The 144,179-nt window shown below is 40.4% G+C and overlaps 3 protein-coding genes and 1 long non-coding RNA gene across 10 annotated transcripts; 3 read left to right on the forward strand and 1 right to left on the reverse strand.

Moving 5' to 3' along the window:
- The first annotated feature begins 6,310 nt into the window (after positions 1 to 6,310).
- On the forward strand, positions 6,311 to 46,061 carry ZC3H12C (zinc finger CCCH-type containing 12C). The gene is made up of 6 exons (XM_040056884.2): positions 6,311 to 6,345; positions 25,508 to 26,274; positions 38,546 to 38,685; positions 41,511 to 41,745; positions 42,622 to 42,728; positions 43,483 to 46,061. Exons 2-6 carry the CDS (start codon positions 25,580 to 25,582, stop codon positions 44,865 to 44,867), a joined length of 2,562 nt encoding a protein of 853 aa, XP_039912818.1. The 5' UTR covers positions 6,311 to 6,345; positions 25,508 to 25,579; the 3' UTR covers positions 44,868 to 46,061.
- Positions 46,062 to 56,208: 10,147 nt separating this feature from the next.
- On the reverse strand, positions 56,209 to 100,976 carry RDX (radixin). 2 transcript variants are annotated; one of them, XM_040053755.2, is made up of 15 exons: positions 100,837 to 100,976; positions 92,676 to 92,747; positions 83,927 to 84,010; positions 79,018 to 79,113; positions 76,602 to 76,876; positions 75,344 to 75,427; positions 74,752 to 74,898; positions 73,212 to 73,308; positions 72,422 to 72,585; positions 71,676 to 71,806; positions 69,421 to 69,581; positions 68,373 to 68,465; positions 67,290 to 67,532; positions 66,136 to 66,296; positions 56,209 to 56,891 (listed from the first exon to the last, which is right to left on the reverse strand). In XM_040053755.2, exons 2-15 carry the CDS (start codon positions 92,685 to 92,687, stop codon positions 56,855 to 56,857), a joined length of 1,785 nt encoding a protein of 594 aa, XP_039909689.1. In that variant the 5' UTR covers positions 92,688 to 92,747; positions 100,837 to 100,976; the 3' UTR covers positions 56,209 to 56,854. The 2 variants fall into 2 exon arrangements, with proteins under 2 accessions (XP_039909689.1, XP_039909700.1); XM_040053766.1 differs by lacking the exons at positions 56,209 to 56,891; positions 76,602 to 76,876; positions 79,018 to 79,113; positions 92,676 to 92,747; positions 100,837 to 100,976 and having other exon boundaries at positions 63,867 to 66,296; positions 83,927 to 83,985.
- Positions 100,977 to 101,186: 210 nt separating this feature from the next.
- Positions 101,187 to 108,306, forward strand: LOC120749463 (uncharacterized). Of its 4 annotated transcripts, XR_005699661.1 has the most exons (5): positions 101,187 to 101,460; positions 102,041 to 102,069; positions 102,760 to 103,029; positions 104,595 to 105,114; positions 108,191 to 108,306. It is a non-coding gene; the product is annotated as an uncharacterized LOC120749463 (long non-coding RNA). The 4 variants fall into 4 exon arrangements; XR_009207589.1 differs by lacking the exon at positions 108,191 to 108,306 and having other exon boundaries at positions 102,760 to 102,926; positions 104,595 to 106,436; XR_005699660.2 differs by lacking the exon at positions 108,191 to 108,306 and having other exon boundaries at positions 102,756 to 103,029; positions 104,595 to 106,435.
- Positions 108,307 to 120,544: 12,238 nt separating this feature from the next.
- On the forward strand, positions 120,545 to 135,840 carry FDX1 (ferredoxin 1). Of its 3 annotated transcripts, none has more exons than XR_005699455.2 (5): positions 120,545 to 120,732; positions 125,901 to 126,025; positions 128,852 to 128,981; positions 132,726 to 135,155; positions 135,474 to 135,840. XR_005699455.2 is itself a non-coding variant. In XM_040055881.2 (4 exons), the coding sequence occupies exons 1-4, from the start codon at positions 120,560 to 120,562 to the stop codon at positions 132,838 to 132,840; spliced, it is 543 nt and encodes a 180-aa protein (XP_039911815.1). In that variant the 5' UTR covers positions 120,545 to 120,559; the 3' UTR covers positions 132,841 to 135,840. The 3 variants fall into 3 exon arrangements, 1 of the variants encoding a protein (XP_039911815.1); XR_005699456.2 differs by having other exon boundaries at positions 135,596 to 135,840; XM_040055881.2 differs by having other exon boundaries at positions 132,726 to 135,840.
- The last annotated feature ends 8,339 nt before the right edge of the window (positions 135,841 to 144,179 follow it).

The following is a 144,179-nucleotide window of genomic DNA, read 5'->3' on the forward strand; positions in this document are numbered from 1 at the left end:
ACTTCTCCTTTAGTGACTCTGAAGACTGCATCTGACAACTATATCTGATGCTCCACAGCTCCAATATAAAAACAGACAAACCCTGTTGCAGCAGTCCTGTGTTTCCCTTGGAATACCTTCTGAAGCTATGGAGTCCCTGGAGCTCTGGGCTTAGTGGTTTTCTGAACCCTAACCCTAGGCAGAGCAGTAAAAGCCTCATGGGGGTGAGTCCTTCACCATGCAGAAAGGTGTTGAAGGAGCCACGTTGCGGCAGTCCTGTGTTATGACGTGTACTCAGTTCATGGGTTTTGTGCCATCCACGATTTACAGATCCCTCTTGGCAGTGTCCTTTTCAGGCTAAAGGGACTGTCTCTTCAGCCATATATCATGGAAAAGACGTCCAATATCCCTTATTATCCATATTACTTTTTTCTCATTCCACTCTATCTATTCTGAGATATGAAGGCAGGAAGTGCTTGTGGCATATAAAAAACTGGGTCATTGTATATAGGATCATAATTATTCTGCATGTTTCCTGTTCTTTTCTTAATATGTATTTCTTTCAGCAACATTGACGTTTTCATTACAGTTCCAATATCCTTGGCCTTACTGAAGTCAACGGTTCTTCATTTTATGATTTAGTTTTTTTGATCTTGAGAAATCCAATATCATAGAGAAATTTCATCACTTTTTTTCCCCACCTTTTCTTCCCCATCACCTATGAATATGTGGATCAGCACAGGTACATGGGTAATACACATTCTGTGAAGAAAAGCACACTACTCGTCTTTAACAAAAAATCATTACTGAAAGAAAATTCTCATTTTTTGACAGGATAAAATGAATGTACACTTTTGCTAAGTCATCTTTAAGGTGAAAAAGAGTAGGTTTAGACTTCTGGTGGGCATTCTCTTTAAAAGTTTAGGAAATAAAATATTTAGCATTGACAATTATTGCAACTGCTTTTTTTTATGCCCAAAAGACACACAGGTCTGCTCTGACAGAGATGTTGATTTAAGGCTATAAACACAAAAGTTCATAGAAAAAGTAATACCTACTTAGAAAACAAGGTCAGGGGGGAAAAAGAAAAAAATTTAAAAAAGAAAAAAAAAAAAAAAGAAACAACAGAAAACTTTTCAGGAATGTTGTCTTTTGAACTGATCTGCCAAGTAAACAAATGCCAATTATACTTGGTATGAGCTATTTTAAACTGAAATGTAGAAGTGAATGGAGTTTTTTAAATATACAAGACTTTTCAAAACCAAATCATACCCCCCAAAAAAGTAACATAGTACAGTTTACATTAAAAACTTTTATGGGTGCCTCTCAGTGCAGATCAAAGAATTTTGGATTTCATGCCTTAGATTGGTCTGGAATACAGTAACATTTTACTGAATTACTTTTTCTAGTATATGACTAGAGAATCCCAGATTTATGTTAGCATTTTGTACGGTTTATGTAGAACATGTCTGAATAGACTGACAACAGTTATCTAAATTATTTTCATTGCATGTTTGACCACTTGTATTTATGAGAGTTATCTTAGCAGTAAAATGCAACGTAGCTCAATGGTTTGTGTCTGTTGTGGGCTACCAAAAAAAAAATAAAAGCTTTGGCCTTTAATTGCACATAAAGAAAAAAGGGGAAAAAACATTCTTTTGTCATTTGGAGAACAGAGAGATGGCCAGGGATATGACTTGGAAAGAAAACAGAATGTACAGTGGGACTGGATAAAGAAATGATGATTAATGAGAAGCCTCAGATTTTATGTAACCACAGAAAAATAGGTCTGTAACAGACCTTGATTAGTCATCTAGTGCATCCTCCAATTCCAATGCCAGATCAAGAGTACTTAATATTTATCCAGTATGTACTTAAAGACATCCGGTAACAGAGACACCATTATAGCCTGTGATATAAAGCTGTGCCTCACTAATGTTACCATTAGAAAAGCTTTTTCTCTTTGATGCAATTTAAGTCCATTACATCTTACCCTACCTACCAAGAACAGAGGATTCCCCTTCTCTTTGCAATGGCCTTTTAAGTATATGAAGAGTCTTAGCATGTCTGTCTTCTGCCTTCATTTCTCTAGCCTGAACAACTCTAGCTTCCTCAGTCTTCCCAGTCCTCTGTCCAGCCTTGTTGCCAACTGCACTGACTCCTGTTGGCTCACAATGCTCTTGAGCTGTGGTGCAGAAAATTAGCCCTTCCACTGATGTCCTACCAATACTGCATAAAGCCCACAGATTTCTCCCCACATCTACATCTTCCTGGAATGTTTACTGTTTTTGCCAGGAAAACACATTGCTTACTCATACTCAGCTTGTGATTTATTGTAGACACTAGATTCTTTTCTGGAAGATTACTCTTTCATCCCGTGCTCATTTCCTGAATTTGTGCAATTTTTTTATACTTGGCTAGGCTCATTGCTTTTGTCCCCCCAACCTGTGTCTTATGTTTTCTACATTCCCCTCTTCCAGCATGCCTGCAATTCCTCACAGAACCGAACAGAACTGGATTTAGATTCCTACAGGATCCTACCTGGTAAGCCCATTTTGACAGCAGCTGTTTATACCTACTCGATAGGCACGGTTATCTACCTAGTTCAGACCCAGCTCCATAGCAGCTACACACAGACTACATTTCCCTAGCTTTTTATCAGAATGCCAAAGTGCAATACCAAACAATGAAACATTTTTGCATGACAGTTGCTGTGGTAACATAAATTAACAAAATGTACATTGTTGTAGCAGCTTTGTCATATAAGTACGTAGGCTTTTCCACGCAAATAATGGCAGAAGCAGCAGCACAACAATCTCAGAAAAAATATCTGGACAAAATGTGATGGCTAAAAAAGGCAAAATAATGCTAGGTGAAGGCTAAACAAAAAGCTGACAAACCATCTGGATATTTCAAGGATGTCAGTTTGGAATCAGGGACCATAATTGTGGTAAAGTGGAAGGAAAGGATAAGTGTCTACCTGCCAAAGGTACTCAATCAGTGCAGAAAGCCAACAAGAAATACACTTAATATTCAGGATCTTCAAGTAAAGCAGAAGTTATGTAAGAAGACAAAAGCAACAGGCACTGATGCCAATGACATAATGCTGAAATCAGTTATCTGCTCTGGCACATCTGATAGTCTCAAGCACAAGGTAGATCAGGAGAGTCTGGAAGCAAGTTGTTGTCAATAGAAGCAGATTTCCCAGCCCGAGAGGGTGAGGAGTAGGTTCAATTACAGGGGCTGGCCCGTGCATTGGACGACTGAAGGAATAAAAGAGCCATTCCCTGTCTGAGGCAGAAAATATTCAAATAATGGAAAATAGCTGAAATGCACAACATAACTGAGAAGGTAAAGAAATTCTGAAAAGATGAATGTGCACTTCTAGTACTAAAAAGAGAGATAACTGATGTAGAGCTGTTAATGAAAGTTTGACTTGACAGAGATTGATAAGGAAGACAGAAGGGAAACAGAGTTAACACATACAGGAGATCAGTTTTACAGAAAAAGCGTTGTTTATAAACTTTTGCTATTCTATATTATGTTGTAGCTATGCCAATACAGATTCTGGAAACAAAGGAGGTTCTGGTTTCCAAAGAGGGCAGCTGCTCCCGTTTTCCCTTTTCTTGCCTGTAAGTAATGACTAATCCCGCTAGTACGTTCCCAATTATTAACAATTTTTTTCTTTCATTAGCTGACCAGGAAAGTGTTGTGAAACATGTGAAAGTCCCAAAGAAGCCATGGAAATCATGAGTTTCAGCAAAACCTGAAAAACAGTGATGTAGAAATGACTGGGGACTTACAATAGAGAAGGAAGAAAGAGATGCAGGGAGTTCTGAAGGCATATAAATCCCCAGCCTCTGACTGTCCTACCCCGAGAAAGTCTTTTAACATTTACAGTCCCTCCTTCAAAAGCACTATTACCATATTGTGGGTGTGTGGTCACAGAACAGAAAAATCCTGGTTTCTGACTCCCAAATCAGAATCCTGTTCCCATTTTAATTGAGAAGCAAGTTGTTTCCTAAGGCAATAAGGAGGAAATGAGGTTTTACCAATGAACAGTGCAGTGACATCAAGCAGCTCGCTTCATTCTGAGTAGCCCTGCCATTTGAGCAGACGTAACTCATGCCTATGAGTGGCATGTTTTAATCAGTCACAATGTACCGTAGATTTACAGAATCACAAGGTCTTCTAAACAGGAAATTAGGTCAAAAAGACCCTTTAGACAAACTCAGGAGGAGCTATAGTATACTAAGTAAAAGAAGTTAATGTGAAATTCTCATGATTTTAAATAGTTTCAAAATCAATTCCATATTGCTCTGTTCCCTCTTATTCTGATAATTGAGAATCATTTTCTCCAGCACTGCAGTGCTTTTAACTGACTCATATGCTCCTCAATCACCAGCAAAGGCGTCCATAATAAGCTGCAAAGTAGCACCGCAAATGTCTCATTCTTTCATCGTGCTTTCACCAATTTCCCCTATTAAATTAATATTCATAGTCACATTTGGACACCACTCTGGCTCTGAAATAGCGTCAGCATATGGGACTGAGGGAACAAGTATTTTAAATTTTTAACTAGAGGCCTCAAATTCCTTCTCTACAGCTAAGTAAACCAGCTGGGGGAGAGAGGTAGCCTTTTGGATCGTGAACTTGTGCCTAGGATGGGGATGAGATCCACTGGAAATTTCAACAGACTTTGTAATGAATGAGTCAAATGAACAAAATCATGCCATCATTCCACAGCCTATGTCAGCTCTAAGAGGGAGGGGTTGTGGAAAGATAAGAAAGCAACATACCCCTGTGCCTCCACAGTCTTTTGTCTGGGCAAATCTATCACATTTTATTGAAAAAAATAACCCCTGCAAAGTGACCCTTTTGGTTCACATTTCTGTGTAGGATTTGTGTAAATTGGATGCATGATTTTTAAAATTTAGCCCGTTTTTCTGCTGGGTACCAGAAGAGGTTTTTACAAACTCCAATAGTAGAATAAGAGCAGGTAACAGTTATCTATCTACATATACACGCACACAAACATTTGCAGCCTGCGAGTAGCAATGGCTGTATGTCTTATCTTGTATACGATACGCTCCATCAGCTACAAGCCGTAATCACAACACCAGACTTTCATTCATATCTTCTAAGCAGCTCCTGGCGCTCAGCCGCCTCGGCAGAAGCACAGAAGGCTGGGTGGGATGGTGAGAGGTAGATTACTTCAACTGCATAAAAGTAACTGCGGGGTGGGAGGAAACATCTCGTAATTAGAACACGGGACGGAAATTAAGGTCTCTACCAACTCTGTCACACAGGGAGTTCGTGATCCTTGCGAAAAGCTTTCCGCTCGCCCTCTCTCCACCTGCACAGCCGGGGCGGCGGGGCACAGGGACACTTGCACAGCGACCGCCCGTGAGCACGCGGAGGTTTTCTCCGATGGCGGCAGGACCTTTGCCGGGCCGGAGGACCAGCCGCCCAGGCCGCGCCGCCCAGGCCCTCCCCGCTGGCCCCAGCCGGTAACGTAGCGGCGTTTAGGGAGGGGGGCACCGCGGCAACCTTCGGGGATTCACAGCGGGAACCCACGGCGCGGGGGGCCAGCCGCGTCCCTCGGCTCGCCCGCGGCCGCTGCCGAGACCGGGCCGGGCGGTTCCCCCGCCGGGTTTCGTGGCGCCCCGGCACCGGGCGTCCCCCGGCCGTGCCCGGCGGGAGAGGGCGAGGGGCGGCCCGGCGGGGCCCCGCGGAGCGCCGCCCGCATCCCCGCGGTGCTGCGGGCGGCGGCGCCGCCGCGGCGGCGGGCGAGGTGAAGGCGACCTTGCGGCCGCTCCTCTCGTCCTCCGCGGCGGCCGGCCGCAGGTGGGTGGCTGCCAGGCCGCGGCGGCCCCGGGCGGGCCCCGGCGATGGCGGCTGGGGAGCGCCGGGCCGCGGCCGCCTCTCTCCCGCCCCGGCGCCGCCCATCGCCGGGGCCGGGCCGGCGTCGCGGCCCCGTGTTGACACACGCGCCGGCCCTGCCCCCGGCGCCTCCCCGAGGTCGCCCGGTGGAGGTCGCCCGGGCGGCGGAGGCCGCGGCGCGGCGGCGCTTCCCGGTGAGGGAGGAGACGGCCCGGCCCTCTGCCCCGAGGGGCCGGCGGGGTCGCCCCGCGTCACGGCAGGCCCCGTCCCTCCGGAAAGTTTTCCCCGACCTGTTCGCTGTCGACCCCGGCGAGAGCCGCGGGCCGAGGCGGCGAGGGTGGCCGTGTCCCCTCGGCCGGCGCCGGGCCGGCCCGCCCGCTGCGCCGCGCCCCGCCCGCGGCCGTGCCGGAGCTGCGGCTGCCCCGGGGACACGCGTACCCGCACGCACCGGGAGCCTGGCAAGGAATTTAAAACTTGTTTCAGGTACTCTACCCACCCTGCCGTCCCCCTGCTTCTGACTTTTGGGGTTGGTTTTGTGGATGTTTTGTTTTTAATAATTCTGTGAGGAAAGCGTAGGTTTATTCCCTCCGCTTTGCGTGAGAGGACAGGCTGGCTAATTTGACTTGCTCTGTTTAACCGAACCGTGGTAAGCGTTGGTTTCACCATTCTCACATCTGGCTGTGGCCTCTGAGTCGTAATTTCTCCTAAAAATTAATTTTCAGTCACCTGTGTGCTTTGAGTGTAATTCTGCGGGCATGTCTGGATAGCGCCGGGCATGTAGGGTTGTATTTGTGGAGCGGTGACGCTATTTTATAATGCCCGGGGGAGGAAACTCCGCCGGGCTGTGCTTGTGCAGCACCTTCTGCTGCCGGACCTGGCCCTGTCTCGCTCCCGTGCCTGCCTCTGGTCTGACAGGGCCAAACAGCCCTTAATCGATGGTGTTGCCGAAAATTGGGTTAAGTAAATCCATCCCACTGAACGGCAGACCGCATTTCTTGAACAACAGATGTATTGAAATGTCATGTTTACTGTGTCTTGTCCTCTTGATCTGTGTTTGCAAAGCGGAGACATAACTCATAATTGCGGCTCTTAGGGTTATGCAATTAACAACATACTTAAGATAGCAGTAGCACAGTCTTTTGATCTGGAAGGAAAATAAACCATTCAAGTATGTCTGGGTTTTCAAACTGGCAGGGTATTTCCTCTTCTACTGTCTCCTTACCGTGTAGCATTTGCCTATATAGCAAGCCAGTGAGCTGACAATAAGACTTCTTCAAGGATTATATTAGATATATCTTAGTGAACTGAATTTTGTAACTGGCAATGCTCCAGGGTGATACTACACTTCAACAGAGTGTAATCTGTCATGAATGAATCTGATCTCAAGCATGGTGGCATTTTAAAGGGAATTTGTTATGTCAATGTAAAACACATTTACAACTATTTTAGGGAATTAGGGGGAAAAATTTCTGTTTTCCTCTCTCCCTGCTCCCCCCTTCTTTCTTTATTAATTAGACCACTTACTCTTGAAAATTCAAAAACTTACTTTTTGTTTTTTCCTAATGGATGTAGTTGAACCAATTCAAAGTATTTCATCTCCCTACAAATCTTACCATGATTATTACACCTTTATTACTACACCAGAATTCTGGGCAGGAGTCAACCAGTGGAGCTGCAATTACCGTTACCACTTGCAAGCCTTAAAAAAGGCAGTTATTATTTATGAGATCCTGATAGACAAAACTCCACTAGCAGTATTTTTACACATCTGCAAATCAAAATACACATTTAAAATATTGTCTTGGTATGTGAATGCAGAGAAGTGGAGTTTATTGAAGGTACGCTATTTAAAAACAAACTCCATACTCTCAACCTGACAGAGCATGAAGGGATTATCCAGACTTGACTCGTCTGCGCAGATTGTGCATTTCATGCTGACTGCTGTGCTGAACAACACTCTGCTGCAGTGATTTCACTGCCTGCTCCTCTGGGTTGTAACAACCTTTAAAAACATGGTTGGTGTTCCAGAGCTGTTGATATTTTTGAAGAAAACTAGGCTTTCAGTTGGTGAGACTTGAAAAGATTGGAGATGGCAGTTACCTATTGACTGTATATTTACTGTTCAGTTTTACATAGTGAGTTAAAAACCTTACAAAATTTTATTTTCTGAGGTCTTATACATGCTACATGCAGTTGAAAGTACTCTTTAAGTAAGCTGGAGACAAAACAGTTCAAAGTCAGTGTGAGGTAAAATGAGGAACTTGTCTGGCTCAGGTCAGTTTTTGTTGCCCTCAGAAATGGCTACAGCTGAGCAACTCCATTTGGTAGAAAAGAGGTGTGTGATTTAGTTTGACTCTTTCATTACAGGAGTCATAAAATCTTGTTTGGTATTTTCTGCATTATCTCCCTAACTTCTATCTTGAACCAGTTATTAAAACAAAATCTGCCTTTGAGAACTAAAGAGTCTGGGGTTTTTTTTCCCCTGGTTGTCCTTTATTTTTTACTTAAAACAGATAATAATCTGGATGCTGCTAGCCTCAGCCTCCAATGATCAATCTCTTCATAATCTGTATTTTAAAAAATTATTAAAAATCGAAATGCTTCAGAGGGAGTAATAGCAATAAAGAAGGGGGAGTGTGGTTTGTAGTAACTAGGAGGAAGGGTGGAAAATGTGTGATGTAAAACTTTTTCCTCTTCTGTAAATATTATTCTACTGCTTTTGCTGTTCTCTGAAGCAGTGTTCCACATGTAGCTAGGTAGTCATAGATAAGAGTTTTTCTAAGTTGTTCAAGAGATATTTCATCATTCAGTCATTTCCAAAGTGTTCATTGCCATGGGAGTTAGCCAGTGGCCTTATTGATGATTGAGGTGATTCCACTTTGTTTTTTGAGTTGGGGTACTGCAAACTGTGCCTGAGCTACTGTAAGGAGCAGATGTTGTACAAAGACTGCAGTGAGTTGTTGCTATGAAGAGACTGAAGTGTTTCTGTCCTTGGACTGAAGTTATAGAGTGATGCTTTATATTTCTTATCATGTACAGTTATGTGTAAAATACCTCATGTCTCCAAGCTTGCTAAATATTTACAATAAATGTACTACTTCTACCATATGTTTGAATCAAGAAACCCATTAACTGAACAAGCCCATATTTTTACGCATGAAAGAATTGGCATTTCGTTTTAATTGCTAAATTATATGTTTAAAGTAGACTATAAAAAAAGCAGAGGTGAGATGATGTAATAAGAATCAGAGTAATTTTTCTTACTTCCTGACCTCATACTGTAGTTATTTTCAGTTAGAAAATAGAAAATCAATTGTAATCTGTTCATAATTGCCTTCCTGGTAGAGTTATGAGGCATTTCACTCCCTTTTCCCTCTCCTCTCCCCCACTCCTTTTTTTTTTTTTTAATTATTTTTCTCACTGTCTGTATTTTTTCCTCTGTATGTCTTGTGGCATAGGCAGATCTCCAGAGCTAGAGGAGGTTTTTCACTGAAAAGCTCTTAATCTTTAAATGTTTTTGTTTAACAGCTTGAGGCTCTGTCAAAAAGCATGTTCCTTACCAAGTTGTTTAGTGGTGAGAAGAAATTGACGGAGATTTTTGGTAACCTTGGGGCTTTTTGCTTAGATGAACCAGGCATTCCCCTTTTACCTATCAGGATTGATGACTTGAGGCTAGATCACATGTCTTAGTAAAAAGCTTAGCTCACACTACCAAAAATTCAGATTGCGTTTTGCTTAGCACAAAGTGCTGGGTTTGACATTTGGCAGTGACTTTCACATTCTGCCAGGATGTTGTACTCCCCATTACGGAATTATTTTAGAGCTTTGGTAAACTCAAGCTCCATTTATTCTTGAGTCATAGCAGCAGAATGAGAATGCTTTGAAAGCCTACCTCAATTTTAAGACTTGCACCTCTGCTCTCCCGACTCGAAAGGTCCAGATGCGACATTTTCAAAGTTTCCTGTGGGGACTAATGTAGCTCACCCTCTGCAACTCTGTGATCCATCATTCTTCGAGGCTTGTGTCACAGCGTGCACCAGACTACCTCTCCTGATGGCTTGACCATTTTAAGGTTATATTGGCTTGGTTTATGATACCAGTGTAACATTTCAAAATTTGCCATATGTCATCTTCCTCCATGGGAGAGTGAGTGTCTCTTTATATATTTATATGTGCATGTGTGTGTATGGGTAGATGGATACAGAATAGAGTGCTAGACTGTCCCACGTTCCACTGTCCTTTAAATGTAGAAACCTTCTATGTGCTCATAAATGTAGCTCCCAATACCTCTGTTTTAGACCAAAGTGATTTGATTCTAAATTCTTTCAGGATAAAGATGTTCTTTTGCATAAAATTTCTGCAGTATTATACCAAGTATTTAAAATGTATTCTTTCTTAAAATTACAGTTTTCTTCAGGGTGGATAATGAGGAAACTAAAGCTTTATTCAGGAGGAGGGATTTTACTTTATGAGAAGTTGATATTTTGAGAAAAGAGTGGGTAGAGAGGAGGGAGGGGCAAGACATTCAGTGGATGGGAGTGCAGAAAAATTTAATGGATGTTATTAATCCTCCCAATGGAAGAAATAGAGTAATTTCTTTTGGTATGAAAGGAATGTCTTGGGAGGTAGTTGAAAGTTGCAGAGGAGTGTCAAAGATTGGAGAATCAGTGAAGCTGGAGGTGTTCAGTAAATGTGACACAGGTTACTGCAAATACCTGAAAAGCATTTTGCTTGCAGTGAGTAGGAAAAGCTCAGAGTCTGGCGAGCATCTTAAAGAGCTTAGAGATCTTAAATCCTTGAGCCTTTTACTTCTTGACAGAAACTCACATGGTAATTCCTAAATAACCATTCATGTGAGCCACGCTCCCCTATGAGCTGTAAAAAGTAATGTGCTAAGTTGTGAAATCAATGAATCAGTCCCATGAAGCTTTGAAGTTTTGTGATGAACTGAAAATTTCAGTGTTGCTGTGACTTAGACCTTTTATTTTAGGATTAATGAAATTTGGTGGTTTGGCAGAGATTGTCTGGAAAAGGAACAGATTGCACTTCCTTTAGCAAAAGCTACTTTCCTAGTCTGCTTTTGTTCTTTAAACTGTTAACGTAAGTAGCTGCTATCTCATTCTTCATCACTCCGCTCTCATACTTACCATTATAGTTAGTGCCTTGACTCTCAACAGGTCTCTTCAATTCTTTGTCATATGTAAAGCTAATATATGAATTGCTGAGTTATCTGATCTTTCCAGATTCAATGCATGGCCTCATTCTTTATGAGAGACATTTGTCTTTTCCACCTTAAAACATTCAGCTAATTTGGAAACCTCAGAGGATTTTTCCCTCAGCAATAATTCCAATACATGCTATTTGAAATGCCAGATACACCTCTGGAAATTGTTTGTTCTGGCTGGGGAAGGACTGTGATGTACAAGTGCCCAGGGCTGTGCACCTGGGTTCACGAGTCTCTGTAGCAGCTGCTTATGGGGCTTGTACTGCCATTCTTGCTGGGCTGCCAACCAGGCCTTTGCCATCCTTGCTGAGCTGTGAATTTGACTCATTAGAGTTTCTAGGACAGTCACTGTTGAGATTACAGTCTGGGTTTCTTGAAGTTGTTGAGCTACAGCCCATGCTTTCTGGTGAAAGATTAAAATCAGAGTTTTGTGCTTCGGCTGCTGTTTCCCCAGCCACTTTTTCACTTGTCTTTTCATAGCTTTTTACTGTAGCTGTTCTGTGGAAGAAAATAACATCTGGTATCCTGCATACATTGATGGCACTTTCATCTGGTTCCAGCAAAAGACTGTGTGGCTAAATGTGTTTAGGTAGTGCCCACTTCCTGGAGTTTGACCTTACTTCCAGGATTCATTCAAAGGCATGACTTTTGTGTGAGCTCTTTGCCGTCTTCTCTGAATTGAGCATTGCTTATAAGTGAAACTTGGTAAACCACCCTTGCTTGATAATATAGGAGAAGCTAAACTACAGATCACACAGAGATTTAGTGTGTGTTTGCATTGTGAAATTATACAGCCATTTTTTTCAGGAATGAGAATAATTGTTCTTTGATAAGTTTTAATGGTGTTGGTACAGTGCATGGTCTCTCCCTAATGTTTTGTTCAGTATTTGGTGATAGTCTGCCATCTGATTCATTCATAAAACTGGCTGTTCCAAAGTTTTATAAGGCTGTGGTAGCACCCTATAATTCACATGGAATGCCTTGATAAATTTTGGACATCAGTATGTTACAAATCAGTTTGCTTTTGAGATATATATATGTTGCTGGAGAGACCTCAGAGAAGCAAACTCATTAGTGTGAAACTAGCATCATCATCTTAAAGCTGATCTTTGTTGCTATTTCTGTGAGCAGCTTGAATTGTTCATCTGCAGCTGAAAACAGATGCCTCCAGTGGGCATTGTAAATAGGGTTTAGTTCATCTGCTGACATGGGATCCTTTTGTGGAAAGTAAAGCCTCATCCCTTGAAAAGTGTAAGATGATGTTGCAGAAATAGATGATAGGGCTAAATAGGGTATATTAGCAAGAGGATCACCATTGGTCCGAGTGGAGTGATCATTTACTTCCTTTCGGCACTGGTGAGATTGTGTTTGGAGCACAGAGTCCAGTTTTGCTCTCTAAAGGACAGGAGGAGACGCTGCCTTACAGGTACCAGTCTAGTGGATGGCTACCAGGTTGATGTTTTGTAACAAGGAGAGACACTTTGAGAGCTGAGTTTGTTCAGCCTTATTTAAGGGGGATCTTAACAGCTGTCTTCAGCTCTGTAACTTGTTTGGAGAAGACAAGGTACTCTGTTTAGAGGCATGTAGCAAAAAGACAAGAGGCAGCAGTTGGCAAGGTGTAGTGAGAAATTCTGGCTGAAGATGAAGAAAAATGTCTCCATGAGAATACTTACACACTGGGGCATGTGTCTGGGGAAGTTGTGGGGTCTCCAGATTTGGAAATGCTCAAAAATGGACTTGGAAAAGGCAGAGCAACCTACTGTAGCTGACCCTGTATTAAGTGGGGGTTTGTTGCACTAGTTGACCTCCAGAGATTCCTTCTAAACTAAATTATTTAATACTAAATGTTAATAGCATTACCAGTTATGAATGAAGTATTCCCATCTGTGTGTCTTTATCAGACCTAACTTCATGACAAGGACTCTAAAGAACAAAGTATGAGCACTGTGGGCTCAAAAGGGCTGAAAATGTTAGCCTTATTAAAGATATGGTGCACAAATTCACAGGTCTAAAATCTAGCTGGCTTTTCTACTAAATACAAGAAAATATGATCAGCAGAATTAATTACTACTTTCAAAGCTGCAGACTTCTGAGCTCAGAATGACCCTGAGACTGCAAATAGCTGGAAGAGTTAATGTGAAATCACTAACACGGTTTGTCTCTTTCTGATGTATTAGGTTATTAAACATGAGCAAGCTGTTTTATTAATGTGTAAAATACTAGGATTTCAAAGCCTTTATGTAGCTCAGTGTGGAGACTTTCTGATGATCTTTCCTCAAATCAGGAATACAGTAAATCTGAAGAAAAGCTATACTTAAATGACAGCTAATAAGATACACTTCTGTGCAGCTATTTTCTTTCATTGCAAGAATGGAAGTTCATTTGGAACTTTGATTTGCAGCTGCAGTAACCCACTTCGTGTAAGTTGTGGCTATTGTTGCCACTTGTCAGGTGTATTAAAAGCTTCCTCAGAAAGTAAGAAACAGTTATGTACTGAGTGTGTTGTGACAAACCACATGATCATCTCTGTCTTCCCTGATTCTTAATTTACTTTTAAATCTGGGTTAAAAATTGAACCTTAACACGTACTCTGACTCTTTCATCCCAGTAGAGAGTAAATGGCAAGGCTGAAAGTCGTGTAGAGAGTCTGCTGCTGGCAGCTCTCTTGCAGAAGGCTCCAGGCCAAAAAGACAACTGCCGCCGTGTGGTACAGGCATAGGAATTGTGTCTCAAATAAGCATAACACTGTGAAACCATTTAGGGCGACACAGAGTCCAACCAACACCTTGAACTGTGTCCAGGAACCCTGGAGATTATGGGGCTCTATTGCCAGCAACATGGCCTGAAACACAACCTGGCTGTGTCTCTAGACAGTTTGAGAGGCCTATTTTCCTCTGACAAACCTTTCAAACACTTAACAATAGTCTGTGGCACAAATAAAAGATATTAAGTTGACTAGCTAAGTGTATTTAAATGAAGAGAATACTTTTTTTTCACATAACCGTGTTAGTTTTGTTAGAGGATTTTCTTCTGACAGAACAAATTTGAATAAAAGTACTTTGCTAAGCATAATGGTATACACTTTGTACAATTGTAGGCATTGTCTGGCCGCCCAGTATTGTCACAGGGAAAGTTAATTAGACAGTTCAAATTTTCATGCTCAGAAACCATCCAGACAACGTGACTCTTTCTGGAAGTGGGAGGAGATCAAATCTAACACGAATGTATTGGTGGAAACTTTTTTTTTCCCCCAGAATGCTTTGTATCTCAGTGTCTGCTTCAATTCATAAATAATAAAATTAAAAAATAAATTAAACTGTTACAACTTAAAGTAAGCACTGTTCCCCCATTTGTTGCAGAAATGGACAGTGCATTTCACACCTGAAGTTTATGAGATGGTGTTGATGAGAGCAGTTGCCCAACAGCCGCCTTAGTGTGTAAAAGGGGCTTTCTGTGCTTTCTGGCTTGTAAACCCCTGAATATTTTCCACTAGAACTTGCGTCTATTCCTAAAAAAAAAAAACAACCCCCACAAGAATTTCTGGCCATGTGACTTACTGCCCTCAGAAACAAGACTTCTGTGATTGTCCATCTGTATGCATCCCCTGGTGTGCTTGTACAAGTGTGGTTACAGTGGCTTGTGTGTTTGTGGTGGGGCTGAACCACATTTGAGTTGTAGCATCCGCTTAAAGATGGGGAAATCCTTGAGCCTGCTGTATGTTGTGCTGGAGGCAGCCAGGAGTGGCCTGGTTGTGTCAGGAGGGGTGGTGTAGCCGGGCAAGGGAGGTGATCTCTCACTTGGTCAAGCCCTCTGCTTGGCACTGGTGGGATAAATCTCCAGTAGAAGAGAGACAATGGAGTTACTGGAGTGAATCTAAATAAAAGGCCAGAAAGATGATGAAGACACTGGAGCATCTCCTCGAGGAAGGAAGGCTGGGAGACCTGAGACTGTTCTGCCTGGAGAAGAGAAGGCTTGTAGGTTTCTTCTCAATGCATATAAATACCTGAAGGGTGTGTGCAGAGCAGACAGAGCCAGCCTCTTTTCAGTGGTGCCCATGGACAGGACCAGAAGCAGTGGCCACCGACTCTTCCTTCTGAACATTAGGAAATGCACTTTTACTATGAGGATGACCAACCACTGGCAGCTGCCCAGGGAGGTTATGGAGTGTCCATTCTTGGAGATGTTGAGATGCTGTCTGGACAGGGCCCAGCAGCTGGCTCTTGGTGGCCCTGCTGGAGCAGGAGAGTTGGACCTGATGTCCTGTAGAGATCTCTTCCAACTTCAGGGATTCTGTGATGCTGCAAAAGGAGCACAGCTTAGGAATCCATGCCTACAATGAATATCAGTGAGTTAGAGTACTGAGGCAATGACATTTTCATCATCCTCTTAGGTAAACATAGCAGAGTTGATTTTTTCGTCACATGATCAAAACTACTTACTTTTAAAATGAAAATCTGCTTCAGAAAAGATGTTTCATTTCAGGTGCTATGTGTCTCAGTGTGATCATGAGGGGTGAGTCCAGTGTTTTTTGGTGACACAGAATGCTGCTTTATGCTTTCTGTATAGTTGGCAGGTGTGGCTCAAGCCTGTTGGGCTCCTAATGTAGGCAAACTGTGCAGCTGCAGGCAGTTGCCTTGTCATGTTGTCATGAACAGCTCATGGTCATTGCCTTTGTCTACCAGGAGAGAAGCAAAGACTGGATCTGTTCTAGCTGTGATTAGCAAAAAAGTAATCACTACGTAGGATAAAACTTGGGGTTTTCCACTTCCCTTCAAAATCTCAGAGGACATCCTGATAAATGTTGCAGTGGTTTGCTCAAGTCTTGCATGCAGCCAATGTACTGATTATTTAATGGGATTATACCAAAAACTGTAGACATTCTGACCTTCTTTAAAGATGACACCCTGCTGGAAAATGCATCTCTGCTTTTTTAATTTTAAGTATAACTAGAGAGAGATAAGTCTTTTTTCAAAGAGTGAAAGAACTCTTCACCACTGTTTCAATGCATTTGAAAGTGCATATTTTTCTACTGAGCAATTGCACTGCGTTTGAAAATACAGTTGAACCTTATTTGAAAATATGGTGCTTTTGAAGGGTTAGTTATTCTCTAGGCAAAACATTACTCATCTTTATCATAATATCAGTTCTTTTTATGAATTCTAGTTACTCTTTACGGGTTATTTAATTCACTCCTTTGTATGGCTATAGAGTGGTGGTTTTTTGTCTGGTTTTGTCTGTGAGTAGATCCGGTCTAGAGCACCACTTACCGCTCCTCAAAAATAGGTGAACTTCTTTCAAGTGTTCTACTTAAGATAGTCTATCTCTTCATATAACTTGAAAAGATTTTTTTTTTCTATACTGCTATTGTAATTTTAAAGATAAGCATCTCCCTTGCAGCTCCCAAGTCCAACAGTAAACTAGGTTTTTTTAATTTTTGGGGGGGCTGAGTTTTGTCTGTAGCCTATAACTTTAATTTCTATTTCATAAACCCAGTGGTATGTGTTTGATTTAACTTGTGCAGTGTGTTCTTGCAAAGACATCATTTATTACAAGAGGCTTAGCACAAAGTTCTAAAATAAAAGATAGTTAAACGTTAATGGGACAAATTGTCTTTCTAATTGCTGCAATAATACCATTGGAGTTATAGAATTACCATTTTGTATATTTGCATAAAATAATTTCTTTTTAAGTAAGGCTTTGTTTTCAATGTTTGAAACAACAAGATTTGGCTGGAACTAGCAGCTTTTGGGGGGTATTTTAGGGGTTTTTTTTCTGCCTTATAGTAGTGCTTCCCTAATATCTTCAGCCTCTGCTGTCTGAATTTCCCAGCTGCTCCAGCTCTCCCCCCTATGGTCTCTCTGGTCCTTCCATGTGCGCTTTTCACACCACACTGGGCAGTGTTGCGGGGGGAATAAAGGGGATGCTCTCCTTCCCACCCCTTGCCCAAACCAAGAGACCCTGGTCTGTGTCTCTCTGCAGCACCCCAATCCCTTCCAGTGTGCCATTCTGAAATCTCCTTCCACCGTGGAGTCTCCAAGCCCTTCGCCTCCAGGCAGTTCAGGATTTTGTGCTGGCTGCTGTTTAATCAAGTGGCACTAAGGACCTAACAAGCACTGTACAGAATGTCCCATACCTAACAGCCACAAATACAGGTTTTTATAGCTTACTCATCTTGCAAGACCAGAAATTTGAAGGAGCTGTTACATTTGCTGTGTCTGGATTTAATTTACTACCTCTTGTATTTTGTGTATTGCAATAGGAAGCCGTTCAACTTGTTACTGGATTTGGAGGTTTTAGCACAAGAAATAGAACTTACTTTGTCCTTTTGTGCTGTGTACCTTATGCTTGCTTTGTACTTTCTGGTGATAATCTTATAGCCTTCCACAGATGTGATGGCAGAGCCCCGGTTTTTCATGATAAGATGTCTTTGGTGAGCTCATCATTCCCACAAAGAAACCTCATGTACTTACTTGATAAACCTTAATATGAGTGCTTTTCTGCCGTCACAAGTATGATTTGATAGGATGGACTGACACCAGGTAAACCTTCAGCAACCCAACTTCTTTTAGTGAAGAGCTGAGAAGATGCTTCCAGAAGAGGCAGCTGGTTTAAGTAACTGATGTTGTGCACAAGGCAAAATTAGAAAATGTCTTCGTAATTCACACAGCAGTAGCTTGCTAGAATATTTTCTGTAAATTTAACAGTATAATGTAGGTCTTCAGATTCTCATTTTGGTCATAGTGCAGCAGCATGGTGTTTGCATGAACTTTAATCTGCAATTAAAGTTTATCCCTGGTTCCCTGAAGACAGGCACTTGTTGTGTGGAGAGTTGGGGGGTACACTAAATGGGGTGGTATTCCTATTGTTGCTGTAGAAGACGTAGAGGGAGCAGGTCTTTGCAAGTGAACTTCTTACAGCACTATTTTTAAGGCAGTTTTCTAAGCCAGGTAATACATTTGCACTGTTTGTGCTTGTAGAGCTGGAAGTACAGCACTTCTCTGCCTCAGAGTTCTCTGTTGTAGGTGTATATAAAGGATATCATATGTGTCTCTGCAAAGCAAGCATCTCTGTATTGCAAAAGAAATGCTTGGCTCTAATCAGGGAGATAACAAATGACTAGCCAAGTGATCCTGCTTGCATTTAAGTGCAGTTCTTGGACATGGGTGAAGTGGACTGGCTTCCAATTCTGCCTACAGAAGTTTTAATATGCTTAACGTTATCCAATACCGGCAACTGAGGTAGTCTAAATACCACAGCAGGGACTGATTAGCTTTTTCAGATCACTGCTTTTATTCGCTGTTTGCAAAGAGGCTTAATCCAGTGCTGGGGATCAGGCATCCCACTGTGCTTGTGGGTAGCTTTCTCTCAGTCTTTGTGTTCACAGTGGCAGAAATTAGTGTGGAGTCTCCTCCTGCCTCCGACTTAAAAGCTCCAAAATTGTGGTGTTAGTAGTTGTTTTTTAGGAGTGTTTAATGGACAGTACATAGAAACTGTATTTGGGGTTTCTTCTTTGAAGTTTAATATGTGGGCACCTGATAAGTGCATCAGTGTAATAGCGTGACAGTATGTAATCTCATTTACTGTGTTGCTTGCTTTAATATCCACATAAAGCTTGGAAGGTTACTCAAAACAGTTCTCAGAAATCTATTCTCATTCTTTCCTTCTGTTAAATCACAGTAGATATTTCCCAGCAGTTTGCCTGTACTCGCAAGCAGGGGAGGACAGCTGCCACTGTGGTTCTCCTTACTGCTTTTAGTCATGTAATGATGCTGAAGTTCAGTAAATACACTTTTGTAGTGGTCATTCAGATGAACATTTGCAAATGCAGAATCCCTTCCTTCTGTGTGTTGACCTGTCTTCCGTTGAAGTTATCAGCAGTGCCAAATTCTTATTTGAAAGTCCACCGTGCACCACCTTTCTTTATCGAGCATCAAACCTTGCTACAATTATGTTGCTAAACATCTATGTTGGCCAGTGGAAATGTTAGGGGAGATGTGGACTGGAGTTTGTGTTTCTATGTGGATTACTTCAGTAGAAAATAAGAACAATATACAGTTGGCTATAGCCTAGCTCCAGACTTCTGTTCAAATTTTCTGTCATTGAGAAGAGATGGAAATATCTTGGCATCTAGAACAGATCTGTAAAAAAAATAAAAGAGGAAAGAAGTTCTGCTGCAAACAAATACAAGAGACTCCAGAACAAAAGAGTGGTTTGTAGTTCCTTTCTGTTAAGTTCTCTAATGTTTCAACTGCTTAAAAACATCAATTATTCCGTATATTAATTTTATGTGGTTTTAGTTTAAACACTTTCACCCCCTCCATTGAAATTATCCACAAGTACTCTTAGGGTTGTGTCTAAATGCAGTTTGTTTACTTGAAATTACTGACTAATGTAGAAAAGTGTCACAAAATTCAGACAGCAGTTTCTGAATACATTTCAGTGTTTAGTGTGGGCTCCTTTCATACCTCCTTGTGCTTTATACCACTATGATTAATTTTGCTAACAAGAAAGGAGGACTACAATAGCTCCTGATAGATTTATTTTCCTTTAATATTTTTCCTGACAAAGAAGTTTTTGTTTCCATAATAGAAGGGGTTATATTCCTTCAAACTGATGTATTTTAATAGAAACTCACAATTTTTACTACTTAAAAAAAAATTCTTTTCTTTGTTTCATGAATTAGAAACAATGAGGAGAAGCTGAAGTCTGCCCAAGCCAGGTGTTTCTTGTTGGCAGCCTGCTCCCTAATGACTCTGGCTCTCATACAGCAGCTGCCTGCTAGTCTCTTTTGTATGGCCTATTGTTGCTGCACACCCCTCGTTAATACACATGCTGCCCGGGGCAGACCCTGAGAATGACATCAACTTGCTTATCTTAGAAACCTCCGAACCTGATGCAGGGTGGGGAGGTTGCCTTGCATCTGCCCAGCCAACTAATTGTGAGCTCTGCGGGCCGTGATTGGCTCCACGGCCGCTCAGTAGTAGGTTAAGCAAAGACATCGCGGGTCCATCTGTTCGTCCATTCATTGTTCTGCTTGCTTGCCTGAAGTCTGCAGCTGAAATCGTGTTAAGGAGTTGCTTCTGGAACAGCTACGAGAAACCAATGTCTGTGTGTTTTCCAGCCAACGTAAGTATAGGGGCTTCTCTCTGCACAAACGGGATGGTTCACCTTTCTGGTGTTGCAGCGTTATCAGCTTGCGTTTGGACAACGAGCTAGCCTGCGTGTCGGCTGAGATTCGCACACTTTGGGTGTCTCTTGGAAAAAGAGGGAAAGAAAAACAGTTATGTGCTAAGATTAAGTATATTAAAGTGTTGGTCTCACACAGTGTGTTCTGTTAGGGAACTTTTGAAGGCATCAGTAATGGTGGCTTTCCCAGAATTTGGAAATGGTAGGCAGTAGCCATCAACAGAATGAATCCTCCAGCCCACTGGGGAGAAGGTGAGGTTTCAACTTTTAAGTTACAGGTACTTACCCTTTTTTTGCAAATAAGCTTTTATTTAAATTGTGACTATTAGAAAAAGCTCTTGAGGAAAAACAAAATTAGACACCTTTTCCATTATACCATGCCATGGGTGAAATTTACCGTGTTTGTGGAAATAGGAAGAGCTCCATTATGGGCTATCTGAAGATAACTGTAGTGTAAGATTGAGCATTAGGGTGCTGTCAGATAGCAGAGTGTTACAGTCAAAGGTTTTGAGTTTTGAAAAACAGTTATCAGTGTGTCAGATCTAGCCCAGTTGTTTTTATAAAGTTTCTAATCTGTTTTGTTTTATGTTTTGAGTTCAGATGTTAGGCTGAAGAACAAACACTGTGTACTCCATGCGCCTATGTTCCAAGGATCCCGTTAAAAAAAAAAAAAAAAAAGGTCCAAAACAAAGAACTTCATATATCAGTTGAGAGGGAAAGAGAGCATATAAAAGGGTTAAAAAGAGGTTTGCATTTCTACCACATGCCCTATTGTGTGAACATATGCATGAGTCTATTGAAAGTTTTCAGAAGATGGGCAGGCCACCAGTTGCTGGTCTCCTGCAGTTCCAGTAGACATCTGTTGCCCCAGAGCATTAACCAATCTGTTCAATGGGACATCCCTCCTTTGTTGGTTAGAATGATGCAGACAACAGCACTCGCTCAAATACAATGGTAATTAAATACATAGAAACTACAGCAGTAGGTATTTATTACATATTCATTATTTTATTTGCATTGTTGCAGTATCTTTATCATTTGGATAACAGATACGTTCTTTTTTTTTTTTTTCCTGATCAGCTCTGCACTTCTGTTTGTGACAAGCAGTGAGTGTTTCAACAAAATGACTTCAGTATTTTCCATTTTGTGTTTAGAAGACTTAGAAAAAGTCTACCTGTGTGAAAACATGTTGAGCTATTTCCTTGTAGAGTATATCTTCAGAAACTTGTTGACATTTGAGAATATACATTTTCTGTTATACTCTGCCACACAATGCCACTTTACTCTGTTATTTTCCTCTGTGAACTAAATTTGCATTAAATTACTTCCTTTGTGCTCAACTGTAAGTGGAAAATATCCTGAATACACAGTAAAAGATGAGGTGATCTTCTTGCCCACATCCCTTTGAGAAATATTTCTCTTTTGTATGGAGGTGACCGATAGGCTGATTGCTGTTAATGGTTAGTGGAAAATAGGCAACTTCTAAGAAATGGTAAAAGATTATACTTCTGCAATGAAGTGCTCATCTGGATTATTATATTTATGCTTGATAAATGTATGTACAGTTTTAGCTTTTAACAGTAAACACAGTGTGAGATAACTGTAGTTTCAAACAGGCTACAGTTTAAAACTTACGTTATCATAGGTATGTCTAAATTGGGAGTTACCCATTTTATTAACTTTTTCATAAATACAGTTTCTTCTAATGCGCTGTGGTGAGAATAACCAAAAGGTGAAGACTTTCATGACTGGAATTTTTTTGGATTTTTTTTTTTTTTTTGCTATCTCTTATTTGAGTCAGAATTCACAGTAGATGCTTTTCTTAGCTGTATTGCATTGTATCCGTCAGCATACTTTAAAACCATATGTGTGTGATAAAATCTCCTTGTAAATAAAGGAGTTCTTAGCTGATGATGCTCCTTGGATAAATGTGACCTTTTCTGGTTTTCATGAGCTTCATTGTCCTGTATATAGGTACACTAGTTTTTATTTTGAATAAAATAGAACTAGTTTGAATACAAATTCATTCAAATTGACTGCCTGGCATGTTGCTCATCACTAACCAAACCAAGACAAAATAATCAGCAGCATTCAACAGTGACATCTGATTTTCATGGTTCTAGTCAATGAATCTCATAAAGGACATCATGATGGGAGCTCCAAAGTGTAATGTTTCTAAGACGTGCTACTGACCACAAGTACGATATACAAAGTTCCCAGGCATTGTAAAAATTTGTCTGAAAATAAATGCAATTTCCATGCAGGGTTTAGGCCAAATGCCAGGAATAGTGTACTGCTTATGCAAAACTATTTCAGAAATATTTAGATTTGTATTTACAGTACAATTTTAACTACCCTTTTAAAGCAATAGTATAATGACTATATATTATCTGTGGGAGATGTTAAAGCTGCTGCTTTCATTATTAAGTTCTTTAAATAGTATTCTTTAAATGCTGATGCTTTCAATAGAAAAACAGTACAGTTCTTTGCAAAACAAGCAGTTATACATTGGAACATGATGGAGATTGACAGGAGAATTAAAGCAGATAGATGTGAGGTTGATTATGTATATATTCCTAACAATGGACCACGCTCAGGCTACGGTCATTTTTCATATGCAGTTGATGTGCAAATCATCTAAAATACTTTTCATACAATGCCTGATCTTCAGACACATTCATATGCTAGTGACTTCTTTGAATCCCACTGGAGGGTGTTATGATTGTAGTTGCTGTAAAGCGCTTAAACTTCAAGAAAGAAGTGATTGGAGAATGACTTAAGTATTATTTTAACTAACACTAAAAAAAAAAAAACCACCTCTTTGTAATCTATGCACTTCAGGCTTTTGGTATTTGATGCTGTTAATATACATGCTCTTCTTCCCTCCCGCCCCCTTCCAAAAAACCCTCCCTTCACTTTTCGTTCAATACTAAAATGACATTTCACAGTACACGGATTTAGGCAGTGACCCATTATCTCCCTGTATTCTGCAGCAGCGGTACATGAGCCAGCTCAACTTTTCAGTCCGGCTTAAAAGTATTGCCCATTAACTAGACTTCCTCGAGTCAGAGCAGATTGTGGGGTTGGTTGGAACAATGATGTCGGGGCTTCCAGATTGGTTTGGCAGCTGCATTGTTCTCCAAGGGGAAACCAGACGCACTTAAGTCCCGCTCTCTTTCATGGGCTTTTGTTCATACCAAATTATTCTTTGGCTGTGCTAGTATTCATGATGGTATGTTAAAGGAGTGCATCCTAGCAACTAGAGGCTGGTTGCTAAGCAGCCTGGCTTCCAATAGGGGCTGCTTGTTTGCGATTTGTTTTAATTTTTGTGCGTGTGTGTGTGTGTGTGTGTGCGTGTGAGTTCTGTGAAGGCCACAGTGTTGGTTTTTTAACTGTATCTTTTTATTGGAATATTGTGACTTGTTACTACTTCTGTGCTATCAAGTGTATTATCTTAGTTAATAAATCACCATGTGAAAGGGTCCATTTCCTAAATTCTTGTTGTGTTTAATCTGTGGGTTGCTTGAAATCCTAAAGCTTTGCATTAAGAGAAGGCAATATTCATTAATACACTGCCTGAGAATTACAGCCCTACTGCCTTCTAACAAGATAAGATCTAAATAAAACTTTGTTTTCTTCCATATCAGTCTTGCTGGGATTAAGGTGTTGGAGATGAAAGCACTGATGATAGATAAGATTGATTTATGTTAACTAGAAATGTTTAGGTAAAGTAAGATTTTGTGCTCCATAACCAGAACGCCCGGCCACAATGGTGATGTCTTCTTGACACTCCCTGCCTATAGAATCTACTTTTACTGAACCATGGATTGGATTATTTGTTTGATTCTCTCTAATCTTAAGCTTGGATGAATTTCTCATGTGTACGCTGTCAAATCTTCATCACTAGAAAAGGAAAGTACACTATATTTTAAAAATACTGTGTCAGTCTTAAATGTTTGCCTGTTAGGGGAAGGGAGAGTTAATGTGATTGCTGACAGAAGTTTTAAGTTCAAGTGAAGTCCTTTGTCTCTATATCTTGCTTTATATTCTGCTTTACAAGATGGAAGTGTGAATGACCTCTTTGTTTCATAGTCTTTCCTTAATTTAAATTCTTCTTTTTCATGGTAACCTTGCAGTACAATTGGTCCATATGGTTCGTTTTTATTTATGAGAAATGATTTATGCTTTATTTTCTGTATTGAAGCAGTTAGCAAAGAATCCTGTTTAAAAGAGCAAAGTAAGGGAAAGAGGTAGCAATGTGCCTTTAAACATAAGTTGTTGAAGTAGTGTGATGAAATGGGTAACTAACTTCTGTATAACTACTGCTATGCAAAATTCCTTAAGAAAATCCAATGTGGCAAGTATATGAAGTCCAGAAAACTGCAGCTTCTTTTCTTCCATTCTTCCTAAATGGCTCATATCTATACACATATAGTTTTGATTTATTAAAAGGCTTGCACAAATCTAGTGCAGGAGCTGAAATCAGCTTTTAATTTTGTTGCCTTGTTGGCTTGATGAATGGTCTGTTGGAATTAGCGCAAAGACTTCCATTGGCTTTATTGGCCATTAGATCAATCCATGTCCCTAAATGCTGCATGTGCGAATAATACAACACTCTGTTGAGAGCAATTAGGCTTTCTTGATTTAATTATCACTTTATAAGGGAATTCAGAAATAGTTTGAGTGTATTCAGTTGAACAGATAGTGTCTTTCAGGGCCAGTAAGTTTTTACTTAATCATGTTTTCTGTTACTAATAAGCCAGAGAATCTAGCACTATGCTAATTTCTTTCTTTTCTGTTAAATACTGTAACTTATTTCATTTGAAAACCTTTTCTAGTGTATTTTATAGTCACTTTTCTTTTCATTGTTACAACTTAGTCTTATGCTAGAAGAAATATCTCATTGTTTTTAAATAATGACTGTATTCCTGTCTCTGCATTACAGTAGGTAAACTTGGGGTCTTTGGTTTTGTATTTTTTCCTAAATTCATTTCTAGAAATGTATAAGTAAAAACATTTGATTAATTCAGAAGACAGGTGGTTACTTATTTATCCACTTAGCTATAGATATTCCTTAGGAAGAGTTCTCCCCACAAAAAGCTTTCCATGTTTAAAAAAAGAAAAAAGTTTGATTTCTCTGCTGCAAGAGAACAAATGCAGTTCTGAGGAAGCAGCAAGAAAATAGAAAACAAATTATGCGTGTAACCAGTTGCAACATTTTTGTTTTCTCTTTAGGAATACGGAACACTTTATATTCAGGAATACAAGAAAAACAGCAAAGTGGAGTCAAGTACATGCAGCAGCTTCATGGGCTTGAAGGATCATCTGGGGCATGACTTAGGCCACCTTTATGTGGGGAGCACTGGCACACAAATAAATGCAATTGTACCTTGGTCCATGGCGGAGAAGCCAACGATGGATAAGGTTAATTCTAGGAAAGAAGACGGAGAAAAGGAGATGTCTGAAGAGACTTCTGGAAGCTCCAGCTGTGACTCCGAAGAAAGCACAAATTCTGATAATGATTCAGAGAGACTGAATAATTCTGCATCGGAGTCACATTTATTGCCTAAGACTCACCGACAGTTGTGCCGATCTCCTTGCTTAGAGCCTCATATATTAAAAAGAAATGAAATCTTGCAAGACTTTAGGATAGAAGAGGCTCAGATAGTACCTAAGGAAGTCAAAAAGCCTCCTGATGTGGTGAAAGAATATCAAACCAAACTGGAGTTTGCACTTAAGTTGGGTTACTCTGAAGAGCAGGTTCAACTTGTACTAAATAAACTTGGTACTGATGCTTTAATAAATGATATTTTGGGAGAACTTGTCAAACTCGGGAATAAAACTGAGACTGATCAGACTGTAACTAATGCTAACACTAGTGTAATGCGTGAAGCGTCTTCCATAGAGTCTCAGAGGTCAGAGTCTCCACTGCAGGAGGATGTGACAGAGGATGGAGACAACCTGAGGCCAATAGTTATTGATGGCAGCAATGTTGCAATGAGGTATGTGATCATGAAGGTTTTGCTTTTCTATTTAAATGGAAACAGAAGGGTCTTGTCCATCAATTCAAGCACTGATGTTTGCTGTGACTGCCTTATGCTGTTTGCAGGGTCTCTTGTAAGTGTCTTTGTCAACCACACAGTGTGCTGATACTGTAATCAGGCTACAGGTCTGTAGGACTTTGGTGGTGTACTACTCACTGTTAGAACAACCAGAGATTAATGCCAGTCTCCCTTTGTAGGCACCTTCTCACTCCCACTCTAGTCCTTAACTTCTGGTAATCACCATTGCTACAGGCAATTGCTGGATGGTGTTACATACAGAAAGTTACAGCAAATGTAAGATTCCTTAAGATTATAAAGTAGTGATATAGAGTTAAGCATCTTAAGGGATACTTCTTAGTCAGCTAATCTGTGGTAAATGATCTGCCCGTAACATTGGTCTTGGTTATCAGTTTTGGAGTTAGGTTTTATTGCCAGTAATTGTTGAGATTAGTGTGTGAAAGATGCCTTTTACTTACATGGCCATGGATAGCACATTTACCTACAGCATTCACTGATCCTTCCTGACTCAGTCATCTGGGTGCATAACAAGAAACTTGCCTGTGAAGGTGAGAGGTTAATGCTTAGTTGGCGATTAAAGAGAGAAGGAAATGGCAATGAGACATGCTGAGAGATTAGGCTTTTATGGCAATATAAATGATTAAATGATCAATTGATTGGTAACCAACTAAGTAGGTCATAAGGATTATCTGACTACTAACGGCAAGGTTTAGGAGGTCAGTTTTGGTTTTCTGACAACTTGATGTGGTTTTTGTTAGCTTAGGAATAAAAGTTAATGCAAGACTTTCCTGGGCTAAAAAAAAAAACAAACTGGCATTTCCATGGGCCTTTTTTTAAGCTTCTAATCAAGTCAGTTCCCTTTAAATGAAGCTTTTTAAAATGAAATTTAAAAACCACGTATTTATGCCAATATGATGGGTTTTGGGGTTTTTTTTAAGCAGAGGAGTTAGCACAAGGATATAATTTTTTTAATATGGTATATTCCTGTGAGTTCTTTCTGCTGGATGTATCATTCCTTATCTCTTAGCTCAACTTGAGCTATAGAGGAGGCATGTCCAGTTGAACAAACGTGATTGTAGCACTCAACCAAAAAGTTATCCAGAGACTTCTAAAATGGGTTTTTATTGTACTTCACAGAAATCCAAAGTGGTTGTGTGTTAGCTAGTTAGCACTTGGTGGGTGGACTTAGGTTCATCTTCTACAAACTGTATTGAACACGTTGCAGAATTAGCTCCAGATCTGACATTTTTCCTTAATGTTTATTCAGCTATTGGCATAAATATTTAGGATCTGTCTTCCTATGTTCAATTTACTTTCTTGACCACCTGCATTAAATGATCCAACTATGAATGTATGTGATGCATGCTGCAGGGCCTTAGAACAGATTATATCTATTAATAGAATGGTTGTTTTGTATCCAAGAATCAAATTAACAGATCTTCACTTGTTTTCTACCAAATGTAATCACAGAATCATTCAATTTGGAAGGTGCCTCTGGAGATCCCTACAAAGAGCCCCATCATTTCAAGGCCATGTCCAGTTGGGTTTTAAATGTCTCTAAGGAGATGGAGACTCAGCGTATTCTCTGGGCCAGTGTTTGAATGCCCTTATTGTAAAAAAGTTTCCTTATTTTATGTTTAAGTAACATTTTCTCAAAATATTCTATTTTGTGCCCATTGCATCTTCTCTCACTGGGCAGAAGAAGAGGCAATGGGCACAAAATAGAAAATTTCTCACCGATGAGAAATTAGTTTCTGTTGCCTTTATTTCTTCCCATCAGGTATTTAGACACATGGATAAGATCTTCTTGAGCTTTCTCCTCTCAAGGCTACACAGTCCCAGATCTCTCAGCCCCTCCTCCTTGTGTGTACAGTGTTCCAGTCCCTTGTTTAATTTTGTTCTTCTTCACTGGCCTTTCTCCAGTATTGTCTATATCTTTCTTATATGGGGGAGCCCAGAACTGAGCCCAGCACTCCAGATGTGTGAGTAGAGAACGGTCTCCTCCCTTGACCTGCTGGCAGCACTTTTCCTAAAGCAGCCCAGGAGGCTGTTGGCCTTCTGTGCTGCAAATGCACATTGGTGCCTCAAGATCAGCTTGATGTTCACCAGAACCCCAGTATTCTTCACTTCAGAGTTGCTTTCCAGGTGATTAGCCTCCAGCCTGTACTGATGATTAGTGTTAGACCTCTGCAGCTGCAAGACTGGCATTTCCCTCTGTTGAATTTGCTGAGGTACGTGTTGGCCCATTGCTCTACCCTGATCAGAGTCCCTCTGAATAAGAATAAGAATACACCCATCTGGTGGTCTCCTCCCAGCTGAGCATCCTCTGCAGACTTGCTGAGGGTGGACTCTGTTCTGTTATCTAGGTCATTATGAAGATGTTAAGCAATGCATTGCCCTGTGTCAGTCCCTGGCAGTACACAGATACTGACAGACTTTCAACTGGACTTTATGCCACTAATCACCTTTGAGTCCAGCAGTTCAGTCCAATTTCAGTTCATCTCTGCCCTCTAACCTTGCCCCTTCTTCCCTAGTTTGTCAGTGAGGCTGTGATAAGAGAAGCCTGTTACAAGAACAAAGCAGTCAGAAGCTTTGTTAAAGCAGCAATAAACAGTGTATCCACTGAACAAGTCATCTCACAATAAAAGGCTGTGAGACTGCTCAAGCATATTTCTTCATAAATCTATGCTGACTGTTCCCAGTCACCTTCATCCAATCTACATACAGAAGAGATTTGCAGGATGATTTGCTCCATCACCTTCGCAGGGATCAGGGTGAGGCTGACCAGCTTTGTAGGTCCCCGGACTATCCTTCTTGCCCCCCTTTAAAATGGAAGGGATATTTGCCCTCTTCTAGGCATTAGAAACATCCCCAATCACCACGACCTTTCAAAAATTGCCAAGAGAGGCCTTAAAATGTCATTAGCCAGCTCCCTTAACACCCATCAGGGCCCAGCAGCCTGGCACTATTCCGTTTCAGTGTTCCCAAAAGTTGGCTGAGGGAGTCTTATCCTGTTACCTTTGCCCAACTTCCTGCACATTGCCGTGGGCCAGTCTTGAGCTTGGCATAGGTGATCCTTGAAAAATCCACCGCCTCTCCTGTGCACCCTTCTCTGCACTGGATTCTCCTCAGTAGGCCAAAATCTGCTCTCCTGAATTCTAATCTCATAATCCTGCTTTTTGTCTTGCTCTTTCTTCATAGGATCTGCCTGTAATGGTCACTGCAGCAAAGGCTGCCCCTGACTTTCCAGTATCAGTCTCCTTTTCCCTAGTTTCTAAGTATGAGGCCCAGCTGATTAGGTACTCAGTCATCTGTGTTAAGCAGTTACTACAAAAGCTATCCAGAAACTTCCTGGGTTGCTGATGCCTTGCTGTTGTTGGTCAGAACAAAAGCATCTTTGCCAACTGGCTGGTAGGACCAGTGCATCCCACCTTTTTCTGGAAATCAGTCCTACATTAGGAAAGCCAGTCCTGTGTAAACGATGAGTCTCAGCTGCTGATGCAAGTTGTGCAGCCAGTTGTTTGCCCATAGGATCTGTCCTTTGCCCTTCAAGAAAATAGGTACAGTAACTAAGCACTTCAGATACTGGAAAGATTTCAGCTTTTACATGCAAGAGAGACAGGAGTTCACTTGCAGTTCAATCTTCCTAGGATTTCTGTACGTAAATGTCCAGGGTCCTGTTTTGGGTGGCTATAAATTGTCACAGTTTTGTCTTTCCTCTTTGCTCTTCCAAACTGTGGCCAATGCGTTCACTCTGGAGTTGCTAAAGGGAAATGGGCCTGTGCCCTAAGCAAGACTGTAGATAGTCTTTTGAGACATGTTCTTAGAAGCTTTCTCACACATTATCACAGGAATGGTTAAACTGTGATCTGTATTATTACTCCCATGTTGTTGTAATGCATGTACTTGATGTTACCATTTACTATTATTTATCTGAGATAAAAGCTACTAATTTTCATTTCAATGTATTTGATGGGGAGGAAAAGTTTTAGGGAGAAGGTTGTGGTGACTGATGTCCAATAATTCAAGTAGGATGAGACAGCTGTCCTCTTCTGGAAGCATCAAACACTGTGCCCCCCCCCCCCCCCCCCCCCCCCCCCCCAAGTCTCCATTCCATGACTATTAAGGATGTAGTTTCACAAAACATCCAGTGAGTAACACAGAGTGATTTGCTTTTAGGCTTGCCTCTATCTCCCTGCCAGGAATACGTTCCTATCTGCATCTCATCTAGTGACTGGGTGGCTGCAGAATGAGTTGTTTTACCTTCTTGATTCAGAGAGCAGGGGGAATCAGAAAGGATTACTTTTCCATTAGGCATGTATACGTAAACTGATGGTTTTGTCATTGGGAGAACGACTTGATCCGACACAAAGGAGGAAGGATATGTCTGATTATGTGACTGGATGTTCATATTTGTGGAACTGGTTGTATCTAATAAAGATGGATTCATTAATTCTTTTAGAGCAGCACAGAACAACTTGGCAGAACAACTTGGGTCAGAATGACTTTGGCAAGCCAGAGCCCACATGTATGCCAGTCTAGTCTGGTGACTACTCCTGTTACAGACAAGCTGCTTTAGCAAACTGTAGATTCAGAAAAACTCAACACTCAATTTTTCTGCCTTTTGGTAACATTTGGAAAGCTTTCCTTAAACTTCCATATGACATTGCTTGTCATTTTTGCCTTAAACTGTAAATGAGTCATCAAATGTTTTTTGTGTATATCAAGTTTAAAGCTCCAATATGGTCTAAATAATATGGATTGGCTGAAGTTTTAAAAACAAAGAAAACACCCTCTTTCAACTGAATAGCAAAAAGGCTTTTGCAAGCTATGATTTGAAGAATTGCTATTTAGCTTCTATAGGATACTTCAAAGCTGGTCTTCTTTTACTATTCTACCTTTCTTGGTGTTGACGTAATCCTTTTTCAGAAGAGGAAGGATGTCCACAGTTTAAGCCTTAAACATCAAGTTTTTTTGTTAGAATGCTTTTATAAATGAGACTGATTTTTCCGTGTATACAAACTTAAAATCAGAGCTGAACAGCAAATTAGATAATCCCCTGGAGCCATTGTGGACCTTGATAGACCCTTCTCACAGCAGGGAGTGAGGCTGAGCTAGGTGACAGGACCCAGAATTTAGTTTTGCTATTCCTGAGCAGTGACCTATGTCAGTTTTCCAGAGAACTGTGTAGTTCTAACTCTGCTTCATAAAGTGAGCTGGGTGTTTTGCATGTAGATAATAACATTGTAAAGCAAAATCTTCATTTAGAACATTGGTCCGTGTGAGTGAGAGAGGCATTTGTCCTCCATAAAAACTTCCTCAGGACCTTAGTTAGTGTAAGCTGCCCAGCATTGATACTAGCCGGGTAACGTTTCAGTCACTAGTAGTTCTGTATCCCTCCTTGTGTAGTAAGTTTTTAGCTACCCTGAATTTTCCTTTTACATAATTGCGGTAAGCAAAAGTAGGTGTTCTCTATCCCTGTAACAACAGCATGTTGTCAGCTCTTTGTTAGTGCTGTCACTCCTTCAGCTGTGTGTTCTCCAGTGAGTTCTTGGACCTTCTCTTTCATGCATCCTGAGCTTCTTCAGCTGAGCCTCCCTAATTTGGGATCAAGGGGGCAAGGTCCTGTTTCTCCATGAAGAACAGAGGCAAGATTTTAAGGTTCTCTTTCAATCCTTTAGGACTTTCCGTGACTGCAAAGATTGAGAACAAAGGAGTTCCTTCTGAAGAGAGAAATACATGGCAGTATATTTGCACAGTCCTTCACCTTTGCTTGTCCCTTTCAGGGATAAGGTTGGGATGTTGAAAATGGCCTAAAATTGGTTATTGCTGTGATACTTTTCTTTGCTAGAATCAAAGGGTTTTGCCACCAAGAAATAAGAAATAAAGAACAAAGTTGCTAGTTACAAAGAGTGAGAAAATTATAACCATTTTATTCATTTGCTTCTGTTCCATATTAATTTTCCCTGGGTAGCTTTGGTGCCTTCAGACTTCCTTTGCTGACTGTGAAAAGAATGTTTCAAACATATATAAAACTTTATTCTGAAAACTTATTGTCAGAAAAGAAGTCTGCTGTGCCTACAGAGAGTGCAACATGAAGATAACACTGATGTAAAATTATTTGATTACTTTACTTGCTTTATTATTAGTTTTAGACAGCAACTTTCAGAAGTTTATGGGAAAAAGAATCAAAGTATTTTGATCTTGTGCTGTTTTGATTTGCAGATTGAAATCAATTGATCTTGTTTTGGGCAATTAGATTCCTCTGAAAGCTTCACCCTTGGGATTCCCCGGCCATGGAGGTGATGCATTTCAGCTTCCCTTTCTGGAAAACCTTGGCCTGTGTATTTAATGGTCCTTGATTGCACATCATTGCACAAGGGAAAACACAGTATGATATAAATAGCTTACTAGTTTTTGTTTGGGAAGAGGAAGATGCTGATTTGGGGGGCTGGTTTTTAGCTAAATATGTTCCCACTTTTAAGAGAGGTATTTTACAGTTTTCTTCCAGCTTTCATGGCCAGCCATCCTGCCAGCTGTGGCTGTTGTGGGTGCTTGGTGGCACCAGAAACATACACCCAGTCCTGGCAGTCATGGGCAGAGCCCCCAGTGCCAATCTGGAGTCGCATTCAGCTGGAGGAAGTGTCACTGGGGTGCCTAACCAGTGTTAGACATCTGAGCCTTGGTCCCTTCTGTTAACCCTGAGGCAGGTCATTTGGCTGTAGTAAAAGGTTCACTGATATCCTGCCTACACAGAAGGTTCTCCACAACTGGACATTGTGTCAGCCAAAAGATGGCTCAGTTGTCTTATCTATGCCATGTGGAGTTTCCATGTGACAATTTAATTGCTCATTTATTTTAACAAACTAACAGTGTAGCTGCATTAGCTTCTCCTCAGATGGTGTTGAGTTTGGTAGACATGGTCGTATCTTGGTACCTTGATTCAGACATTCATCTTTCAGTAGCACTATCTGTCTATTTTTTTAGTTTACTTTGAGAAGTCCCTTTAAGGAATAGATAAAAATATTTTTCCAGCAACTAACAATCACATGGATAGGAGCTTGTCACTGGCAGCTTCGAGTGTGGCTTCTCATTGCATCTTTTGACCACAAGTGCTGAGCATGTGGCTCGTGCTCGGACAGAGACCCACGTGCAGTTGTGGCTGGAGACAGCACCTGCTGCACTTGCAGAGTGCTCCAGCATTGGAAGCCCTACAGGCAAAAGGTGTCTTGAAATATGTGACAGCTTCCAAGGCTTCTTTCTTTAAAACACCTTGAAGCATTGAAGTAATTTGGGCTAATGAAAACCCCCTCCCCGACCTTTGGCACCTGTTCTGTCTACTACATGTCAGCACCAAAATATACGTATATAGAGGGAACAAATGTGGGACTGAAAGAAGGCTGAGGTTAATGAAAAATGGTTTGGGACAAATGATTTCTGTGATTAGGGAATTAATAGAGCTTAAAAAAAAAAAGTAATTAAAAAGGGATGAAGCTAGTTACAAAGCCAGGCTGCCAGGGTTATGAGTCACTGATATGATACAGGGTCGGTATTCTCTCTGTGCTACGGACCAAACACTCTTCCTCCCATGATATTATGAAAGAAAATAGTTTGATAACTCTGTTAAAACTTGTACTGGGCAGGTATGTGTTTTAGTTTTGTTGTTGCTTTTAGTCAATATGCTTTTACGTGGTAAGTGTGTGGATGTGTCCAGATTTCAGTTGTACAAAAACCTGTATGCAACAGATGTTCTTCTAGACCTCACCCCCTGCCATCAATTTGTGGGGTTTCTGTAGCTTTAGGAATCTGAGGGTTGGTTTGGATATTATATTAGACCACACTAGAAGTCTTGCAAGTATTCTAAATAGTCTTTTAAGTGTCTGTACCAAGTCTTTCCAAGACAGTCACTAGGAAATCTAATTTGGGGTCTAGAAAGGTAACAGAAAAAAATGAAATATGTTCTCATCTGATGTTTTACATGTTTTGCTAATTCTCCTAGCTTAAAAAATGCTTGATTGATGTTTTTGCTCAGGAAGCGTGCTACTTTATTTTCTTTCATTTAAAAATAAAACTACAACGGTCAACAGACCAAATATAAAAGTGATGGTAAAAAGAATCATTCATACATGATATGAAAAAGAAATAGGTACTTCTAAAGGAATATATCTTATCTTTCAACTGAGAGTGGTGGATGAAACATAGTCAGCAAACAGAACCAAAGTACTATAAACCAGTGTCTCACCCAGGGTTACAGCTGTCAACCTGACTGGTCTGAGCTTTCTCATATTCCTAATAATTGGAAAGAGATTTTTAAAAGGAGGTTTCTTGACAAAGAAGTACAAACATTTCTCATCTTTTTCACAACTAAGAAAAAGGAAAAGAAGTCAGAAGCAGTAGCATTTCAGTTTTTTCACCATATGACATATCATAAAGCTGATGAAGCACAAAGATAACAAAATGAAGAGTGTCAAATCTGCATAAAAACAAAACAAAAGAACAAATTTTAATTGCACATCTTTCGCAGACTTTCTCACTAATGATTTAAGTTCCTTGGAATTCATATCTGCTCAGATCCGAGCTTAGGCATGTGTCTGAAAAGGAGCAGAAAAAAGAGTGAAGATTTATACAAGTTATAAATTCACTTGCTCAGCAGTGCAGAATATTTGGTATGCATTGTAATGCATTCCCCACTTCTGTTTCATACAGTTTAAGTATATTTAAAATTTGTATTCTGGGTGAAAGAATTTTAATAGTCTGTACTAGGCAGTAGAAAACTAAGGAGCCGATCTGCCTGGTCCTCCCTCGGCCTTTAAAAATGTGGCCTGAACTACAACCTGATGGAAAGCAATAGGCAAGGACATCCATTTTTTTTTCCAAGAGTCCAGGATTTTTTTCCTGACATTATTTCTCAGAGTTGCAGAAAGAAACATAGTGCTGCTAAAATGTAGTCTAACACACCACTTTTTCACTGTCGGAAGTTGAAAGTGGGTTTATCCACTTGAAACCATGGAGATTGTGTAGAGTAATCACAGTACAGTGATTCCACTGGAATTTAATAGCTGGAACAAAATCTTCCTGACGGTTTTAAAATGGATTACAATTTGTTTATGGTTGCACCCAGCCTGCTGATAGTACGAGCAGTAACCTCTTGTCTCAGGCTTTGCAAAGGAGGTCTTATGGCTGCCCCCTGAGCGTTGAATTTGCACCAGGTGTCCCAATCTTGTGTTGTTGAGGGAAGATGGAATTAGGCCATGGATGAAATTTTGTTGGCCATTGTCGTTATGTATTGTGTGCATGTTCACACAAAGTGTGTCACATCTGTGTGTGGTTTGGTTTCCCATTCCTGGTAAGTTTTGGAATACACGAAGATACTACTTTTGCAGCTAAACAAACACAAGAATAGTTGTATAGTATAAAACAATGCCTAGAAAAACAATTCTGGTCTGTGTTTTATTATAAAAGTGTCATTATCATGTAATACTGTATCGTGTGATGTGATCATAGAAAACAGGGAATGCATTACTGCAGAGACCTATAACTATAGTTGAACAGTATATTGAGGTACACAGATATATTGTTCCTGACAGTGTTCCTAATGCAGCCCTAAAGGCACAGAAGATGGGCTTAAACTAAACTTTGAGTACCCTGTGCCAGCTAAAATCTACAAGCTTTGATAATTATGGCTGGCAGCAACTGCAATATCAGAGTATATGCTTATGTTTGCAGGTACTGTCTCCAGTCTCACTAGAAGAGGAAGTAGGACACTTCCTCACTTAAATCCAGTTAATGGTAGTGGACTCTTCTCCTTTTTCCATTTTGTGTTTTTTTTTTTTTTTTTTTTTTCCTTTTGTTTGGGAACTGTGACCTTCAACACAGCCTTTGCTGAGAATGATGCTTTGTAAGAGGTGTTAGCCACGACTCATTCTCTCTTGACACAGGTGCAAGTGTACGTCACCTCCTTCACAGGCTTCTGAAATCAAAACATTTTTGCAAAAGTTTTCTCACTGTTTCTTTGGCACTTTGTCTGTTGCACAATTACTCAAATTCCCACAGTGTCAGCAAAGACATAGCAGTGCTATGTTTTAGAAAGGTGGAAAAAGTAGGTACTTACTTTCCTACTGAGGAGGGAAAAGTTTTTGAATACCATTCTGGTGTTTTGTTTACCTCAAAACATGCAAGGAGAAGGGACTTTTAAAATTCCTGTGGCTATCTGTCATGATATTGTCCCTTCACTAATCATAGACAAAGAATTGTCTTTTACCCTTCCGGAAAGCAGATTGTGGCATACCTGCTATAAATGACAAGCCAGTCAAGTGAAAGGTGATGGCTTGTTTCCATGCCCCTGTGTTTCTTCTGCTACACCAAGCTGCAGGTTTCGGAGAGACATCGCAAAAGTTGTTTGTCTCCTTCTGTGCATGGAGAACTTAGACGGGCCTCAGAGGAGCTGTCTAACTTGTTCTGCAAAGTGTCCAATAGGGAGATCCCAAAATCCATGGCCAGACTGTCCCACAGATCAGGAAGAAAGCTTTTTACTAAAATAATGCTTAACTGTTCCTTTCTCTAGTTAAGGACTCTTCTGTTCTTATTCAGTGGGGCTCTAGTGGGTTGGATGTGACTCGCTTCCTCCCAGCAGAATGGGAGAGAAAATAGGAGGAGCAGAAACAAGAAAACCTATGGCTCAAAATAATGACAGGGAGATCATTCATCAAGTAATTGTTTATGTCAGGCAGACTCTGCTTGGGGAATTCAAATTCATTTCTAGCCAGTTAATATAAATATTTAATTTAAAATCAGGTGGGGGGAAACAAAAAAGACAAACATAAAAATATTGAGGGAGGAGACTGTCTCCCCTTTTCCAGGCCGGCTTCACTCCAAACATGTGTCTTCCTCACTACCTCACCACAGCGTCGCTCTTACATCTTGTCACAGCTGCAGGTGGCAGTCGGTGCGTTCAGAGCAGCTTTGAGCAGTGCAGGAGGCTGGGGTCAGAATGTCACAGCTTTTTTCTGCTGCTCCTTCCTTCTTGGACTTTTCCTGTTCTGTAGTGTGCAAGGCCCTCTGGGGGTGACCCTCTTCCTCATGAGGCAGCTCCTCATCCTCATGCCTTGGTGTTCCCTCATTCCCATCTCTGCGTTGTGGGGCTGGCTAGAGCTGGGTGTGCCCATCATGGCGCAATCCCAAATTCTTCTCGCAGCAACCACCCTGCAGCTCCCTGCTCCCAGAACCTTTCTATGGTTCAACCCATTGGCTGATTGCTGTCCTCCATTTCGGTTACTTCCTATACATGGAAGATTGGTTTGTTCTTCAACAAGTTGGGGGTTTTTTTGGATCAGCTAAATGTGCTTCCTTCAGCCTTTCCCCATAGATCTCCTTTCTCTTTCTTTTGGATTCTTTCCAATTCATCTATGTCTTTTATAATGTCATGCCTGAAACTGGATGTGGAAGTAGGGCAAGGACTTGTCTGCCTTTAGAAAATGACATAATTGCGTCTCTTTCCTTACCCCAGACATTTATTGCACAACAGACGCATACTTTGTTTTGCTTGTGTCTGATCACAATTAATTGTCTCTTCACAGCTTTTTAAATACACGTTAATTTCTCCTTCTGAAGTACTTACCAAGCACATTCTTAGTTTTACCATGTTGATTTTGGACAGTCTCTCCAGTTTGCCTAATTTGTCCTGTTGAGTGCCTGCCTTCCCCTTGGGCTTGGAGGCCTTCTCCTCTCTCTTGTTCACACAGGACCTTGTGGAGTTCACACAGGACCTTGTGGAGCTCGTGCAGCAGCTGGCTCTGCTGTCCCTTCCCCTGCTGCTCTGCATGCCTGTGCTCATCTGCTGCCATTTCCTAAACAGTGCGCTCTCATGTTGGTACTTTGAGCCTCCTGATTTCCCTCATCAAGTCTTTGAGCTGCCTGTTATAACCCATACATTTGGTTGGGCTATGACGATTTTTAAAAGCCCCTACTTACATTTTTCTTTGCTTGTCGAATCTGTGTACAGATGATAAATATGTTTGGCAGATTTAGTAGCCCTCTCCCACACCATTTTGGAAATGATAGCTGTGTTTGGGCAAGGCTCAGACAGATTCCCAGCTGCGTTTAGAAACCATGGAGCAAGTGAAGAGCATGGCTGTGACATCTGCATTTTACTGACCTCCACTTACAGTCATAGAAAAAGTCATCTAATAAAGAATTTTAATGTGTGTTTCAGCCACGGGAACAAAGAAGTATTTTCTTGTCGAGGAATCAAATTGGCAGTAGATTGGTTTTTGGAAAGAGGCCACAAGGATGTTACTGTGTTTGTGCCAGCGTGGAGGAAAGAGCAGTCGAGACCAGATGCTCTTATAACAGGTAAGCTCCATCTTTGCTTGTTTGTTCAGTGCTTTGCCCAGCGGGAGTGCTACTGCTCAGATAAACAAATCTTTAGCAATGAAAGGCTGTAACAGAAAGTGTCTTTGGTGTAGTAAGTTCTTCGGGATCTATAGGCAGGAAAAAGACAAAGCAACACCCTCTCCAAGTCCTCCTGTTCTGTTCTGCTCATCTGCTCAAGTTTCTATAATTTTGCTACTTACTTCTTGAAGAATGTAATTGCCTTTTTTAAAATCTGCTATCCATGCAGCATTAGTAGCAAAGAGGTTTGACGTTTGTAATTTTCCCAGTAGAACTTAGTTTTTGTGGTGAGCAGATTCTGCCACGCTGGCCTGTCACTGCCCATGCTTTGGGTTATGTGAATTATCCAGACAGAAAGGGAATGGTTCCCCTTTTTGTTACTACTATTAGCAAATAGACAATTTTGAAAATTTCAATTTTCAGTGTGTTTATCTAGGAAAAAAAATGGTTTAGAGGTATTTATTCCTTCATCAAACTAACAGGCTCTTTCTGAAGGCTGGAGAGACATCCTCCAACTGCCCTAAAGTTGAAACAGTAGGGAATTGGGGGTTAAAAAGCCCTAGAACTTGGAGGGGAGGAAGGAGATTTGGAGGGAGAGGAGGGATGCCCAACACAGCTGCCATTAAAGAAGGGGAAGCTTTTGAGACAAATAGCTGTAGCTTCTAAAAGAATACAGAAATATGTTTTGATTGCCATGTGCATTTTCAAATATCTGGAAAGATCTTCTCAACACTTCATTCCACTTGCTTGATTGCTACTAGAATATATAGTGTGTTAACACAATGAAACATTCGGAAAGGTGCTGTTACCCTGTTGACACTGGCAGTGTGGAGCTTTTCTCTGGAAGCCATTCTCTTTTGTTGTATTAGTGTTTGGGGTATGAGAGGAGCATTGGCTAAGTAATAAAAATTTGATCACTTAGAATTAAATTGTGGCATCTGCTTGAAGGGTGCATAGGGCTAAATGCCCCAAAAGGTGTTTAAAGAAAGCAGCAAGCCTAGAATTGACCTAGCAATGGACAGTTGTCTAGCAATGAGAAATCAGTTTCCCATGTGCCAACATGGACCCTGAAAATGGGAGGAAGATCGAAGCAGGTTATTTTATCTTCTGTAAAAATACTGCATCTTCTCTTTTCCTCTGAGGCTGCAGGAAGCCTGTGTGCTAGCAGGCATGTAAAATACCTGGTGCTGACACTCTGTTTCCAGAGATGCGCACCTGAAATACATGGCCAGCTGGAGTTTTGAAAAAGCCCTACATGACTAACGTGGGGATGGTTCTAGACTGTCAGCATTCATCAGAAGCCTCTTGGACTAAACAACAGCCACATATTTCTCACCAGTACCTGCCAGTCATCACATGGCAGATCTTTTTTGATTCTTTCTTAGCAGGGGAAAAAAAAAAACAACGTTCCATCTCACTTTCACTCATAATTTAGCACTTTGTGGGGGGCTGAATACAAAAAGGTTGTATTTCATTTAAAATCTTCTGATTTTTCTACTAAGCAAATAAATGATTATGTCAAATATATTGCTTATATGTAATATTAATGCTGTATTTCTCCCTGTTGGAATCTTTTTTTTTTTTTTTTCCCCAGATGGAACATGTTCCCTGTCAAGTTTCTTATGCTACAAAACAGTTGAGTTATTTGAGCTCTTAACCATTACTAATAGCCATGACTCATATTCACTGTGCAAGCATCTCCTGCTGTTCTAGATGTTGCCTAGGGGTTTTTTTGTGTGTATTTTTCTTTCATAGCTTGTCTGCTCCAAAGAGAGTGATAGGTAGGAGAATCAACATAAGGGATGGGTGCCCCAGTACTAGGTACAACCTCCTTCATAGCCTGAGGTCCTTTCAAAGCTTCTTGGGATCTCCAGGTTCTACACAGGAAAAGGGAGAATAAAATACTCTTGGGATATGTGAGTGACAGATTGTGTAGAACAAGAAGGAACTACATAAAATGCTAAATATGTTTATTTAGATGGATTGAAGAGAAATCTGTTTGGCTTTGATAAGAACTTATGTATAAATGTGTAAACCATTCAAGGAAAGATACAATCTAAACTATTACTGGTGTTAACAAAAAAAACCAAACCAAAACAAACCATCACCACTTTTGCTGTTGGTTACAAAATGACATCAGATGGCTTTCTGGGGAATGCTTTTGATATTTGTGGAGAATGTGGGTGAGAATGGCTTGTACAGAATGTGGGTTTTCTAGACCTTGAGGGTACCCCTTCTGTTGGTGGGCAGAGGCTTTCATGAGACAGTCCCATTAATGTGAGCTAATGGAATTCTTTCAAAAGATGTTTCTTGCTGGGTTCTACAAAGAGGTGAAAAAGGTCTGTCTTCACCAAGGAGCCCAGGAGCCCAGGAAAACCAAGGTTTTCCCAGTTATGGGAAAACCGTGGCTGTACTTGGGTATAGTCTTTGTATCCAGTGGTGTTTAAAATGACCCCTTCAGCCAGAGGAGTTCTGCACAGGCATTTTGATAAAATGGTTTTTCTTTCGGGCCACAGGAACATGAACTCTGTCCCTTGTGCTAGTCTTAGAGAAATAGTGTGGAGCAGTAGGTTTTTATTTGTTTTTATGGTTTTTTGAAAGTATTGCCAGCTGACTGCTGACTGTAAGTTTAGATACCATATGTGGGGCACCTTCTGCTGGACTATACCCATCTAAGACATTTTTAGTCCTAGATGCTTAGATTTTCTTCATCAAGTCTGATATCTTTAGCAATCAAACAAACTTTTTTCTTTTCTTGTTTGACTTTTGATTCTTATTCCTTGTAGATCAAGAAATCTTACGTAAATTAGAAAAAGAGAAGATTCTCGTCTTCACACCATCCCGGCGTGTGCAGGGGAGAAGGGTGGTGTGCTACGATGACCGATTTATAGTGAAGTTGGCCTTCGAGTCAGATGGCATCATTGTCTCTAATGATAACTACAGGGATCTAGCTAATGAAAAGCCAGAATGGAAGAAGTTTATAGATGAACGCTTGTTGATGTATTCTTTTGTTAATGACAAGTAAGTCATTCTGACTTTAATGAAATAATTGAGGCAAGGACAGTTTGAGGATTTGTGCCAATTTTTTATCTTACACCCAAATCATTAGGTACATGTAGGAAAATGGGAGGAATAGTCAATGATAAATTTGGTCTTCTGATTAAAAGTACTTGAAGCTGTTTTTGTAGCAACATTTTTGTGTCTTTTTGTGCTATTTTTTCCTCTGTGGTGTATGCCAATGTATATTTGATGTATGGCTATGGTATAATATTCCAGCTCTGTTGATATACTGAGCCAACATTTCTGAGTGCCTGTGGTTAAGCTCCTGAGTCCTGGAGTCATAGAAAAGCCCAAGTTGGAATGAACCTCAGGGGCTCTGTAGTTCTTCTGTCTGATTAGATCCATCTACAGTAACTGCACACCAGCCTACAGATCAACTGCAATTACTGCTGGTGCCTTCTTATAGTGGGAGGGACTCAGTGCTTCCCCAAGCAGGCACTTGTGTTGAGGTGCCTGAATGCTGATGCAAGAATCCTAGGCCATCAGCACAGTTTTGCAAAGCTAGTAATGGTGTTTTAAGAAACGGCTGCCTGTATTGCAGCCCTTACTTTTGATTTCGGGATGGGTTATTTGCAGCCTTGCTTTGTCACAAAGCATCAGCTGAGCTGGACCAAAGGTGTCTGTAGCAGTCTAGGGGTGGCCACACAGTCTGTTCCTGTGACCTACCTCTCAGGCAGCAGAAAGATGGCCTTCCAAAACTGCTCTTGAGGTGTCCATATTTAAAAATGACAGGATGGCAGGTTATGGTGTAGCATATCCTGAGGTTCTTGAGGTTCATACTGCATGAGAAGTATGAAAAGGCTTGTTTGCTTCCATAACACTGTTCTTTCTTTGTAGATTTATGCCTCCTGATGATCCTCTTGGCCGCCATGGTCCAAGTCTGGACAATTTTCTTAGGAAGAAGCCTATTGTGCCAGAACATAAGAAGCAACCATGTCCATATGGTAATTTGATTTAACCCATCAATATTTATGTACTGCAACTGAGGACCAAGCTCCTGCTTTATTTTAACACTGCCAAAACTGTTTAAAACTCTTTAACATTGGTTTTAACATTGTTGTCTTAGCCTGAGATGAGTTGAAATGCTGAGGTGATGGTGGAAACTGAAGCGATTTTCTCAGGTGCTACTTAAAAAAACATTTCTGTCTACTAGTTAAATTAAAGGAGCAACTTAATTAATCATTCATTAGAATAAATCAAAATCAACACCTAAATTCTGCAGGTTCCAGAAACTCTTTCCTAATGCCATGAGATGTTGAGGTTTTCTTCCAGAAAATTAATTGAGCTATCTGAAGTTTAGCTACTGAGCATTCCCGCGGGCATCTTCAGTGACCTGAAACCTGCTGGGTTTATGGCTGTGGGACTTCCCTATTAATTTTTCTGCCTGTATATTGCCTTGGCCCAACACAGCAGGTGTGTACAGTGCCCTGGCAGTGCCACATCCAGCTCAAAACGTGGCTGGTAGTGTTGGTCTGCATTCTCAGAGCACCAGCTGCAGGACTCTACTACTACCTCTTTTTTTCCCCACAAAACAGGAGAGGAGCTCTTAGAGCACTCCCTGTGTTGCACAAAACCAATCTTGTTTGCAAAATCTTTCAAATCAACAGTAAAACTTCAAATGAGAGGCATTTCTGTTATTTGATGGCTAACAGATTTTGTTTGAAGTTTTTTTTAATTTGATTATGTTTATATTAATAGGGAAGAAATGTACCTATGGACACAAATGCAAATACTATCATCCAGAAAGAGGAAATCAGCCTCAGCGATCTGTAGCTGATGAACTTCGTGCCATGTCTAGAAGCACAGCTGCCAAAACTACAAGTGAAGGACTGGTAAAAAGCAATAGTGTCCCCTGTAGCACTAAAAGTGATGGCGCTTCAGAGCTGAAGCGTGGTGCTCCAAAGAGGCAATCGGATCCTAGTATAAGGACTCAAGTCTATCAAGACTTGGAGGAGAAGCTTCCCACCAAAAACAAATTGGAAACCAGGTCTGTACCTTCTTTAGTTAGTATACCAAGTTCCTCTGCTGGAAAACCCCAAAGTACTGCACTTTTAACTAACGGCCTTCCATCCGGAGTTCACTTCCCACCTCAGGATCAAAGACCACAGGGACAGTATCCTACAGTGATGATGGCAACCAAAAATCATGGAACACCAATGCCTTACGACCAGTATCCAAAATGTGAGTCTCCGGTGGATGTAGGGTATTACTCTATGCTGAGTGCGTATTCGAATCTCAGTATATCTGGACCGCGTAGTCCTGAAAGGCGCTTCTCCTTGGACACGGATTATCGGATTAGCTCTGTGGCTTCTGACTGCAGCAGCGAGGGCAGCGTCAGCTGTGGCAGTAGCGATTCCTACGTGGGTTACAGCGACCGCTCTTACATGAGTTCGCCTGACCCACAACTAGAGGAGAACTTGAAGTGCCAACACATGCACCCCCACGGCCGCCTTAACACTCAGCCCTTCCTACAGAGCTACCACGAGCCCCTCACTCGAGTGCAGAGCTATAGTCACGAAGAACCAAAGCATCACCACAAATCTCCCATTCCGTACATGGCTGTGCATCCAGCGGTCGGTGCTCGTTCCAGTTGTCCGAACGACTACTCGGCATCTCCGAGCTCCTCCCACTCAAAGGCGCTACATCTGGGGAGAGCCCTGGTGTCCACGAGAATAGACAGCGTTTCAGACTCGCGCTTGTACGAGAACTCTCCGTTAAGACACAGAAAGCCTTACTCTGGCCAGGAAGGGCTGGGGGGTTGGGATAGGCAGAGTTATGGGATGGATGCCTACGGCTACCGCCAGACGTACTCCTTGCCCAGCAACCCCACGCAGCCGTGCTACGAGCAGTTTGCCTTCCAAAGCCTTCCCGAGCAGCAGGACCAGCCCTGGCGCGTACCTTACTGTGGAATCCCGCAAGACCCCCCAAGGCTCCAAGACACCCGGGAGAAGGTTTACATTAACCTCTGCAACATCTTCCCCCCCGATCTCGTGAGGATGGTGATGAAGAAGAACCCTCACGTGACGGACGCTCAGCAGCTCGCCGCGGCCATCTTAGTGGAGAAATCTCAGCTAGGTTATTGAGAGATGATGCATCTTTGCGGTGTCTCGTAGTTTTCAGCTCAGCTCTAACGCTGAGGGAGGTTTGCTACAATAGCATTTGGGATCTCCTTCTCAGCAAGGAGGTTATATAGTAATCCGTTTATGTGAAATACTGTGTCATGGAGTCTGTATGCATAGCCCCATGCATTGGAAGTACCAGATAAGTTTTGTGTTCTAGTTTGAAAATTTTTAAATGGCTATTTTCACATCTGGAGGATGTTCCAGTTTAAATTAATATATATATATGTGTGTATATATATATATATAAAAAATCTGTGGTTTCTGGTTATAATCTTTGGTGCATCAGGGGTTTATATGCAGCACTTTCTTATCATTGTTACATTTTTGTTGGGATTTTTGGTTTCATTTTTTAACTTGCTGGATGCTTATTCTTGGGCTATGAGATACTAATCTGCAGAAAGAGGATTTTGCTACTTCTGGCAGGCAATTTTCAAGCCAATTTTCAAGCCAAGTTTCTGAATTTTTTACACCACCAGGAGTATGTCTGATGTATGTTTGTTTGTTTTTGTGAGCTGTTTTGTTCTGTAATCACCTGTTTGTAGAAAACAAAGATTTACTACAGCACTGACTTCATTTTTCTGAAACAAATAATGAAGTTACCAGTTAACAGTGAAATGGGTAACAGTATATTGGTAATTTGTAGTATGGCACTTTTCGTTGCTTTCTTTGTTTTGCTTAAATAGTTACAGGTTTTTGTTGATGCAGTCAATTAGTAATCAGATGCAAACAGAGGAGGAAAAGAATTAAAAAGTTTTTTTTTTACTAATTTATGGACATGTTAAAAGCCTTACTGCCTGATTTTCAAAGGTACTGAGAATTTGCAGCCTCCATGGAAGCTAAGAGAAACTGCAAATACTCAGAACCACCCCAAACCAGGCCACCCTGTTTCAGTTCCCATGTGTTGTTACCCAACTCTTTGTATTCCTGGTTAGTAGATGGGGACCTGAAATCGTAGGGCCCTGTTTAGTTGTTTTATATGTTTTTCCTTTGTATTGCTGCACAACTGTACTGGATAAAATATGCTTTTCATAAAATATTTACCTGTTTTTAAATGAATTTAATTATCTCAATGCAAGTTTTGTATTTAAGATACTGTTTGATTTTTCTTGCTATTTATCAAGGCTGGCCTGAAAAGGTTTTGTGTGTTCAGGATATGCAACATTTATTAACTGCACTATGGTAATGATATTGTAGCTCAAAATAATAACTTAAACTTTTTTTTTTTTTTTTTTTTTTTCTTTTTTTCTTTTTTGGCTGGGGAGGGGAGGGTTGTGGGGAGAGAAAATACCATATGTGTTCCTGGATTTAGTTTTTCGCTTTTTACATTGTGTAGGCCTGATTCTTGCCACAAATAGTGTAGTTTTAGAAATGGACAAGCCAAGTCTGTTTTAGCATTAGTAAGGGATATTTCTGGTTTAAAGTCATGGGTTTTACTAGCACCTCTTAAGCTTTTATATATATATATATATGAAAAATAGAAATAGTTTTTGCAACTGATGTCAGATGTACTTCCATGTACATGATCGGTTGCCAATGGTTTTGGTTTCCATCCGTTGTAACGATGTTCAGTGTTAAAAAAATGTCACTAGTTTACAGTATTACGGCTGATAATCTTGGTACACTTGATGGAGTTTTAAGTAAGGCCCTGAAGAACCAGAAAGTACCTTTTACTGTTGATACAAATTGTATCTTTTTAACTGAGAACTATTTTGATTTGTAGGTTAGAAACACAAATGTATAATTATAACTAGTCTTTTGGGCAACATTTTATCCCTTATTTAAAAATTAGAGATTTCAGACATAGAATAGATTTAGGCAAGTAAAAGTAGGTATTTATTTAGGTGTCTGTCTCAGTTTCACACACTAAAAGGAAAAAATAAACTATTGGCATCTTCTTCCTTCTAAAATCTTTGTAGTGGGAACTCACTAAAATAAAGGTAAAATGCTGCCTGAAAATTATGTCCAAGCACCTTTGAATACGAAGAAGTTTTCACTACTTGCGTGACACCATGTGTTGCAGCAAGTAGGTTTGGGTATACAGTAAATGCTTCTAAAGAGCATTGTGCTATAGACATATCCAATAATCTGAACCATGTTCAGCAAACCAATTCAGGACATGGTGCTCCTGCAGCTTCCACGGCCAGAGCGCTGCAGCTTCTGCCATTGCCTGTCCCCGTGGCACGGCCGGAGAGGCTCTACACCATCTGTCCTGCATTGTCTGTTTAGGGAGAAGACCTCTTCACCTGTGGTAACAGTTTTTCCCTGGATTTGGTTGGTTGCCATCCGTAGAGCATGTTTTAATGTAGAGATTGATGCAGCGCCGACGCTGAGGTTTGGACTGGGAAATTGGTTTCATCTTAGTTGTACGCTAAGATTTGGTTAAATTGAATTACACTGAAGTACTACACCATAGTGTAGATGCAGCTGTTTTAATAATGCAATTATTGTGTTTTTGTTTTTAATGGGTTTCTACATTTATTTTTTTATGTAGGTATTTACTTCTGCCAAAAGTTCAATTCCTTGAAGCATGAACTGAAACCTGCATATGTAATAGAAGTCTTTTGTGTTTTTCCCTGTGATGTGGGCACCAGGATGCTCCTGCCACGCGCATGTCACAGTCTGGCCTCGAGCAGGGGCTCAGCAGGCTTAGCCATTGTGATATCAGTGTGAGGAGCTGCACTGCCCAGGCCCGAATTGCCAGTGTCCGTTGCCTCCGCACGCAGCCAGGGCAGTACTGAATCTCCAAAGGGTAGCGATCACTAGGGAATTCTTGTGATGGGTTCTGTGCTTTGCACCCAAGCACTGAAAATGCTTTAAAAATACAAGAGCAGGAGTAATTTGGTGGATTTTAATGTTGTGCAATGATGTGCTAGTTCCCCTTAGACTTGCTTATGTTGGGTAAAGGAAATTTACTGTGGACAAAATGTTTGCTTTGATACTTCCTTTTGTTTTGCTGTGGTAACGGATGGAGGAATTGTGTATGAACATCTCCATGATGAGATCAGTCTGTATATTTAAAAACTTCTAAAGAGTACACCACTAGCAAACATGGATGCAATGATGCTGGTCAAATACTACCTTTGTCTATGTAATTGCATTGATGCAAATAACTGAACTGTAACCTCCTGTGATCCTTAAATAGCAGAGGTAATTCAGTGGTACTGTCTTGGCCTCAGCTGAGTGCCAGAGATGCAATGAAGGATTTAGTACCTTCAACATAGAGCTGTCCCTCAGCTAAGAAATGGGCAAAACTTCCCTTTGTCTTCTGTACTTGAAAGTTGTTTTGATACTTAACAGAAACTCTGTATTTTTAGATAAAATCTCAAGCTGTTATAACTGCATCAGTAATAGTATATAGATACACAGTATTTTTAATGCACATACATTAAGCATCTGCCCACAACTGTTTTCAATACAACAACATGTTGCAAATATTTAGAGTTTTTAACTGTGTCCTGTAGATAACTAACTTTGAGCTAAATATGCCCAGGCTATGACAGTATTAATCACTTTGTTGTTTTTTAGTTTTTCAAATACGTGTAATATATATATTTATATTTGTATATATACACATATATATTTGGCAAGGGGGGTTAAAATAATGCTAATGGTCTGAGGTAAGATCATACCTTTCCAAGTGTCCCATTTTCTTTGCTACGTCTGAATTGTAGCTTAGTCCTCCACTGCAGAATAGCTCTGGGGAGAGCCAAAAGCCTGATGTGTTTGTGTGATACCCCAAAAAGAGAAGGCGTGCCGGGCTGGGGAAGCCCTTGAAGGAGACTTCTGCAGTCTCAGCAGGTGCGGACTGTTGCTGAGATGTTGATGAACTTCTGCTGTGAAAGTTGTAGCTAATAATGAAGACCTTTCCAAAAATATCAAAGCTGTTGGTGTAAACCAGAGTACCTCACTTGGAAGGGGACACTGGGGGCGTTTGCCCCAGCAGGCTGAGTGCTGGAGGACTGAATGCCTCGGGTGAGAGATACTGCAGCATCTTGCCACAGTAAGAGACTACCAAAACATTTACCACTTTTCTCAGTTGATGGTTTGGCCAAGGTATTTTCGATGTGTAAAGCTTGAAAAATGAGACACAATGCTTTCCTGCTCTCTGGAGCATTTAGAAAAATACCCAACTGACTTCTCATTGCTACTGAAAATTTAAAATGCTGTGCAATTAAAAAGACCACTTTAAAAAAAAAAAAAAAAAAAAAAACCTTAGAAACTATTTATTTTTATTTACAGTGTGACTTGCTAATTTATTCCTTGCATTATAAGGCCATGGTGGAATGCCGTTTGTTGAAGTTTTTTTATCATAGGAACTAAAACTGCTGAGAAGAGAAACCAATAGATTTAAACTTAAAATTCTATGACCTTGTTTTGTTTTCTGTAAAAGGGCTGAGGTTTTATAAATGTCAAATCACATGTTTTATATACTTTGTAAATTTTAGAGAGGCATAGTTTAAGAATTTTGTTCAAATTAAATAGGTTTGGGCACCTTGTTTAGACTAATCATGTAACTAAATCTAGAATCACCTGTATTAAATGGTTTTTCCAGCTAACATTTCACTCAGTAACATGAGACATGTTCCAATTTCATGTTTTTAGATGTTCTAGAATACATTTCTCAAGGTTTCATCAGAAGCTGCTGACCTAGGCACCCAGTCACAAGGGAAACGCACATTTGCGTGGGAAGCATCCTGCGGAATGCTGGGTTTTCCTTGCTGTGCAGTACAGGGAAATGTGCTGGTGCACATCAGGTCTCTCACAGACATTTATAAAGGCACTACCAAATACCATGTGTGGTTCATAGTTATCAGTGTGCTTGAAATCATTTTCTGCCTTCCATTTTCAGGTCTTAAAGGGTTGTCATAACTTGTGCTTGGAGTGTTTATTACTCTGTCTACCCTTTAGGCTAAATGATGGCAATAGTTCTCATTCCCTCTCACACTCAATAGCCCTGGGAGGGCCTAGTCTCCCGAACACTGACATGTACACCTAACTTCAGCAGAAGTGTGGGCTGGTTTAGTGGTGTGAGAGAAGACCTGAGTCGGACCGGCGTGTGTGTAAGTGCAGCTGGGCTGGGGCCTTGAGGAGCACAGCTGGAGAGCCGCCTCCTCCCAAGCACAGGGGAGATCTCACTGGTGCTGACAGGTCATTCAGCCAGGATTGCCCTTTGCAGGCATTGGGAACACCTGCAACCCAGTTTTACTTAGATGTTTAGGCACATCCATCCTCTGTTTTTCAAAGTATAACAGTCTACTCTTTGCCTTATAAAACCTCTCCGCTTTTTTTGTAGAACAACCCATTTTCCTTTCGTCTCAGATAAATTAACCATGTGAGATTGGCTGGTTGGTTACTTTTTCTTTATCTAAATGGCATTCTTAATGAAACTGAAATTTAAAAACTGCTTTCCCAGCATACAGTAGAGTATCCTACAATGAAGCAATGCTGATACAGCAGCAATAATTGTATTTTGTAGCTCTTTTCCCAGTCATTATCTCTGTATTTGTGTTGAGTAAGTGAGATTTTAATATTGTCCTGAAGTCCACTCTGGCAAAACCATTAGTTAAAAATAATGTTTGGGCTACTTGATAAAGTAATTGTCAAACTGGCTCTTCATTCCTTCACTGGTTGTTTTGTATTATTTTTGTGATGTGACTATTCACATCTTAAAACCACCTATAAAGCATACAAAAAACCATGTACTTGGATTCTGGTTTTAGAGAAAAAAAAATAATAAAGATTCATTTTCCTCATTGTGATGGGCTGGTTTTGTTTCATAAAAGAAATGTCTAGAGTAGTTAGCAGTGAGTTACGGACAGCTTTGTGTTCTTGCCTGCACAAAACCTGCAACAAAGCTGCTCATTCTGAGTAAATAAACAGTTTCAAAAATAGAATCATAGAAAGATTTGGTTTGGAGGGACCTCAGAGATCATCCAGCCCCACTCCCCTTGCCATGGGAAGAGATACTTTTCACTGGACCTGGTCAGCCTGGCCTTGGACATCACCAGGGATGGGGCATCCACAGCTTCCCTGGATAACCTGCTCCAGTACCTCACCATTGTCACAGTGAAGAATTTCTTCCTAACATCTAATCTAAACCTATTTTCTTTTAGTTTGAAACCATTGGCCCTTGTCCTATCTGCCCATACAAAGAGTCCATTTCCTTCCTTTCTGTAATCCCCTTTAAGATCCTAGAAAGTGCTATAAGCCCTCCCAGGACCCTCTCTTCTCCAGGCTGAACAAACGCAGCTCCCTCGGGCTGTCTTCATAGCGGAGGTGCTCCAGCCCTCTGATCATCTCTGTGACCCTCTGGACCCGCGTGTACAGGTCAACATCTTTCTTGAGCAGAGGACGCCAGAGCTGGAGGCAGCAGCATTGCAGGTGGGGTCTCACAAGGGCAGGATCCCCTCGCTCGCCCTGCTGGCCACAAGCAGGACACAAGTGGCTTTCTGGGCTATGAGGACATGTTGACTTGTGTCCACAATGACATCCACAAGAAATTCCAGTTCTCCACTGAGCTTCTTTCACTAAGTTCTGGTTTGTACCCATGTCTAGGGTTGTCCTGACCCAGGTGTAGCACCTTGCACCTGGACATGTAGAACTTCCCTCTGGATGACATCCTATCCTAGCCTAGCCTAGCCTATCCTATCCTATCCTATCCTATCCTATCCTATCCTCCTATGTCAGCTGCACCACCCAATGTGCTGCCACATGCAAACTTGCTGAGGGTGCTGTCAAGATATTAAAGAGCACCAGTCCCAGGACAGAGCCATGAGGGACACCAGCCAGCACCAGCCTCCACCTGGACACCGAGGCATTGACCACAAACCTCTGGCTGCATCAATCCAGCCAATTTCTTAGAGGTGATTTGCTAGCACAGGTTGGATTTCAGTTTTTCAGATTGCTTCAAGAATGACAAATACAGACTTTTTTTTCTCAAAACATCAAGCTGCTGGTGTTAGTATAAGCTAATTTGGTCTCTTTGGGTGGTGCTCTGACAAGCACCTGAGGCTTTTCCTCCACAACTCTGCTTTTTTCCCTTGGGCTGATCAAGGACTGTGAGTTCCCCAATTCAGTCAATTCCCTAAATCCCATGGGATCTGCCTGCATCACCTGCAAGGGAGACCTGGAGACTCTGTCACCTGGTTACAAATTTCCCTTGCAAAATCAGCAGCCCCTGATGCAGGTTGAAGTGTTGTGACAGTGGAGATGGAAGGGCTCTGTCACTTATCCTGGAGCTGGAAACTGAACTTGACAACATGCATGACCTTCTCTGGAGAAGCTAAGGAGAGGCTGCTGTACAAACACACAGGTATGCTCCTTGCAAGACCATTTCGAAGCAGGACAAAGTGTCACTTGGGCTGCTCTGGGCAGCACCCTCCAGCCTTGCAGGATCTTTGAGCTCATTCTGTGCTAAGAAATGGAAGGGACATTGAGAGATTTTGTGTCCTGGTGCATAAACTGCCCTCTTTGCTGTAACTGAAAAGTAAAAACTGGCACAAACTGGGCCAGTTTTGAGCACATGCATTAAATACCGCCATCATCCTGCTCCTCAGTGTCATAGCAGAGGACCTGTGTTCAGTAGCCTCAGCACCCACTCCTGGGACACCTGCCATGGCCGAGCCAGCAGCACGAGTGTTGAAAATGGTTGAAGCTGCCTCCACCAGCCAGCTTTGTCCCACACCCTGTTCCACTCGGCCTTCCCAGCAGGCTCCCACCCACGGTCCCACACCAGCACCGGGAAGGAGCTGCTGCCTTGCATTTCCCTGCCTATCCCTGGGGACATGTCCAACCCACATGCCTGTTCAAGGAGAGCTTGGGAGAAGCTTCACGCTGAGGAAGACCTGCGTAGATCCAGCTAGTAGGAGATCAGTTCTCCTGGAGTGTGCAGGGCAGGACAGGAGTGGCTCGAGGGGCAGGGGTGTCCCACTCCCAGCATGGACACCAGGCGGGTGCTGGGACACCCGTGAGCAGTCAGTGGTAGTGGTGCAGATGATGTTCTGGTGCCATTCCATCTGATGGTCTCTATAGCAACAGTCAGGCTTTTTCTTTCCCAGCTGAACTGCCAGGAGCAGCAGGTGGATATGATGGAAATTCAATGCTGCTATTAATTTACATGAGATGGGTGAAGCATAAGCAAGAAGAGTGGGGGGGATAAGGAGCTGGTAATGTCTTCCAGGCAGGTTCCTTATGCCAGTCAGGATCACCTTACAGAGATTCCCCAATTGCACCCTAGAACACAGCTGCAGTGGTGGTTTGGGTGACCCAACATTCCAACCCTCAGGAAGTGGCCTGAAAGGGGGAAAATTGCATTGGGGTCTGGCCCAGGCGCCTGGGAGAAGGAATTTTTGGGTTTCATCCAGCTCCACAAAACTTTCAGGCATGCACAAGCCTGGATTTTAACTTACGTTTCACCAATTTCAGGAATAGAAAGTCTATTTTCCCTGGTGGGCGAAAAAAAAAAAGTGAACTGAATTCAGTGACTGAACTCCCTGTCTCAGGCAGTGTTTTGCTATCTGCTCTCCCTCTGCAGCCACCTCCAGCAGTTGTTGGGGACTCTGGCATGGGTCACACGTTTGCAGAGTGCCTATATCCACAGAGCTGCTGGGGCTCAAGCCCAGTAAAACATTTTGGGGTTTTTGGGAGGTGCAGACGATGGTGATCCTGCCCCCACTGTTCTGCCCCGGTCTCATTCTGGTCACGATGGTGAGGAGAGGCAGATGCTCCAGGAATGATGTTATGTATGTATGTTTGTTTAATACCTGATTAAATGAGCTTCCCTTGGTTCCTCTGCGACAAAGGGATTTAATTAATGCTGAAACTCTGCGTACACAGGATGCGGCAAAGCTGTTCACGGTTGGTATGGACTACATCTATAGAATTATTTTGGAAAAAGGAAAACGTCAGCATGATAAAAATGGAGTGTTAGTGTGCCATGTGCTGCCAGGAAATGGGGCTGCTATCCTATTCTAAACCTGGATCAGACTTTAAATGAAAGTTAACTGTTCACCCCACCTTTTAACATTTAAAACCAATTTAATGGAATACCCGCCCCCAGCTGAGGGCCAGCAAGTGCTGCCGTAGGAGGCAGGCAGGCTTCCACTCACCAACTCGTAAGTGCATATCAACTATGGAAAGCCAAGCGGCAGCAGAACTTCAGTCAGACCAGACTACAAAAACTGGGAAGAGACCCCCTAATAGCTGCAGGTTTACAACATTGCCCTCTGCAGTCAGGGCAGTGAGGTGGCTGAGCTGCGAGACTCAGGGTGTGTCTGCTCCCCAGTGACTGTCTGCCCACCTGGCCAGGGCCACCCGCAGCCCGGCTGCTTCCAAATCCACACCCTGCTGCAGGCACAGATGCAAAGACCACTGGTGAATTTAGAGGAAACACCCAGGATGAACTGCAAGGAGAAGCAAAGCTGCTGGCCAGCCATCAAGTGTGGAAATAGCTTGTAGGAGAGAGGAAGGACACCACTGTTTCAAGTGGCAATCAAGTTGCTTCCTGGCTTACAGACCAGGCACTGCTGAATTCACTCTCTCCTTCCCTGCAGGATGGCATTTTTCATCATACAACTCTGCTACGTTTCAGACCTTTTCCTACGGGTCAACACCAATCACAAATATCTGCAAATCCAACAACATCCTCACCAGGGCAAAACCCTGACTGCTGTGGAGGTGACTGAGAAACCTCCTGCATCTGACCAGAGGCAGGACCACACCCCATCCCCTTCCCCCTCAGGGCAGAGACTGGACCATTTCTGACCGTTTAGGCTCATCCAAAGCAGCTGCTGCAGCACAGCAAGCCCAGTCCCCAGGCTGGGTCCTCCAGCAGCTGCCCGGGGAGAGCTGCCACCCCTTCCCAGCCCACTGGCTAGCAGCAGCAGGTGTGAACCTGCACGTTCCGGCTAACGAGCTGCCAATCCCACCCATCAGAGCCAGACCAGGCCAGCTCGAGCAAGGCTACAGTCAACAGTGAGAGGGAGCCCAAAGCTTTCATTATATCAAAACCTGTTTCGTGTTTCTGTTTTTAAACCTGGCTGCTAAGGTACACTTCATCTTGCCCAATTACCCCTCTGCAGGACATCCACAAGAGGACTTCAGCACTGACTAGAGATGCTGAAAAGCATCCTAGGCAGCAAGGGCAGCGCTAGACAAAACCCTCAGGAACATTTTGTGGTGGCACTGAAGATATATTTGCATGAAAGGGTCTTAAAACATTTAACTGTTGGTACCTGAAGCAAGCAGTCCCCAAAGAAGGTTGCTCCAAGCAGCAGCTATTGCAGAAGCACTTCCTAGACAAAAAACTCATGGAGGCCACTGTGCCATGGTCCCCTGAGCACCAGGAACATCTCTATGCCCCCACATGGGTTATGCAGGGAGAAGGAACCTGCAGAAACAATTTTAAATGATCACTCAAGTGCTGAGCAAGCCAGTCAAGACCCCAGTGCTGGCCCATGTGTGCAAGTCACACCCTGAAACTCCACAGCTTTGGATTTTATGTTCCTCTTGGCATCCTGAACCCAAACCTTGTCTTCCAAGGGCTCAACCAGTGTCTTGCTTCAGCTGGTGGTGTGCAGGTGTGCCAGTCAGAGGCAGGGGAAGCTTCTTTCTTGACAGCCCCTGTCTCTGCAAGGGTTTCAGCAGGCGGCTGACCACAACCCACTGCCCACCCTCTCCACCTGCAGTCCTGAGGTGTGGGGGATGTGGCTCCAAGCCCTGCCAGGATGGAGGCTCCATCCTCCCTCAGCCAGGCTGGAGGGCTGCTGCCAGAGATGGTGCCTACAGGAGGCACAGCAGCAGCACCAAGGCCGGTCCCAGGCCCGTGGGGTGCTTGCAGGGCCCCAGGGCAGGCCCCTCCTTGGTCAGTTATCACCCAAGGATTTTGGGTACAGGCCAGAAGCTTTGGCAGCCGCTGCTTCAAATCCAAGTCAGATCTACTGGCACAATTCCCAATGCAGGAGGCCATTGTGCAAGAAGGCACTGCAAGAAACACAAAGTTCACTCAGGAATAGAGCAACGTTTGGTGTATTCCCAGGGAGTGCTAGCTGGATTTGAGAATAATTCAGGTGTCTATCTACTCAGTTAACAGCTTCCTTAATTATCAACTGTCTTTTTCTTCAAGAGTAATCCATTCTTTGTAAATAAAGCCTCTCATTGGCTTACCTGGTCACAGCACAAGTTATTTACCTAGAAACTCCACTTTGGATTGGTGCTACAAAATGAATTAGAACTTCTCAGAGAAGTAAAAGAAAATCCACTAGCACCACGGATCATCAAATGAATAGTGATTCTTTGGATGAACGTTAAAACCCATTTATTCAGGTTTTTGTGCAGGGTGCACAGTCCAGCAGTTATGTATACACATTATGCACATCCTGACAGCATACAAAAAGGCAAGGAGCAACGGGTGCTTACACTGGGAATGTATGTACAAACATATTAAACTGTTTTTACATTAGAAAATTATCTGACACTGTTCAGGTATCATCAAGGCTATTAGAAATTGTGTAGAAAACCAATAAAACTTGGAAAGTATCTACTGTTATTTCACTTTACCCAGGCTGGATATAAGTCAAATTTCCCACACTACGTCACTTGTGGACAAAGCCCACAGGATGCCCCAATCACTTTGGAAGGTAACATTACTCTAGCACATCCCGTTACAAGTTAAAGATTAACACAGTAGTATTATTTCCCGTTTTCCTGGAAAGAACAACAGCTTAAATACTTCAAATGGCTGATTTTCTCCTGGGAAAAGACAACAAAGGAAAGAGACCATGAGAGAATCAAACACTAATGAAATGTTGTAACAGCACTTCCTGGTCCTTCCAAAAACTTCTTCACAGACCAGGCACCTAATTTAAAGCACTGTACACTGTCCAGATTTACAAAAGTGCAATAGCAGGCCTTGGCAGACCCCAGGTCTTCTGCAGATCTTTACCTTGCTCCTATCCTAAGGGTTGCAAGAGATCGTACTTTTGTAACCTGCACAGAAAGACACAGAGAGATCAAATAGATTTAGCAAAAGGATACTAAACAATAGAAACATGCAGCAACATCATATGAGCCATACTTCACTTCCTGTAGCTATTCCATATTTAATTTCTGACTGAACTTTTTTCCTAAGGTGTCAGCAGAATGAGAGAGCATCAGAAACACAGTGATTTCAGAAACACACGATTCTTGTGGCCAAGGCACCCAGGGACACCCAGAACCCATCTTCACAGGCTTTCAGCCTGAAGAGCAGGTCCAACTGTCTACGTACTCCCCTAGGCAAAATTTTTGCATATAGCCGTTCAGTTTTGGTATCAAATTTTAGCATTACAAAGAACCTAACTGAAAATTCACCCAGGGAGTAGTTTTAAAGGACCAATCTGCTCTTGAAGGTAACACAAACCACATGTGGGTGCAACACAGATTGTGTTAAAACTGCTCCCAAAGACGGCTGAAATAAAATGCCTTGTGCACAAATACAGGACATATTTGTAGAACATTCAATCACAGCCTCTATGATTTCAGACATATTTTCCTTCTGGCATAGCACATGTGCTGTTTGCTGTGTAAGCTCTGGCGTTTAGTTTATTCTGTTTGTTCCTTTGCACGAGCCTGCACGAGCATAAAGAGTCTCTCTCAAATTTATTTCCCTCCTAAAGTTTAAAGTTCTCTGGTGGAAATCTTTACAATGAGTCAAAACTTACTTGAGTGGAGACACATTTCAAAAATGTATATTTTCCATGTTGAGTTTTACAAAAAAAATTGTTGAAGTGGCTTGAAAATGGCCTTCCTTTTGGAGAATGACTCCCTTAAATACATTATGACTAATATGACTATATTATGGCAAAGAATAACCAGTATTTTATATTCCACCTTCCTAGATGAACCTTCGTTGTGAACATCTCACTCTGATTGTTTCAGAGAAAGAAACACTTCAGCTGTAAGTAGCAATATACTTTTCATATTTTTCATACTTTGCATACTGTAAGTAGCAATAATACTTTTCAATCAGGAAAAACAGTAAAAAACCAGATTCTCTTTGACATAAATAAGCATGGGGAATTAGCAGCTATTCAAAAGAAAGAAGCCTTCGATAGCAGGGTTTGGGTGTTTTTTTTCATTTATGAATGCAGGTACAGCATGTAACGTGTAGGAACATCAAAATTCTATACCACAGCCTGTTTCCCTCACAGATCATTTTCTGGCACACAAAGTCAGCAAGAACTTCCAGGACTTGATCATAAGCGAATAAGGCATGTGGTTAAGACCGGTGTTTTAAAAGTCTGACAGCAATTCCTGGACATGGGTGGGGAGAAGAAACAGGTTTCTGTCAGTGAGTGAAACTCTAGGCTGGGAAGGCACCACTGAAACCAGTGAAATGTCTCCTGGTACTAAGAGACCCCCAGAACAGCTGGCTTTCACAGGTAGCTAAAAATCAAACATGCAGATAAGTAAATTTGATTTTGAGATCAAGAACAAAACTGAATCATGTTCAATCTGCCTGCTGTGATATTTTTTTCAATGCTATTTTAAATATAGTTTTAAAAAATATCATTTTTAGAACCATTCAAAATCAAAGTTCCTATAAGTAGCAACTTGTACATTTCACTTTAATACAGCCATTACAAGGCCTGATGCCACATGCTGTATTAGAAATCTCCAATTTAACCATGCTGTCTATATATTTTTAATATATATGTGTACATGTATACATACAAATAAATTATCACGCTCAGTTAAACACAAAACAAATCATGATACCTTTCTCTCAGAAAAGTTTCTTCCATTTAGATTGCAAAAATAATTTCAGTGTCATAGGCAAAACAATTTTATGAAATTGCTGGAGAGGAAAAAGAAAAAAGCATTTTTACTCTTAAATTGGTGGAATAAGCCACAACTGAAGTGATTAAGGGAAATATGACTGAAGAATGATTCAATATTTTCTTCTCCAGTGCTCTCAAAATAATCCAGCAACTGCAAATAAATAAAAAGCCACTTGAGTTTTACCAAAGTATTTTACTATCAAGAATTTAGTTTGAGAAGCCCACTTTGCCATGCCTAGCTGTCTGCCTCCATTTTTCACCTTGAGTCTAAGGTCTAATTAGTCAGCTAAGTGCAACTTTTTTTTTTTTTTTTTTTTTTTTTGCTAGGACTTCAGGCTTAAACTTACCCTCACGATGTTTCTAAACTAGTAATTAGACAACATCTTCCTTCCCTGTCTTAATTTGCATTCTCATATTGAAACAATGTTATTTAATTGCATTGAAGCTCTCAGTGATGTAAACTGAAATCTCTTCTTCAGATGAAATAAAAGGCATGACACATTAGCAAGAAGGAAAAAAAAAACCACAAAAAGAAAACCACAAAATGAAGACAAGCCCAAACCAAGCAGTAATTCAGCAAAGAGCAGTGAGATGTAAGAACCAGTTCAAAGAAGACTGGGAGAAGCACATATGAAAGGGTGAAAGGGCCATCCCAAAGCATACAGAAGCCACTGCTAGAAAGAATTAGAATTACAGAATTTATTTTCATGGCCCTCTATGAAAATGAACAGAGACAGGTGTTTTTCCCCCACACCTGCCACTGTTTCTTAGGGACAGAGCAGGGTGAAGAACTGTGAGATACCTGACTCCTGCTCTCAGGTATCTGTGCTTATGCTATAGAGGAGTTCAGCTTTTACAAGAGTGACCTGCAGAGAAAGTTCAAGCCAGACAGGAATATAACAATAAATAAGTCTTATTTAGGGCTCCACAGGAAAAGCCAACTATTTCATGGCTGCTTTTTTTATTATTTTTATTTTTACATCCAGGACACCTATTGTGCAGAAAAGCAAAGCTGCAGCATCACGCAGTTGTGCCTGACAGCTCTGCTGTTTGAGCAAGAATAACCATCCTGCTCCAGTGCTTTCTCCTGCCTAGTCCAGACAGCCAGATGAGCTACACAGAGAAAGCACAGAATTTCTCTCTCTCCCACGTGCTCCCTTGTGCATGTGAGCAGGCTCAAAGCTGAACCTCATGGGTATAAACACTGTGATTCAGATTCTACATTAACATATTTGTTTTCTAACATTTTCTCCAGAAAGCTACCAGCAATTATTAATTAGTCAATAGAATTATTTATGCTATAAGGTGGCATATGCCATGCCACCATATAGCATGAAAAGAGAACACGCACCCAAAATTAATCCAAAGACTATTTTGAGAAGCAGCAGCAATAGTTCTAAATTTGAAGATGATGAGTTCACTGGCTTTGCTGAAAAGAACACTAAGATCCCAAGTGCAAAAGAAGAAAGAGATGTGTTTCCAAATGGTATGGAAAAGTACAACCGGCACTGAGCAGCGAGACAGATGCCCAAGACACTGCTCACAAGAGAAGATATCCAAGAATTCAAAAGGTGAATTAAACTGCAGAAACACTATCAAGGACATGAAACAAACAGTGGAGTGCTGATTAATGGTGTGAAGATTTATAATTTTTAGAATTTTCTCTGATGTGTGAACAAAGCTGCCTGAATCTCAAACACTGAATCTGCTCATTTGGATGTAAATGAACTTGTTCCCAGCAATAAAGGCAGCAGCAGGATAGACTCATCTGTGTATTCTGGATATTATCTCTCAACTTCGCTGAAGACAAAGATGCACTTGGCAGAAAAGTTTTGAGCCTCGGTCTCAATGCAAATGAATCTCTGGCAACACAGCTGCAATTACCATATTCACAGAGATTATTAATTAATCAGAAGTGCTATTTGAATAAAAGTGTGGCTCATTGATATATTTTAAGAAAGCATTGGACACAGCTGTCAACCATTCACCGTAAACTCAGTTTAGCAGAATGTTACTGAAGCCACAGATTAAGAAGTTAAATACTGTATCAAGTTTAAAGAAGAAATGGAGGGTGAATAAGACGTGTGAAAACTGAGGCTGTAGGGAGCTGTGGATACAAGATCCCGCTGAGCTGAGCACAGGCAGCTGCAGGGCTTTGGAGCGATTACTGTTTCACAGGGGCACTCAGGGGTTTCCTGTGGCTGGAACAAGCAGTGGGGCAGCAGAGCCCTGCATGTGCACGGCTCCTGGCCCTGCAGAAATGCACCAGGGCAAAATTAACACACTGCAGAGGAAGTTAGAACTATAACACAGAGGCCAGGCTGGGAACACGTGCCCTTAAGAACTCAAAGACCTTTTAGTGCTGGGCAGCAGGCTAAAAGCCTTCAAATAATGGCAACTCCTTCTCTGTAAATAAGGTAGCTTAAAAGCAAACAACAAAACAAACAAACAAACAAACAAAAACCACCCAAAAACAAATAAGCAGAAAAAGCAATGCAATTGTCCTACCTCTGAGCTTGATCTCTTTTCACCTGATCCACTTATCCAGAGCACAGGAAACATTAACTCTCATGCACACGTGCATTAGGGAACATTTGTACCAACCAGGTCGCCTCGTTTGATGTCCCCTCATTTCTTCTGCTGCCTAAAGCCTACTGCTGTGAACAGAAACACTCTTGACATATTATTTACAAAAGGCAATATGAACATCTCATGGAATACCAGCAATTCAAAAGCTCTGTTTCCTCCTGCTAACTTTGTCATTCCCTAAACTATGAGCTACGTGGGCATAATCTGCCTCTTCCTGAGGCACTGCTGCAAGTCTTGTGGTCCCTTCTGAAGAAATTTCATAGCTTGGTGAGAAAGCCTTTTAGGCTTGGTGAGCCCACTTCATTCACATTGAACAAAACATATACATTTGATATGGCAGCAATCTCTTGGGTGGAAGCAAGAAAAAAAAAAAAAAAAAAAAAGCAAAGCAAAGCTTCTTTAATAGGACTCCAAAGTGACAGCTTATCAACTCAGACAGTAAAGCAAACACAAGTGACAAACTCCATGAATCAAAACAAAATCAGGCAACTGGCCTACATCTATGGATCTAGACTCAGCTCCGTGAAATGAAAAGTACAACTTGCTGCTAAATTTGCTAAACACATTATTGGTCACAGACCCACCAGAGGACTACACTAAAGAGGAGTTCTCCACACAAGTGAACAAATGTGCCAGTAAGGCAATCCATTGCATATTTGCATTTGGGGTTTTCTCCCCTCTTTGAGCCCTCCACCATCACACCAGCTCTACAGGTTTAAGTTGCCCCTTGCTGCTGACTGGGCCCCCAAACTGGGAAAAGGAGCAGCCAGGCAGGACTCCCCTGCCTGCAGACCAATTTTGTGGGGAGGAAAGGCACTGGACAGTGCTGCTCAGGAATGGAGCAGTGGGACACGGCACTGGGCAGGTGCCCAGCCAGAAGCACCTCCTCAGCCATCCGGGCAGCACAGCATTCCCACTGGGAAGCAGGAACTCTCTTGCACGCACAAACAGCAGAATACACTCCAAGGGAGTCAAAGAAATCACCACAGTTTGTATGCTGATACACTGACATCTATTACATTTTCTGGAAAAATCTTATCTCCCAGCCAAGATAAATTAAATTACGAGACAACTTCTATTAATAAGTGAACTTTGCTCTTTTGTAAGGAAGTTTTCAATTTTATGTAGCTATTTTTACTCCAAGTACATTTACAAACACCAGGATCAACTACCTCAGCCCTTAGATACATCATCTTTGTTAAAATCCCAGACACCTTCGGGCAAAACAGCTTTTTAGATAATCCATATGTAAACAGACATGGAAAATGCTTGCATAAAAGTTCCTCTTCAAAAGCAAAAGATTTTGATTAATTATTTTAATCTCTACATTTTCTTTAAAAAATTAAAGAAAATATTTGTGGTACTTTTTCTTCAGGAGTTTGAAATACCTCATCAAGAACAAAACTCCTTTTTCCTCAGAGGTGCTCAAAGCAGGTAATTTGAAAAAACCTAGAGACTGTGTTTTAAAAAAAAAGTAAAAGCACAATAATGCTTTCCAAACGGGTACAAGTGACAGAAAATGTGGATTTTGATGTGCAGAATGGACTACTTCAAGAAGACAGAATATCTTCTTGCACAATGAGGCATTCTGTTTGATTGTAATAGTCTGTAAATAGTGGCACTACTTTGCACCTCTTTCTCTCCACCTCAAGAGCATAGTTTTGAAAAAGCCAGTCTTTCAAAGCACTTACCTCCCCTTTCAAGCACAATATTGGGAAGAAACATACCTATACACAAGCTCTCTAACAAGTGAGAAACCTCAGAGCTAAAGCTTCAGCAGGAGGGGCTCCAACAAGAGGGAAGTATCAAACTAGAAATATGCACGTTTACAAGTACCAACTTTTAATTCCTCATGGCAATTCTGCCCTATGGAGCAACAGAAAGGGTCATGTGCATGAGTGCAAGGCCAAACAAATTCAAGAGAGAATGGAATGGTACCTGAGAGGAGTTCTAATTTATGTGAGAACATTTTAGCAGGTTATTTGTACGCCTATTTATGTGGGACTGTTCCTGTCTTTTTTAAGTGTTTCATTTAGAGAAACGAAAAAGCCCTTTAACTTGCCGTTGTTTATAACACATGGCCATGCATGTGTTTGACACCACTGCTCACTACAAGGTGCAGTCTAAAAAAACAGACCAACAAACAGATCAAGGTTTCACAATAATTAAGATATTGACCCATTAAACTAAATTTCACTTAACCTGGGGCTAAGCAATATGTAGGCAGTGATTGAAAGTTCTTACATTACCCACAGAGCTCCTATATGACCAAATTACCCTCTGTTCTCAAGCAAATTTGCTGTGATGATTCACATCCTGTTTCGAATTGACAAACACCAGTGCTTCCTCCTAACTGTATGCGGTAATTTCTTAAGCAAAATACCATTCTCTAGGGATCTAATTTGATTTTTTAAATTTAATTCTGATCAGAGTGTGAACAAAAAGATGATCAAAATTTCTAAACTGCTCTGGAAAGAGAGGCTATTGGAGTGTGCTCAGTAAAGCTGTCAGAAAAAAAAAGGGCATTAAATAACAACAATGGACCTCAGAGAAATTAACTGTATCTCTTTATTGTTAACCAATGAATGTTATCCAAAATAGTAGATGTAATTGTAGCTTAATTGTACAACACAAAACATGATGCTAAAGGAAAAAGCATGTGGAAAATTACTTCATCAAGTAATCATTAGATGTATTCTTAGTATTTCTGCACCAGTAAGTGTTCCCAACTGCTGGTGACAGCAGCTATTACCACTTTGTTCACTGTGAAAACCTGTATTACAAATGGTTGTTCCTGGTTGTTTGAATTAAAAAAAAAAAAAAAAAAAAAAAAAAAAAATCACACAGCTTTATAAATGGATCTAATCCGTTCAGCCCTACTCTACGTATTGTAGATTTATGAACAACAATCTGTACTGGTGTTTTTATCCAACACTGAAACTGATGGATCAGTGTTAGTGCACACTTTTCAGGGAAAAATGAAAACTCACTGGAAGCACAGTATTTCACCTGCCATGGTAAACTGTTCAAATACTTCAGAAATTTACTTAAGCTTCAGTGTATGAAGCCTGTGAAACAAAAACTGTTCTTACAGCAAGTTGAAACACCAACTTCCACCAAGCAGCATTTTGAAGCACGTGCACAACATCTGCACATCAGTCTTCAAGGTCAAGCAGATATGTTTAGCCCCACAAACCAAAAATATATTAATGTATCTTTATTTAATTTTCATGATGTCACCCCACATAGCCAAACTTCTACTCCGCAAAATAAGAAAACCAAACTTAGTCGGACTGTTCGTAAGAAATTTAGACCTGTTGTGCATGAAAAAAAATGTTTACTAAAATGGCAAATTTTAATAGGTAAGTGTAAATTTATGAGTGCGTAATATCAAACAGAAAAAAAGCTGAACCATCCTCAGAGAAACCCAGGTTTTTCCACTGACAATATTTACTAGAGTACTCTAACATAGGGAGTAACTGAAGTCCACATTAACTGTGAAGTTATTACTAGAGTTCAATTTCTAAGCAAATTTCTCAAAAGAGCAGGTTTTCTTTTCAAGAGGGAAAGGACTAAATAATCTGACATCAGATATGACAATTACAATACTAGCTTCACTGAAAACTGAAGCTACAAACACTAACTCCAATTCTGGGAAGTTTCATTTTGTATTTGAAACCCAAAGTGACACACACATTCTACACCCCTCCCAGAATATAATATACCAGTGACAGGTTACAGCTTTAAAACACACCAGACGCTTTTACAAATTAAACTCAACAGAAGGCATTTAGACAGTATTTAGCACTACAAATCCATCATAAAGTAAAATAAAATCCTAGGAGTAAGGGCTCCTAGCAATCTTTGATGTTACTGTGTAGTGACACTATTTAAACAGTTTTTTTCCTGGTGTTTGAAGGACCAGTCATCATGTACATAGTAGTGAGGTAGGATACTGTCCCCTCCCTGGGACTGATGTTTTCATATGCTCCCTTGCCAGAAAGGTCCAGGTCTCCCTACTGCAAATAAAATAATTACAAACAAATAGCACATTAAGCTTTGTTTATTTTTTTTTCCCCTCTTTGCTGCATTGGAACGTTTTGCACATCTAGAAGAATCAGCTAGGAAAAGCAATACTTACTCAAACCTATCAGCAGCCGTGTGCTGCCCACAGGTAGTGTTCCATTTAAAAACATTTCCTGGAACTACCACCTGCCATCCAGACCTTTGTGAACAGGTAGGCAAAGAAAACCATCAATGATGACAGGACATGAAACACCAAAGAATTTCACTTGGGAGGGAAAGAAAAAAAAACCAACAACAAACACAACCCCCCCCCAAACAAAACAAGAAAAAAACCAGCCAAAACTGAAAGTGAGCAATATCAAACTCTTAAAGGAGTAGCTACATTGAAAACTAATTTCAAACTTCATACTGAAATAGTACCTATCCAGTTTAGGTACAGTTCCATTCTTCTTTCTATTTCTTAATGTTTAAGCAACATATACACTTATCAGTCATTATATACTTCACATCTGTTTCCAAAGGGGGGGGAAAAACCCAAGCAATGCAACTGAAAACACAACGGGGAAAAACCTACTATTAACCTCCACACTCTCCCCCCACCCAAAACCTAGGGTTAATGGACTGCCTTACTGTTGAATAGCTTGCCCTAAATTTGTCTTCTAGTCCTTGTAGTCAACCTGGTATTAAGTGCTTTGGCAAAGTGGGGTGCAATCCATGAAATCTGCAAAGGCCTGCTTTTTTTCTCTGTTGGTGGTTCAGCTTTACGAGGAACATATATGCAAAATACCAGCTCTCACATTGCTTCAAACTCATCAATGCGCTGCTTTGTATTGCCTTGTCGGATTTGCCGGAGAGTCTTGTACTTATCGCGGCCTGCTTTAACATTCTCAGCATGAAGGACATCGTTTTGTGTTTTCTTGGTTTCATCTCTGGCTTGAGCCAACTCTGAACTTAAAGCCTGTTGAATAAAATATTTGAATTTAAGTGCTTTGACTAATCCTTTAACAGTTCTGGAGTTTCTGATAACAACTATTCTGCAATCTGGGTAAGAATTTCTTGAATGCCAACCTATGGAATGCTTGTTGTGCTCCTCAGTAACTCAAGTTGTGAGGTGTGTCCAAAGGAATGCAGAAGGAAAGATAAAGAGAGGACAGGATTCTTTCCTTACATGATGTAAGCATCAAACTATATTAATTTAAAAAAAAAAAAAAAAAAAAAAAAAAAAAAAGCCTCATACACCATGAAATCCAAGAAGAAAGGGACCAGCAGGACAAAGCAGGAAAACCACCTTATTTTTCAAATTTTCTTTAACTAAAGATTTATCTCCCTGATCTGGTCAGTGACTGACCAAGCAAGAATACTACACATACATGCTACTAAGACAACACTTAGCTTCCCTTTTCTTCTGTTTTCTTCCCAAATAAACATTTCATAACCAGGAAAAGGGCTACCACTTTTACCACAGATTATTATGCTTCAAGAGGTAAGACTTAGTCTGGGAGGAATTGCTCAGTTTCAGGGAAATAAGAGTAATCCAAAATGGTGTAATTTGAGTTTTTGCATTTACACAACTACAAACAAACATAAATTGCTATCAAGCAAGCATCTGTTCATACCACTTAATGAGTTTTGGTATTGAAAAAGGAAAGCATTATGTTTTAACATGCAGAGTTCTGGAAATTATATAATTAATAGAAAGAAACATTTGCTGGCCAGTGCAACAGCATACTTACACTTTTAAGCTATAAAGCACAATCTTATATCAAATCTTTCTATATATTCCACTTCTAAAACACTATGAACGATATTGGTTGGTAAATTGGTAATAAACCTAACAAATGATAAAGAAGCTGTTTCCTTGGCAGACCATAACGTCAGTGAAATTTCTTACAAAAGAAGGATGAAAATGCAAAGCCTGAATTGTGTTGATACAACTATGAATCTTCATTACCTGGAGCTGTTTCTTAACACGTTCATTTTTCTGTGTTTCTGTTACCCGTTCTTCCTCACTCCTGTGATTCATGACACCATCAGAAGACAGTTCTGCACTGGCTTCAGCATTGTTCTCATCATGTTCATCGTGTTCATTCTCTGTCGGAGGAATAACTGGTGGGGGTGGAGGTGGAGGAGGAGCAGACATCACAGATTTCAGTTCTTCTTTGGTCTTTTCCAAGTCCTCTTGGGCTGCAAAAGCCTAAATACAGTAAACAGTACTTAGCATCTTTTTAAATGGCTTATCAAGAATAAGAAAAATAAAAATAAATATTTGAAATGCTCTCAGACACATCAAACTGTTCTTTATAACTGGCATGACTAGCTTATGCACTGTAAACTGTCAAATAGACACACAGAGTACAAACCAGCTATGGCCCAAAATAAGCTGTACGAGGGTCCAGCTAGTTCCAGTGGTAGACAAAAGAAGAGTGAAAGAATAAGGCAGTCATACAGATTATTTTCCAACTTTCCTAGCCTCCTGAAATTTAAGGCTTAGGGATTTCCTAGATCAAAGGTGATGTCTTCCAATTTCATACTTAATCAGAACTTATGAAAATTAATTCAAACCGTTTTGGAACCCATGCACAGTAACTATTCACATTCCATAGCTAATTATATATTTTATGAAGAAATACTATTTTGCTTTAAATTTTTGCCCAGTTGCATTTCACATGCCTTTCTTTGTTGACTGTTTTGGCTCATCTTTCTATCAAGTCTCATGATTTTATACACCTCCCTCCTGAGGTGTTTTCCTCTCTAACACAATCTATTTCATCATCACACAAAAGGAAGCCACTTCTAATCTTTGACCATACCTTTGTGACGACAACTTCCCCCCCTTCATGGCTATGTAATATCAAGAAATGAGTTAAACAGAAGCATAGGCTGGCTTCTGTAGACTAGAGGACAAAAACCTTAAAGAAAAACTTTTCTGAAGCCTAAGGGAGAGATTTGACCCCATGGACTCCTAGTGAGATTTCCGCACTCATTTCCCTTATTTTCTTTGAAGTTCGGACTTCACACAGCATGGGCTCATTACTTTGTGCTGCCATTCTGAAGCTTCCTCTTCTTTCTTTTTCTTGGCCTCCTCTAGAAGTGCAATCTTGGCTGTGAATTCAGCAATTTCTGCTGCCTGAAACAAACAAAAGAACAACGTAGAAGTTTTAATTTAGTATCAGTCTGGCTTTGCAGTGGAAGAACACAGAGCCTTTGCTATGATCTGGTTTGAAAAGAGTTAGTTACCGTCCATCACTTCTCTGTGAAAAATAGGAATTTTAAGTATACATGACAGAGGGAATGAATCAGTACTCTTGCCCAACGGAAATAAGTCTGGAAAAAAAAATATTTATCATCTGTACTTCCAAAGCTTGCTGGGAAACAGCAAGCTGTTATTACCAACAAGCATTTTGGGCTGTTTCAGTCTAATACAACTTTATTGGTCCCACCACTAAGATTATGATTCTAGATATCATAATCTCAGTACTATTAAGCTAAATCTTGCCATCAGAATTATGTGCTAACTTTACAGAAGATCTAAAGCTCATTTATAGTTGAGAAATAATTTCTTCTGTTTTCATGCCTTTCTTGATTATTATGCACAAATCTTGAATTAGAAGTAGTCTAACACAGAATGAGAGACAACACTGTAAATACTGACAATGGGAGAGAAAAAGTAACAAAAATACCCCAACAAACCCCAGTGTCACCAACTCCCCACTACCACCATCAAGCTTCAGAACAGACCTGCCTCGGAAAACAGGCTTCCCAGTGGGCTGCAGAAGGAAGCTACTCTTGTTCTCAGCTGGATAAGCCTGAGACTATTAGAAAGAGAATGTAATGAGTGTTGCCAGTCTGAAAGGTGATGGTTGTCTTTTAATCTCCCACAGATCCAGAGTTTTATTTTTATCTTGCAAAGTATGGCAAGTCTAATGCAGTCTCCTAAAACAGTTCCCACAACACTCAAGTATCTCAAGTACTTTTGTGTTTCAATATACTTCTTCACTTGATATAAGCAAGAGTAAAGGCTAAATTTTCAACTGCTTTTTCCAATTTTAACCCTATTTTGATGAAAAGAAAAAGTTTCTTACTAGCTGCTCCTGGTTCTTCATTTGATCAGCTGCCTGCTTGGCTAGAGCAGCTTTGGCTACTTCAGCTGCTCGACGCTCTTTTTCCAGGCGCTCTGCTTCCTCTTTTGCACGCTTCCGTTCCTGATCCAGTTCCAGAGCTCTCCGAGTCTGTTCCTCTAGCTCTGCCAAGGGGAATGTTTGCACAAGGTATCACTACCTAGCTCTTCCTCACATGTATCACCAATACCAGCTGTAATACACCCAAAAGAAAGTAACCTAGGACATTAACCAAGATTTACAAGACCACCTCCAGCTAAGAAAAGCGGTTGAGCACGTTGCCCAGAGCTCTGTTCCATGTCTGGTTTCTCCCCTACTTCAAGATATTCTTTGGATATACTTCATCTCACCTGACATTTCTGACAGCCTAGTGCTTCAGAAAAGTGTCACTTGTCACTGATAAAACCAAACACCCAAATGCATGTACATGTACATGCACATGCTCCTACTATGAGAGTATTTTATGTACATCAAATCACTCTCTTAAAGAAAGCAAAAAACCTCTTCCTCTTTACTGAAATGCCTGACAGATTCCTTAATCGCAGCTGAAAATTTAGGCACATGCCTCCAGCAAAATGACTTAAGACTCACTGGAAGGGCCAGAAGAATTCTTTGTACATCAGTGGAGAAAAATTTTAAATCAAGGGAGAGATAACAGCTCTTGAGAGCCTGCATAGCAAAATATTGAAAATACTGAAATCTAAAGGGCAGAACCCTTAGTGAAATAGGAAGAAGTAATAATCTTAGGAGTACTAAAGTTTACACAGACAAAATATACTCCCTGATGAGAAAAATTAGTTGACTATGAAAAAAGAAGTCTTTCTAAAGCTCTTTGCTAGTTCTAATGATAAAATTTCCCCTATGTTCTTTGCTAGTCACAGCTATCACAGTCCTTCACCAGAAAACCTAAACCACTCATTTTTCCCAACAATCCACTTGCTTTCACCATAAGCTTCAGTACTATAAAAGCACCTCCCCAGGCATGCTGACACATGCTTCATCTTTGCATTTCTACTTTTAAGTAGGTCTCACGTTCATTATTCTTCAGCTGGTTTCCCAGGCCTACTACTACTTCAGTTATAAAATTAAATTAACAGCATCACAAGTATGTGGAGTTCTACAAATGCAGTACCTAGAAATTAAATAAAACACAAAACTATTTAAAAACACTACTCAAACAAATCTTCCCAAGATGGAGAACACAAAACTAACAGAGATGCCATTTATAAAAAGACTTTTCCATGTGTGACTAGAAGGCTAAAATGAGCAGCGACACATGAACATTTTGTATTGCATCAGAAATTAGGCTATATTGCTCAAAGTTATGAGAAAATGTGTATTGTCAAACCTCCGGAATCACCCTGACACTGTTTTGTCCTGGGCCAAATAGCTGTCCCTAAACAATTCCATGGCACAGTTAGAGTGTTACCTGTCTGTATGTGTCCAACCTGTTCTGCATTGAAAGACTGAAAAATGCAGGGTAGAGCTGGAGAGCAGTGCCAGGCATATGTAATTTATTTGCATAGAGTTAATCAGTGATTCTCTCTATGATGCTTGAAGCCAAGAGTTAGGAAAAGAAAGGAGCAACAAAACTTTTACGAATGTGAACCAAACCTGAAGCAGGAAAAAAAAGGAAAAAAAAAAAAAGAACACGGAGAGGAGGGACTGGGAAGTCATGGAGGCCAAGGACTCTATAGGTTGATTAAACCCAAAGAATTGTGATTGGTGAAACTACGTGTTTTGTCACTAATGACGGACAAGACTTTGATTTTCTCAAATCTTACAAGGGAATAGGAAAGGAGGAAGGAACAAGGAATTTCCAAATTAAAAGCTAAATTCAACAAAATCCTAGAGAAAGTATTTCAAATATTTCTCTCTAATTTTCCAGTTATTCAGCACTTTAAGCATTTCATAATTCTGAGTTGAACTGTGTATATGCATTAATTTTGTTTTTACTAAATCAAAACTTTTCCTGTATTAGAAATTGGTTTTGTAATAGAAAGATACAGACAAAAGCATGCACGCCATTGTTTAAACATGGAAAAAGAGTATCTCTCATATCAAATAAAACACCACTAATTTCTCACCACTGTTAGTAAAATAAACTTGCCCCCTCCAAAAAAGTAACAGAACACACTGATATACAAACAGAATTGTGTAACGGAACTACCCAGCTATACTAAACACTATCACTAAATCTAAGAAATCTACGATCTCACCTTTCTGAGCTTTCATTGTTTGCTCCTCAATTTGTCTTAAGCGCTCCATTAACTCCTCCTTTTCACGCTCTATTCTTTCCTTTTCCTTTTCTGCTATCTCCCTTTTTTTCTTCTCATTTTCTAATTGTGCCCTGAAAGAAAAATAGTAAAAAGGGTTTTTTTACTCTCCAACATATTCACTGCTACTCTTTGGATGCAGGTAGCCAATTTTTCAGTTTACTCAGCTAGCAGGGAAGGATAATTCTAAATGCTTCTAATTCAGTTTCTGCTTCAAAACACTGTAAAGAAAACAATTCATGAACAGAACTGATAATCAACCTTGGTTATGGTTCAGCCAGGTAAATCCACAATTATATCTGCATTTTAGGCACAATGGTTCATCCGGGCTAGAAATGGCAACAGTATTTTTTAAATACACAAAAGGTAAGCCAGGACATTCTTCACGGAACTTGCTTTAAGGGTTCACCCGTCGAGTATAAAACTCCCCAAGAATTGAGCAACAGAGAGATAAGACTTGCACAAAATACATAACGGGGAACAACAGTACAGCTACTATTACTGTGCTGAAAGCTCAAAAAAGATACCTTTTCATATTATGACAGGGGAGCCATACCAATTCACAAACCTGCTTACACAGTGCAGAAAGAAAAGCAGTTCTCTCTTTTCTACAATTCTAACATATACGACATTCTATGACTTCTTAAAAAGGTAAAATTTTTTCTGTTTCATGGAAGTTTGTTAATTACCTTTCCAATTGTTTCTGATGTTTCTCTTCTCTAGCTTGGGCCTTCATCTGTTGCACTTCAATTGTATCAGGTTTCCTCCGCCTCATGTACAATTCATGATTTCCCATACACAGTGCCAAAATCCGCTTGTTAATTCTCAGACGGGGTGCATAAAAAACAAAATCCTAGGAAAAAAGTAATTCCAATATATCCATTAACCTAAAAAAAATACACTTAGGCCAAGATCCAAAACATTACTGCATTCTAAGATTGGTTAAATGAAAACTTAAAAGTATTTTGATGTTTTGAGCAAGGAAACACCATAATCTATAAATCTAGTTACTGTCAGAAACTTTAAGATAAATTCCAAATTGCACCTGGAATACTCCAGAAATTAGCTGGTTTATATAAAATTATTTAAAATTTTAAAAAATGAGACTATTCTCTATTCTGAAGTCATTTGACCTAGAAAGTCTCATGAAATGTGCTGCTGTAATAAAAAAAAGAAAGAAAGAAAAAAGAAAAACAGAAGAGGAAAGAGATAGAGAATTTAGCATCTTATGCTGTCTTTTGAACACATCACAAAGTATTAGTTGACTTAAACCCCCCCAACAATTTAGGAGTATCAAACAGAATGAAAAGAGAGAAAATAAACACACCATATTTCAAAATTTCCTTTTGATTACTGACTATTCTATCAGTAAAAGTAATGAATGTCACCAATATTTACTCATGCCTTAATGCCAGAGCAAGTCCCTGCAGGCTCAAATCCTCTCATATAGGAAGTGATACTATTGTACACACTACTTACAGGGGCCTTTTTGTCAATTGGCTTTATGACAAATTTTTTGTCGTTAAAAGAGATGTTTCTTATTTCACTCCAAGGAAAACCAATCTTGGGTGTCAGCCTCCAAAGAGAAAAAGTTCTGATTAGAAACAAGGATGTGCACTTTATATATTAATTTAATAAGGCTTATATCTGTACCAGTCTCACTATTACACTTAGCTACATTTAGAATATTACATTTCCAATATTACATTTTAACGCAAACTTTAACAACAGTTCAGCATATTGTGGTAGATTTTTCTTTTTACAAATATTCAATCAAATTAATTACATTTTAATAAATTTAGTAAATTACACGGCATTGTAGCAAAAGGAATTTTGATTTATGACTTTTTCTACTACTATTACCTAGATGCTAAACATCACGATCACATACTCATACCTCATATGGCATTGGTAACTGTATTTTCACTTGAAAGAGTAACTAAGTGTGAGAAATTGACATTTCAAATACTGAAATTAAAGTAACTTTCAGCCATCATGTACTTCTGTTTAGCTCAGTCATGTTCTTACATTTTGAAATTGAAGTTAAATTTACTTCCCTTGCATCTTATGCAAAATAAATTAAATTCAAAAATTATTACAATGTTATGCATCAACTGCCTAACAGTAAATATTTTTTCTGTCAGCACAGAAGTTTTTTCAATTCATATTATCTAAATTATAAATATCAGAAAATATTTAAGTATTTGATTGCTAACTATCAGGAGACAGGAAATACCAAAAATTGCCTCATAGCTCTGATCTGAACATTTTGAATATTTCCAGCTTTCAGGAGTTATATTGCCATCTAATGGCAATTAAGGCTTATAGAATTTTCTTACATAGTATATACATCTAAAGTTGACCACTCCCCTCTGGAGTTTGACATATCATGTGTAACTTCAAATCACTGAACTGCCTGTTGACATCAGATACTACTAACAAGTGCTTATAATGAAAGAAAAGAGTTAAGTCTGTTGTTCTATTTCCAAATTCTTCATATTTCCTACATTTCAGCTTTTCCCTCTTCAAATAAAACAATTATTTGATCCCTTTATCCGGACACATGAATGATCTATTTTCTTTGGTGTCTAAAAAGCTTCACTTTTAAATATCTAAGTTTTTCATGCTACAACATCTATAATCCTTGTCATGGCTCTTACAAATGTTTCTCATTAAATACATTGCTCAGCTTTAAAATGTCCTTTTCATCCTGACTGAAGGGAATGTTTCGAGTAAAAGGTACAGGAAGAAACCATGTAAAGATGTAGTAATCCATATAAAGCAATGTAAATTTAAACTTCTGTAGAACTGCTCTTCCTTTCCCTTCTTTTGCATCCCTCATCTTTAAAATTCAAACATTCTGGCAGTTAACATCTCTCTCTTTTTTGCTATCTCTTACATAGATTAGAAGGAGAACCTGTTTTGCCAGATCTTACTGAACACACAGTAAGGTGGGGGTTGTACAATCTCAGATGGCAACTCCTAGGACAGAACTGCAAAATGAGTATTTCCCACTTACTTATCATCGTGCTCATAAATATTCAGACCCAAAGCATCAACTCCTAGCCACAATTCAGTTCCTTTTTTATTCTTTATTTCAAAATAGTTGACTCCATACATTTCCAAGTCTTGTGCTATCTTAAGGTATTCCATCATAGAATCTTCCCTGATGAAGAAGAAAAATGGTATAGTTTAAACAACAAATCATAAATATGTTGTAAAAATAAGGGAACTGCAGAGAAAACAGCTGGGGTAGAATTTAGTTATTAATTAAATCTCTCTCTAAAATAGTTTGACTCAGATACTTTTAGAGCTCTACACCTTAATATCCAAGTAGAATCCAATCATTGCACTTTGTTTTTCTGCCCCATGAGCTAAGAAAATACTAAATGCATTTTAGAGGCAGGCAACTGTGGACAAAGGCAGTTGACAGCCTTACCAGAAATCATGTAGGTAAACCAACAACCTAACTGGAAACTTAACTCTCACAGAAGTCTTTCATAACTACCTACCCTGGAAAGAATAAAAGAAAGCCACTTTTCAAACAAATACCTCCCACAATATATCCCAATAATAATGAAAGGTGGTGTGAACATTTTTTACATAATTACCTTAACATTCCCCTATGCTCTTCATGCCAGTTCTGTATTCTTTCTTCCCACTGTTCTTTTGTCAGTTTGTGCTGCTCTAACACGCTGTGAATAGAAATTGTTGCTATTAAATGACACTCACAACAAACTTAACCTCTTTTGTTGCACAGCACAACATATGCTTTAAGTGAACAAATGTAAAAGATAATTTCCTATATACTGCTCATATTTTCAGCATAGAAACAGAAACTTTGTATTTCAACAAAATTCCTTCTAAATAGTGTGAAAGGCACGTCCTTTTTCTTGGTATTCTATATTCCTTGTAATAGAAAAGTCACACCATCGCATACCTCAGCTAAGTCATAAAATGTAATGTTTACAACAGCTGAAAATGCACAGCTACAGAATCCTCTGGCAAAAATGCTGCAAATTAATCCCTGTGTGTGCAAAGATATACTCGAGCTTTCATTCTGCTGTCATTGAAAGAAAACATAAAACATCACAACAAGTTAGCAGACAACCTTGTTGAGAGGTTCCTTATGGGGGGGTTGTTTGTTTGTTTTTTCTTTATGAATAAAATCAATAGGGAAGCGGCTTCAAGAAGGCTATTCGATGCTTAATCTACAAGAGGCAGCAATGATGAAATTATATTTTGGCCTACTAGAACTTTCAGTGTAGTACTGCAGTAAGAAATCAAGTGCACATGATAACTTTATTATGCTTTCATTCCCTGCACCCAGCATTACAGGCTTTTCTGGAGAAACTCCTTTAAAGGACAATTAAAAAATCATGTGAGCATTTGTCTACTGAAAAGAACATCTTTAAGTACATGAATTTGTGTTGTATTCAAGCAAAAATTTTATTTTTAATGCAATATATTTTATTTGCTTTCACTTACTTTCAGGAAATTATTATTTAAGTGTACAAAAACATGAAAACTGAAGAAAAGGAGAGAGTATCAAATGAATTTTAGTTACTTCTACATTGGAGTATTTTGATTTTAATTTAGCAGGAACATGATTTTGGATCACTTTGGAAATGTGTTCAACTAAATTTGTGCAGGTGTTTGCGGACAGGAAATACATCTCAAGTGACCTGTGGCTGTGATGCTTCTTTGTTATTTAAAGTCTAAATTAGGATTTCTAAATTATATTAGCAAAAAGAGGAACTCTAAGAAAGCCACCATTAAATGCATGCTATTGCTTAATATTTTATTTATATAAAATGTGCTATAGTTAAGTTTATGTTTAGCATTTGGTGCAAAATCTATCTCACTCACCGCTGGGGGAGAAGCCTGTCATTGGCTAGGTAGCCCAGTTTATGGATCTCCTTACTGTAATCTCCATACTTGGACTGGACAGCATAAGAAGCCAGGAGAACGGCAGTTTCTGGTGGGCAATATATTTCATCATTTAAGATTGACTCTTTGACTTGCAGGAAGAAAAGTCTCTGAGTTATTTCCTGAATTAATTCTTCAGATACATCCTCTGGAAAAAACTTGGCCCTGAACTTAAACTGCAAAGGATTTTCTTTCCGTACATCTTGCTGTGTTACCTGAGGGAGAGGAATAAAGGGAAAAAATAAAAAGAGCACTAAATGACAAACTAAATGTGACTTAATAGTACTTAACTCCTTAGCTCCTCTACACTGAGACCCAGAGCTTCCTGACAAACCCACTGTGGAACTCACTGAAAGGTTCACATGACGCAAACAAGAACGCCAATTTGAATAAACCAGACAATTTTGAAATACTATTTAAAGGCTCATTAAGAGATTTTTTTTTTTTTAATTTTTTAGGCTGTACAATAAAGACCTGGAAACTAAGAAGTTGCAATAGACATTAAAAAGAACAAAACTATATCCAAGGATGATTTGCAGGAAGTAATAAATTAGGGTCTAATGATGGTTCTTTAGCAAGAACTACAGCACATTTCTTCAATGTGAGTGTGAAGTTGGATTCTTTAAACTTTCAGCTATTGAAATAAATGTATGTGCTTTGTTCCTCTGCAAAAACCTTAATTCCTTTAACCACATTATTTTCTGGAATGCATAACTTTAAAACAGTGATTTCTGCAAAGAAATCAGATATGGTCTTAAGACTTCCTCTACTTCATACTTCAACAAATACTTGTTTTTATGTAGAATTCGATTTCATTTGTGCCCAGCTTGGAGCACCAATTATGGCCAAAGCAAAAACATTCAAAACTAAACTAATTTAAACATAAAATAGTAATTGTTCAAATGTACATTCATTGTAAAATAATTCTCATACATCCCAGTTCAAGCACTTTTATTACACATTAGTTTTACGTGCACTATTAGTCCCACTAAAACCTTGTTGTCACACATGAAATGATGTATCTGTTTGCTCGACTTGTAGGAAGTCTCAAAAACTGTGAATATAATAAATACAACTTTTTAAACACCTAAGACAGTATAAGTGTATATATACTCAAGATTTGAGGTGTCAGTTTTAAAAGTTTTGCTCACTTTTCATTATTGTCATGCCTTATTTAGACAGCAGCATTTCATCTCACAAGTGAAAAATTAGTTGTGCTCATCATAATAAAATCTTACTTGCATATCTATTCTTTATCAGATTTTATCTACATTTACTGAAAATATGTAAATAGTAATTTAAAAGTGAGAGACAATTAATTTGATGCATTTCAGAATCAAATGTTACAAGTTTTTTTTAAAGGAAAGATAAATAAGTATCTTAGTCAAAGTTTAAAACATGAGCATGCCCTCAGCTGCTTCTGAACTGTACCAAAAACTTAACTTGCTAAAGGTTTTTATAGAGCAGTGCTTTGGTATTTCTCACAACTGATGCAATAAATCCAACCACTAGAGACAAGCCATTACAGTTAACAAATTATCTGTAGCTCTACCACGTTTATTGTGTTATGAAACAAGACACATATGAAATTCTAGGTGACAGATTTGGTGGCTAGCAGGCTTAACTCACTGGATTTACCACAGAGAAGCAAAGATTACATAAGTGCAGACAGTGCGACTTGCTCCTATAACCCTCCCAATTTGCCTTGTAATACTGAAGACAAAAAAGGTATTCTTGATTAGGGTGAACTATAAAACATGTGTCTCCATTCCAAACAGTGACATTAACAAATAATCTGACAGATAGTATTTAAATAAGAAGTGACCACTCAAATTCATAAATACAATTTGAAGTAAAATGACCCAGTTCCCAGTAGCTGGGAGATACAAGGTACTCAATGATGTTTGGGGGGAAAAAAAAAGAATTCTCCTACAATCTATCTATCAGACACCTAAAGTTTAGAAGCTGATTATTTTGCCTTGTTTAAAGATTCATAGCTGTATGCATACAAATTCCTGAAGCTCCAATACTTCCCATACACACGCCCAAACTGTAAAACAATAATTCTATTATGTTTTGCTACATGAAAATGGGATAATCATATGAATTCAAGTTTTCCTAATGCATGCATGCATGCATTCCACAGTACTGGAAACTAGCTCTTCAAATTAAGTATTGATGCAGCTTTGCATATTCTTTATAACTAATCTAACAACACTATTTTGTCATTTAAAGCACATGAAAAGCAAATTTTCAACTAAATTTGAAGCCAGCTATACCTCACTTAAGATATAAATCAGCAAAGCTCATAAAATATATTCAAACTTTACACTTGGCAAAATGTGAGGAAACTTACCTTTTTATTTAGCTTCAGCCAAGTTGAGTAGCCTTTGCTGTCCACATACTGCAGCCCAAAAAACCAGACTTCACGAAGACCAACAGTTTTCACCACCTAAAGAAAAATGAGCCATAAGCATCAGTAATCACTACAATACCCTTTTTTAACTGGTATTGTGCAGCTTAATAAAGCTACGTAAACAATTTCAAGATGAAATGTAATCAAGTCTTACAAGAACAAAAGAAGATAAAACAGTAGCAAAACATCAGATCCAGGGAACCCCAGAGTTCTAAATTAATTCAAATGCTCCAAGTTACCAACTGGAGTGTGCAGCTCACTGTGTACATCAGCACCTGAGGAACAGAAGGCAGTAACAGGACCCTGAGGTTACAAAGCACATCTGGGAAGTGACCTGCAGCGCTATGGAGAAGTGAGTACACTTCAACAGAAGACAGCTGTGAAATGATAACAAAGAGTAGTATTTGTGGACAAGCATGATGTAATGAGGATGAACTGACTCCTTCAAGTAGCTCTGCCATCTTCTAAGAGTTAATGATAAAAGGGGTAAGGATGATCCACCTAATTAAGCATACATGACCTTCCTGTACGACTTCAGATCAGGTCTATCACCAAAAGCTACTAAAGAGGAAAAATCGTCCTTGAATAGACGGAAGGTTGTTTTATGGATACACTGCTTAAAAAGACAGACAAAAAACACAAGCTGTTTTCATAATAGAATTGTAGTGTACCACTAAGGAAGTCTCCTAGGACTTCAAAAAAGGATGAAACTTAGGTGACAAAAATCTGCTGTAACAAACCTTCCATAAAGATCTGTGAATAACAGTAAAAAGATTGAACCTCAATAAAAGATCACATTTAATAAAAGCAAAACACTGTACATAAAAGACATCAATTTAAATTATGTGAACAAAGTTGCAGTTGTAAAGCAAAAAAGCAAGAAAGCTATTACATTACTATACACATGTATAGTATTCACAAATCTCTAATTCTACATAAGGACTGGCAACATCAGCTTATAAAAAAGGATGCTGCAGCACTGGAAATGTTTCAGAAATCTTGAAAAGAATGATCAATGACTTGGAACATTTTCTGCATAGCTATGACAAGAACTAGGGCTACTGACAGAGAAATAAGGAAAGACATGATACAGATCTATAAAATTTGCATGGCATGTAGAAGGAAAATAGGGAATGATTGTTCATTATTCCTTATAATGTAAGAATTTAAAAGAATCAACAGAAATCATGACATAGCAGGCTCAAAGCAAACAAAACTGTGGAATTATTTTACAAGTCTTTTGCACAGCAAAAGCATATGTGGATTTAATAAGCAAGTAATCACAAAGGTCCAGCAAAGATTATTAAATGACTGTAAACTCTGGCTCCATAGATCACGTATGGTAGTACTTACATATGTCCTCAGGTTGGACCATGGTGCCAAGCTGCTTTACTGAAGGCTGTTTTATGGAAGCATTTCAGATGTATGTGAAGCAAATAGAATTTTACACATAGATCCTCCTCCATTTTAAAGTAGTACTATCGGGTTGCAAAATTAAGATTTTGAAAAATTAGAAAACGTCATAAGATAACTATGCAAACTTACTTCTGCTGCCTTGCATATTTGTATAATCACTTAACAACCATTTGAGTGTGTACCTCTTTTCCTACTTTCATCATTTCACCCTCAAACTCCAAAGCACAAAATGGACAACGTTTGTGGATCCAACCTGACTGATGCCTTGAGTGAGCATGTTATTTCCTCTAGAATTCCCACATCATTTACTTTACATCATAAGAAATGCTAAGAACAGGTGTATGCTACTAGTATGGTCCCAAGCAGCATTAAATTTGGTGCCCCAACTCAGGAATTTCAGACCTGCTGTTTCTTTTGGCACAGATCTTCTATATAATGCCAATCAAACTTCTTATGGCTTTATCATATGACTGAGAACGCTCTTTACTTAGCAGCTGTCCAAGCTGAGCCCTTGTACCTTATCAGCTCTCTGAGCTGAGAAGAACTGCAGGTGCTCAACAGCTCTGCCCGTAAGGCATAAGGAGACAAGTGCTTATGCTCACATCAAAACATTTTGCTCTCAACCCACTAACTATGGCCCATGAGATGCACTTGATTTAAATACAGACAACCTAGGTACAGCAATGCAGAGCTACACAAGTCTGCAAAATCAACACTAAAACCAGCAGAATCCACAAATAAGGAAAAAGCATTGTCTACACTGCCTCTCAGCTGGAAGGAAAGAGAAACAACCTTTCTGAAACTTTGTACCGAGACAATACATGCACCATGCACTGCAGTAGCACGATATGAAAAGTAAGTAGAGAATGAAAAATTTAGGAGTTTGATTCTGGCTCAAAACTTCTATTAAGTAGCTTCAGGCAAGCGTAAAAAATCTGTAAAACAGATTTATGCACCATCGCATTCTACAGCTTGAGTATTAATAGGCAATAAAAACTTCTTGGAGAAGAAAAGCAACCTGAACAATGTGTATCTGAGCAAATCACAACATCCACATAAAGACCACCTAACAAGGATTTCACACAGTCACCTTCCACAAGACTGTACAGAAGGCTTTGGAGACACCTGGAAAGGGCTGTGGGGTACAACTCGAAATAAAGGAGGCAACCCTCACATTCCTTCTGAAGCTGCAGTGAACCAAAAACTACTAACACACAGTGCTAACAAAACAAAACAACTCCCCCATGATTACCACCAGTGTGTGGAAACATATCCCTCACAGGGCTCTTCCTGTCCCGGGAAAGCTGTAGATGCTTAACTGGTTGCCTACAGAAGGATAGATGCCCTCTTGATAGGATAGACAGAGAGAGCAATGGTAAGTATGATAGAACACCTTCTGAAATGCAAGAAATAAAAATAAAAAATAAAAAAAGTGCAATAAAGAAGAAGTTTACTGGGTTTGACAATGGAAAAGAGAAAGCCAAATTTCAAATGCTGAATTCTTGTCTGCTAGGAGATGACGATGATGAGAACGCACATATGGAATGGGAAACAAATCAACAACTCCAGAAAATGCCAATTAAAGGCTTGAAAGAACACTGGCTGGTGGAAGGTTGAAAGATTGCTCACCAAAAATGTAGAGGAGCACTAGATAACAGCTGAATTTATGGAGAGTTTATTTTCAGCAAACAATAACCAACCTGCTTGTCATGTTCACCACTTCTGCATAGACCTTGAAAGCCAATCCTTCCAGTAACAGCGCTATTCAATTTCCTTTCTATAGAGAAACAGCTAACTTTTTGTCTGAAAACTTCACGCTGGTTTCACAATACAGTTCAGCTCTTGATATTACACTGTGGAACTCACACATGAATTTAAGATCAAGCTAAATATGTTTCTCACAAAAAACTATTCTGGTTGATTTTTCTTGACCTAAATTTTTTTTCAACTTAAAGCTCCAGAAGTAAGAGTTGGTGAGATGTCAAACACCACACACAGAATTGAGGAACAAAGAAGAGAGCATGACAACAAATTTAGAACTGTATCTTTGTTCCCTGTTTGCAAATGCCCCAATTTGGATGAGCCTGATTACCTGGGCACAAGACATTACACAGCAGAATGTCACCCCACCCAACAGTGCATGGCAGAAGATAGCAAAGGCAGAAGACAAGTAACAGCTTGAGCCTCCTATGCCACAGAATAGCATACTTTTATTCAATGATGATGATGACGGCTAGACAAAAAGCAAGACAGCCTCTTTTTTCAAGAAGTCTTTTTAAGAGTCATGAAGTTTATTCCTTTATAAGGGCTGAAGATATACTGGTACTGATGTTAGAGAAAAGGGCAGGCAGTGTTAAGAGTCAGTAATTTCAACAAAAACTGCAAAGGCAATTTTATTTATCCTAAAGTTCAGTATTAAAACAACAAACAAAAAAAATTTGTATAACCAGACATTTAGTTGACTCTAAAAGGTCAACTAAAAATTTAAAGAACTTTTTTGATGTGTTACTTTCTCTTAGTACTCATCATTACATACTTCAAGCATCTAGAGTGGAATGGACATAAACAACTTCTAGACATAATTGCTGATCTACCTTAACTACTTTTGAAGAGGAATTTCAGATATTTACATATTTCCTAAATAAAGGCATACATCTTGGATCTAGATAATAGAATGTATTTATTGGTATTTTGTTGGCAAACAACACAACACATTGACAAGATTCTAAAGGTTTCTTACAGCACCCTACAACACAGGTCAAAAACTTTTTTCAAGATTCTGATGACTAACATCTCATGAGTGCAAGAACAATCCTGTTTAAGAAATCATTCACTTGTCCATTTGACTGATGCACAACACACACCATCAAGTGCAAGTGTGCAGTTCTGATAGTTCTGATGGTAATGCAATCCATAAGCATGTTAAGGTCATCATTTTCAACTATTCTTTTTTCTTTTCCTTTTTTTTTAATAAAATTCCAAACTGGTTCATAGGACAACAGTATTTCGTTCTAACATTTGGGAAGTGAAAAACCATCTTACAGCACCTATTGCTGGAAAGCAATTGTGTTAGCTTTCATTAATGAACGGTTACATACATGTTCCTAAAATATGCAGTTCTAACAACTATATTACAGTAGCAACTATAATATTATTAGACATAAACCCCACAATTAATTTCAAAGCAGTTCCATATACAATTTATCTGACACCTCATGGTAATATATTTATAGAGTTGTCTTTGAATTCAATATTTTCCATGAGAAGTAATGAGGAAATTCACACTAACTCAGAGCATAGTTTAGATAACGTAAGGAAAAACAATCTGTACATGAGAACACTAGCACTTTTTCAGACTATACCTTAATAACCACAATACCCTTATATGCTTGTACTCATATATACATAGAGACTGTATGTTCATGCAAGTTACCTGATCAAAGAGCTGCTTGCCTGTTGTATTGGGCTGGATGGCAAATTCCAACTCTGCATCCATTGTGGTTACTCTGACATTGATCTACAGAACATAAGGAAATATTTAAATCATACTGTAACAGTGTAATACTTCTATAGCCTGTAAGAAGCAATAAGTTCAACAGTTTTAATGGTCTTGTGTACACACAGAACATATCAGTAAGAAAACCAGAAAATTTCCATCTGAGAAAAATCTCATCTTTATTTAGTGTAAAGGCATAATCAGGTTACTATTTACCAGTAGGTTGGAAGGTTAAATTAGAGAACAAAGCTCAAAATTAATTTAATGGGAAAGCTGACATCATTACAGCTGAAGAACATTGGGACATTCAGCTGCTGGGCACCACCTTTCAGAGGGCTTCCCAAATGCATGCAAAAGTTCTTGGTCACCTATGTATCATTTTGATGTATTTATACCTAGCGATATAAAAAGACAAGCCTCCTGCTTGCCATTTCTAAAATCAAGCAGTTTGGTGGTCAAAGTATTTAGGACTAGAATTTGTCCATCTCAGGACCGACTAGAAGCAGGTTTTCATCAATGGAAAGAAAAACTACAGAAGTTAGCTCTCCTTAGTGCCAACCTCCTTCAACTCCCGTACTACAAGACTAAAAAATCGCCAGCATTCAATGAGCCTCCTTCTCCTGAGGACGACTTTCCAGATGATTCCCGATAACCACTGGCTTTATTTGGCATAAAACAAGAAGCCAAATATTGCAGGAGATAATTGGAAGCACAACAGTTTTTCCAAATTTCCCTTCAGCTGGTACATACAGAAGTGAGAATTTTCATGAAACAAAACAAAGTATTAAACACACAGTACTGTCTTCTCAGTGTTAGAATAGTCCTTCACTCCTACTGCCAGGGTATCACATTTCATTCATCTTTAGTGCACAGGAATATAAAGCGCAAAAAGATCAAATATACCTTCCTATAAATGCAAAAAAACCCCAAACTCACAGAGATACATTCCAATTTCTCTCTACTGTATAAAAGGGAACACAAATAAATTATGACTTGTATTACATGTTCTTACACTACTTGATCTATCCATGCGCAAACCATTCCATTAACTATTTCCCTAATTTTGCCACCAGGTGGAATACTCTGAGAAGTGACTATCTGGAAAAGAAGACAAGATGAAACATGAAAGTGAGATCTAAGGTGAGGAAAAGAAAACTGCAGAGCAGTTTGTTCTCATGCAACAGATGAAGCTTGATCACTGCTCCCTTCAGTGTCAAGGTAAACACGAGGGGGATACACAAAACAGGAATAGCAGGAGTCTGAGGACCTCTAGGTTATAGACATCCAAACAAGAATGATAGAGGGGGCTTAGCCAATTTTACTGTGTGTGCAAACACTGATAAAGAATAAGAGTTCTTTATCTTTGGAGTTAAAGATAGTTTAGTTTTATTGAAAAAAAAATTAAAAATAGAGGGTAAAGACATTTTCTGCAGATTCTCTCAGTCTGTCCATTTCAAGAGAAGAAAAAAAAAAACGTTATAGGTAGGGTCTAACTCACTGTCAGCTGGACTAGTTTAAGCATGAGGGATTGCCCCTTAAATACAAAAATTTAATTTTTCAAAACAGTTTTCTATTTAAAAACTGAAGCCTTCTTTAGGGCAGTCACAAGTAATAAAGTTACAAAGAATAAGGCCAAAAAATAATTTTATTAAATGCCAAAGTGCTCTGTTATATAACACCACCATTGCCAAAACAAGAAGCATCACAGAAGATCTACAAAGCACAGCAAATTCAAAACTAATCACAGCAGCAGGCAGCAGAAACTTCTCATATAAATATCCTTAAAATAAATGTCATCTACGAATGCAAGAAATACTACCTGTGAGTTTATCCTTCACAAGAACTAGAATACCCAAACAGTAAAGTAATAGCTGTAATACAAACTCAATACAGCTCTAAATTCTGCCAGCTTCTAGATGCTACTGCTGCAAAAAATCTGAGTGCTCTAAGCGTACAGAGCTTCTACACCTGCAATAGGCACAAACAGACATTAAGAGTACCTGGCCACTTACACACTTTACAGGAACTGCTTAAGCCCGCAGCATTTCTGCTTATCTTTGAACTTCCAATTAATAGCTCACTCAGCTGCTAATCAAAATTTACACATTCAGTTCTAATAAGAAAGTTGCAAATTAAATGTCGGCAATGTTAAAATGTTACCTTTTGTGATATGAATGATTTAAGAAGAGACAAAGTTAACACTACAGTTCATTTTCTTTCTAAAGGAATTTGGACTAACTTTGATTTTTGGCAGACAAATACCAGGCTTCCACAAATTTGTAACATTGTTTCACACTTCCACTTATTTCTGGGCATGGAACATATGAAAGTTATTTCTGTCAAAACCTAAAGAGCCTCAAAAGGTCTACTTATCTAATTCAGACCTTGATTACAGGGCACCCTCTCAACAAAAATCAAACCTCTGGTACCAGCTGCATTGTCTGTAAAATAAAGCTAGCAAACTACATTAACAAGAGTCATAGGGGAAGTTTCCACATCATAAAGAGGGCAGGGAACTGAGAAAATGTGGGCTGAGATAGAAGGTCCAGGAACTTTAGCAATGATCTGTCACTCACGTAACCTCGGCTGGGTATCTGGCTACTTTGAAGCAATTCTCTTTACCTGATGCTGGTGACGGAGGAAATTATCTGAACCACAAACCAGGGGGACAGACACTAATCTGAACCAACTTTACCACACAAATACGGAAACAGGAAGGAGCTCTTGCAACGGTGACAAGAGAAATGCATAAAGGTTTCCTGTAGCAAGTATTGTAACACTACCACTACACGTACCACGAAGTCCATTCAGTGCCTGCTTTTCAAACTTGCTCCCACCAGGATCCCATAGCTTTGTAACAGAATCTGATCGGCAGCTCTCTTCTTCACACTAGTTCAGCCAATTACTATCTCAAGTTGGCATATTAAATAGAATCACAGAATAGTTTGGCATGGAAGGGACCTTTAAAGGTCATCTAGTCAAACCCCCCTGCAATAAGCATGGACACCTTCCTATATATCAGGTTGCCCAGAGGCCCATCCAACCTGACCTTGAACATTTCCAAGGATGGAGCATCTACCATCTCTCTGGGTAATTGTTAAAGTTTCAGAACCTGCATCACAAAAATTTTCTTACTTATATGTAGTTTGAATCTATATCCTTTTAGTTCAAAACTATTATCCTTGTCGTACTGCAATAGGCCCTGAAAAAATGTTTGTCCTCACCTTTCTTATAAGCTACCTTTAAGTACTGAAAGGTCATAATGAAGTCTCCTCCTCCCTCCTCCAGGCAGAACAACCCCAACTCTCTCAGCCTTTCCTCATATGGAGGGACACTCTGTTCTGAGAACATTTTTGTAATCCTCCTCAACACCCGTTCCAACAACACCGCGTCCCTCCCTGTGCTGGGAGCCCAGGGCTGGCTGCAGCACTGCAGCTGGGGTCTCAGCAGAGCAGAGCAGAGGGGCAGAATCCCCTCCCTGGCCCTGCTGCCCACCATCGGATGCAGCCCAGGACACGTTTGGCTCTCTGGGCTGTGAGTGCACACTGACAGCTCGTGTCCAGCCTCTCACCCACCAGCACCCCCAAGTCCTTCCCGCAGGGCTGCTCTTCATCTGCTCATCCACAGCCTGTGCTGACGCTGGGGCACGTCCCAAGCCTGGTGCAGCACCTTGCACTTGGTCTTGTTGAACCTCCTGAGGTTCACATTGTCCCACTTCTTGAGCTTGTCCAGGTCCTTGGCATCAGCAGCAGGCTGAGTCTATCTGTATTTCACCAACCTTGCTTCAGAATGATTAAACATGGCCAAAGGAAAGGGAAGAACACGCACTAAAGAACTGCGCATTACTTGTCCTTTGCCAAGGGTGCAACTGATGTTTTGATAACAAATGTTGCTAATGGGTTATGAGGATATTTGCCACAGCTCAAAATACTATTTATAGAAGAATATTCTACAGCAAATTATCTATTAAGTAGTTTATCAAAACCAATAAAGAGTACAGTCAGTGAACATATCTGGAACAACAAACATGAATGCATACTTAACAAAAGCATGCACTTCCTAAGGGAATTATATTTTTATTGCATTTGTTCACCTTTAAGGACTTGAAAAAGTATTTCTACATTTTTCTTGAAGTACCTAACTTCAATCCTCCGCAATTTATGGGAATATTACACCACCATCACATGGACCTCTGAACCTCTCCTCAAACAGATTCAGTCCATGAAACATGCACAAAACCTGGCTGTAAGCTTAAAAATCTAAAACTTTCTATTATTGTACTTCAGCTATCCTTTACAGATATTAGTTATGGCACTTCAGCTTTCATTATGAACTCCAAAACTGAGTAGGTACCACTAGTGAGAAAAAAAAAAACCATTTAAAATAACATGGAAATGGTTTCCAGAGGTTTTGCCTTGGTTTAATAAATGCAATACAAATTAGTCATTTGTAAAAGCCACAGAAACCAGGCTGATTCATAAGAAAATTGCATATGGCAAAAAAAGTTTGTTCAAAGAGCTTCCTCACGCTGGTTCAGCCATTTACTGTCTGCAGTTTGCATATTAAATTGTGTTAAGAGTAGCAGTGGATTAGTCCCACTACTTTACAGACTGCACATATACACACAGCACCCTCCATAACGTCAAAGTATTTACAGGAAGAGATGAAAGAAAACTTTATGAAAAAGATAAGGTTAAAACATAAGAATTAAACAGCATTAGGAACAGAAGGCTACAGGATAATGCAAAACAGATCTTACTAATAGATGAATCAAAAGAAATCAGTCCTCCAAGCAGACATCAGTTATCTACTCTTACTACAGAAATAAATCATAAATTCAAGCCATAATTCAAATATTGCATTAAACAGACTCAAAGATTTTCCTCTGTAACCGCTGTAGTAAAAAAAAAAAAAGATACGGTATTTCAATTCAATTACCTTACAGAAATTAGTTCGATCATGCAAATATTAGAATTTTTAATCACCATATTAATCCAGAATTTATTTATTCCTTCTGAATATTCAATATCATAAAATATTGAAGACCTAAAAAAAAATCCTTTTTAGTCTAAGTAACTTTAACATCTATCTCTGTTACTCCCCAGTGTAATACTTGCTTTCTTTCACATCTTGCAGTCTTGTACAAAAGTGCTGCAAATTACCACCAAAACTAGATGATAATTTAACTCCTTCTGCACCCTATAAATGCAACATTTCAGTCAATTAAATGCAATCATCTTAGCGTATGAAATGATTAACAGTTACATAACCCGTGATGTCTAATTTTAGTTTCTATGTTTCTATTTTTGGTGCAGATCCGTGAGAATGCCATACAGCTGAGAAACATTTTGTATCTGTTCTTTTAGGAAGAAAGCACTGAAAATAAGTCAACAAATACTCTGTTCCTCAGCAAGCTGAGAACTAAACACACTGAGAACAGCACTTGCACCAGCTCAAATTTTGATTACAGCAGCAAAGATATTAAACAAAGAAGTAACCAGTTTCATTCAGATGGACCAGAACATGCTAGATTAAACTAAAATTCACACTGCTAGGTAGAACTGAGAATAGTAAGTCTCTTTCAAAAACAAATTATTTGGTTTTAAAAGTAGAGCAGATGCCAAGTAACAGCTCGAAAAACTGGAAAGCCACTTTGTTTACAAGCCCAGCCAAAGTGAAGGAACAGACTTTATACTGAAGCAATCTAAAAAGAAAATGTTTCAATTATGTATATATTTCAGTCACATATTACCTTAATATCTCAGGACAATATACTAAAATTGTTTTTACTCTTTTAAAACAGTATTTTCACCAAAGCTATTTAACCTACAAGCCTCTAAGAAAAAAAAATCCAAAACACATGACCTTTTTTTTATTTTTTTATTACTGTGTGTAAGAATCATTCAGTGTCATGAAACTTATTTCAGGCTGAGACTTACAGGAAAAATGAAAGATGTTTGCTATAAAATGCCAAGACCACTTTCTATTGGTCTTCATTTACTTAATTTTGTCTGGAATACCACTTAACTTTTCAACATGAAACCAAAAAAAGTGAACCTAAAATCTATTTAATTGCCTTTTCTGTGGTTTGATGGGTACTGATCTCACTTAAATTGATCTATGGCTTATTTATTTGTTGTTTTCTCAACAAAAAAATTCAGCCCAGAAACACATGAGGAATTTATAGTTGCACTGCACTGGTTTACATATTTACAAGACTACCAGACTTTTCTGAAAACTATCAATTGGATCATTACAGCAGAGTCTGAGAAAAGAAAACCTAAATAGGTCACAGTAATACAGAAGTGAGATAAAATAACACTGTCAAAAATCTCACCACTTATGTTTACTGGGTTTTCTTAGCTCTTACCCATGCTTATTTAATTAGTTTTCAGGTTAAATGATTTCCAGCAATGAAGCTACAGAACACTGTCTTATTTTAACATCTGTCAAAAATAAGCAACGAGGAGTTAAAGCATAAATAGTTTCTGGACCAGATGTACATTTGATTATTGTGGATTGTCCATAAAGAAAACTCCCAAGATCTCCAGTAAATATCCACAGCAAGAGCCCTCCTACTGTCCAGTACTATCAAATCTGAGCAGAACAGCAAGACTCTTCAAAGAGCAGCCGCGGATTCATTAACACATAACCATGGCTAGGCTCTTACAGTCTCCAAAGAAGAAAGAAGGAAAAAAAAAACAAGAGGGGAAGGGGAAGAGAGCTCCAAAGCCATCCATCATTTAAGAAGCAACCAGAACAAAATCTGAGGTTTGACTTTTACAGGTAATACTGCTTAACCTTTGGCAAGTGTGTTACTTCTTCACTCACTGATTACCAACTATAATTACAGCAACCTGCAGTTTACAGGAAGACACTGAGAAATGTAATCAATTGATTTTAATTTATAATAGCCCCTTTCACTTGGCTTCCTTCTAGGATTTCACATGCACCTACATCATAAAGAGACACATGAACTCTTTATAAAAAGTCCCTTGTAAAAGAAAAAAATTATCTTTGCACAAGGCTAGCTTCTTTGCCAAGATCTGGTAGTTAATATCCATTATTAGGGTGGATTATATACTCTTTCAACACCACTGCAATCTCAGTTCTAAGGATATTGCTTTCCTCGTGAACAACCCTAAAATTCTTATTTCCTTCAATTTTCTCTGGTCCCTAAAATAGAGAGAACCCTGCCTTCCTAAATTTCATGGTTCTAATCCCAGAATTTAAAAAGAAGTTACCTCACCCAGGCTTTTTTCTGCCCCCCCAGTCACCACCTCTGTGGCTGCATGGCTCACCAGCTCCATGGAGCTGAAGGCCTCAGAAACCACAGGAGCTTACAGTGACTTTTTGCCTCATTTTTAAAACAGAGTTTTCTAGTTGAGAAGCTCTATCAAAGGCAGTACTCAATTCTCATAGCCAGCACTCAAACAGGTCAGAAAGGAAGTATGCTGCTAATTCACCTTCCTGCTCTTTATAGTGCAGCTTTGTGTCACCAATGAGCAGGACACAGACAGCTACTTTCAGCTGGAGAAAGTGCCAAGATACTGCCGCTAATCCAGGGGTAGTAGGTAGGAAAAAAATAAGTTACAGAAACAAGGTATGGCTAGCTGGTCATCAGACCAACTGCAAAGTTCAGAAGAGAACTTCAAACCCTTAGTCCCATGCTCACATTATTCACTGAGCTGTACCAGTTCCAAATACTGGCACACAACACAGATTATTCACAGGGGTAATTTCTCATTAATAGCAAAAGCCTTTTATTTATCTACATAATGGGATGTATGTGTGTATACACATGGACACGTTTATTCTTAGCAATAGACCTGCCCTGCTCCTAATCTGCTACCAAAATGAAACATCAGTAAACAAAGGAAGCCCAAAGGCTATTACATAAACCAAGAGAGTTGAGTAGAAATAATCTGACAATTCAGTTCCCTTTCTGAATGCTTTGCTCACTGGATACAAGTGGAAGAGACAAGCAAAAGTCACTTAACACATGGCAGATGAAATCCTAAGATAGCAATATAACATTAACAGAAGAAGAATCAACCTACTGAACAATTATCTCCTCAAAGACTTTGAGAATTATTATCAAAACAGAAGTTGGAGATCTTTTGTTCCCCTGGGTAGAAAGTGGATGAACCCTTATCTCAGCTGAAGTGAGAGAACAGGAGATCACAATCACTGCTTATTTACTCCCTTCAAAACGTATTTTTTATGTGATACCCTGGTAACTTTACTACCATGGTAAAACTACTATCTAACTTAGTGCAGACACTTTACACATGTTCTGTCTTCCCCTGCCAAATCCTGCAGCAAACCCTTCCACTGATTCTCACAGACACTGAGTCAGGCTCAAATTATGCCTCCATTAACTATTGTAAGTCAGCTCATCTCAAAGTCAGCAATTCCTCAAAAGTCATTCCTCCTGTCAGCCAAATGAGTTCCAAGTACTGCTCCCATTTTCAATCATCCTACATGCAACTTGCAGTACCCAAGCTCTCTTGACCATTTCTTTCCACATGTTGGTACTATACTGTCCCCACTTCAATTGTACATGATCAAATCTCACAAAATCTAGAAAGAGTAGAGTCAAAATAATTAGAACAGTTATAAGATTATTCCTCTAAAATGTAAAAAGCCTTCCTAGATTTTAGATTAATATAAACCTGCTACTTACTGGTTTCGGCATTTTTCTTGTTTTCTGTAGTCTCCTGTCCACTTAAATCTTCGAAAAACTGTTTGCCCCCTTCTGCCAAAAACAAAATTAAAAGGGTTGTTTTTAAATTAATCAAAACTTAATCATAGTAAATAGTACAAATACCAAAACAAGTAAGCAAGCTCTACATGTACAAAATACACTACTAAGCAGATGATACATAGAAAGAGCAACTAATTTAGCCACTGTCATAATCGACCGGTCTCAAAGCAGTAACATCCTTCCAAGTTTCTGTAGAACATTCCCGTGGTAATGTCACAATACAGAGATGACAGTTCCCCAAATGCTACAAATTCTTTCAAAGGTTTTGTTATCATGCATCATCTACTATTAAAACACTCTAACATTATGTACAGCAAACATCATGAAGACAAAAAACCTGCTCTAATAATGTTAAAGCATCAGAACTTTTATATCCTGGCTATAAAAGCATTTGTTTCTCTCAGCAAATGAATTACAGTAATTTTCCCGAAATGAAAAGAAATGCAAGTACACCAACACAGTAAAAAAGGGAAGAAATTCTGTTGTGCTTAAAATAACTGAATTTTTTTTTTTTTTAAGCAGAAGGGTATAAGTTACATCTACGTGGTGATGAAAGTATTCACTATTGTTTTCTGTTCCAAAGAAGTTTTTATGCCTTGAAAAAATATGTTTGCAAATTTATTGGTAGATATCATCCTACCTCCTTTTCAATTCCTTCTAACTCAGAGCAAGCAGCTAGTCACCTTCCTGCACACATTTACAGTACAAATCAAATTCTTGCTGGTTTGCAAGGAGCAAAGACTGCATTGCCTTCAAAAATAAAATTAAGTGGAATTACACTTATACTAAGAAAAATGAGTGCGACATGCTTGCCAGAATGATCTGATACTTCAGTATTATAACTCCACAGCTGCAACAGATGAATAAAATCTTCAGAAGTGCTTAAAAGAAAGAAAAAAAAACAGAATACACGACAGCAATCCAGTTATCAAAAACAAGCTTTGGTATAACTGATCTTTCATTCATAAAGAAAAATAAAAAAATAAAGTACTTTTATATAAAAATTACAGAAGAAGTTTTCCTTGCTTCTTGACAATAAAAGTACAGTAAATATTAGAAACATTTGCACAGCAATTTAAGGCGCACCATCACCTTATTTTTTATTTCTTCTTCTAATCTGTAGGGATGTGTTTGAAAAGGGACTAAAAAAAAAAAAACAGATAAAGGATGAAAACAGAATTTAAGAAGCATAAATGTTGTTGGCTGGTAAAACCAATAAATGTTAAGACTAAAGATTACAGAAAGAGAGATCTAATGGCATAATTCACTTATGGAACAAAACTGTGTTTAACAGAAAAATCAGCCTGAAAACATTAAACCACTATCTTGAAGTTACATTCATTATGATATAACTAATCCAGCCCAACTCTAAAGGTATAACACTCTATGCCTAGCACACAGGGAATCACATTCCAGCTGATTTTTTCAATTACAGAAGATACTCTCGAGAACTGGACAGTATCAGTCATGTCCCAAATGCAGGCTCGCTGCCTGATGTGCAGAGCCAATTTATGCACTGAGCCGAGGCATTCCCATTTCTTTATTCTGACCTGCACAGAGCAGGGAGCTGGGTGGGAACCCACCAAGGGCTGGCACCCCAATCATCCCAACTTTACATCTGTCATACATTCCAGCAAACAAAGAAATCACGGTTTATTGGCTACAGGTCACACGGTTCTCTTCTTGATCAACCTTCTACCTCCTACTGGTTCAATGACTCTCTCCCTTCTCCTGCCAATACTGCCACATGCTCAGCCATTCCCCTCTGGCTTGGGGAGTCAGCGGGCCCCGAGTTGTGGTCACAGTCTCCCCCTGCCAGAATTACCCCTTCTCCACTTGGAACTGATTCAACACAGTTGCTGAGTTGGCTTTGTTTGTTTCTTCCTTATCTTGGGAGTTCTGCCAAATGTCCTTGTGGCTTCTGAATTCTGCATTCCCTGTACCCACTGTCAATGGAACATCCTTCTTCCCAAACTGCTAACTTTCCCCTGAGATGGTCTGAGATGGTTGAAGAGTGTCAAGCCCTAAACCTTAACAAGACAATTGTACTGACAAGTCATTTATCTTTTTAACACCTGGACATCAGCAGTAAGGCTACTGTTCTAAGATACTATTAAATATATTCTTGAACATTATGACTACACTTTTCCTCTATTCCTCTCTTCTGCTTTTAACCACAAAAGCTTCCTGGGGAGGAAAAAAAAAATTGGCTTTTGATAAAAATTCAACAGCATGTTTCCCTTTCAGAGAAGAGACTGCCTCCTCTTCTCCCTTCTTTCCCTAATGTACGCCTTGGAAAAATTCTAGAGAGTAACAGAAACCAAAATAAGCTTGGCTCTAATATCTGTTAACAGCAGGATTCCAAGCTGTAGTAATCCCTGTGCTCACCTCTGACAGCAGAGGCTCAATGCTTTGAAAAACTCAAGGCAGATTGAAGCCCCAGAGATACACTCAGTTAATTAACGATGCAAAAGCTAAATTAGATTCTCATCCACCATTTTGTAAGCGTGCCAACTCAACAGTACCAAAAGGAACAGAAAGTAGCACAGCTACCTTCCCGTGCCTTTAGTTACACAGCACTGAAAAGAAGGGGTATGGTAAGATGACTGATAAGGAAGCCCAGTCTCCAGGAGAGCAAAGACAGCACATGGCACAGGACCAAGATCTGTGTTATCAAATGATTCCTTCCTGAGGTCTCTCTAAGAGACAACACATCTAGCAATTTCTGCAATGACTGTCATACCCTTATACATTTTACCACTACAAATTCATTAGTAAAAATGTCCCAGGTTTTTGCTTTGGGATTTACTCAAGCATTTTGTTATAATACTATTAACAAACCGTAAATAATTTATTTGAAAACTTTCTTTAAAACCTTAAGGTAACTTTAAAGATCAAAAACATGACTACAGCATTTTACAGGTTAATCCCATGTCATCAAACTGCAGTTGGGAGACGTGTGAAAACACGCAAGAGAACAAAGTCATTTGCAAAAAACAAGAATCCTCTTATGTATAAAACTCAATAAAAATGAAGTCCCACTCTTAGTCCCACAGATATCATGGGCCTGAGAAATTATCACAGTATAGGAGCAACAGAAAAAAAAAAAAAAATCTATGCAAAACAAACAGCACCCCATGTATTTTTTTGTTGAAGTGCTTGCTCATAATATCTTTTACTAAAATAAGAAAAATTCCATAACTTCTTTAAAAAAAATCTAGCCAAATATAAATTTATATCCAACTACGCTGAACTTACTTCCATTGTTTTCATTTTAAATCTAATACAAGAAACAGCTTGTGTCAGCCTTATTCTATAAAATACAAAAACCAGCCTGTGTCAGCCTGAATATGCTTTCAAATTCAAAACTTTGAGCAATTTTGAGATGGTACATTTACACAAACACACCATTGTAACTATTATATGTATATACAAATCAAGAAGTTCACAGATCTTAAAACTGCAAATATTGACATCAAATAACCACTGAATAAAAACCAAAAATCACCCTATCTTCCCCAATTATTGGCACCTGCTAACATTAAAAACAAAACAAACATGAGGGAAACACTGGGCCAAAAGAAATCAAAAACTGCAGCCAGGCAAAATATTGTCTATCTCCACTGTTATTACTGGAGTGGAAGTTCACTTTTGCTACTAATGCTAGTTCAGATAAATTTATATTTATTTATATTTAGCAGATGCAAATTTTTTAACTTTGAAGCAACTAATTACTTATACTTACTTTTATCTTAACACTCATGGGAAATGGCATTGCAAATAGTGGGGGAGGAAAAAAAAACCCAACAGCAAAAAGACCCCAGTCAGCTGGGATTGGGAATGATATTCCTTTTGATTCCTGCATTCTGAAACTAGCTTGTGACCTGCTAGGCATAAAGGCTCATCACTTCAGCATTTAAAATTCTAAAGGTCCCTCTTCCAAGTCAGGATTAATAGTGCTGTGACTTTGCATACTTCCTATTGCTACAAAACTCAGGACCTTCAGGAGCGTATGCAGTAATCTGGACTCTGGACCAAAACAACAGAAGTATCAGCAGGTTTCACATCACAAACAGATATAAAAGTTATCCAGAACATCAAGAACTCTCTTGAAATGAAAAGCTGTGATTTCAATTCGTTTCACTACAAGGCAGTTGAGATTTGTAAATTAGTATCATCCATGTTTCTAGTTATGCCACAGAATGCAACAAATAAAGCAATTGTTGAAAGATGACAATGAAAGCTTTCTTCAGAAATGATGGTGCATAAAATGCCTGATGCCAAAATTCTGTCAAATAATTTATGCAGCAGCTGTTTTCAAAAGAAACACTCATACACACAGCCATGGGTCTGAGGTCAGGTGAGGATGGGACAGCAGGCAGAAAGCTCGAGCAGGATGCTTGGCTGATAGAGAAGCAACACTCAAAAGCAGGATCCCTATCTGACAGCTTCGGGCCCTCTCTCAGAAGCAGTCCCTCCAGCAGTATCCCTCCTAAGCTTGAGCAAGAGGTTTATCTATTTCCCTAAATACAGACAGATGCCAGGAACTACAGAGCTTTACCCACAGCAATATAACTCACTTCTTTATTAACAGTGACTTATTTAAAACTAATATACATTTTCTTTTTGAAGTCTTATCCCATTCCATTTTTTGTGGTACCTGAAAGTTTTAGATCCTTGCGGCAGAAGCAAATAGGCAACTCACAGGCCATTGGACCTGATTAACTGGTCTCAGATTTCTACAAAAATGTGTCTCTTCTCCAAAGCGCCTGTGAATGTCTGCAGGGCAATCATCTTTCACACTAACAGCTCCCTAATGACACACTTGCTGCAATCCAATAAAGAAATTCATTTGCCACAGACTTTACTTCTGCATACATCTTTTTCAGACGGACAGAGCGACCGCCTACACAGTTGTCTGCAATATAAGCAAACCAGGGCAGGAACTGAAACAAGGCATTTATCTCACAGGAAAAAAAAAAAAAAAAAAAAAAAAAAAAAAAAAGAGAGAGAGAGAGGAAAAAAACCTGAATTGTACACTTAATACACAAAAACTGAGATCTGACCAGTGCTAGACACCACATGCAGAGTTTTACATGCCAGCTTTATTTTTATGTGTTTTATCTTTCCCTTCTTAAAACTGCCACTCCTGCAACCCTCCTTTCTCTGAAACACCCAAAATAGGCTTGCTGTCTCCGAAAAGTAACTAAAATAGAACTATTACAACTTATGTACTCAATGTATCTATAGGAAAAAACATTTTGAAGAGCAAAGTACTTCTTCTAAACTGGACTTCCTACGTGTTTCAGTTGCCAACAAAGTATTCAACTAAAAGCAACTTCATACTAGTCAAAGAATACGTGTGCACTACTTGCAGTTTTGCCAGTTAATGAAGTGGTATGTTTTAGATGTGCTACACAATTTACATACACTTAATATTTATTGAGTTTAGTAACCTTAACTTCAAATACCCACAAATGCACTACAGCAAATAATTCAAAGACTCTGAAGAGTCCTACAACAGAATGATCAATCTTACCATGTACATTGGGTGCAGCATCAAAAATGGAAACCATGAATATAAACTGATGGAAGTACTGTTGCTTGCAAGTGCAATAACCTTTTCCCTAAACATACAGTTAGCATAGAAATAGGACATGTACCCAGAATTTAGGGAATATCTCATCTCAAAGTCAAGTACTGTATTTTCTGAATGACGCTGTTAAGTCTCGTACAACTAGCTCCATAAAATAAAGGAAACTTGTGAACTGGCCACTCACATCATTCTCCATATAAACTAGCTAGAATTCTTAAATTGCAATGTTCTAGGGTAAAGATTATTAACTGCTCTTTTGGGACGATGTCATTTCTTTCTCTTTGTACTACATGACTGGAAGGTTTAATTTCACAGAGTGATTAATAAATATCTAAAGCAGAAAGGAAAAAATACTTTTTAAATCCAAAGTACAGCTAAGCATTAGCTTATTGGTAAAGTTAGCCAAAAATGCAGTTCTTCAGTGTTGAAAGGAAAGAGTTTACCTAGGCTCCTTCATCTCTGGAGTAAACTTGCTGAGCATGCAGGATACACTGGGTGCTGCTTTAATGGATCAGTATCTTTCTACAATCAGTTCTTTCTCGAGAGGTCTGTATAGAGCTTTGTTTACATTTACAAACTTGAAAATCTTCCCTTTCCTCAACTCCCGGACTTCTAATGCAATATCAAGCGATAGGACAGCTTTGATGTATTTAACGCATCCAACAGAAAGACGTAATGCCTTCAACAACTTTCCTCCTCAGCTCTGCCAACAGAGGCACCCCTTCTCAAAAAGCTGCTGAAGAAGAAAGGCCGTTAACCTATCCTGCCAAAGGCTAAAGGAACTTTGCCAGAACTGCCTTCTCACGTTGTAACATCCACACGTCTTACACTCCCGGTTTTGCAGCTCGTAGGTGGATGTAAATCCTCACTCTCTTTACGGCTTCACCCAATTTTCTGTGAAACAACCTTTTTCTGGCAATGCTATTACCATAGGCCTGCAATGCTCTCCACTGCGATGGCAGAAACAGTCTGAGTAGAACTCTTTTTGTCATCTCTACACACACTTTTACCCCTTTTCTTTGAGTCAGCACTCAGTGAAAGTTGTCTGGACAGCTCCAGACATGTCACAACATGTCATTTTTTCATGCTTTTTCTAAAGATGTTTCGCATTTGCTCTCCAGTTTCCCAACCTAATAGAACAACCGTGTCACTTCAGTACAAAGCCTGGAAATATGCCACTGCCTTGCAATTGCCATTTGCTGGGAGGCTGCTTATCTGGGAACGTTGCATTGACTTGCAGTTTATTTTTCTCACAGCCCCTCTTATGGCTAAATCAATAGATCAACAGAGGTAAGCCTTATAATCCAATAAACAGTTACTACTTGACCCATTGTTAATGATTAAGAAACAACTTCATCGCAGCAGACATAACGTTACTGTACACCAGCTCCACATCTTCCCTGGGAACACACGTTGCCCAGCAGCGCTGTGCCAACGCACCGACAGCTGACAGCAACAACCGCATTTCCACAATCTTCTCCGTGTGCCAGGTGCCGCGCAGGCACACGCATCCCCACAAAAGCTCCCGCGGCACAGACACGGCGACAGGCGTCTCCGATGGAAACAAACCGGAGCGACGTACAACAGGGATACACATCTGAAGCCCGGCAAGAACCAGCCACAGAGACAGAACTGCTTAAAACTCAGAAATGCCACTCCCGTAGCTCAGTTTAAAAAAAAATGGAATCTTTTTAAAAGCCTGTACCAGAAAAGCGGAACACGAAATACTTGTCTAGGGTGTTACACAGACTGGAAAAGACAGCTTAATAGCACCTTACAACCAAAGTGATTAGTTGTGTTGGCACGGAGTCCAAAGAGTTGGGGTTTTTCTTCGCGTTCAGATTAAGAAACTGACAAAAGACAAGTGAATTCCACAAAGTTGAAACTGAAACCCCTTATCTGCGCTAAACTTTAAGCGACAAGGTTAATTACAAATGCCCACGACTTGTACAAAACATTAATCCATTCAAAAAAACAATGCACAAAGGCTCATTGAGGGCCGCTGCGCCCATTACGTCGGTCAGTACATAAGGACTCTTAAAAACGCGCATTGTCGAAAACAATAGACAGCAACAGATGCTCCACAGCACTTGTTTATGAAGTAATTCCTTATTATTCTCCCACACCGCCGCACTCAGCCGGCCCGACCCGACTGCCACATGTCTACTACGGTGTAGCCTCCCGAGCCGCGCCGCTCGGGGAGATGAATAATGCAGCGGAGGCTGCGCGGGCACGCCGGGGGCGCGCTCCCGGGGCTCCCCGACGGAGCGGGGCCAGCCGGGTCCCGGTCCCGGGCGGAGGCGGCGCCCCGCACACGGGCGGCGCGGCGCCGCGCTCCCGCCGCCGCAACAAGTCGCCCGATGCCCCCCGCCCACCGAGGGCTGCGGGCGGGCTCACGCCTCGGGGTGCCGCCCCCGCGCTACCTCCCCCGGGGACCCGCCGGCAGCCGCCCGCGCACCCCTCGCCTCAGCGCCCCCGCCTCACCTGGGACTCCGCTCCCTCCGCGGCGCCGAGCGGAGGGGGGGAGGAGCCCCCGGGACACGGTGCTTGGGGCGCGGCGCCCTCCGCTCCTCGCGGGGTGGTGTGTCCCCCCCCGCCGCCCCCTCGCAGCGGGGCAGGAGGCGCTGCGGGGCCGCCCCGCGCTGCTCGCTGGGGATGCGGCGCGGAGCGCGGCGTGCGCTGTGACAGCTCCGCAATATGGCGGCCACCGCCGCCGTTCGGATTTTCCCCCCTATCAGATGTGGCTCCTGCGCACCCACTGCGCAGGCGCGGCGCGGGCGGGCGGGCATGCGCGGCGCGCGGCGCGAAGCCGCTGCCCGGAGGGGCGCGGGGGCGGCGGCCGCGAGGGGCTCCCGTGAGGGGCGGGGGCGGCTCGGGGACCGCGGCTCCCGGCGGGAGAGGGAGACGGAGCTCCCGTGAGGCGACGGCGACGAGCGCTCTCCTTCTGAGGTGGCCACCCCTCCGTACGGAGTTCCGCGCCTCTCTACGCGCTCCGGCGCTCTGGGACCCCGCGCAGTCTAGCGGAGCGCGGCCCTGCCCGTGTTATGTGAGCCTGTGGTAGCTGCTCCAGCGGCAGAGCTGCCCTCCAGGAACCCCCTGCTCGCTTGAGTAAGGAGGGGATTAGGAGAAGCAGCTCTCCCGTTAAGCGCGGGCAGGCGGGAAAGGAATACCTCAAAAAAAGGCTTGAGTCTGGGAGGGCGAGTTGGCGGCGTGGGTTTGGGGTTTTAAGGATTTTTTTTTTTGTGGGTTTTTTTTTGTTGGTTTTGGGTTTTGTTTTGTTTTCCCTCCGGCATAAGTGCCGCCTTTTTGGCGGGCGTGTGCTGCGGGGCGAGGTGGGAGGCCGGGTGTCTCTCCGGATAGGGTAGCTCGGAGCTGGCGGTGCCACCAGCCCCGGGCTGCGGCGGGCTGAGCGGGGTGAGTGGTGAGCTACGGGCTGGGAAGGGTCGGGCTGTGATGGCTCATGAGAACAGGGATGCCTTCAGGGATAGGACATGGAATGCAGTCGGAGTGGAGAGCGCTGACCCTCTTCCTCTCCTCCATATCATCGCGGTGATGGGCGTTCTCTTTTTTCATCACTCAGTCGTGTGAAACAGTAACGCTGGTGGATGGGAACACGCCTTTTTTTGATCTCTCTCTCTCTCTCTCTCTCTCTTTTTTTTTTTTTTTTTTTTTTTTTTTTTGCATACAGGCCCAATGGGATTGCTGAAGAAAAGAGCGGTAAGGAGAATCCTGAAGGACAGAGAGGTTGAGGCAATCCCAGCCCCCACTGTGCTTTCTCAGTTTATTTTTGTTTGCGGGGAAGTGAAGGTGCTCCCTGAGCTCAGTGGCAACCCAAGGAGGGAGGCCAAACAGCAAAGCTCAGTGCAAGGGGATCCACTCGAGCTACCAACTCTGAGTCATGCAGCTGCTATTAATACACCTCGCCCTCTGGCTGTCTGATAAAGAGAGGTTGGGGGAAGAACTATGAAGAATTTCCAATAAAAAGCTGCTTCAAAAAGAATAAAAATAATATTTTAGGGTGAATTGGAGGTGGGGAGAAGGGGAAGAGGAGAAAAGCAGCGTGGCAAACAAGGAATGATTTCCCTGAGAATTTGTGGGAGCCTCACTGACTAAATAATTTTTTTTTTTTTGACGAAATTAAAAAAAATTCTGATAGGGTAAATGACCACAAATACAAACTATTATAAAATTAATTATTGATAGAAGCTTGAACATAATTACTTTTTCTGGAGACATTTAGCTTAATTTGTGATATTTTATGCATTTTGTGACATATTTCAAACAGATATCTTAAGAGTCAGTAACACAGAATCTGAACATCTCAGTCTATTAAAGCTATGTTCAATTTCCTCATATGGGCTAAAATTTCATTTCCATCTTTGTTTGTGCCATTTTGCTCCAAGGAAGAAGTGACAGTGGCTAATTCATTGCGAAGAACATCCTCGTGTGAAACAGTATTTTGCAGTACATTAAACTTCTGAGGCATCTTGCAGCATCTGCAGATACAGTTTCATGGACCAGCCACCGTTAGTATGCCTTGTGTCGTTCCCTGTTCAGATGGCCTTTACCTGCAGGTCAGAGCAAGGGAAATGAAACACACAAACAAAATGCAGAAAAACAAACCCTGTTTCATCCAGTCACTTAAATAAATTGACTGTTATTCACTGCAGTGCACAGGTAAAATGTGTTTACTTTAGTTGAACGAATTAAAGGCTTGCTTTCTTCTCAAATAGTCCATTCTGGACTGGCTCAAATATAGGGTTTTTGCAGTAGGGCTCGGTTTCATTACTGGTGTTGATAGCACGTGAAAGCCAGTTCCTTTCAGTTTGTGCATTATCACTGCAGGATATGCTTTATCTCTTATCCTGTTACATGAAGAATATTATTGCTCAGAAATGTCAAGGTAAATAATGGTCTTATCTTCCTTGTCAACAGTATAATGTGGTTTTCTTCTCACCTTGCTTCCTTAACAAGGTGTAAAATTGCAGTTTGTCTGATAAAACAGGGCAGTAAAAACAGAAGTGTAGTTAGAGATCATATTCTTTGTAGCCATGAAACTGAAACTACAGAAAGAACTGGAGGCAATAAAGAGAGCTTTCAGATACCCCTATCTACTTAAATTACACAGTTCTTTAAGAGGCAGGTTATAAAGATAAAGCTAATGATAAGAATGCTGTAACTGCAAGACATAAAATTTTATCTTCCAGCAGTAATGCCAAATCCCGGCTCTTCATTAAAAAACAGATTTTAAACTTCTGTTGCCTGATCTGAGAAATCAATCCTAGAATCCTTTTAGGAAGTAAAGATTTTTGGGCCAAGGTTTTTCCTCCTCAGTGCACCTGCAAAAGCATAAATCATCAGTCAGTGAATACCCAGCTGTGTGTCAGAATCTACTTTTCTTAAAGCCAAATGTACAGTTCAAGGGGCATTTACTAGACAAGGCATTTTGGAAAGGAGAACTGAAAAAAAAAAAAACACCATGAGAAATTTTCTGATTTTCTTTTTTTATTTTCAAATAGTATGCAAAACACCTTGGCATTACCTAATCCAATTACGATTTATGCCACCAGCCTGGATAGAAGTGTAGTGCTGCCCATACCATGCCCCTAACGTGTAGAGTTTTACATGGACTCAGCCTACACGCCTGGAAGGCAGCCATTCTGGGCATAGTTATACGTATGACTCAACACACACACTCTGCTATTAATATGTTTACAGAAGCAGACCTGATGTTGTCTAAAACTATTGCAGGGTAATTTTACTCTTACTAATTGCATGGTCTGAAACCAAATTGCTTTTTCTTTTGTTAGTTTTTGAATAACAGTAAAAGGATACATTGCCTGAATGGACATTAATAGTAATTATTTTTCCAAAAAGTGTGTTAAATTGCCCTTTAAACTCTTTGCTAGAACCAAATGGAATTTAAGGTGTTCTGTGGTCATCAGATGAATCCAATTCACAGATATTTTAAATATTTGGTGAAATTACAATAAACGTCTAAAGTAATAGTTTTTATTTGTCTTGTTAGATTTGTCTGTCATTTAAAATTAAATGTATCTAATTCCAAAAATTATTTTTCATGCATGGTACTAACATACCAGGTTTCAATAACAATAAAAGCGTTCCAGTAGCAACACTGAGAATTCCAAGACATCTTCGTTGCATGCATATGTACAGTCTTAGCTTTGATCAAGTTCAAAAGGCAAAAGGAATTTGGATTTCCCCTCTCTGAAATACCATAGGTGTGTGAAGCTTATTTAAGCATCCTCCAGGGCCAAGATCCTGCACTCGGGCAGCACCTCCAGAATCCTCAGCTCCAGTGAAGAAGTCCAGGAGTCCACGTCCAGGATAATCCCCGGCACCAGCGTTGTAATGAGGGAGCACAGACCTAGTGTGCAAAAAGTTATGTGGAAGGGGGATCCTCCCGCTTCAGAGACACACCGTGAACAGAAAGGATAAATCAGCACCTGGACAAAGCACCTGAACAGCAGTGGCCAGGGTAATTGCTACTGAGCTGCAGTGCTGGCTGCTGGCTCCGTGTCAGGCCATCCTTCCACACGTGGATTTAATCACCCGGCTGAGGAGGCTTAGCCTCTAACATTGACTGTGAAGCCTGCCTGGCCAGCACACGCCTTTCCCATCGGAAATCCAAAGGATTGCTTGCAAAAGCTGTGTCCTGCAGCCAAATCAATTCCTGCCAGTGTAAGATTTAAGAAAATAATTTCTCTTGCTGACTGTGCTCACCAGAAGCCTAAGACCCCGGTGAGTAAGGAGCCCAGAGGCGTTATGTTATCACTGATGGTGTCACACATGGTGACTTCCAGTGACAGATTTTTGGCTTTTTCCTGGTATTTAGTCTCTGGTACTACAGCAAAGATACCGTAGTGGTGTCCACCTATCTCAGAGTCAAATCTTAATACCTTTTCTACTCAAGAAAGGGAGTAGCAGAATCACTTGTAGAGGAGTGTGTTTATTTAAGTGCCAAATATGGATCTCAGCAATTCATTCCAAGTGAATCAGTATTCACATCTTTTGGCAATAATTTGCTCATTTAACGTTTGTACACAAAGAGTGTATTATGCAGCACTTACATTCCATCTATTATTTCAGTCATGCCTTCACTGATACATAAGGTTGTCATCTAACAGCTGACACTTAGCTACAGTTCCCTCTTGCGTCCACTTAGTATTTTTATCTCATTCGTAGTTATAATTATTATGGCAAGTACAAGTTGTTCTGCAGTGACAGCACTGGTTTTTTGTGGCAGTGTTTATTTAGTTAGAATGTGGCAGTAGCTGTATCATGTCCATAGCTCTGGAAATCAAAGTCATTGATAACAATATTCACTTCAGCAAAATAATGTTATAACAAAATAAAATTGTATGTAAGGTACTAAGCAGTTAAAGGCACTAATCCAGATATCTTTTTTGAAGAATTTATTTCTGCAAAGAAAAAAAATTATTACCAGGGAATTGGATGCAAGTGTTTGAAAACTTGAAAAATGTACACACCTGTTAGAACCAAAGCAAATGCTTTTAGGGGTTGTGTGTTATTGTTTGGTTTGTGTTTTGTGGGGTTTTTTTGTTTGTTTCTCCTAAGGTGGATGTACACTGTTCTAAAAGACAGCTATACACTTTGTAAATAGATAAAATCATAATAAAAGGTAGAGCTTTTTACTAGAAATCCATCGCCAGAGTATTTTTAGGTCCTAGTTCCTTCTAATTTTACTGCATTTATTTGCTTCTTTATTAACAAGCAGAAAAAAGCACAACCATAGGAGTGTTACAACTTTTCAGGCAAAATATATTCACAACATTTTGTCATCTCCCAGTTTTACAGAAATATAGATGTCAAAACCTCAAAATAGAAATATGTATTTATTCACAAATCCAGCTTTTTTAAATATGGGAATTTTCTGGAATACTTATATATATTGAGGGGGAGGGGAAAGAGTGAAAATTGAAATAGGTTTGTGTTTTATGGATATGGGGCATTTTTGATGGCATGCCAGTAGCATCAAAAAAGATGAAAAAAATGCCTAAAGGAAACACTCCATCGCCTCTTTAAACTGGATGTTCCACAACAGTCTCCTCAAGTCATTTTTGCCAAAGTTGTTTTCAGCTAAATCTTAATCCTAAAATCACTTTAAAATTAGCAAAAAAACCTCAAAAAAGTCTCAGCATTAACATTATGTAAAGAGGTAGCAAGAGACTGAATACAATTTCTCTCTTATTTCAAAAGTTCTATGCCTCCAGTGAAATCACTGGCTTATTTCAGAGTTTATCTGCAAGTACTGAGTAAATGTTTTAAGTCCACAGACATTCTAAACTTCTGAAGGAATTCAGGAACAAGAAGGCTGAGCTGATACTAGCAAAAGCATATGTCATTAAAAGCAGCAATAGCTCTATTGCTGAAGCAGATATCCCCACAGATTAATTTTTTCCACCTCACAAGCATAAAAAGTGAGGAATGCATCAAGGCACTTTGCTGAACCAGAATACCACAAAGCTTTATCATCAGCACACCTACAAAGATGTAATTTGGAGGCATGAAGGTAATTTAGCCTTAAGAGCTCTTACAGCAGCTGTGTTGCAAAAGAAACTTATCAAATCACTCTTCAGTGAAGTTCATCAAAGAGAAACAAGGCAGGAATAGAGTAAGTTAAGATAATGCTAGGGTGCTACGATCTTTAGTGTGCTGTGTCTCCCACTATATTTTTAAAGGCTGCTTCTATTTCATTTCGCTTTGTATGAAGAAGGTCTGAAAGATTTAAGAGTATTTATTTGCCTTAGAAAAAAAAATTACTAAAAGAAGCATTCTTTGACTTCCCTTAAGGATACCTCTAAGGCAGTTGAAGAACCAGGTGGGCTACAATATGACAAGTACCAAAACCATGACATATGATTAAGCTAAAAAAGGAAATTAGTCCTCTTAAGAATTTAAATTCTGCTAATGGTTTTCTGTTACCTGGTGAACAGAGATTGAAAGGATGGTACCTAAGGGCAGATTTAATACTGCATATGCTGCTGAAGTTGAAATTACAAAATAGTTAAGTTTCTGCATGAAACTAGATAGACTTAGGTTGTGCGTGGAGTCCTGTGACTGACTGGCTTGGAGCAGCTGTAATTCTGTCCTGTGGCTGAGGCAAACTTGAGAGCTCTGCCTGGTGTGGATTCCCTGCAGACCAAGAAGTTACTAGATTGCTCAGGCAATCCTTCCCAGCAGGCAACACCTCAGTTGTCTTTTTCTTCTTTCCTGATGGATATTTACATAAAATTTCTAGGATATTAAGTTTTTCCTTTGTTGCATTTGGCTGTATTTGGCTAACAAATACAGGATTTAAAGTTATCAAGTAATACAGGTTTTAAAGTTATCAAGTAAACTTACAGAGGAACCTCCTTTGCTTACAAAAGCTGGGGTGAAAATAAAGTTATAAAACTGAGATCCCCTGTGAAGGCAGAAGAAATACCAATTCCAGGTATTTGCCTTGTTAAGGAATAGGGTTTTTTCCTATGCCCTGAACTAATTTTCAGATTAGACTTTAGATAACACATTATTACATTTGATATTTGGCATTAAATGCTACTTGCAGCCTACATTGAAACCAGCAGGTTTGGTTACAGGCTTTTCCGCCTGAAAATTTAAAATTTTGTTACATCCCCAACTTGAATTCAGGGAATAGGTTGAACATCTGTCTGCTGCCTGCATCTCTATAGCCCAGCTGTTCATCTTTTGAGTTTAATTAGATGAGATGGAGCATTCCTCCTGCAAAGATGTCTGGTTTGCTCACTTTTTGTTTCTTTTAAAACAAAATATGTTCCTTGCACCCACTTAACAGATCAAGAGCAGAGTTACTCTGGTTGCCCTGCTGATTGCTCATCATCTGCTATATCGAGTTTCTTCTACATGGAGACAGTCAAAGTCATTGAGGCTTTGCATGGAAATAAAGGTTAGTACCTTGAAGATCTGCCCATTTTTTTGTTTTGTGTCTTTACATAATATCCTATGGTTTAAGTACAGTTGAGATTTTTTTCCCTTCATTGCTTTAGCAGTGCCTGCAAACTTCATTTCTGTTGTCAATCCACACAAAAATGGGGAAATTTCCTCAGTGTTTGTGTAGAGGAAACACAATGTCAAGTTAAGTTTGCACAAGGTAGAGAAGATAAAAAACTAATTGTGCACATTATGTATTTAAAATATTGTTTCCAGAAAAAGACAGAGCTATTAAGGTAGACAGTACAGTACATGGTTATGATCAAGAAAATGTTTAAGATTCATGTATGTACAAATGATAAAATCTCGGCTGAACTCCATACAGCTCTGGTTGTTGCAGTCTAGAAGGCTACAGAATTAGGAGACATTTGGGTACAGAATTGGCATGGAAAAAACATCTGTAACTGAATTAGAACATTTTGCCTAAGAAATTAAATAAATAAGAAGAGATTCAAATATTCAGGCCCGAGGCTCAGGAGAGGACAAAACAAACAAACAAAAAAAACCCTTGAAAAAACAAAGCCAGCCCTTCTCTGGGCACCGTAGAAGAATGGAAAACCAAGAGGGGGTGAATGCTCTATTTGCATCCTATGGATACAAAAGGAGCTGAGCAGAAAGGAGCAGGCTTGAAACCTTATTTTGGAAGGATATGCTTTGTTGCATTTCTGTTAACATTTCAGACACTGTGAAAAAACTTAGTGTAAATTTGGAATTGTGGTGTAATTGCAGTAATGTGTGAAAAGCCTGGGCAAACTAACTCAACGTAAATGTGCTCAGGGCTAGCAGTCATCTGAACCTAAAACCTCCTTCTAAGCCTGGGGTTGCAGCAGCTTCTAGAAGGGAAGACTGTAAAAAACAATCTTCCTGAGGCAACAAGGATTATTTGTGTCTTTACATGTTATCTCCTATGAAAAAGCACAAAATCACTAATAAGTGACTAGCAAAAAGCACCAGCCACCAAGACAGTGAGTAGGAAAGGACAGCAGAGAACTGGGATCAACCAACCCAAATTACATGGTGTTGCTTCAACACACAATAGCCTGGATTGAGGCTGGTGTTTTTACCACACTGGACTTGAGGTATAGTGCCAATGAACAAACTATTACCTTAGGGGTTAGAGAGCTGTCACCTGCCCAAAGAAATCAGGGAATCACTCTAAGTTATGACTACGGTCTTTTAGGGAAAGTGTAATTGCAATCCCATCCCCTTCCTTTAATTTCCTCCTTTCTAAGTTCTGTTTTATTAAGGTGTTTGTGAATAGGATATACAGTACTTTTAAGGTCACATTTTAGTAAATATTCCTTTATAGATTCTTCTTCAAGGTCTAGCAAATGGATTGCAAACACAAAAATAGCAAAGAGAATGTTGTTTGAGAGCTTCCATTTAGTCAATCTTGTACAAGAAGAAGCAGGCTGTGTAGCTGACAACTCTGAGTGTTGTCTTTTCATCAAATAACAAAATAGACTGTAAAACTTGCTGCTCCAGGATGTTATTAAAGTCAAAATGCACAGCAGGAGAGAGGACACTATTCTCTTGTCCTGGGTTACTGAATTTTTGGCTACTCTAGTTATTTACATAAGAGGTACTAAAAGAAAAAAGCAGCTTAAAATACAAAGTTTAAACGAGCTGGTAGTTAGGGTGAAGTCTCCATCACCCCAATTCTGTCAAAAATATGTTTGAGTTTGCTTTGGTTTTGCATCTTCTCAAAAGCACTGGGAATCGACAACAGTTACAGATATACAGCTGGGCTAAATGAACATAATGCTGTATGGCAAGTTATATGCTTCAGTGAGCTCAACATTTTCTTAGAAATAAAACTAGGTTTAGCCCACAGAGACAGCATGTCAGTGATCAAACTATACATGCCTCAAGGAAAAACAGAGGAAGGAATCTCTAAGGTTTAATTCTGTAAAGCAAAGTTTCAAAGAGACTGCTGAAGAGCAAGTAATCAAGTAATTGCTCCAAACTCTCTTTTTTTGAAAGGTCATTTTTTAGTTCCCTTTAGGAACATGTACCCTTTAGGGGAATGTAAGAAATACATGTTACACAACTGTTCAGAAAATCCTTCATTACTGTAGGAAGTCACTTCTTTTAGGCTACTTAGACTTTGGGGAAATTCATTTATGCAGAGATCCATTTCAGATGTTACTATACAGCTACTGGGGCCTGGAAAATCTGGTTCACAAATGCAACAGACCATGAAAATGGTGAGATGGATTTCTGTTTTTTGCTATTCTGATAAATTTAAACTTTTATGTTAAACTGAAATGGCCAGCTACTAAGATCCTCAAAAGTGGTACCATTCCCTGTGGAAGGGTATGTCGTGGTCCCACCCAAGATGCTTTTTAGTTCACTGTATTTGCAAAGGCTCATTTTGATATTCATTCTCCCACATATCCAAAATCTGATGGCAGTAGTCCAGCTTTACATAAAATGTAAAGTAAAATAAGCTTTACATAAAATGTAAAATGCAAGAAGAGAGTCCATCTCTCACTATACCCTGCTTATCTTTCTATTAGTGGCATAGTCACAATATTACTGCCAATGGTAGCCAAGCAGAACACAACACAACACTCTTGCTTTTGTGTCTTTTTCATTAGTAGTTGTATGATAAAACTGAAACACCACATCCTACAAAACAGAACAAGGAAGGCTGTATTGTTAAGGTGGTTTTCTCAAGCAAATCAAGATATGCCTGAAGTCTGCATAAGGGCTTTTAATCCAGATATTGTGAGTAAAACCAGCAGCAGTACTGTCACATGCACATGTAGGAACATTCTCTGCCCACTTCTTCACTTCTGCTGAATGGCTGCTGAAATTTCTTCATCAAAACTAAAGCCTTCAGAGCAATGCTTTAGAGAAGGTTCAGGCCTTCTTCAAGACGTTAATATAATGAGATGTCATTTGCTTCACATTACATTTTCATAATCCCTGGAAGAGATATTTAATTGCTAACACTTTTGTTCATCAGTTTAAGATATTCAATGTGCTCATCTGCATCTTAATATATTCAGATATATCAGTTGCAAAAATATTTGTGTAATAACTAATGTTATCTATTACTTAAAAGCTCACTACATTCTATTGCAGCAAGATAAAATACAGAGTAAAGTTAGTCTCAAAAGACCTATGCATCTCATTAGTAGTACTGATCATTTTAGTCAAAAAAACTGCTCATAGGCATTTTGGTTTGCAGAACCGGTGATCCAAATTTTTCCAGATTCAGTGAAATCTAAACCATTGGACTGGTATTTTTCCTACAAAATAGGCAAAGCCAGAAAGAAATCTGTGGGGAGAAAAAAAAAAAAAAAAAAAAAAAAGATAATTCAGCAAATCAAGGAAAGATGAAATAAAAGATACTGTATATTCTAAATTTAGGTGTGACTGTTATACTTCTTTACAGAAGATGTCAGAGCTATAGCAAAATCTGGGAAAAGAACACAGGATTTTCCCTAGATTTTTTTTTTTTTGTGAAGAGGAGGCAGGTAAACCTAAGACATCGATCCTGCAGGAAAGGATGTGGGTAACTCTGGTTTCATATTTGGTCTGAGTGGCTGTATCTCAGCTGCTCCACACTTGCCCTGTAGAAGAATTATACTCTGTCATGCATAAACCCAGCCATGCAGCATGAGAGAGAGCCTCAGAGAGCCTCTGAGGCTGGTTCTCAGTAAGTACAGCCCAGCCTTGGCCACCACTCTGCATCAGTAGAGAGACAGGATGACCATGGGCAGCCTGTGAGCATTTCTGCAGGCGTCACATGGGGCTGACATCTCCATGAGGGGCGGATGCATCTTGATGCAGGTTGTGTTCCACAGTGGTGCTGGAGGGTGAGTGCTGTTCTAACTGCTAACTTCTGTTTACTTCTACTAAAATATGATAATAATAACAAACAAACAAAAAAAAACCCATGGAACTCTGCGGCCTTTGTGACTGAACTGAACTATTTTAGCTTCAGTAAAATTTGAGTGTTTGTAATAAAACAGATGTAAAAGTATTTCTCCTGTAGCTGTTGTGTGACAACCTGGTTTTTCATGCAGTGAGACTAGTCTTTTGAATGCAACTGTTCATATACTCACAGTGTCAGGAACTTCGGTCTCTCACACCTCTAAACTATTAACAGAGAATAGGTAGATACAAAAGAAAACAAATTCAGAACAATTAATTGGATGTCCCAGCTAGAAAACAGTAGAGACACGAGCAGGCCTGCAACGACTGCAACAACGGTGGCCCAGGAAACAGCCTACACACTCCTACCGTCCCTCAATAAACAAACAGTAATTTCTGGAAAAGCATTTGCTTCTACATTACATAACAGCATAGTTCAAATTTCTCCCACCTTAGCAAGGCTACAGATAAAAGCTGACAAGCGCAAAAAACACCCGCCCTGAAATCACAATTGTGAGTAACTCAGTGAGACCAAGACGTTACAAGGAAACTTTGACAGACATTTGCTTTTAAGGTTACTAAAAAAAGTATCACGATTAATTCTAAAAGGCATAAAAGCTGGAGCTAGACATTCATTCACTTGTCTTTGCACAGGCCTCCGCCCCAGGACTGTAAGCCTAGCTCTGAGCCCCTGCACAGCAGGACTCTGCTAACTTCACAGCTGTGCCCGTTTAAATCAGAATTTGGCCTGGGTTTAGACTTGAGAGCTGCGTGGTTCTGTTACCCTTGTTTCCACGCAGAAAACAGAAGCGTAGGGAAGAGTAACAAGGTAGGGCACTACCTCAGCAGTTTGGAACCACAGCAGTTCCGCTATGGGTTGCTGACTCCACTCCAACCTTGTGCCTGCACTTCGGCCGGGAGCCCTCGGAGCGGCGCGGCAGAAACCTACTGCATGCTATGTATACGCCAGCACGGCGCTCTGCCTTGAAATAAGAGCCGGCAGGCAAAGCCAGGGGAGTACATTGGAGGCATTGTTTTATTGCTGCTTTACTGCTGAGATTGCTGAATGGTCACGAAAACGCCTGGCGCTGCTGCCGCACTGTTCCAGCAGGACGTGACCTGCTGCAGAAGATGGCTGCACGCTGCGTCTCTTTGGAGTGCAGCAGCAGCTCATGTGAATGCTGAAGAACTGGAAATATCAGCAGAGTTCTCTCTAGGCAGCTGAGTTTCCAGCAACTGGACTAGTGCCAGCTAAACTAGTACAATTTAAAATTCAAACAGAATTTCTACACCAGCCAGAGTGTGTCAGCTGGACTAAACCCACACAGAAGCTGGTCCCAGGGAATCAGAGTGGGGCTTTGGCTCCTCATCCCAGCCCTGCTGGTCCACACAGCCAGCCAGGCCCCACGGCTTTGGATCACTTTATTCATTCCCCATGCTTAAAGATTCTTGACTGCATGCAGCAATCTTGGATTACAAAAGGGCATAGGCTACATCTCAACTGTTTTAAGTGCTGCCAAGAAAAAAGGGGACTTGGGTCAAGCCCAAGCTAGCCAAGCACAGAATTGTCAAACCAAGGCTTTCAATAAATTTCTTCCCAGAAAATCATGAGGCTGGAATTTAAACCCCAAACTCACGCGGACTTAATAACAGTTTGGGGTTCTCTTTATTTCTTTTCCACATTCTTATATTCAGGTTTCTCTTCAAGCCTGGGAAGAGAACTTACTTGTTTGGCTATAAATTTTCAATTCCTAGCTAATTAGCAGATTTTGAAATGACATAAAAGAAGAATTTTACTACAGTATTTTAAAAATCACAAAATTTAGCAACTTTGAAAACACTACTGATCATATTCCTGATGTGCTATACATGCTTCTGGATCAAAGAGAAGGATCCTTGTTTGTAACTTCAGTTACACTGTCAGAGGAGGAGCATAACTGATAAGCTCATTGGAGTCTGTATTCCCATGGAGTCCCAAATGCAAGTACTTACTGGTAAACTTCCAGCTGGTTTTGCAACCTCTTTTATATTGTTAAGATATAACAGATATGACCATTCACGTCCCTAAATGTTTGCAGCATCACACAGTGTGATTCTTGGGCCAGTCCTGTGGAGGGCCAGGATCAATGATCCTTATGGGTCCTTTCTAACTCAGGATATTCTATGATTCAATAATTCTAACATTGTCCTTCTCCACATGTACATTAGATCCATGGAAGTATCTAATTTGGCCTCTCACACAACTGCTGGTGTATCCTTTAAGAAGCTGAGCCCCAGTATTGCTTCATTAGCATTTTTATTTTTGTCATATTGCTTATGTTTTCCAATGACTGTGAACAACAGCAACAAAGTTTATTTGAAATTATAGCCTCTGACCAGAAAACATTTTGACATACATGTATTTCATTCAGCCTCTTGCCAGCTCTCCACATTTTCTACCTCTCACTGAAAAATTTTGATGAACACTTAGCTCCCCTTTACTGCTGGTACAGGTCACATGTCCAGGACTGTGAACCAGACAGAGCCCGAGCTCGCCGTGCCTCCTGGTGGACACACAACCCCCTGCCTCAGTGCATTCACTGCCTTTGAGCATCACTCTTTCTCTAACAATCTTATACTAAAGCCTTTCTCATGTGTAATTGAGCTGCTTCCCATTACAAACCAATAGACTGCCACTAAGAGGAATTTAATTCCTTCACAGAGGTTTATATGAAGAAGTATTTTTCAAAGGCAGAAAAGATCAGCAAGCAGGACCTTATACATCACTCACTCGCTAGCAACAGCACAGCAGCATCTAGAGCAATCAACATCCTTGCTTGATGGGGACATTTTACTTACACTTTGTTGCGCATGTCTTTACAAAACAACTATATGGACTTCTGGGAAGAGAGGGGAAATGTGTTGCTGAGAATTCATAAGCATTATCCAGAGAAGAGAGGTGGGTACCAGCAGACAAGAGGAGCGCATGTCAGGCTGTAATTCATTGCCAACACCAATCTTGGAAATGCTTTTTTATTTAATTGGAGACTCCAATTACTGTCCTGATCACGATTTGTGACACTGGTAGTAGTGAAAAAGATTGGCCTGGCCCAGATTTACTGGGGAAATTGTCATGGATTTTGGTCCTCAAGTCCTGTCCTCCAGAAAAAAGAAGTTTGACTTCAGGGTGTTATTATATTTATGAAAATTAGGAAAGCATCAGACCAAAATAACAGTCTCTTTTGTTGGACCAAAGGTCCCTCAAGCCCCATATTTTGTCTGCAGCAACTGTAAAAGTTGTCACCTTGGAAAGAAACTAAAAATGAAGCAAGCATTGGTTTCCCCAAGATACTTCCCCATCTACCAACAACATGCAGGTGAAGGATTTCAGACATGAGCTGGACATGGTGCTTTTTTCTTTTTTATTTTATTGTGATTTTCCTGTCCATTACATTGTATGGCTGCATTTTGAACACCCTTCAATGTCCCCTATTGATGGAGACAAATAATCGCGATGGAAATGTGGCTCTAGCTCACTGCTCACAAATTCCATTTTGTTTTGAAAATGTCACATTACACTGTCTGTGGACTTTTTCAGTTATCATAGGAGGGAACAGTTGCTATGAAATGTTATGCATAACATGAAGTTGAAGAATTTCAGAAATTTAAAAGTGTAAGAAAAGTTTTCCTGTGGAAAAACTCACGCATCTTTCTATTAAAGACTATTCAGACTTTCAGGCAACTAACTTTAAAATCCCCTACTCAGAGATGCAAATTCTCACACAGATTTCACAGTCTATTATGTATGACAGAACTATGGCTTTGAAGTAATGGATTATTTACAGTTTAGCAGAATTTCTTGGCAGTAATTCACCTTCCTGTCATAAGACAGACACACCTCCTTGGAAATTTTCTTTCCTCTCTGAGTGGAAAACAAACACCAGGCTTTCTCATGGCTTAATCCTAGAGTGCCACCTCTTTGAATGACAAAATTCCAAACATTTCTATCTGTTTCCAGCTGTATTTCAGGTGCTATAGAGAAACCAGCAAAGATAAAGTGATTGGAAACACAACACACTCCCACCCTCCAGCACCACAGTTACCAGATCCTCACCAATAAAGTGCCAAAATTCCCAGATCTCCCTTTAGCTACAGAATCACTTGGCAGCTACAGACGCTTTCACGGTACTTGGACTACCTGCCTTTTACAGAAAGGCTTACAAATCACAATAATTCTCAAAATAAAAAAACAACTGCCCTGTGAGCATTTTGCCTGTCCATTGAACTTTTGTTGGTTGATGACTTGTCCTTCACATTCCTGCCTTTTCTCAAGCATGGGTTACTTCAGACCTCATCGCTCTGAAGTCCTGCGCTCTTGAGCTGAGGGTGACAGAGCCTGTGTCCCACTCACTCAGCTACAGACGGAAACTACATGTGTTTATGGCTGGATGGATTCTTTCCTTTTTCTGGATCTCCCTGAATATTTTAACTGAAAGGGATGATTTGACACAATCTTACTTCCAAGAAAATCCTGGTTAAAACACATGTTCACAGAGAAATTGAGAGCGACCACAAAAGCTAATGGTATATAAAAGTCTGATGACTTAGTCGATTTTTTTCTTTTCAAAATCTCTAAAAAAATGAAGCTGGATTTCTGTTTTGTAAATATGCATTCATGCCATGTTTCTTTTAGATATAAAAACAGGACTCGGAGAGACCCTTTGTAGTAATTTATACAAATTATCTGCTGATAATGATACACATATTTACTGTTTGTATCACGCTGAATCTTGGAATTCTATGTTAAAAAAAAAAAAAAAAAAAAAAAAAGGGACACCTTTGCTTAGCAGCATAAAACAACCCAAGCTGGGATTACCTTTCTCCCAGGATACATCTTGTTCTTCATTTTCCTGGGTTTTTGTTTTGTTTTGGTTTTTTGGGGGTTTTTGTGTGTGTGGGGTATGTTTGTTTGTTTGTTGTTGGTTTTGGGGTTTTTCTTTTTTTCTTGTTAGTTTCTGCAAAAATCACCTGTATGAATCCATCCCACACCTGACTTGCAAATCCTACAACAACAAGAGAGGGACAGGCAGGGAGAAGAAGGACCATGTCAGCTTCAGTCCAGATTTCCTAGGTCCAACTCACGAAGCTGGACAAGAAAAGGAAGGATGAAGCTGAGGACAGAAGGCTGTATCAATACCCATGTGTTAATTCTCTTGCTGAAATTGTTTGCCATCTAGTGGTTTGTTGGCCTCCTATAAATACAATCTTTAAAACAGTAAAGTCTTGGAGGATATAATTACAAAAATTAAAAAAGTTCTCCAATGTGCAAGAACCTATACCAAACAAACCCAAAAAACCAAACATACAAGAAATTATTAACTCTTGCAAAGTGTTTACCATTAGAATGAATATCCCACAGAGACAGGGAACTTGCACACAACCAGGGTGAGATTCAGAGAGATAATAAGTACACACAGTTTGCAATTTTTCTTTTATTTCACTCTGCTACTCTTATTTCATCGAGAAGTCCTGACCTAAATTGCTCCACCATTTTCTTCAAGCTTGCTCACCCAAAACTGTACATAATATAGAAATTATGAGGAAATTAGGGGGGCTCTGTGTTTAGGGGTGGTGGATGTCAGAGAGCAGCAAGATTTGGCTGCTTTGCAACAGAAGGTGTGCCAGAAACTAAGCACAATACCAAAGCAGGTGAAAGCATTCACTCATCAACAAGGAGCCAGGGTGTGGAGCAGAAACCCAGGGCCAAGATTAGGTTGAGAGACAGTGGTCAGGGTCAGACGCAGCCCATATGGTCACCCAGCAGAGCTGCAGTGGCAAGGCAGGTCAGGGGCCAAGCCAGGATGCCAAGTGAATGAGTCTGGACGTGGGCCAGGCTCGTGGAGATGCGAGATGGTGAGAAGAGAGCTGCTGCACAGCTCCCTGTGGCACAGGGGGCCGGCACAAAGCCGCAGGTTAAAAGTGGCTCTTGAGGGACAGTCAGGCCCTTGCTGCTGGCATTTTCACAGCTGCTCTTATCAGTGAAGAAAGTGACCTTGGACTCTGCCAGATAAACTTCTGCAAAGGGGCAACGTGCTCAGGGCTACAGCAGTGAGAGGGCTAGAACAGAGCTACAGAACATATCCAACACAGGGAAAGCAGGTTCATGGAATTGGCCTTTTTTGTTAAAATGGCACATGAATAAAAACAGTACACGAAAGTAGACGGAAGCAAAGTTCAAAGACCTTACTCTGTTCGGTCTGGGCAAGCCAAGGGCTCTTGCTTTTAATGATGGCTTCATTAATGAGAAGCAGGCAGCAAAGGAGATCTGGATTATTAACTAATCACACTGATTTAAAGCTCACTCACTTGAGGCTACTAATTTGATTTGTACATGAAAAAAAGATCAAACACAATCCTAGAATGTATCAGAGTCATGCAGGATCATGTATTAAGGACACTGAGACTCATCACCTATTAGGGACACTCTATGAGACCTGAAGTGAATGTACTAACTAGTCACCCATGTTTCGGGGAATTCAAACTAATATATGCACAAATCAGTGGGATAACCAGGAGAACAGTGAGAGACTCCTGTATTATGGAAGGAGATTAGTAACAACAGTGGCTAAAATAAAAGGGCTGGAGGAGTTACAACAAATGATGGGTGAACATCGTAAAGAATAGGAACTGCTTTAATTTGTGAGCAGTCCTGGCTGTGGAAAATTGACATAAATATTTCTATACTCAGAATTAAACTAATAAATTATTTAAAAATTGATATATAATTAGGCTTTCTCCACTTCCAGGGAATGGAATTTTGGGACTGTTTTTCAGTGAGATTAATATGAGAAAAAAAAAACCTTTAAGAAATTGATAAATACTTCTTTGTTTAGTTGCTTGGGTTGAATGTGACAGCAAAGGTTTACATTAGAGGGTACAGAGGGTCCCTTTCAGGCTTATTTCCTGCATTAACCATTAATTTACAATGAGCAGCCATCTGGTTGAAGTCAAACTAGATTACATAATGTCTTCTTTTGTCTTTACAATATTAGATGTCCAGCTGGAACTGTACGTATTTAGCTGTATACTGCCTTAAGATTATGCATATATAACCCCATGCCATAGTGACAACATTGACATAAAATGCATTATTCACATCCACATTCTCTCGTGATGCAAAAGAGTGAAACCCAATGAAAATGAGATCAGTGTGGTTTATAGATCACTTGGCTTATGGACAAACATTTTGGAGGCTCTTGACAATTCCACTAGGACATTTCCACCAGAACCCACTCTTCTCCTTAAAGAAAATACAGGAGTTCAAGTTATATAGTATATTATCTCCCTCTTCAATCTTATTCTGATGCAACAAAATTATAAGGCAAGAAGAATAATCTTTGGAACCTCAAGTGTATCAGAGGTATCATTCCCTCTTCTTTTCCCCCATTCATTTCCATTCCCATTTGAAATAATTATTTCAAAGTAATCGTTACATTTCTTCCTTATTCACTCAGAACTCTCCAGTTAGGGTGTGGCAGAATGAAGGGCATCAACATAACCATCTGATCAAAACTACCAGAGACAAGTTATGCCTGCAAGCGCAGTCTGTGATTGCTCAGGAAATTTTAAAATTTCCTGTGGCACATGCTGGTACTCGAGCCATGCACCACGGATGTTCACCCCCAGCTAAGACCCTGTGACAGCAGCACTGCTGTCCATTTGCTGATGCCCGTGTTTTAGAGGTTGGATCCTCTGTCGTAAGAAACAGTCATGGGGAACTGGGAATTTCTCCATGGTCCTGCCTGGATAGCATGGGCGGACGGCTCAGACTCCCCAGCTGCCAGCTCCACTTCCCCGGGAGCTCCACATTATTCTAAGCTGTTTCAAGGGACTTCCAAGTAGCATGTCCAGCCTGGAGCTGGAGCGCACTCCCCCACGGGCCGGGCCTCCCGAAAGGCATTTGGGAACTAGTGGCGACCCTCTGGGTGACTCCTCCACGGCTGTGACAAGACTCGTGGACCCAGCCGGGCAGGGGGTCAGGACATTCTGGGCTCCATGACCCGGCTCTCCCGCGAAGAGCACAGCCAGCGCTTGGATCTGAGGGCGGGGGCGGTGCGGGACAGCAACCCGGGGGCACCTGAGGGCGGAGGGGGGGGCGGCCCTCGCGCCGGCTCCGCCCCGCCCCGCCCCGCCGCGCACTTTGCGTAACCCCGCGGTCACGCCGGCGGGGGCGGGCCGCGCGCTGCGTAAACGCCTGCGAGAATTGCCGCCCGCCGCGCCGCGGGCGTAAGCGGCGGGACTTTGCTCCCGCCCCGCCGCCGCCGAGCCTCAGCGCTGCCGTCCCTCCGCCATGGCCGCCCCGGGGTCGGCGCGGCTCCTCCGGGCCGCCGCCGCCGCCTCCTCCCGGCGCTGGCTCTTCTCCGCCGCCTCGCCGGCAGCCGGGCCGAGGCCGGGCTGCGGCAGCGCTGCCGCTGCCCGAAGGGCAGCGCGGCCGTTCAGCCTCTCTGCCCGGGCGGCGCTCAGGTAAGGGAGTCGCGGCCGTGAGACGCCGGGCGGGCTCCCGGGGCGGCGGCCCGGACGAGCCGGGGGGGGGGCCGGGTCTCGGCGCCGCGGACAGCCGCGGCAGGCGGCTGCCTGAGGCACGGGCCGCCCGAGCCGGGCTGGCGCGGGATGACCTTCCCGCGGTGCCCCGGCCGGGTCCCGGCCCGCTCGCCGGGGTGGCACCGAGGCGCTCTAGGGGCCCCTCCGCCGAGCTGTGCCCCGTGGGGCTGTGCCGGCGCTGCGGGTTGGCTCGGGCGAGGCCCCTCGCCCGCCCCCGGCGCGGGTGAGGCGCAGGGTCGGTGTGACCTGGAGCCCCGTTGACATGGCTTGTAACGTTATGGAACGCTAAACAGCGTTCCTGGGGCCCCGACTGGTTTTCTAAGAGCTTATGACCTTACCAAAATCGCGCTTGTTTTTCTTTTTTTTCTGTTATTTTTTGTTTTGTTGTTGTTTTTTCCCGTGAAAGTCTGGCTGGGCTTGCGGTAGAAGTACAGCACATATCGGAGAGATCCTAGTAATTAAAGTGTGTTCTGCCTTTGGTATAGTTTTTTTGTACTGAGGAGCGCTTTTGCATCTTTCTTCACGGAAAGACCAGACGTGACATTTAGTGCCATGGTTTAGTTGACGTGGTCATGTTTGGTAGTAGCTTGGACTTGATGATCTCAGAGGTGTTTTCCAACCTAATTGATTCTGTGGTCCGATCTAAATGTGCAGAGCTCCTCCTCTCCTCACCAATATGTGTGAGTAGGTATTTCAGAATGTATTACATCTGTGGGCATTTAATATTACCCAGTCAACAGCTGTAGTTTTGATACTTATTACAGGTAGTCACAGGTTGTTTATGCGCAGCCTTCTGGCTTGCAGCTTTTGTATTCAAAGATAGGTCGGAGTCTACAGCTAACTTTCAGTGTTTCAAATTAAGAGGTTTTAAAGTCCTGATGTACTTGGTTGCCGGAGATGTTTCCTAGTCTTGGAACAGGACCCACAATCAGCAGTCCAGCATCAGGGATGTAGCCTGGCCTCTTTCCAGAAGATTGGGATACTGCCCTCAACATCAAAGCTGTCTCAAATAGTTTGCTTTTAAACTCAAATAGTTTGCTTTTGACTTTGTCCCAGGAGATACTTTTAATATGGGGAGAGAGACTTAACTTTTCTAGCCTAGGACTCCCGTATGAGATGAGTAAGTTGCTAGTCAGATATCTTCTCTGAAGGATCCTGCTGGTAATCAGTTGATTTTAAGGTCCCTGACTTGCAGTTTTTAATTAAAAAAAATAAAGATGTGATGTACTGACAAGTTTTTTAAAAGGCATTAAAATAATTGAAAAAAGAATCCTATAAAGGGAAAGCATTTCCTTACCTAATAGTAATATAAGACCTGTAATCCCCTCATGTCTTTCACAAACAGGCTGAATACAGAATGGAATTTATTTACATTCATTTTGGAAGCACACCAGCAAAAAAGCTTATGCAAACAAGTGTTTCCAATGTTGTTTATAAACTCAATGTCATAACCTGACTGAGTTGGAGAAAAGGAAAAGTCTTGTATATTATTGTTCTCTCCATTTATGCGTAAGTTACTTTCTCTGGGCATCATATTTGAGACCCAGTTCCTGACCTTTATATAATCAGCCAGTGTTATTTCAGTAAAAAGATACATCAATGTTTATATATGTAAAATTAGCTGTATTTGTGTCTAGAGGATGAAGACCTCACTATGCAAAACATTACCTGATGTGATTCCTCTGAACAGATGTTTCCAAGGGAGAACGGAGCATCAGACATTTGTTTTCATTTCCATTTCCTCCTTTCCCTTGCTCCTTTTTTAATCCTTATCCTTTCTTTTAATTTCATGGTGAACACTAGTTATTTCAGATTTCTTTTATACCAGTCTGGTTGTCTGTACAATGTTTTTGGTGCACAGCGTAATAAGTGCATGCTTTAAAGATTAGTTGAGATTTATAACTTCCATTGTTTGAGGCCTGTATAATAGTTTAATTCACGGAACTCCTCAGGCAAGTAGGGCTGTTGGATTTGCTGTTTCTGTGACTGGTTTCACAGCATGTTGGTATTTGGATAGTTGTTTTTCTCAATGCAAACAAAGTCGGGGTGGACAAAACCACTGTTATTTGAAATTTATAAAGCCTAAATATTGTTCCATGTGGGTGAGATTTTTATTTTTTTAATGGTGTCCCCCAGTCATTGAGAAGATTTGCTCAGTGTGTGTTTTGAATGTCTGACTAGTCTGTTTATTACATACACACACTTCTGAAAGTATTTTCACCAAGTAAAGCACCAGAGATTCTTCTTTCTTTTAAATATTTTTGGCTAAGTGAAGAGTGATAGAAGGTGGCAATAGCAAAAAACCAGATCTGCTGAAAGACTTAAGAAGGCTATAGCTAACTTTACACAAACAAATAAATTTCAGTTGCAATTATAAATCAGGGTGGATTAGGTCCTGTCAAAAGATTAATTATTGTGTCAGTTTTTAACAAAAGTCAGTGACCTGGTGGTGATACTTCCATCTGTCCCCTTGCTGCGTGGCACACACAGCTGCAGTGCAGGTCCTCAACTGACTGAAGCAAATACCAGATTGCCCCTACTGCCAAGGAGATCCCACTGCTGTCTCCTTGGTTTTGTTGTGGGCTGTGGCACTTTTGTCAGTTTTGCGGAGTCCAGTTGTTTTTGTGGTTGATTTTCATCCACATTAGCAAAAGGAGTTGACTTGTGGTAATAATAGTGGTGTAAGGATGATGGCAGGGTGATTTGGAGCGGGGTTCACCCGAACCCACGTTTTTATACTGTAAAGAGATGGGTTTGATCTGATCATGAAACCCAGATTGTGTCATTGCAGCATAAAGTTGCAGCAACACAGCCATTCTAAACTGGTGTAAATTCCATCTAAGGGTCAGGTCTGACTCTGCTGGTTCTGACATCTGTGGGGTTATTGACCTTGGCTTTCAGCCAGTGCATTCCCAGACCGAGGTTACTGCGGGACAGTGTGAGCGCTGGAGAGAAGAGGAACAAAGGAGCCGGGGCAGGACTGTTCCTTATGTGGCGCTGTGGTGTTTTATCAGATTCAAGTGTAGCCACAGGTGAAGACAGTTTCAAGTGTGTCTTGAGAACTGGAAGGGAGTTGACTTGTCATTTACAATAGTTTCAGGGATTTGATGGATGCCCAGACATCTTACTGTCTGGTCCATGGTACTTGTGAGTGCCTAATCCTTTAATAAAGAGCATGTTTAGGATATTGGAATAAGTATTTAGTACTTGCCATGTCTATACCTTTGGCAGAGCATACCCAGAAATGCAAGTACGTATTGCACTGTGTCTCCTGTCAGCGTTGTTTTGTCACATTGACAGAAATATTTCAGCAAAGGAGAGCGTACTTGGAGCTCGGGAAGGGCTTTTTGAGTTTAAAATTACACTGTCAGACATTAACTTAGGCTCTCCGAATGTGAATCTGTACCTTTGCATGTGCAGTCTAAACCCATCAGTCTTAAGCTCCCAGAGGAGGTGGTGAATTTCGTGCTAGTTTATCTAAGTGGGTGCTTGTTTCCTTGGTTCTGCTGTGGGAGGTGTTAACATAGCTGAGGAGCAAAATGAAAAGCAGAGTGGTTTCTTAAACCCCCATAGAATGGTTTGCTGGTGGTCCTTGGGTATCACAGGTGGCTGTGCAATATAAATCATATTTTGTAGAGATATATTTTCAGGATTTTTTATGGAACGTGCTTCAGTTGCATTCTGCAGGTCAGCAAGGTCAGCCCTTCATTAACAATTATAGTTTTGGAATGAATTTATAATTAATAATGGCTTGTGGCTGCCTTCTGGAGAGTGGACTGAAGGATGTTAGGAAAAGAATTGAACATAACATCCTAATGAATCATCACGGGGCACACTGGTGCCAGTGGGACTTGACTTACGGCAAGTGTATGAAGTCTGTAGCAACAAACATTTGTTGTTGTTTCATAACAAGCCAGTGCTCAGGTTGCTAAAAACACATTCTTTTACAGCCAGTTATAAAAATAATTTGTTCACTCATTTTTCAGCATGGCCGCTTTCAAATTTTTTCTTTAATATTCAGATGTACAGGTTACAGTTTTCCAGAAGGTGACTTGATTTTCGAATTTGCGTATATTTCATATGGCATAAATTACTCCAGGCCCACAGTTGCTAAGAAGGGTACGGCTAATATGGACCATGTGGTTCTTAAACATGGATTTCACTTGGAAACATAAATTTTTGAATTAGCCTTTTAGTTGTTCTATTTTTATCTGTCATCTCCTGGCAGATTTCTTCACTGTCCATCCAACAAGTTTGTTTTGCACACTTACTGTAGGAAAGAAAGTAGTCTGTTTAAAATTGAACATATTGTGTTTTAGTAGTATGTTTAGTTTTCCTTTAATTTGTTTGTGAAATAAAATAATACAGAATGCAAAAAAATTAATGCTAAAAGCTTTAGTCTTAAAACATTTTTTGTGCATACTGCAAGTGAGTTTTTTCTTAAATAAACAATTGTCTGGGAAAAGAAAAAAACTTTTCTTTCCTTGAAACCAGTGTAAAAACTTTGTACTTCACTAGAATTAATATTTTCAAGATGAGCTCCTCAGAGAATCTGTGCCTAAAAACAGCAGAATGCTATTGGAATATTTCCATTTGTGGGAGGAGAGAATAATTAAATTTTGGAACTAATAAAGTAAAATACCTAAAACTCTAAGCAGAAATGGGAAACTTTAGAACTTATCCTAAATGATAATTATGAGAACAACAAAGAAAACATAAATCCAAAGCAAGAGTTCACAGAAAAGTGGAGATAGAAACATTTAAACTTAGCTCCTTTATTTGTTAAAAATACAAATACTGTTCCTAAAATAAACTGATTGCCTTTGGTGAAAGGTGAAACATATGGATGCCATATGGCTCACAAAACAGACACCGAGGGATTTTTTTTCCTTATTTTTCATGGTCTTTGTTCAATGTACAGCAGTAGAAACCTGTACCTGTTCAGCTTTTAAAAGTCAATAACTTAGGTTTTTCTTTTCTTGGACTTGATAGTAGTAGTATCAACTATTATTTTTGTAGTATTCAATCAATTCTAAAGCACTAAAAAAACTCTAGAATTCTTTATTGTATTATATTGTTTTCTTTTTCAGCTCAGAAGATAAAATAACTGTTCATTTCATAAACCGCGACGGTGACAAACTAACAGCCAAGGGAAAACCTGGGGATTCACTGCTGGATGTTGTTGTTGACAATAATCTAGACATAGATGGTTTTGGTAAGTAGATTCACTGAATATTTTATTCAGTGTCTAGAACTTATGTGTCTAAAACTTACATTCCTCTTTATGCATAAATATTTATAGTATCATTTAGATTGGAAAAGACCTTTAAGATTATTGAGTCCAACTGTAAATGTATATTTTATCTATAAAATAAATAAAATATATTTATCTATCTATAATAGATATATCTATTTATAAAACGTAGTTGTACTTCACTTGGATTTTTCTCCCCTTTTTTTTCCTCCTGTAGGTGCATAGAATATTTTGGTTCAAGTTTTTAAAAAGTACTTGGGGTGATTATTAAGTTGAGTATTAAAGAGGGGAATGCGCACAGAGTGCTGTCAAAATGGAGCCTGAGACATGCTGTCTGCAGACCTCTTCTGAGCTGAAAGGTTCTGTTCTGGAGGCAGCACAGAACTGGTGTGTTTCTAACAGTGTCTGGTTACTTCTGTAGTGCCAGACTGTCTCAATTTATTATCAGGCTTTTTGTAGCACCTTATCTATAGCAGAGGAGTGCAAAGTGAAAGAAACCATCAAATCTGTGTCAGTTAGCAGGGAAGAGCAGGGAGTTTAATTCTTATTAAAGAACTGGGGTAGAGGAGACCTTGTGAAATTCTAACTTAGTACTAGTTCTGTTTAAAGTCAAAACAGGAGGAAGTTGCAGCTCCTCTCTATTTCTTCAAGCTTTTGCACTTTCCATAGTTAGAATCATAGGATGGTTTGGGTTGGAAGGAACCTTGGAGATCGTCCAGTTCTAAACCCCCCCTGCCATGGGCATCTTCCACCAGCCCTCAAAACACTAGACCACATTGCTCAAAGGTATTAGGTAATTGCAATTAAGTACCTTGGAAAGGTATTTATATGAATGTGAGCTGAACAATTAATAGAACTAAAGCAGAAAGTGGTAGTACAATTTTCAGAATGGAATTCATAACATGAAGCAGTTGGTGGAAAAAAAAGGACAGCAGAGTATTGTAGCACAGTTTGAAATTTGATGTGTGTTTTAGTTAAGTGCAAATACATGTTACTGCTAGTAATCAGTATCTTTGATAAGATTTAAAATCTTATACTTAATATGAGACATCTTTTATGTCTAGAGTTGCAGAATTGTCTCAAAAATTTGTGATGTAACTGGCTTTATGTATCACTTATTAAATGACTCATTTAGACTTATGGCTGGTCTGCTTGTATTCTACTGGAAATGTTCTCTGTGTCAATATCAGCTGTGTTAAAACATTGTGATAAAGTGGGAAAAAACAATGCTGTCAATAAAAGGAAGCCAAACTGAAAATTTGGAATACTGTTACAGTATTTAATTATAATATGTGCTATTTCAATAGTCACATTTCAATAACCACTTGCTAATGAAACATACTGGGGCAGAGAAATAATGTAATAAAAATGTACGTTCTGTGTTTAAGAAAAAAGTAATGAGGGAAAAGTAAAATATAAATCTTGCTTATTTGCTTCTATCACTAGGGGGCATCCTATATGCATTCACAATAATAGAAATACAGATCTGTTGAATGATTCAGCTGTGCTCAATTTGTTTGTTATTGCCAGTTTTACAGTTGTGAAAAGACCTTCCACTGTTCAAAGAGACTGGTCAGTGTCCTTTCCTTCCCCTCTCACCCCTTCCCTCACTTCCCCAACATTAACGATCCTTAGGCTGCTGATGTTTGGCACTTTAATTAAATTCTGCTTTTTTCATGTGTATTTGAAGACCTGATATAATTTAAAAATCAAACGTTGTATTACAATGTTTGAATATCTGCTTTTGGTAGTGTAGCAGCCTGCTGCTTTCTGTGTGGTTCTCATGGCCTAATGATGAGTTCCACTATTTCATTTCATAGCAGTGGTTATACGTACAATATTGCTTCCCTTATTTCTGTATGATTACAAAGGTGATGTGGTCACAGTTTTTTTGGTTTTGCTCTCCCTAGAAATAATAAGTGAAGATTGGCTAATGTGCTATCTGATTCTCTTGTATCGATTTAAATCAGAGCCTGAGGTTTGTAATCTCCACAGTATTTAGCTTTCCCCCTCTTCCTGAAGTTGCATATTTCTTTTTTGAACACTGTGGAGAACTCGGTGCCAGCCCAAGACACAGCCCAGTACAGAGACAGAGAAATTTGTTAGAGTTCAGACTTCTACTGAGCTGTGGTGAGCTAATTTCTGTAGCAGGTCAGTGGAGTTGGTGCTTGTGCTGCTCTGCCCCAGCAACCTGTTAGGTCCTTGACTCATACTGGAGCACCTCGTAATCCATGTAGGCCATATCTCTCTAGCCTGACTCCTTTGTTGTTGTGAATTAGTGTTCTGTTGAGTGAGTAGAAATAAGTATAAAATCCCTCCTCCCCGTACTTCTGAGAAATTGTTTTTGTGTAGTAGGTGTCTGCTAATGAGTTTACAGAGAAAATCTTTGTAAAACCATGGGAAAGAGAGATAAGAAGGATCAGCATTGGAAATAAATAAAGTAGTATTGATTGACAGTATTGTCTGCTTTTGTATTCTTGTAGTAGAAAACTATTCTTTCTTTAAATGGCAGAAAGGGAATTAGTTAAGTATTTTAACTGACTATTTAGTATTTTTTTAACTAATTACTTAGCACTGAAATAAATCTCAGTGCTGTATTAACTGTAGAAATACTATTAACAGTTGAATGCAGAGTATGTATATGACTGTGGGAATATATATAACATTAATTTTGCTAATCAGCCAAGACTTCTTGTATGAAACAAACACACATTTCTGGATTTCTTCTGAAATCCAGCTGCAGTTTGAAATCTGGATTTTCTGTTATCTTGATTTATTTTTCTTTAGGTGCATGTGAAGGAACACTAGCCTGTTCAACTTGTCATTTAATATTTGAAGACCACATATTTGAGAAACTAGATGCAATTACTGATGAAGAGATGGACATGCTGGACCTGGCATATGGCCTCACAGAAACGTAAGGCAACATAACACTTCCCTACATCACTTCCCAAAGAATGGGAAGAAAGTTTTGCAGATGGGGCAGACCACTATTCTTGGAGTACCTTGATCAGCTTTTAATGAATAGCTGGATTCTGTTGCACCAATGCCAAGTTTAAATGTTGTTTGTCTGAATTAATATTAAAAATATGTCAGTATTGTTTTTGTGACTGAAAAGTGTCAGTTGCCAGTACTTTGTCTTCAGAGTGGTCTGGTGCAGAAATGTTAAAACTAAAGTATAACTGGAAACCCAGTTTCTTCCACAAAAGCTCTGCCACTGCTGTCCTGTGTGTGGATTTTCTTATTCTTGTTTCTCCTCCCTTTTGTTTTCTGTCCCTTGTTAGTCTGTAACTAGTTACCGTCTCTTATGAATGTGTTTATGTCAGTATTTTAGGTTTTGGTCAGATCTTCTTTTCACAGAGTCACAGAAGGGTTGAGGTTGGAGGGGACCTCTTGAGGTCAACTGGTCCAACTCCCTGCTTGAGCAGGACCACCTAGATCCGATGCCCAGCACCATGTCCAGACAGCTTTTGAATATGTCCAAGGATTGAGACTCCACCTTCTCCAGCCTCCCTGGTATTTATGTACATTGTTAAGATCCTTCCTCCAAGCCTTCTCTAGGACAAACAGTGTAGATATGTCAGTGTACACACTTGTTACGCCTTGACTCTCATCACAGTGCTCCTTGTACACATAAACCAGATTCCCTTTTGGGAGAAACTTATACTGAAGTGTGCTCTGACTGCTGATAGACATTAGGATTAGACTAATGGTACTCTAAAGTAAACCTCTGTTCTGCATCACCCCCACCATCACACATCTTGTAGTTAGGGTGTTAGTCCTCATCACAGACCCGTACCTGACGGGCTGTTGTACTTGCTGGTGCACAGGTAGCCTTTATCGCAGAACATGCCCACACCAACAGCAGGCAGCTGCACCTTGTGATGTTTCATAAACCCTTTCCTTCAACTGCTTGAAGTTTTTTGACATTTCCAGTTATGTCAGAGGCTTTATACCTGGTCTGTATAACATAGAGTTTGTCTCTGCAAAGAAGTACTCTGAATTAACTTGTCTGTCTCCTTATATCAGTAAAAGGAGTCCTGTACTCATAATTTCTAGATGACAGTGCACTTTCTCCCTTCAGCCAAATCTGAACATTTATGGGAGGTTGAAAAAGCAAACAAGTCAAGCTACTAGAAACTTGTAGTGTCTTTTGGTTTATCATTTTTCCTGTCTCACAAAAACCCATTTTCAGTTTTGAAAAAAACAAACAAACCCATAAACCTATTAAGCCTGCCACCTACCATAATAAAGAGTAACTTTTAGGTTCAGGGCCAGAATAATTCCTGAATAGCTCTGGAGGCATATGATGTAATAAAAATCTTTTTTCTTTGGCTACCTTTTAAGTAAAGGTTTAAAACAAGGAGATTTTACTGAAGAACTGGAGAACAGTAGCAAGCCAAAGCTCTCTGTTTAAATGTTTCTATTTTCCTTATAAGTTCTTCATACCAAATTAAGCTTTACACCTTCTGAAGGTGTTTGGTACTTCTGTTAGGTTTTCCTAGCATCACCTGTTCTTCCTATGGTCAGGGACCTTCCATTTATGTGAGAGGGTGACTCTTCTGAGGGACAGAGCTTTAAGTGGCTGGTATTTGCTGCAGGTTGCGTGGACTCCTGTGCTGATGTAAATTTGTGTAATGGAGATCCACTTCTATTTCTGTCACAGATACAGGCATAGAAGCTTATTCTTGTCAGTGACTCTGTGTTTGGGAAAGTTTCAGCTAGCAACTGCCATGAAAGCTTGTGTTTTTTTTTAAATGAAGGATTAATTAGGTTAAAATGAAATTGTTTTGATAAACTGCAGAAGGTAGAAAGTAGTAAGATAGGGGAGGGAATACCCTGGCAAGTTAAAATAAGGATACTAAAGCAAAAAATAAGATGAGAAACAGCTTGCAAAAAATAGGCAAATATTTTTGTTTCTAACCTATCAGAAACAGGAAACTTTGTCTGCATTCAGAGCCAATGGGTGATGTAGAAGGTGCATATAAAATAGAAAAAAGTAACATAAAAGCAAAGTTTCTTTTGCATTGTTATCTCTAGAGGTTTGATGGGCTGTCCCTGTACTGGCAGGTTTCTTTGCAGAGGGTGGGGTATTCCGTGATCTTCTTTCAAGCCAATGTGTCCATAGAAATAGTATGAACTCCAGATAAATAAACTGAGTGGTAATAAATAGTAATGGCCAGGTAACATTCACCTGGGAATTCTACAGGAATTCAATATGGCATTTCTGGACTGCTGTCTGTAAAGCTTAATTAGTTGGTTTAAAACTGCTTCCACATCAAAGGAATGGGAGGGTGGGAACCCAGCTTTTAAAATGAGATTCAACATCTTAAGGTGAGATTTGGATCTGAAGAACACAGTTGTGATTCTGTGAGCTGTTGCTTTTCTGTCCTAACTGCTACGGGTAAGGAAAGAATTCAACAGAGTTTTTATAGAGGGATGAAGCAGATTGGGAAATTCTTCATGTAAGTCACTGCGATGAAGAAAGATCTTGCCATTTATACAGTTTACTTAAGTCTAGAAATTGTTTACTAAATTTTGGGGTGCAACAGCATAAGAGCAAAGGCCCTGTAAAGGCTAAGTAATTGGTTAAAAGAAATAAATCTTCTAACAAGAAGTATTAAGCTGTCTGGTAAGAGTGTGATCAGCAGCATGATTTAAAAGTGATTGGTGTTAGGCATAATTAGTGTGAACATCCTTGTGGAAGACTTAAGAAAACACAGTGAGGAGTAAGGTTTACAGTGTTGTATTAATATCATTACCTGCCTGTGAAAACATGCACAAGTATTTTATGCTCTTGAGCAATAGGAAATGATGTTTGGAGTGAAAAGGCAAATGCAGATAAATGCATAGGGAGAGGTGGATAAAAGAGTGGGAACTTTACATTCTTGGAACTGGTTGTCAGCTAGCTAGCATCTTGCCAAGGACTGGTGCCCATCCTTGCTGATGTCCTTAGTATTCTATACTTAAATAGTGAGACATGGACATTGAATTAAAGTTATCCCAGCATGAAAGCAGCTTGTCATGTCTGCAGAGTTTTGTTGTTGTATTAAATCTTCTGGTTTTAATTGCTTGTGTGCAACATCTGTTTTTTTCATGCTGAATGATAGGTAAAGAAATGAAAGATGACATCTCCTCCGGTGCCTTGAGTATTTTATCCTTCTCCTTCCTATGTTTCTTGTCTTTTCACTCTTACTTTTCTGGCTTACACCCAGTCTTGAGTTTTTTAGTTTGAGAACATTGACCTCTGGATGGAGGGGATTTGCAAGGTTTTTCCCAAGGCTTTCATTCAGATTCATTGCCTTTATCTCCTCAGAGGTGGCTGAATTCCCTTAGGAGATGAAGTATCACTCCCTGAGCTGTTAGTGACCTACTAACAGTCACCCATGTTCTGCATTGTCTCAGGGAGCAGGAACTACTCAGTTGCGGGGCTTCCCAGTGTGCTGAGCTCTGTTCTGCCAGTAAATCCTGGCTATTGCCACGCACATCCTTGTGCTGATGCAGGTGATTCACTCCTGTGCTGGATTAAAGCCCTGCACAAGAGGGGCTGTTCCTAGTTCAGGGTCTGTTTGGGGTGGCTGAGTGTTTGATACGCAAGGGGGTAAATGCTGTTAGATTGCTGGTGGGCTAGAACTAACAGTAATGTCCTGTTTCCCCACAGATCACGTTTAGGCTGCCAAATCTGCTTGAAGAAATCAATGAATGATATGACTGTTCGAGTACCAGAAGCTGTGGCTGATGCTAGACAATCAGTAGATATGAGTAAAAACTCCTAAAAGAAAATATCCTAGGGGTTTTAAAGAAGCTTAATTATTTTTATAACTTATTTTTAAATGTGTAATTAAATATGGAAACTTACATAATTGTGAGTTATTTTATATGACTATCAATATTAGATTAATGCTATTTTAATTTTCTTTATAGAACCTCTTATATTTTTACGCTTAAAATGCAATAATACTTCTTATAAGTAATCATTGGACTATAAACATTAGCAAGTATATTACAGATTTCATATAACATTATTCTGCCAAAACATTTAATGACATTTAAAAACCGGATCACTTGTACAGGACTTCTCCTAAAACAAACTGAGCATTTCTAGGTGGCAAACCTGAATGTGTAAGAGAAAAGACCCTTGCATGGGGTCTTTTTGAAGTGTTGCCATTAAAGATGGTGTGCTCAGAGCTAGTTAAAATTCTCAGTAAATATGATACTTTCTCAGTAAACAGTGGATTTTCAGGTTTTGAAATCTTAATGAGATGTGGCAAATGTTGTCGTGTGAAAACAGTGCTAAACAATGAGTTGTAGGAGCTGTGTTACGATTTAACCAGCAGGCAGCTAAATGCCACACAGCCAATTCACTTGCACCCCATCATTGCCCACCCCCCTTCCAAATGGGATTGGAGGGCGTAGACTTGGGGGATAAAAAAAGTAACATTCAAATGGTGAGATAAAGACAGTTTAATAGGACAAACAGAAAGGAAAACAACAGTAATAATGACAAATAAAATACATAAAACAAGTGAGGCACAACACAGTTGCCCACCACCTGATGACTGTTGCCCAGACAGTTTCTGGGCAGTGACCCCTGGCCCACTTTTGCCCCAGCTGATATTTTGAGCATGGCACCATGTGGTCTGAGACCTCATGTTGGTCACTTGGGGTCAGCTGTCCTGACTGTGTCTCCTCCCAATTCCTTATGCACCACAAGGTGAGGTGAGAATCTGAAAAGGCCTTGACTTAGTTGTTGCTGTGTTTACATTAAAGCACCAGTGTGTTATCAACACCGTTCTGATTCTAAATCCATAACAGCACTGTACCAGGTACTGGGAAGAAAATCAGCTCTCTCCCAGGTGAAACCAGGACAGGCTGATGCAGGATTTTGGCACCTGCAGCTTAACTCTGGCCCAAATCAGATGTCAGTAAACCTCAACAATAGTTACATTTGACTACACCACAAATACTGGGATAGACTGGGCTTAGAACAATGAGTCCTTGCAGTTGTGTAATGGGAGAACATACCCAGTGGAATTACAATTTAACCATCAGAAACTCTTACTGTTCTCTGAATATGGCCGAGTTGGGATTGAACAGGATGATGTTTGTCAACATCCGATTTGTTCTGAAATCTTTATCCCTTTTTAGTTTTGAGCTTGTGCTGGAGGCAGTCTGATGTTAGCTAGGATGCTCAGCTTGAAGACATTGCTTGATTCTGTGCCTTGCTCTCAGGATCATTTCTGTAATGGTTGATGCAAAATGACCAAGTGTATTTGTTTCATAAAAATGGCCTTGGTTCCCCAGAAGGTACAGGGAAAAATCCTATGGTGAGATGGTGACTGCATTGATGATGAAGAGCTTTCAGCTGAATATTGGTTTTGTCTTTCTAAAGTAGCCCAAATAAAACAATGTTTCTAAGACTATTCTCTCCAACTTTACATACTTATGTGAACTGGTTACTGATGAATACTGGTTATCACCAGTAGTTGTTAACTTTTGATTTTTGGGGGGCATTTATATATATATATATAAAAATCATGTTTGTTTACATTTGAATGATCTAATGCATTAATTAATGCATTGTTTGAACTGGTAACAATGACATCTGGACATCTTTTATTGCATTACTATATATATGAGGGAGGGAGAAAAATTATTTTTCTGGTGTTAATTATTGGGATTATTTTGAGCTTTGTAAAGAGGAAAAAAAGTTCCTCTTTGTTATAAGAATTAATATTTTCTAGAACTGTATTTAAAATAGATGTGGGTCAGATTCTTTTATTTCTTCTCTTAGTTACTTCAGTTCCTTCTGTTACTTCTCAACTTTGTCCTAATGCAAGGTATACTAATTGTGGTCTGCTCAAAACTTAATAATGTAGGAGTTTCAGAATACAATTCTGATGTCATCTGATTCCAACTTAAGACTTCAGAATTAAAGTTTACAGGCTTTATGAAGGGCAGAGAGAGAAAGGTCAGGGAGAAGGGTGGGCATAAATTGAAGAACTGTTCTGAAGATGCTGCTGTCTTCCTCTTCTGCTGCTGTGACTCTAACCATGATTGAGAGGTTGCCGTCACACAGTCAGACATTAAGGTAAATCTCACTTTGTATTGCCTTTGTTCTGAGCACATTTATATACAGTTATTAAATCTTGCGGGTTTTGGGTTTTTTGTTGGTTTTTGTTTTGGTTTTTTATAGGAGACAGCTCATCAGCTTCCAAGAAAGGGAGCTTGGGTCATAATAAGATGTTTTGTGCATTTGTACATCAGAAAGAAATATGAGGTTTCAGTATGCCTGTGAAGTTTAGGGGTAGATGTTGATATTTACTGAGTTTTAGGCTCTTCTTGGTTTTTTGTGTTGGGTTTATGTTTTTTTTTCATTGGGTTATATGGGTTTTTTTTTTTCATACAGCACCAGGTACTTCTTGTGGGATTCTTGAAGTGCTTAACACTGTGCTAAACAAATGTGGAACAGCTCTCAAGTGAGTTTTCTTTCTAAGCCAAGGTGGTTTTGTTGTGTGTTTCCTGTGACAGCTTCTCATTACAAAGACTTTGACTCTCCTATAGTGTGCCTGTGGAATGAATTACTCAGCACAGCAAGGCAAAAAAAGGACACTTCAAATTTCATTTTGGATTCTAGAGGTATCCCATACTGCATGCAAATGGAAATCTCAGAACACAAAGGAACTGACTTGTAGTCCCCAAAATGCACAGTTCAGAGATACTAGTTTATTGTCAAAATGATTTGGAAATAAATCTTATTTTTAACCTCTTTCTGACACCTCTTGTTTTATGGGTTTTTCTTTCCTTCTCTAAGCTATTGAATGTATTTCTGGGTGAAAAATGGAACTTACCCATTAATGGTGCACTTTCAAGTGTAAGTATGAATTCTTGTGCAGTGCCACACAATTATAGCATCAAAATAGTTGAATACGTTTACTTCTCTGTTCAAATAAAGATTATGGGTAATTTGCTTTCTAAAACCATTTCCTTTCTCTGTTAAAAGATGGGGTCACTGGGTTTCTTCTGTCTTTCCCTCCTCAAAAATGAGGAGCAAATCAAAACTGTTTCCTTTGTGTTGTAAACTAAACTTGAGAAGCATACTCAAAGTCTGGTGCTGGCGCAGACCTGTACTTAGCAGACATTGGGGCAGTGGTGGTTTGCACTGTCTCCTGTTGTTTGTGGGTAAAAAGGTCCTTTGGATTGGGTTTAGTTTGTGAGAAAGTCAGGCCAAAACCATCTCTCTGCCTTTTCAGGACTCTGGGGGAGTTTGTCTGTGGCTCTAGACTGCGTCCCTTCCCTCTACCACCCTAAACCGCAGTCAGGCCCAAGCCAGCATTCCCACCTCTGTGACATTTTGTGAGTGTGTGGTGTCTGAAGAGGAAAGAAGGGTGTACCTTGCATTCCTGTGAAAAAGGCAAGTGCTGTAGGCAGTTTGTGGCTTCTTGGACAAAAACTAAATCTTGAAAGTTCATTCTTTTTGGCTCTGGGGTTCCAAAACATTTAAGACATTCATGTCCAAACGTAAATCACATCCCAGTTGGAGGCAAGTTGAAAAGGCCGTGTCCAAAATAGCTGCAGGGAAGAGGCAGTGCTTGCCCTGTTCAACAGGTCCAGGCTGGGGTGTGGAGGACATTTTTTACAGCCTGTATTTTGAAAATGTGGTATATGAAGATAGGGTATGCAGAAAAATCCTTATTCCTTGGGAGAAAAAAGGAGAAATAAATCTTTAAAGGGAGAGGTGGCTCAAGCTGAGTCAGTGAGTTACCAAATAGTAGAAAACGGTGGGAAGAGTGCAGCTGCTTGAGATGATTTCTCAAGTGATCTGGAAGGATGTGAGAGTGGGAATTTCCTGCATGGTGGCCAGGGCTGTGGCTTCTCAGGGTGGCCGTGTAGCTCCACGTCCTGCTGTGGGCTGCAGTGCCTCTATGCTTTCTCTCCTTGTTGCGCTGCCACAAGAGTGACAAGAGGCACGGTCCATCCATAAGCGAACAGGCATTAAAAGCATAAACTGTGGTAGTAAAAATAACCCTGAGATTTACTTTCTAAGCCACTGGCCACCACTTGCTTTTTATAGAGTTAAGCAGAGGCTTTTGATGTGAAGTAGTCCACATTTCAAAATGTCTTTAAAAAGTCATTTCTAGCCAGCAGTGGTTTAGCATTTGCAGCTTCAACTCTTCGCCAAAAAGCTGTTGGTTTATTGTGCTCGGCCAAGCGTCTCTGGGGCCGCCCTTCACGGTTCTGGAAGCTCCCTTGACCCCAGCCCAACCGGAAAAAGACTGTTCCGTGTATTCGCACTGCCCCTGTGCTTCCATGTGCTCGGGTCCAGCCGGCATCCTGTTCTCCGCGCCCATCCCCTTCCAGAGCGCGGTGCGTCCTCCCCGAGCCGGCACCCGCGAGAGATGAGGAAGCGCAGCGCGGGGTTTCAGCACACTTGGTGCCAGCTGCTTCGGGTGCGCTCAGGTGCGGCGGGGCCGTGCCGTGGGCGGCTTTTTGGAGAGCGTGTGTTGCAGCCGTTCCTTCGGCTGGTGCTGACCCCGGGTGGTAAATCCCTGCAGCAGGGCGCTCCAGGGATTGAAACGCGCGTGGGAGCAGCGCAGCGAGCCGAGGCGGGCCTGTGGGACAGCCCCGCGGAGGCGCCGCCCTGGGGGAGCTGCTCGCCGTGCGGCCCCGAGGGGATGGCGGGCTTGGGGCGGCGCTGGAAAAGCGCTGTTGCCGCTGTGCCACGGACACACAGCCGCCCCTCACACGCACACGGAACGCGTGGCCAGCCCCAGCCCGCGGGCACCAACACCTTCGGCCGTGAGCTGCCGTGGGCGGGGGAGCCCCTGCCGGCGGCCCTGGGACTGGTGGATTCCCGGGACGGTCCTGGGAGCCTCAGGCGGCTCCCGTGGGGACATGGGGGTTCCCCTGATTGCCACGTCTTGGTGGCAGCGATCCATCGATCACATTACCTAACAGTTCAGCGTGGGACATTTGTGCTCCTGGTTTCGCATCACTGCAGCACGCAGCAGAGCATGTATTACACGTGGGAAGTGGTGACAACCGGGGATGCTGGTGCGTGTTAAGTAACGCCTTCCAGACACTCCGGGGAAGTCCGCAAGCACCTGTGGCAGCTGTACCTGCCTGCAGCTACGGCTGATTTGGTTCTCATCCTGTTGGCAGCAAGCTGCTGCTGGCTGAAATCGCTGGGTTTGGGGAAGTCTGCCGTCTCACTGGAGGAAATACCAGGCCATATACAGCATTCCTCCTTCAGGATGTGTTTGATCAAAAATTCTCCTTAAGGATCCAGTTTTGGATCAAACAAATATCCACATAGGCTGGATGTTCTTACTCAATCTGAGTGCATCTGGGCAGACTCGGGCAGGATAGGAGCTGATTTTCATTTTACTCTTCTTAGAGGAACAGCCCTGCTTTGCATAGGTAAGTTAGCACTAGCTTTTGATGTGGTGAGTTCTCACAGGCTTTACTGGCAATGGCTTGGAAGAAGGCTTCCTAGAAAACTGACCAGAGGGAAGGAAGAGGAGACTGGACACAAGATTGCGGTGATGCAGCTGCAGCTTTTCAGATCCAAGAGAGAGGCAGACATATCCCACCCAGGGAGCAAGCAGTGGGTTTTGGCTGCAGATTAAAGGAAAAGGTGTCATTTCAGAGGAACGTTTAGCAACAGATGAAAATAGCCATAAAAGAAAGCAAATGATGTCTCAGAGACAAAGAATATGGTAGCTCAGAGTGATGGGGAAGCTTGTTCAGGCTGTGGTTCAGTTCCAGGAACAGATGACTGTCAGGAGGGAGCACAGCAGGGGATGGCTGGAGCTGGAGAGTCTCTACTTCAGGTTCTAGCGCTTTTTGGAGTTTTTTTGCTTCCAGACTGATTGAGTTGTTATGATCATCACAGCCTTTGGATTTTCATCAGAAAATCAGGAAAAACATGTTTTGTCCTGGCATGGAGGAATAAAAGCAATCAATGTCCCTTGTCTTGAAGTTTCCTGCACTTCCGGGGCTGTCCTTCAAGGAGAAGGGCAGCAACAGGAGTCTCTGAGGCAGAGGTCAGGGGAGCAGAGCAGAGCTGCCCTGAAGGTGAGTGTGTCCTATTAGGGAAGCTCGGGAAACTGGGATCTCCCTCTGCTGAGTGATGTATACAGAAAATGTTTTTCCAGCTTGAACAGCCTGTGTCTGAGCATTGAATGCAAGTTTCACATTAAAAATTACCTTAATTACATACCTCATGACTGGCCTTAATTTTCTACTATTTTGCCTTTTACCAAATATTTAGTTAAAGAGGTTGAAAAAGACCTAGCTTCTGAGTTGTCTGTTATAGTACTTACTTTTGAGGTAAAAATGCCTAAAGGGGGGGACAAGACATCAGAGATCTTTACAACAGCATGCAGAAATGAAGGGGGAAAGCCAGCTACTGGAGAACAGGAGTTAATTCTTAGAATAAAAGTACAGAGTAACCACTAGATATTTGCTGTGTTATTTCACTGCTTATATAACTGGTTAATTAGTGCTGCCAACTGCCCAGCACTGGGCTGCTCCTGTTTTACCATAAAGCCACCATATACAATACTTTTAATCCACTTCTACTCCTTTTGAGCTGAAGAGTCTCCATAATGGCTTTAATCACAGGAAATTTATAACATTAAAATTCCCCTGAGGGTAATGTACTGAAATTCTTACTCTCTGGCAAAATAATTTCCCCAAATCTTTTAGCCAGTGAGTAAAAATTCAGCTCAGCTTGAGCTGCAGTGTAACCTGTGCAAGTGCAACTGACCCAGGACCTGGTGTACTGCCCGATGCAGACACAGGCAGCAGTTCGTGTTTTCTGCAATGAGATGCTGTTTACCAGACCAGTAGGGGTCTTTTAGCCCTTCAAATCTGGAGTGCACTCAAAAATACACAGGAAGGTCCTTTTGCTATAAACTCGTGGTCACCCTCAAGCCTGGATGGAGACCCACATTATTTAAGGAGTTCATTCCTGCCAGAAAATTTGGGTGGATGCTGCTCTGACACCATGTGTGTATCTGCAAACACTTGACCCAAATCCACTGAGGGAAGAAAAAGATCCTTGGCCAATCCTTGCCGCTTGCTCCTCATCTCTCCAAAATAAACAGGCTGGTATGTCTTGGTTTACAAAAACCTTTAAACAAGTTGTATTTGACACACATCACAGTAGTAGTTCAAAAGTAAAAACCACAATATTCCTTCCAGACCATACTGAATATTTGGAAATAAAAATAAACCACCTGGCCAGGCCCCACTGGTGCATGCAGTGAGCTCCCAAGCCCTCTCTGCTGTTACTTCTTATACTGCTTCTGCAGGAGAGCCTGTGATTTACTGACTGCTTCCCTGCCACTCCATTGCCTGCCGCTTCTCATGACTTCCACTGACTCAGAGGGTACACTTGTTAGGTTTTTCTTCTGCTCAGTTTATGTCCTTTTTGTGGTGATCTTTTGTCAGAGAGACATCAGGTATGCTGCAAAACTTTTTTTCATATCACAAAAGTCAATATTTGCATTGAAAGTGAACTCTGCTCATTTCAATAATAATGAAATTCTTCAGCTTTTTCTTACTTTCCAAGTAAGAGAACTGTGATGCCTGGAATCCCAGTGGGGTTAACTGCTGGTAGAAACACAAGCTCTGCAGGAGCTGTCAGAGGAAACAGGGAAGGGGGTGCAGGAGCTGCTCCTGGCTTCAGTGCCGCATCACTGGCTGTGTCCCCTATTCCATGCCCAGGAGCTGCAGGAGGAACCCAGGGTTTGACCCCAGCATGACACTGCTGCATAGCTCAGCACTGGAGGAGCTGCCCAAATGAGTTTGTGGAGCACACATTCCCAGTGCCACGCTGTCTTGGTTTGCGATATGTAACCAAAAGCGTGTATTCTATCTGCCATCTGTTGAAACCAGTTGGGGAGGCGTTTTTCTGTATCTCTTGTATAACCCATTCCTCATAACCCTAGGGGGAGAGGGCGGGTGCCTTCTGTTAATGGGCCAGCTGTTAAACCCAGGTGGGGCAGTGTTCTTATCTCTTCCACACCCATCCTCCCTCGGGGGATATCTGCTGTTAATGGGCCGTTAAGGCTCAACCACGACTAATACAATTACATCATCCCACTGGGAGATGCTCCACCCAGTGGGAGGAGCCAAGCATTCCTACCTGGATAAAACCTGCAATTCAGAGCACCAGTGCAGCCTGTCTTCACTGGATCCCAGAGGAATACCAGACCCATCTCACCACCACTAAACCCCTTCTACAGGATCATCTCTTCATCTCTACTCCAACAGAACCACATCCAGGAGGACTTATTTTGGAGTGCTCCCAACACCCTGACTAACAGGGTTTCAGGTCTTATTCTGACTCTATCAGTGTTTTCTTTTTTTGTTTGTTTGGTGTTTTGTACTACTACATTTGTATTTTTAATATTCCTAGTAAATATCTGTTATTCTTATTCCCATAACTTTGCCTGAAATATCCCTTAATTGCAAAATTATAATAATTTGGAGGGACGGGGTTTACATTCTTCATTCCAAGGGAAGCTTCAGCTTTCCCTGGCAGACACCTGTCTTTTCAAACCAAGACACACACAAAGCCAGACAACTTCAGGTTTCTGCTGAGTGGCTTCTGTCAAAGCTCTTGCTGCACATTGCTGGAGCTGCATTGGGTGGCTGAGCAGAGAGCAGGAGACAATTTATTTGGTGACTGCACAAAAACTCACGCCCAAACAGCTCCATCTGGCACCGCAGCCTCCGCATGCTGCCTCTGCCAGGCACAGCTTTCTCTGCTAGTGCTGCCGCTTGGATGTGCTCCTTAGAAACATTGCCATCCTTTCTTCTGAAAAGATGGAGCAGCAGAAGTCTGGGACCTGCTTCTCCTTTTTCTCCCAGGTTATCCATGGGATCTGAGGCCATCTGCAATGTCATAGTGCTCTTTTTCTAATTTCATAGCTTTGATAGTAGGGCTTTTGAAAAAGATCCCCTTTGCTGACAACTTCTCCAGGCCTTGGCTGGGAGCTTTTTGACTTTCAAACTGAATTTCAGGCTACAGTATTTTCAAATTTATCATTTTAATTTTCTCATGGAAAATGTAAATAAATGGCTGAATTTTTCTAATTCTTTGTTTCTAATTTTTTTTTTCCCCCTCGGGAAAAAAGTGTGGAATCTGAACATTTTTTGTACTGCTCTTCAGATATTCTCTTTAATGAAGCAGTTAATTTAAAATGCACATGCAGAAAATCAATTCTGATTGGCACATGACACCATTTAATTCTGGTAAACATGTTCGTAATGTTTTCAAAGTCTGGTAAATACTGAAATTATCTCTCTATAGCACAGGATCTAAAAGGTCTCTTCTAATGTTGCATTATTTTTCAAAATAATGGACAGAAGGGTGTAAACCCCATCTATCTGGCTGGGGAGTCACACAATTTCAGAACAGTTCGAGTTGGAAGGAATGTTCACAGATCACCGATTTCAGCCCCCAGTGCACTTGATTAGCAACTCTATAAACTTTGTGCATCTGGTACATTTGTTACATAAAATTTCCAGTGTATCTGACAAGTTTATTGCTGAACTTGTCCTGATTTTTGAGGAAATTGATTCCTGAAATTTGGTATGTTTTCACAGACTTTTATTAGTTTAATATGTTAAATAATTCATGGTACATTATAAAGCAGTTCTCCTTAATACTTTTTTTTCTTTACTCCAGGAGGAGTAAAAAAAAATACTCCAGGATACCAGGAGTATTTCCCAAGATATTTTGTCAATGGTCTTTAAAAGCGGTTTTATTGCTGTTTTTCATAAATATAAATCCCACAAACAAGGATTCAGTCGAAGAGTTAGTCGAAGGTTATTCTTAGTGTAGTGCTTCTAGGGTGACATATGTGAACCCAACATGTCCTACTCTGGCATGAGCTGAGTAACCACCATGGGGATAAGTGGCTTCAGAAGCCAAAATGGTTCTCTTAGCAAAAAAAAAAAAAAAAAAAAAAGAAAAAAAAAAAAAAAAAAAAAAAAAAAAAAAGATATATCTATCTGTCTATATCTCCAGAGAAAGCTCTTCAGAGACCAAGGCTGAGAAGAAAAAATGATAATTGTTAGGAAACCACTCAGCTGGAAAAATAGCCAAGTTGATGGAGTCCATAATTTTCAGTATCTGAAGTAATCATGAATTTCTCTTTGAAGTTTTACCTTTTGAAAGCAGCTGGATCCCTTGAGAATCAGAAGCTGATAACCAGAAATGGAGTGCTGTGAATGCACATCTCTTGTGGATAACTGGGTTCTTCTAGGTCTTTATCGGCTCTCCCAGTCAGTCAGGTTTGGTGGCTAATGGTCACTTAGTTTTTACCCAAATAACTTCTGATCTTAGGTATTTTGCTTCTGGTGATGAGGTTGAAATGGGTGGGAGGTGCCTGGAGGGCCAGAGAGTCTGTGGGTAAAAAAACCCCAAAACAACATAGGTCTAAGAAAAGTTATTTTTAAGTATGATCATCCAACTAGGTTGTAATTATTCAACATTTCAAGATATACCCAGAAAGAGGAGAAATCTTTACAATCTTGGGTGGATCTTTTTGTTTTCCCTTTTTGTTTTCTCTGTCTGCACAGAGTATGTAAATACTCAGATGCTATCATTTGTCTTGGGAAATTAACAACATTAGAGTGGGAGGATTAAAGATATTTTTAATTACCCCTGGCTCTGCATCCAATTTTTTTGTAATTCATCTCCATCATGGCCAAGGAACTTCTATGCCGTGCCTCAGAAGGTGCAAACCCTTAGGTCCATTTCCCCCTGCTGAAGTGCTGACTTTTAATCCCTCCATTTGTGGATCTTGGGCTGTTTTGGTATGAAGGGGATTTGATATGGTGCACCTCTGCTCCCTGCCTGCCCTGTCCTGCCTCTCTGGCCCCTTGTGGGAGTCTGGCTCAGGGCACACTCACAGCCCTGCAACCACCAAGGCACTTCTGTCTGGCAAAGTCCCTAACAGTGACACAGGAAAAGGGGTGATCTGGGGAGTCTTTGTGGTTCATTTCTTCCACCTTAATCTCTGCAGGCAGGCTTTTTGGTTTGTTTTTTTAAATTGTTTGGGGAGTTTTGATGGAGGTTGACAGTCATCCTGTAGTC

Source organism: Hirundo rustica, chromosome 2 (assembly GCF_015227805.2).
Source record: "Hirundo rustica isolate bHirRus1 chromosome 2, bHirRus1.pri.v3, whole genome shotgun sequence".
In the NCBI taxonomy this organism is placed as follows: Eukaryota; Metazoa; Chordata; class Aves; order Passeriformes; family Hirundinidae; genus Hirundo; species Hirundo rustica.

Coding starts and splice junctions, on each gene's coding strand:
- ZC3H12C (XM_040056884.2), top strand. CDS start 25,580: ATGGGCTTGAAGGATCATCTGGGGCATGACTTAGGCCACCTTTATGTG. Junction 26,275..38,545: donor GGCAGCAATGTTGCAATGAG/GTATGTGATCAT, acceptor TGTGTGTTTCAG/CCACGGGAACAAAGAAGTAT. Junction 38,686..41,510: donor ACCAGATGCTCTTATAACAG/GTAAGCTCCATC, acceptor TATTCCTTGTAG/ATCAAGAAATCTTACGTAAA.
- RDX (XM_040053755.2), bottom strand. Junction 79,114..83,926: donor GCAAGCAGCTCTTTGATCAG/GTAACTTGCATG, acceptor ATTTTTCTTTAG/GTGGTGAAAACTGTTGGTCT. Junction 67,533..68,372: donor CTTCAGAATGGCAGCACAAA/GTAATGAGCCCA, acceptor TACTGTATTTAG/GCTTTTGCAGCCCAAGAGGA.
- FDX1 (XM_040055881.2), top strand. CDS start 120,560: ATGGCCGCCCCGGGGTCGGCGCGGCTCCTCCGGGCCGCCGCCGCCGCC. Junction 120,733..125,900: donor TCTGCCCGGGCGGCGCTCAG/GTAAGGGAGTCG, acceptor TTTCTTTTTCAG/CTCAGAAGATAAAATAACTG. Junction 126,026..128,851: donor TCTAGACATAGATGGTTTTG/GTAAGTAGATTC, acceptor ATTTTTCTTTAG/GTGCATGTGAAGGAACACTA.